At 32.7% G+C, this 119,630-nt stretch overlaps 11 protein-coding genes, 1 long non-coding RNA gene and 5 pseudogenes across 44 annotated transcripts; 10 read left to right on the forward strand and 7 right to left on the reverse strand.

The window, feature by feature from the left end:
- Nucleotides 1–2,445: 2,445 nt before the first annotated feature.
- Nucleotides 2,446–4,035, reverse strand: LOC100500600 (photosynthetic NDH subunit of subcomplex B 5-like). Its single transcript, NM_001249691.2, has 5 exons — nucleotides 3,700–4,035; nucleotides 3,542–3,602; nucleotides 3,172–3,234; nucleotides 3,024–3,082; nucleotides 2,446–2,868 (listed from the first exon to the last, which is right to left on the reverse strand). Exons 1-5 carry the CDS (start codon nucleotides 3,904–3,906, stop codon nucleotides 2,632–2,634), a joined length of 627 nt encoding a protein of 208 aa, NP_001236620.2. The 5' UTR covers nucleotides 3,907–4,035; the 3' UTR covers nucleotides 2,446–2,631.
- Nucleotides 4,036–4,465: 430 nt separating this feature from the next.
- Nucleotides 4,466–14,313, forward strand: LOC100812681 (acylamino-acid-releasing enzyme). 2 transcript variants are annotated; one of them, XM_006588460.4, is made up of 18 exons: nucleotides 4,466–4,609; nucleotides 5,013–5,117; nucleotides 5,365–5,680; nucleotides 5,903–6,127; nucleotides 6,213–6,437; nucleotides 6,556–6,624; nucleotides 7,829–7,967; nucleotides 8,419–8,570; nucleotides 8,663–8,745; nucleotides 8,835–8,956; nucleotides 9,054–9,132; nucleotides 10,986–11,163; nucleotides 11,973–12,033; nucleotides 12,173–12,295; nucleotides 12,856–13,053; nucleotides 13,532–13,600; nucleotides 13,700–13,776; nucleotides 13,863–14,313. In XM_006588460.4, the coding sequence occupies exons 2-18, from the start codon at nucleotides 5,021–5,023 to the stop codon at nucleotides 13,924–13,926; spliced, it is 2,277 nt and encodes a 758-aa protein (XP_006588523.1). In that variant the 5' UTR covers nucleotides 4,466–4,609; nucleotides 5,013–5,020; the 3' UTR covers nucleotides 13,927–14,313. The 2 variants fall into 2 exon arrangements, with proteins under 2 accessions (XP_006588523.1, XP_003535932.1); XM_003535884.5 differs by having other exon boundaries at nucleotides 4,494–4,725.
- A 3,557-nt stretch (nucleotides 14,314–17,870) lies between these two features.
- Nucleotides 17,871–18,582, forward strand: LOC100802019 (cytochrome P450 78A5-like; annotated as a pseudogene).
- A 632-nt stretch (nucleotides 18,583–19,214) lies between these two features.
- Nucleotides 19,215–19,810, reverse strand: LOC121172648 (cytochrome P450 78A5-like; annotated as a pseudogene).
- Nucleotides 19,811–19,891: 81 nt separating this feature from the next.
- LOC100802543 (cytochrome P450 78A5-like) lies at nucleotides 19,892–21,109 on the reverse strand (annotated as a pseudogene).
- A 1,039-nt stretch (nucleotides 21,110–22,148) lies between these two features.
- On the forward strand, nucleotides 22,149–32,150 carry LOC100803600 (acylamino-acid-releasing enzyme). 2 transcript variants are annotated; one of them, XM_006588461.3, is made up of 18 exons: nucleotides 22,149–22,352; nucleotides 22,429–22,586; nucleotides 22,660–22,978; nucleotides 23,441–23,665; nucleotides 23,738–23,956; nucleotides 24,046–24,114; nucleotides 24,830–24,968; nucleotides 25,746–25,897; nucleotides 25,992–26,074; nucleotides 26,162–26,283; nucleotides 26,377–26,455; nucleotides 27,180–27,357; nucleotides 29,862–29,922; nucleotides 30,083–30,205; nucleotides 30,862–31,059; nucleotides 31,462–31,530; nucleotides 31,667–31,743; nucleotides 31,828–32,150. In XM_006588461.3, the coding sequence occupies exons 1-18, from the start codon at nucleotides 22,204–22,206 to the stop codon at nucleotides 31,889–31,891; spliced, it is 2,484 nt and encodes an 827-aa protein (XP_006588524.1). In that variant the 5' UTR covers nucleotides 22,149–22,203; the 3' UTR covers nucleotides 31,892–32,150. The 2 variants fall into 2 exon arrangements, with proteins under 2 accessions (XP_006588524.1, XP_003536827.2); XM_003536779.4 differs by having other exon boundaries at nucleotides 22,189–22,352; nucleotides 22,432–22,586.
- A 954-nt stretch (nucleotides 32,151–33,104) lies between these two features.
- Nucleotides 33,105–39,905, forward strand: LOC100796504 (transcription initiation factor TFIID subunit 13-like). 24 transcript variants are annotated; one of them, XM_041005593.1, is made up of 11 exons: nucleotides 33,108–33,242; nucleotides 34,358–34,470; nucleotides 34,599–36,824; nucleotides 36,933–37,002; nucleotides 37,078–37,131; nucleotides 37,223–37,298; nucleotides 37,720–37,931; nucleotides 38,014–38,051; nucleotides 38,208–38,267; nucleotides 38,370–38,444; nucleotides 39,628–39,905. In XM_041005593.1, exons 7-11 carry the CDS (start codon nucleotides 37,829–37,831, stop codon nucleotides 39,760–39,762), a joined length of 411 nt encoding a protein of 136 aa, XP_040861527.1. In that variant the 5' UTR covers nucleotides 33,108–33,242; nucleotides 34,358–34,470; nucleotides 34,599–36,824; nucleotides 36,933–37,002; nucleotides 37,078–37,131; nucleotides 37,223–37,298; nucleotides 37,720–37,828; the 3' UTR covers nucleotides 39,763–39,905.
- On the forward strand, nucleotides 39,766–41,367 carry LOC100804130 (eukaryotic translation initiation factor 5-like; annotated as a pseudogene).
- Nucleotides 41,368–42,100: 733 nt separating this feature from the next.
- On the reverse strand, nucleotides 42,101–45,797 carry LOC100810717 (protein FAR1-RELATED SEQUENCE 11). Its single transcript, XM_006588465.4, has 5 exons — nucleotides 45,581–45,797; nucleotides 45,366–45,444; nucleotides 43,975–44,992; nucleotides 43,062–43,505; nucleotides 42,101–42,951 (listed from the first exon to the last, which is right to left on the reverse strand). Exons 3-5 carry the CDS (start codon nucleotides 44,950–44,952, stop codon nucleotides 42,334–42,336), a joined length of 2,040 nt encoding a protein of 679 aa, XP_006588528.1. The 5' UTR covers nucleotides 44,953–44,992; nucleotides 45,366–45,444; nucleotides 45,581–45,797; the 3' UTR covers nucleotides 42,101–42,333.
- A 4,657-nt stretch (nucleotides 45,798–50,454) lies between these two features.
- On the forward strand, nucleotides 50,455–55,025 carry LOC100804661 (pentatricopeptide repeat-containing protein At3g23020). Its single transcript, XM_014762856.3, has 4 exons — nucleotides 50,455–53,166; nucleotides 53,416–53,680; nucleotides 53,963–54,075; nucleotides 54,165–55,025. The coding sequence occupies exon 1, from the start codon at nucleotides 50,635–50,637 to the stop codon at nucleotides 52,996–52,998; it is 2,364 nt and encodes a 787-aa protein (XP_014618342.1). The 5' UTR covers nucleotides 50,455–50,634; the 3' UTR covers nucleotides 52,999–53,166; nucleotides 53,416–53,680; nucleotides 53,963–54,075; nucleotides 54,165–55,025.
- A 1,052-nt stretch (nucleotides 55,026–56,077) lies between these two features.
- On the forward strand, nucleotides 56,078–63,098 carry LOC100802539 (tRNA(His) guanylyltransferase 2). 5 transcript variants are annotated; one of them, XM_041005609.1, is made up of 5 exons: nucleotides 56,082–56,298; nucleotides 56,579–56,642; nucleotides 60,082–60,120; nucleotides 60,226–60,295; nucleotides 61,472–63,075. In XM_041005609.1, exon 5 carries the CDS (start codon nucleotides 61,473–61,475, stop codon nucleotides 63,006–63,008), a length of 1,536 nt encoding a protein of 511 aa, XP_040861543.1. In that variant the 5' UTR covers nucleotides 56,082–56,298; nucleotides 56,579–56,642; nucleotides 60,082–60,120; nucleotides 60,226–60,295; nucleotide 61,472; the 3' UTR covers nucleotides 63,009–63,075. The 5 variants fall into 5 exon arrangements, with proteins under 5 accessions (NP_001364210.1, XP_040861543.1, XP_006588530.1 ...); NM_001377281.1 differs by having other exon boundaries at nucleotides 56,078–56,298; nucleotides 60,082–60,295; nucleotides 61,472–63,098; XM_006588467.4 differs by lacking the exon at nucleotides 60,082–60,120 and having other exon boundaries at nucleotides 60,228–60,295.
- Nucleotides 56,859–59,079, reverse strand: LOC121172981 (uncharacterized). The gene is made up of 3 exons (XR_005886884.1): nucleotides 58,862–59,079; nucleotides 57,598–57,718; nucleotides 56,859–57,090 (listed from the first exon to the last, which is right to left on the reverse strand). It is a non-coding gene; the product is annotated as an uncharacterized lncRNA (long non-coding RNA).
- A 123-nt stretch (nucleotides 63,099–63,221) lies between the features above and the next one.
- On the forward strand, nucleotides 63,222–64,648 carry LOC106794943 (uncharacterized). The gene has a single exon (XM_014762858.3). The coding sequence runs from the start codon at nucleotides 63,601–63,603 to the stop codon at nucleotides 64,399–64,401; it is 801 nt and encodes a 266-aa protein (XP_014618344.1). The 5' UTR covers nucleotides 63,222–63,600; the 3' UTR covers nucleotides 64,402–64,648.
- A 996-nt stretch (nucleotides 64,649–65,644) lies between these two features.
- Nucleotides 65,645–67,268, reverse strand: LOC100305372 (protein kinase). Its single transcript, NM_001251262.3, has one exon. It carries the CDS (start codon nucleotides 67,207–67,209, stop codon nucleotides 65,914–65,916), a length of 1,296 nt encoding a protein of 431 aa, NP_001238191.3. The 5' UTR covers nucleotides 67,210–67,268; the 3' UTR covers nucleotides 65,645–65,913.
- An 18,234-nt stretch (nucleotides 67,269–85,502) lies between these two features.
- On the forward strand, nucleotides 85,503–89,434 carry LOC100805735 (U-box domain-containing protein 44-like; annotated as a pseudogene).
- An 8,192-nt stretch (nucleotides 89,435–97,626) lies between these two features.
- Nucleotides 97,627–100,359, forward strand: LOC100801121 (3-ketoacyl-CoA synthase 11). The gene is made up of 2 exons (XM_003536441.5): nucleotides 97,627–98,984; nucleotides 99,310–100,359. Exons 1-2 carry the CDS (start codon nucleotides 98,214–98,216, stop codon nucleotides 100,090–100,092), a joined length of 1,554 nt encoding a protein of 517 aa, XP_003536489.1. The 5' UTR covers nucleotides 97,627–98,213; the 3' UTR covers nucleotides 100,093–100,359.
- A 2,842-nt stretch (nucleotides 100,360–103,201) lies between these two features.
- Nucleotides 103,202–107,145, reverse strand: LOC100790539 (armadillo repeat-containing protein LFR). 4 transcript variants are annotated; one of them, XM_014762859.2, is made up of 8 exons: nucleotides 106,931–107,145; nucleotides 106,363–106,532; nucleotides 106,131–106,254; nucleotides 105,761–106,036; nucleotides 104,274–104,379; nucleotides 104,051–104,189; nucleotides 103,833–103,960; nucleotides 103,202–103,718 (listed from the first exon to the last, which is right to left on the reverse strand). In XM_014762859.2, exons 1-8 carry the CDS (start codon nucleotides 107,112–107,114, stop codon nucleotides 103,463–103,465), a joined length of 1,383 nt encoding a protein of 460 aa, XP_014618345.1. In that variant the 5' UTR covers nucleotides 107,115–107,145; the 3' UTR covers nucleotides 103,202–103,462. The 4 variants fall into 4 exon arrangements, with proteins under 4 accessions (XP_014618345.1, XP_003536553.1, XP_040862177.1 ...); XM_003536505.4 differs by having other exon boundaries at nucleotides 105,761–106,017; nucleotides 106,112–106,254; XM_041006243.1 differs by having other exon boundaries at nucleotides 103,833–104,189.
- Between the last annotated feature and the right edge of the window lie 12,485 nt (nucleotides 107,146–119,630).

Raw genomic sequence — 119,630 nt, forward strand, 5'->3', positions numbered from 1 at the left:
ATTCTTGTTTGTTTGTGTTGAATTGTGTGTTTCTTGAGTTAATCTTGCATATGCCTTCGATTTTCCTATCTTTTTGTTGAATTTGGAGTTGATTTGGTCATAATCTGAGTTTGGGTTGTTCTTCATGAAATTCATAGCATTATTCGAAAAAATTTGAGTTTGATCCAAAAGAATTCTATTGGAGAGTGTTGGGGCATTTGTGCAAATAAAAAGTTTATGGTCCTAAAAGAGAAAAATATGAGGGGCCAAAGTGCAAAAAAACAAAAATATTTTGGGGTTAAAATAAAAATGTCAAAAAAATCTTAGGACCTAAGTGTAATTTTTTTAAAAAAAAATTACAATCAAAATTTAATAGCCCTTTTTCCTAGTGTGGGCTTATTGTTGCTTTTTAGCTTTTTAATACTTTCACTTTTTTTGCATAATTGCAGTAGCTTATACTTAGCCAAGAAATATTTTTCTACAACATTAGAGAAGAAAATTTTGTAATTCTTGTATCTTCCTAGTTGTCTTTCTTTGTCATTCCTTTTTTGAGTTGTCCTTTCTTTTTGAGCTTTTACTGTTTGTTTTCTAAACTTCAAAGGTTTTGTCTTAGAGTTTTCTTCTTTGACTTCTTGAATTGAAATCTTTGGTTGATCTCAAGGATTCAAGAAGAGTTAGAGAGTGAAAAAAGACAAGAGTGAACATTATAGAAAAAGTCTTATAAGTATGAAACACGAGTGTTGAAGAGTGTAAACACTTGGTGAGTGATAAGATCCAATATTTATTTTACTAACATTTTCTTGTGGCAATGGTTTCTAAAAGTGATAGTGATCCACCTTCCCCTAGTTCTGCTAAGCTAATGACTTCATTGGCTAAGCAAATGGATAAGTTGTTAAGAAATGTTGAGAGGAGGGTGTGAGAGAGATTTGATGAGATACAAAGAAACACTCAAGATTTGAGTGGCAGAATCGAAGACATAGAGAGGAGGAGGCATCATCGGTCACCTTATCCTTCTCAAGGGAGTGATGATGGTTATGAAGAAGGTAGAAGGCATAGGCATAGGAGGAATAAGGATGGAATGGATGATGTGAAGGTCAAAATTTCCAAGTTTCTAGGTACTGATGATCTGGAACGATCCGAACCAAGCGTCCATGGCTTGGATTGCATCACTTTTAAGTTTAAAGTTTAGATGAATTAAATAATGAAATCAACCCCAATGCTACCCATCCTTCCTACTCGAGTTAATCGGTTAAGCCCAATTAACAGAACAAAATTTAAGTACTAGGTACTAATCCTTAAGTATTTATGGTGCTATTCTCTAACCAAAATTGTAGTTTTATCTTGATAATTTATGTTATTAAAAAAAAATCTTGATAATTTATGCCTAACTTTAATGTCATCTTTCAATACACAGGCTACGGTAGTGAAATTTCAATTTTGAATGGAGAATAGTACCACAATGGCATGAAGTAGTATACCTGAGTTTTGTTCTTTGACATAACCGTGTTTCCTCTTGAGTTTAGGTAGCTAATTCTCCCCTCTAAACTTCTAATTCTTCTATGGCATGATCACCAAATTTAGATATTTTGTAATATGAAAAATTAAAGTGGGAGACTCTTATGACCACTTCAGAAGAGTGAAAAAGTCGTCGATGACTAGATTAGACGTTGTTAGTTTGCGACCAAACAGAGGTTAGTAGCTGAGATCATATTTGTAATGATGGGATTAGTTGGAATTTGTAGAGCAAGCCAAATGATCAGTGGAAGTTTAAGTCCAAGTATACTGCATTATCTAACAGCATATCAAATGTTTTGGAAGTTGTTTTCATTATCTAGGTTAAGCTCTTTTTATTTTATTTTTGCAGAGTACCATGTGTTTTAGATGCTTTAATATGACATCCAATATCATCTTTATGATGAATCAAAACTCTTGCTCTGATTTCTCTGTGCCCAAGAGTTGTGCTCTCTTTCATTGAGGTCTAGATCATCATCAAATCACTATCACCAAGCCATGAGGAATATGAATGTGAAATAAGAGAGTTTAACCAATAGTCCCTCCCTAACCATGTTGACTAGATTGGAGTTTTTTATTTGTAATTTAGCAAATGTTCTTGGTGAGTGATATTATGTTTGTGATAGTTAAAGATGTACAGATATGCAAAACAAGCCAAATAATCTAGACCATGGCATAAATATCTGATAAGCTTCCATTTTCTTAAAAAATTACATAGTTAACCGATAACTATTAGACTTAGTTGGACAACATTAGTGATGTGATGATGTTGACTCATCCAAGCTTTTCCAAACTTCACATAGTTAAGGCGAATTTCTAGATGTCTTCAAGAATAGAAACGGTCAAGGCATCACCAGAAGATGCAATGACATCATAGCTTCCTAGACTCGAAATCTTTATTATAAAACTTTTTACTAGGGTGTTACCTTCTTCTCGGAGTTAATAGTCAATGTGTGAGTAAAATAGCACTCTCAAAGTTTTTGCTTATTTAATGACAAAGAAGAAGGTAGAAATAGGGAATATACACCTCTTGATCCAACATAAACAGAAAAATGGGAAAAGTAAAAGGGGAACGCAAAAGAACAAATTCAAATCACTATATTTAAGAATTGTCATATAAAAGTCATGAACTTTATACAATTATCTCTTCATAATGTCATCCTTCTTGATAGGAATAGTAGTATCCCATAGGTCCCCATATTTTTCATTGAATTCCCATATGCTCATTGTATTATAGTCATTTATCAACTTGTCTCGAGCTCCCCTTTCCATATTGTATATGTGAGGTTCAAAGTGATGGGGTTTATCAGGTTTATCCATCTCAATAATGCAAAATATGATTGTAAATATGCCTGCTCCAATGTATAAGTACTCCCCCTGAAAAACAGAAAGTTGATAGAATTTATGGTTACTTCTCCCCCCAAGTAAACTAAGAATGCAAGTGCACTTTTTATATGTAAACAAAGTAGCCAAGTGATTTGAAGATTGAGTTCTTCATTAATGTCAATTAACAATTTAACATTTAGAAATACCGGAACATTGAAGTACACCCCAAGAGCAATGGCTGGTGGGAAGAGCCATGAAATAAGCCCTGCGTAAGAAATAAATGATGATAAAAAAAAAAAGTGATCATTATAATGAAAAATGTTATAAATGATAAATGGTGTATGGAAAACACACCCTGGAATCCTGTGGGGGGTTCTGCTTCTGCCATCTCTTCTTTAATTGAGCCCCAAAATGTTCCTGCATGAATATTCATTACGAACTTTGTAAGAAAATCAGGACACACTTAGGAAGGACCGGTTTCAATTTTTAAACCACAGAAGAATTAAATGCTTTCTGAATTTGACAAAATTGGCATCAAACTTGACAGTTAAATTAAGCAAACGCATAGTAATCAAAATAAAAAAATACGATCTATGGTAATTTAAAATGATCTCTATAAACCAATCCAGATGTTAAAATGAATTATTAAAAAATGAAAAGAAACTTAGACTAAGCATATGTCTGGTTTACAGAAAGAAAGCAAAAGTGAAAAATAAACAAATACCTTTCTGTTCTCCTTCATGGTAAGTGTGGTGGTCATCATATATTCCATACACAAAATCATCCTGAAGAAAAGAAATGAAACCCATCACATCACAAGCAAAAGGGCATGCAGAAAAAGAGAGAAGCAAGAAAAAAGAGCATTGCAATTAATTAAGATACAGCGTCAACGCCATTGGTGGCAAATTGGTCTCTAGGATCTTCACTGAGGTCAGGTTCAATCTCATTAAAACCAGCTTTCAGCAAGAATCTTGTTGAGGTGTTATTCTTTATCAAGATGCCATGCCAACTGACTGGTGTTGGAGATAAGAAGGACTTGGAAGTGAGTTTGATGGGAGAGACAAGTGAGAGTGAGGAACATAGCGCCATGTGTTGTGGTTAATGGTTTGCTTGCTTCTCTACCTATCGGATGCTGTTATCCGTTTTCTCGTATTATAACACAGTCCACACAACAAGACATTTGAATTTAGAGCTTATGTTGATTCTATTATCTTATCAACTTATTGTTTCATTTCCTGGAAAAGTAAACCGTTTGTCTATAAATAAATTATTAATTGCTATCCAACCTCACAAAATTATCTAATAGGTCATTCAAATACATATCTTTTATTGTTATCTACAAACTTTATAATCTTTAAAGCAATAAATTATTATAAAAGTCAAATGATTGTGTATTCTAATTTAATTCTTTTAATTAATAATAAATATAGTGTGTTAGTAATGCTTTTCCATTTTCTTTCACTGTATGTAAAGCTAAAGAGAGAGAAAATATTTATCAACTTTAAAACTGATTTGAAGTATCTAAAAATGATAAGGTTGTATTAAGAAAAAAGTATTTATTTATTACAATAAAAAATAAAAAGTGAATAAGTTTTTTTTCTATAAAAATATTATCACTATTCTCAACAAAAACCAGAAGCCAAATAAAAGAGAATCTGGTGAAATAATTGTTGGAACACTCAGCCGGCCACTGCGTATGCAAGACAAGAGAACCATTTGTCTGTGTTGGCGTCATAAGTGATTCACTCTTTATTATGAGTCAAACAATACAGAATATATCCACAAAGGCTATGTATGCTTCTCTCTTTTCTTCAAACTTAAAACTACACTTTCATTTCTCCCTCTAGTTGCATACTTCACTCACAATCCACACCTGTACTTACCAATATCAATCCCATTTCAAGCAAGGTACTAACTATTACATACTTTCTTTCTGCTCATTACCCACTTCGATACTAACTGAATCCTAATAAATTCATTCAAACTTACTACTTTTTGCATCGGATCATCTTCCAGTGCAATTTTTATTTTTATTTTATTTTCTGTATCATTTTTTTAAAAAAATGTTTTTTCCTATATCCTCCCCTGTATTGTTTACCAATTACCACCCTTTACACCCCACTAACTTATAGCACTACAATCTTCATTCTTGTTCTTCACTATATCATTATTACTTGCTGTTGATTATGTTTCAGGCTTGGAAATGCATAAGGAAACTGAGGATGACTATGCTTACCTCTCTAACTTACTTCAAGACTTTACCATTATTCCCAACATTGACAAGGCATGGCTTTTTAGCTGTAAGTCTCTCTTGTTGTCCAGTTTGGAAAAAATGTTCCTATAATCACTTATACAAGAAAAAAAAAAGTAGAACAAATTAAGCTTCTCACTCACATAAGTTTAAATCAGCTTTTGAAGAAGCTAAATGAGAGAGCTTCTACAAAGTATTATTGAGAAGTTTATCTAAAATGGGTTTGCTTATGTCATTGATCTGTGATAGTTCCATTGCATTGCTAACCAAAGCGATGCTTACTTTTTTGTCCATAGCACCGGGCTCGCAGTTGCAGGGAATGTTTGTCGTTTCCCAACCAGATCTTCTAACAAACAAGAGGAGGACATCCATCATGTCCTGCAACATTCTAAAACAAAGTGACAGTTCTGTTAAGTTTCTGTGGGCTCCGTTTCCAATAGAGATGTCCGGCGTGTCTATGATTGTTCCATCTCCGTCTGGCTCCAAGCTTTTAGTCATTCGAAATCCAGAGAATGAAGCTCCTTGTTGCTTTGAGATTTGGAGCTCGTCGCGAATGGAGAAGGAGTTCCATATCCCCCAGTCACTGCATGGCTCAGTATACAATGATGGATGGTAAGTGATGTATTATTCGTGTCTTTTGCCCCTGTGATGCACGGATGCTTCAAAATTAGTGACGCATAATTATGCACTGGATATAATATGACTTCCTATATATATCTTTGGATTGAGACAATTTTATTACCATGAACTATAACACTTTTTTACTACTGTTGTTTTGACCCTCATGTAATGCATTATGAAGTCATTCATTTTTTTCTTTTTTCTATGGTTTAGGTTTGAGGGTGTCTCGTGGAACTTGGATGAAACATGTATAGCATATGTAGCAGAAGAATCCTCTCCTGCAAAGCCCACATTTAACGATTTGGGGGGCTACAAGAAAGGTGGTTGTGCAGATAAGGATTTGGGTTACTGGAAAGGTCAAGGGGACTGGGAGGAGGACTGGGGAGAAACATATGCGGGAAGGAGACGGCCTGCACTTTTTGTTATCAACATCAATAGGTTTTTCATCATTCATGTTAATGTTGGATAAGATTTAGATATGTTTTTCAGATAGGAAATCTTAGCTTGGTTAGTATTTTCACAGCCGAGATGTACAAGAAGTCAAAGGAATTGACAAATCTTTGAGTATTGGCCAAGTTGTGTGGGCTCCATTTACTGAAGGCTCAGAGCAATACCTTGTTTTTGTTGGGTGGTCATCCAAGCCAAGAAAGCTTGGCATTAAGTACTGCTCTAACAGGCCTTGTGCATTATACACTGTTAGAGTAAGAGCACTGCATCATGAGTCAAAACCTAATGAACCAGTGGTCCAGTAAGTCACTTTAGTGAGATCTTGTCAATCTCATAGTTTTCATGCCTCTTTGAATGTATATTTATTGTGAAGTTGGTTATTTCTGAACTGAATTATGAAAGCAATGTTTTACATGTAGGTCAACTGAAGAATTTCATGCACTGAACCTTACTCAAACTATAAGCAGTGCCTTCTTTCCACGATTCAGGTAGGTTGGTGGAATCAGATAAATATGTATAAGACTTTATGTCTAATATTTTATTAGGTTTTAGTTGTGCATGTATTGATTAATCTCCATTTGTTTCATAAGCTTGAGGGTGGCAAACATTTTTGCATAATTTTCTAGTTTTGGTTTGTACCCCAGTGATGTAAGTTGTTGACAAGAAAATGGAAACATTTCAAAAGATGAAGATGACTGGTGGATGTATTAAGTTTAGTGTTATCCTGAATCATGTCAAGCTAGTAGCTAGTGGCAGTAAGGCTTGGAATTCTTGGGTCTGGTGGATGGTGGTTGAAGCAAAAGTCTATCAAAATTTATTTTTCTTTTGCAGATGTTTAATTTTTTTTAATTTTTAAGTTTTTTTTTTTTTGAGATGTCATGGATTATTTTTCAGAGCATTGGAAAATATGAAAAATATTACTTGAAAGTTACTTGCCTTTATAGTTGAAACATAGAGTATTACTGTTTTGTCAGTGAAGGAAGTAGGAAAGTTGTGCTGCAGAAAACTATCTATGGATCGTTATTTGTTTCATATAAGTGAGATAAGTTGCCAAAGTGCTAAAACATTATATGACTTGTTGTGAGCTAATTTAATCATACAACACTTATTTTCCTTTTGAAAAGTCAAAAGATTGTTTTATTAAACAGCAACTTAGAGTAGTTAGTAGTGTTAGTCATGATTCATGATTGTTTCTTCAATTCTCCTGTCTCAATAGTCACTGAAGGAGATAAATACCTGGAGTTGGTTGGCATGGTTTAACTGGTCAGAAAATCAGTGTCAGTTTGTGCTGCCGTCAATATTTTTGTTCACATATCGGACCTATTTGAGCTTCTTTAACAAAATTATTCTTGATAGTTTCCCAATTTCACAATTCACAAATACAATCACATCATATTTTTCCAGTTATGAATCTTCTATTATAGCATGGCTTCATGTACCTGATTATTGCAGAAATAATCCATGTTTTCTTACTCTGCATTAAATTTCGTTTTTGCCTTCCTTTATTATAACACTCTCTCTTCTTGCTTTCAAGTGGTCATTATTTTCTAATGTCCTATACTCCTATATGAACAAAGTGACTTGTCTCAAGTTAATCAAATGCTGGCTCATGAAACTATATTAGTTGTTGCGAAATGTTGGTATGAGTTGTGTCCCTAAAACTCTGACCATTATTCATGAGTTTTCCACCAGTCCAGATGGGAAGTTTCTAGTATTTTTATCTGCAAGAAGTGCTGTGGACTCTGGAGTGCACAATGCTACAAATTCACTTCACAGAATTGATTGGCCAACAGATGGAAAGCTGTTCCAATCTTCCAAAATTTATGATATCGTAAGCTCTCCGTATATGGCAAGTTTAATTTGGTTTAATTGCATTCTTTAATAACTTAGACTGAACCTCTATTTTCTTTCTCATCTAGTTCATTTATTAAATACTCCGAATTCAATTACAGTACAAGGTGTTGGATGCACATACGGCCATGTAGTTTTTCATTTGTGATTGTGAGGTTGCTTATGCTAGCATTAAGTGATTTTATCTATGGGAAATTTTGTGGAGTATAGATGCTACACATTTAGTTAGCTTGTTAAATGGTTAGCTTTTCAGGCTGTTTTTGTGATTTGCTTTTTTACAAACAAAACATGATACGGTACTTGATGCTATAAGGAAGATTCTTTTCACTTCTTCCTCCTCTTCCTCTCCTTCTTAGTGGAATCTAAACAGAAGTCAATTCGTACTTATTGCTGTCAGTTAACAACTCTGTTGTTTTCCATCAATTTTGGAGATTCCTGTTGTGATGTGTGCTGAGGATGGCTGCTTCCCTGGGCTTTATTGTACTACTATCCATAATAATCCTTGGCTATCTGATAACTGCACAATGATTATATCATCCATCTGGCACAGCAGTGAAGTTCTTCTCTCTGTGAATGTGTTAAGGTAAGTAAATAATAACAGGAATGGTTTTTTTATCCATTTATCAGAGGTTGTGTATTCTTTATGATCAACTCATTTTTTTTGTTACATTATAGTGGGGAAATATTACATATCAGCCCAGCAGACTCAAATTTCTCGTGGAATCTTCTTACATTGGATCGGAACAATATTGTTGCCAGTAAAAACAAATGCTCAACCTATCAATACTTTGGACTTTTGAAGTGGAGGAATATACTTTTTACTTTTTCTTTGTCAATTCTTTTTCAGTTTCCAGCAGTCCAGTTGATGTTCCTCAAATCAAGTATGGAATGGCCATTGAGAAGGCAACAAGCAATACTACATGGAGTTGGTCAAATATATCCAGCCCCATATTCAGATGCTCAGACAAGGTTTGATTTATTTCTTGTGAGATATTAATAGGAATCATTGTCTCAAAAAGCTATTATTTTATATGTTTATAAGTGAATCCCTGGATTTTGGCTGTAGGTGGTATCTTTGTTGTCCTCTCTCCAGTGCAGTATACTGAGTATCTCAGTCAAGGATGTTCATGATGGTCAAACAAAAGGTTTTCAAGTTACTCTGGTTTCTTATTTAATACCAAGTTGAATGACTTAATGAAATTTCATATATGCTTTAGTTTGCATCTGTTTATCCTCAAACAAATTGAGAAGGTATCCAATTACTTCTTATGAAATCCATATACTGCTTATCAATAATGAGATCTCCCAAAAAAGAAAATGAACTTGATTGGTACATGAAGATAATACATATATTATATCTTGTATAAAATCTTGGGTAAGCTTGATTTTATTGATAAAGAAACTAGTAAAGATAAGAACAAGAAATTAGAGAACTGAAGCTCTTTAGTTTCGAGTATGGTCAGTGTAATGGGCATATGCATAACCATAAAAAAACTTGTTAACAGATTGGCAAGTGCAGCAATTTTATCACAAATAATAAAGATTAAAATGGAAGTTCAAGTGTCGAATCCAGAAAGACTTTGGTTGTACTTAAGTGATGCAAACCCAATTAGTAATCAATGAAAAGAATGAGAAGAAGACACGACAATGAATTTGTAAATGTGAAATTTGAAATAAGGTAAAAAAAAAAAGATAACACAAAAAGTAAACAACGATTTAAATGTGAAAAGATAGAATCAAGAATGCAATAATGTTGGGGCCTAGTATGCCAAAACTACTTATAATATAATATAATGTAATTGATTTTCTCTATTTTATGAAATCCGTGTTCCCACCTATATCTACTAAATTATCTTATTTTTGGTTTCCCGCATGAAGGACCTAGTTTATTTATCATTTTCCCCCAAATTTTTTTACAGATATAAAATAACAAACCGCATTAAGATATAAGATGCAAAAATTAATGGGCAAAATAAATGTCAATCTATTTCTAGCAATGAATTCATTAAGATGCCCTTCCCCAGTAGAAAATAACCATTTTTCAATGCATTACCCTTCAAATACTGTATGGGTGATCAGACCATAATAGCATAAAAGCATAAAAATAGGATTGCATTAAATAGATAATAGGAAAGAATTACAAGAGTTTGGCCTCCACAAAAGGGGTTTTAGTCTCTCATTGTTATGAGAGACTTTTACACTTTAGGGGGTTGATGTGGATGGAAGAAGATGATGGAGGACTAGTAATAAGAAAAGGGGGAATGACTAAAGAGAGAGGATTTCCCCTAAGGGATAGACTCAGGCTTTGGATTTCTGCACTGGAGAGCTCTGACGGTGTGTCTTTCTTCTGCTTCCTTCTCCGTTTATAGGCCTAAGGTAGCTTACTTTTCACGCTGACCTCGTGCTGAGCGCACATTGGGCTTCTCCTCGTGGGCCTTCTTGCGCTAAGCCGGTCCTACGCGCTGAGTGCTAAGCCTGGAACTTCCCACTAAGCAAGCGTCACGTGCTCAGCCTAGGTTGCACGCTGAACGAGCCGTGTAATTTTTCCAACTCTTCTTCCATTCTTTTTCTTCCCTATTTTATTGTCAAATTCCCTCTAAAACACTTTAATTCTTCTTCTTTTGACTTCTGCTAATCACAAATTGCAAAGATGTTAATTTTTTCGTAATTTCATTAAAAACACTACTAAAATGAAGAAACTATTATCATTATTAGCCAAAAATGACTATCAATTTAGCTCAGATTTCGCAGTTATCATGGGCATATCCATAATCATAAAAGAACTTTGTGCATCATTTGTTATGTCACTATTGAAAGCATTTGACGTGTTAAATTGATCAAGATTGTCTTCTCATACAATGCAACCATTTATTTGATGACTTAATACTTCTGGAACAAATCTAACACTTATTAGTTATACCCTATTCAATAAATCTTACTCGAGTTTATAGGCCAGTCAAGGGACTCTAACATCTATCTATTTTTGTTTTAATTTCAGGTGCTACTAAACATTTTGAAGCTATATTTGTGACATCTAAAACGAAGAACAAGGATGTATTTGATCCATTAATTGTGATCCTTCATGGAGGGCCTCACGATGTCTCTTTGTCACACTTTTCAAAGTATTTGGCTTTTCAATCTTCAGTTGGATACAGCTTGCTAATTGTAAATTACAGGTAGCAAATATACTGTTGAACTTTCAAGCATTAGTTGGGGCCAGTATTGTTAAACTTATGCCTAGAGAGATGGATGGCCCTCATACAGATAAAAATGGATTTAAGGCTGTTGCTTTTTTATGAAAAATAAGCTTAATTGACTTTACTAGCTTGCAGTACCTGTTAAAGAGGATTGGTTATAGAACCTGTATGTTACAACATTTGAATCCCTAAAAAATGAAGCAAGTTTAGAGTGGGGGAAAAATCAGATTGATAGAGAAAATAAAGAACATGACTCTTTGAAAAATAAGTTTAGAGTTTAAATGAGAATATTAGCATATATAAAGTTTAAATAGTATCCCTTGAAGTCAAATAATAACCAGACTGATACTGGAATGAGAAACAACTGTTGAAACCTGTCTATAAGAGCTACTTTAGAAATTGAAATGATTTATAACCTGGGAATTGTGGACAAAAGGATGTTTAGGGTCTATTTTGACTTCAAAATGATAGAGAGGCTGAAGAGTTGAAAGTGAAAGGCTGGTCCTTTTTTTTATTGTGATATAACGAGTCTAAATAGACACTTTGATTAAATTTCCTGGACAGAAGTCTTTTATGCCATCTGCATCCTAATTATATGTTTAAAAGTTTGTAATACTGAGACTGCTTTTCTTTTGGAAATGAATGTCATTGTCAACACCCTTAAGAGAAACCCAATATGATCACAAATAGCATAAAAAATCTTTTAGATATCAAAATATGGTTGAAGAAATGTTTACTTGTTTACTTAATGTCTATTTTGAGGTTGCTTGTATGTTATTGTTTCTCAGAGGTTCGTTAGGATTTGGTGAGGAAGCATTACAATCTCTTCCAGGGAAAGTTGGGTCTCAGGTATTTATTATTTTCTACTTTTAATTCTAAATAATTAGATTTGGTTATGCTATCTAAGTGAACCTTTAATTTATAAGCTAGTTGTAAAGCTACACTGGATAATATGGGTTGGACCTTGATTTTAGTTTTTCATCTGTAGGATGTTAATGATGTTCTCTCTGCCATAGATCATGTCATCAACTTAGGTCTTGCCAGTCCATCTAAGATTACAGTGATGGGCATTTCACATGGTGGTTTTCTGACAACGCACTTGATTGGCCAGGTTCAATTAGAACACTTACCATGACTTCTTTCTGACCTACTCACATATCTATATATATTTTTTATCTCTCATCTTTCAATATCAATTTGCTGTAACATATGAACTTTGCATTTGCCTGTCAAGCATCTCTTCACTGATTATGATACTACTACTGACTGTCGTATGCCTTGCTAATGTTGTGATTCATAACATCAGTTGAACTTTGTTACCAATATGACAGCAGTTTGAGTTAATTGATTGTAGAAATTACTTATTAGTAGGAAAAATTACATAAAGGATAAAAAAAAGCTTGTGTTGTGTTCCTTATAGTTAGATATCATGACTAATATTATTGCCAAAATAGGAGAGAAAAAAAAAGATATAATGAAGTGTTGGATGTAATTATTTATACAAATGTAGCATATATGGATATGTTAAACCAATTGGTATGGCTTACAAAATAATGTCTACTTTAAGGATAAGGGCAACTTTTCAAGTGTAAGACTCTGATTTTATGAATTGCAGTCTGGTGGCTTTTGTTTACCATAGAATATTGTTTTGTGGCTATCTAATTGCTGCAGGCACCAGACAAGTTTGTAGCAGCTGCTGCAATCAATCCAGTTTGTAACCTTGCATTGATGATTGGAACAACCGATATCCCTGATTGGTGCTATGTAGAAGCTTGTGGAACCATTGCCAAAAATTGCTTTACTGAACCACCTTCAGCGGATGATTTGACTCTCTTTCAAAGCAAGTCTCCTATTTCACACGTCTCAAAGGTATTTACATTGAGCTGAACATTTCTAGATTGAATTTCACTGGTATTTACAAGAGCTCTTAACAAAAGCATGGTAGAAAAGAACATAAACTTAACTTGATCATTGAAAACCATAAAAAAACCCTTTGGAAATTTCAATACAAGGTCTCAAGATGTTGAGGCGTCCGGGCACTTCTATAGATGTTAATTCCTGTAAGCCTGCTCTTTTCAATATCTATCTGAGGTGTAATCTTTAGAGCAAACTTCATCGACTATATTGTTTTTTCATTTTCAATGAAGCTTGCATTTGATCTCCTTTTGTCCTTTCTTTTCTTTCTCTTGATTTTATACATTAAGTAAATATTCATATATATGGAGAAATGGACCTCTTAAAGGTTATTTTTTCACCCTAAGGTACATGCTAAGATTGTCGCCTTAAACTCCTACTGTATACAGTTGATTTTCTAGCATTATAGTATGTATTTTGATAAATTCTGCAGGTAAAAGCACCAACACTTTTCCTATTAGGTGCTCAAGATATTCGTGTTCCAATTTTTGATGGATTGCAAGTAAGTACTTGTGAGCTTTAAGAATAGTCGGACTCTCAGTAGATTACAGTCTTTATTGGTATTGTATGACGGTAAAACTTTCACTGTTTAAATATGCAGTATGCTCGGGCGTTAAAGGAGAAAGGAGTAGAGGTCAAAATCATTATGTTTCAAAATGATGTTCATGCACTCAAAAGGTAGACAAATCTTAACATAGAATCAGTCCTGTTTTTTAATTTTAATACAACCTGATTATTCTTTTGTTTTATTTTATATTTTACAGGCCTCAATCTGACTTGGAATGCTTCCTTCACATTGGGGTGTGGTTCAACAAGTACTGCAAATAAGGGATAAGTGGGTCACAAGACCTCCTAAAGACCTAAACACTCTAGTAATGGATAGAGCCATGGAGGATTGACAGAGAGCCACCAACTATATCTATCATAGTTAAAACGGGGATCATTATATTCTTTGTTATTTTCTATACAATCTGGCTAAACCTTTACTCCTAAACCAGTTACTCCTTTACTCCTTTATCCAGGTGCCTTATTCTTTTGTAGTGGGTAGTATTATGTATGCAATGGTCTATATATGACTAGGCATTGCTTATGTTGTAGGAGTTGTGAGTAGATTCCTATCAAACCCTTGAAAGAAGTGTTGGCATGCTGTGAAATGGATATTAAGGTATATCTGAGGGGAATTGACAATATATGTTTGTGTTTTGGAAAAAGAAATTTGATGCTTATCAGGTATTCAGATGTGGATTCAAGAAAATCTACAAATCAGGATGATTGATTAGTTTTGCAGGAGGAGCTATTTCATGACAATCACAACTACAAAAGTGCATTGCTTTAAGCACCGTAGAATCAAAGTTTTCATTGCAATCAATGAAGGTTGTAAGGAGACCTTGTGGATGCAAAAATTCTTACAAGAGTTAAGCCAGAATTAGGGAATGTTATGCTCTCTACTATATTGCAATAGTGAAAGCGCAATTCATCTAAGTAAGAACTCAACTTTTCATGCAAGGTTGAAACACTTCAAGTTGAGGTATTACTGGATGCATGATGTGTATAAGAGTAAATTATTTTAGGTTAAGAAAATACACACCAAAGACAACAGTGCATATATGATGACAATAAAAGAGAAGTTAGAATTTTGTAAATAATTTATAAGTTGTAGGCTTAGCGTCAACCCTAAATTGATCCTAGGATTCGCCTTTGGCTATAGGAGGAAAATGGAGGGGTCCAACCAATAATTTAGTGGTTCTGAAAATTTTATTTGTCATGTTGGTGTGGAAACTAAATATGGTGCAAAAACATAGGTGGGCAAGGTTAGTAGCATGCTTTAAGAAAAAGGAATACTTAGTATATAGGTGGAAAAAAATTACAGCCTCGACTCACTCATCTCAGACAATGAAGAAGCAAGTGACTGCACATTTTTTTTAAGAATTATACTCATAATTCTAAGTTACAAAGAAAACTCATATGAGCAGCAAAATGGGTCTTCCAAAGGAGAACCTAGAAGGCTTGAAAGAATAATTATTATGAGCGATAAAAAAAATTATTTATTAAAGGAGAAAATGTGAAAGACTTGTAATAAAATTTTGTTGGAATGAATAAATAGAAAACAATGATAGAATATATATGAATTATAGCCAATAATTTTGCTTTCCAATAAGAAGAGGAAAAGCTTATGGAAAACAAATTAAGAGAAAAAATTGCGAACATCACCTTCATTCAATTTCTGGTGACGATTAAACGACAATATTTTCAAAAGGGCTTATGTGTTATTAACTAAATACATAAGAGAACTATTTTAGAACTTTTAAAAATTAGAGGACTATTTTAAGGGGAAAAAAGAGTTAAGAAATCATTCTTATATTTTACCCTCTATTTTATCTTTAACTAAATAATTATGCTCTTTGGAGAAACTCAATGATGTGTAGGAAGAAATCCATTATATTTATTTGACAATTATTTAAAAGAAAGTACTATTATTTATGAGATATATATACTATTGAATAAGGAAAAGCTTATATGAAAATTTTATAAGTACTTTTAATAATGTTTTCCAATTAAAATGAGAATTTCTCTATATGTCTTACAAATATTTTTCAGTGAGTGAGTCTGAATATATGATCAATATTTCAATGATATCTTCTTGGTTATCAGAACACACCCATTAAATTGTGTTGCTTTTTTGGTACGTTTACCTAAAGTAGTTTTTATATAGAGAGTAAATGATAATATTTTGTGTTGTTAATTTGTTTAGCATTTCATAAATATGTTCATATCAACATTAATGTAGTAATTATGGATTTATTTTAAATCACTAGATAAAAAAATTGAAAGTCTTTTTTTCTAAGGAATTGAATAGTAGAATAATGTTTATAGTAGAGCTTTTAATCTTCTCTGAATATACAACATCGAGATGTTTTATTTCCTATTCATGCACACATATGTGATGGTAATTATTATATATTTTTACTTTGTTTTGTTTTTTAAAAAAAATTGGGAGATGGTTTTGGGTGGGCCTCACAGGAAAAAAAAGAAGGGTTTTCTAATTAAAATATTTTATTAAATTCTTTAAGAATTTTTGGACCTTTTTAATGGGCTTTTGTGTCTATAAGCCTAACCCATCTTAAAAGTTGTTATACATCTCTTAACCTAACATTTTCCCCTTTTCATATTCTTGCCTCTTCGGCGAACTGTGCCATCGGAGTTTTTGTAGTTGCAGATTGAGAAATCATCAAAATCATGTTACACTTTCATCCTTTTATCGTGGATCAATTCTTTCAAGGTAAGGAGAGTCAGATTATCTCGCTTATGGGTAGGCTTTGATTGTGGGTAAAGAGATTGACCCTAGATCCCGAATTGATTATAATTGTGTGATTGTGTGCGAACAAGGATGTGATTGCCCCAAATCCTTGATTTACTTTGGGATTAGAGTCTGGAGTTGAATTATGCACTATAGTTAATTGCATTTTCCCCTTTTTTTTGTGATACTGAAATTGGTAACTTGATAATTGATTGCAAGTCGTGTTTGAAATTTACCAAACTAATCAATTAACTTTGTCCGTTAATGATTTAATTTGTGTTTGCAAACTATTTTGAATGCACAGGAAACATTTGGCGGTGTTTAGGGGTCTTTGTGAGAGTCCTTGGTTACAGGACCCTATCGTAAACTTTTTATTTGTCGCATCTCACTTAACAAGGAAGGGCTCTCGTAGATCCAAAAAACTCCAAAGACTAAAGTAAGTCCCTAAAAGGAATTCACTTAGCCCTAATGTTGTCTTACTGAGTGAACATAAGTTAGAGATTACTTCAATTTTGCGCTAAGTGAGATCTGTTCTCACTAAACAAAAAGAAGTCAGAAAGCACATCAATTTTACGCTAAATGAAATTCATTCTCTCAAATAGAAAATAAGTCAGATAGATCATCAAGTTTATGCTAAGAAATATCCATTTATGTTTAGCAAAAATAATACAAAGAATTGGTTTAGGATCCTTGCACTATGATGTTAAATGATATTTAGTCTCACTAAGCAAGCAGAGTAAGTGTCTTTAGGTGAGTTTGTTTCTCGACGAGCAAACATGTAATAGAAAACTTAGGATTTTTCCTGCGTTGTGTCGCTATGCGAGGGCATCCCTCATCCACTGAAAACACATTTTTAGAGTATGAAAGTTTACTTTCTTAAATACATGGTGACTTTGTAATAAGAATATGCAAATTTTATGACATGAAATGCTTAATATGCTTATGTGTGATGTCTAGCCAAATCCCAAGGAGTGACCTTAGAGAAAAGGCTTTAGTTTACGTTTTGTTGCCTTGGTTTTACTTATTTGGGCTTGCATAACTGTGGTACATTTGACATCAAGGCTTCGATATTTTATTTATATTTTAATCATAATCAATTTATATATGATTATTTAGTTAGAATCATGTTCTTATTTTTCATGTTTTACAAGAGAAAGGTTACAGATGAGATAATAGTATTAAGAGACCATTGCTTTAGTATAGAAAATTAATACATGCTATCAATATATATCATATTATAGTACCTCATATCTTTCTATTTTTTTCTTTTTGTAATGTATTTTGAATAATGGATTTTCATTACTTTTGTTTAGGTAAATCTACATATTAAGGTGGCATAATCATCATGATCCTCGACTTAACAAAAATCTATTTACAAAAGAGAAAGAAGAATTACTTGCAAATTGTGAGCTTTATAAGCAGGGTTGGCAACCATTGCAATGAAAATGCCTTGAAGAATCATTGTCATGTTTAAATGGAAAGAAAGAGAAAGGAATCTAGAAAGAAAAGCTTGCAACCCTTTGAACTTCTCTTTCACCATGTAATGGGGTTTGCACCCTATGGTGAGTACTATAAGAACCTAATGAGGATTTATGCGACTCACATGTTCTATCTGAGGAGAATTGTTGCCTTTGGTGAGTTTTGGGCTCAAGTTGGGGCCCAAATGGTGAAAGAAATTATGGGTCTAGTAAGGAAGTACAATGTGGTGGAGGTGAGGAAGGTGTTGCATTTTGGGTTGTTGAGTAACGTGATGAAGAGCATTTTTGGGAGAAGATATGTGTTTGGTGAAGGGGTGATGGGTGTGAGCTTAAGGAGTTGGTGACTGAGGGGTATGATTTGCTTGGGGTGCTTAATTGGAGTGACCACTTCCCAATTTTGGATTGGTTGGATTTGCAAGGTGTGAGGAAGAGGTATGGGAGTTTGGTGGATAAAGTGAATGTTGTTGTAAGGAAAATCATTTTGGAGCATGGAGTGAAGAGGGTTGTTGAAGGCAAGGATAAGACTAGGTTTACTAAGAGCTCTACTGACTTTGTTGATGTGATGTTGGATTTAAAGAAAGAAAAAAGGCTTCGACACTCTGATATGGTTGTTGTTTTGTGGGTAAGTTTTTTCATATTTAATCTTATGTTTTTTACCTTTTTCCATTTCAGATAATTATTTGGTTTATTTTTTTATATCACTTATATTTCATGCTAATTTGAATATACTTTATTAATGACCTTATGAATGTGCTAATGACAAAGTAATGTGGTTTAATGTGATTCTACTTTTTAGGAAATAATATTTAGAGGGACTTATTCAATGACTATCATTCTAGAGTGGATTCTAGCTAAGATGGTTCTGCATCCAGATATCTAAGCAAAGGCTCAATCTTAAATAGAATTTGTGGTTGGCATTGGGTGTAGTGTGAGTGATGATGACCTTTCCAACATTTCTTATGTGTGTGCCATAGTGAAGGAAACCCCAAGGATGCACTCATCATGCATTCTTCTTTTCATGGGCCAAGCTTTCCATACACAACACGTAAATTGACAACCACTTTATTCTAATTAGCACCATTGTTATGGTCAACATGTGGGCTATCACTCATGATCAAGATGTTTGATTTAAGTCATAACAGTTCAAGCCAAAGCATTTTCTGAAGGATAAGGACATGCCAATTATGGGGTTTGATTTTAGGTTAATACCTTTTGGCTCTAGAAGAAAGGTGTGCCCGGGAAAAGCCATTGGCTTAGCCACTATTGAACTTTGGCTTGCTATGCTCCTATAAAACTTCAAATGGATGTTTTGTGATTTTGGTGTTGACTTGTCTGAGTGCTTAAAGAAGGCCTTGTAATAGTTTTGGAAATGAAATATTACAAAGCCTGCTTCCAACTGTTACACAACTCCATACCATAATTGCAAGCATCCATTTGAATTTTTGTAGGAACATAGCAAGCCAAAGTTCAACAATGACCAAGCCCGTGGCTTTTATAAGGCAGACCCTTCTTCAAGAAGCAGAAGGTGTCAACCTAAAATTAAATCCCATAATTTTCACGTCCTCATCCTTTAGAAACCACTATGGCTCGAATTGTTATGGCTCAGACCAAACATCTTGGTCGTGAGTGATAGCCCACATGTTGACCATAGCAGTGGTGCCAACTATACTAAAGTGGTTCTCAATTTACTTGTTGTGTATGGAAAATCTAGCCCATGAAAAGAAAAAGGGTCTTGTGAGTGCATCCTTGGGGTTTCCTTCACTATGGCACACACGTAAGGAAGGTTGGGAAGGTCATCATCACTCATATTGCGCCTAATGGCAACCACAAAGTCTATTTCATACTAAGCCTTTGCTTGGATATCTGGATGCAGAATCATCCTAGCTAGAATATACTCTAGAATGATAGTTGCTATATAAGTACCTCTAAATATCATTTCCTAAAAAGTAAAATCACATTAAATCCCATTACTTTGTCATTGGCACATTCATAAGGTCATTAATATAGTAGATTCAAATTAGCATGTACAATAAATGATTAAAAAATAAACCAAATAATTGTCTATAAAGGAAAAAAGTAAAAAAAAAAACATAAGATTAAATATGAAAAAACTTACCCATAAAACAACAACCATATCATGGTGTTGAAGCCTTTTTTCTTTCTCCAAATCCAATGTCACATCAATAAAGTCACCAGAGCTCTCAGTAACCCTGGTTTTATCCTCACCTTGAGCAACCATCTTCACTCTATGCTTCAAAATGATTTTCCCCACAAAAGCATTCACTTTATCCACCAAACTCTTGTACCTCTTCCTCACACCTTGCAAATCCAACCAACCAAAAAGTGGGAAGTGATCACTCCAATTAAACACCCCAAGCAAATCATACTCTTACTCACCAGCTTCTTAAGCTTACATCCATCACCCCCTCACCAAACACATAACTTCTCCCAAACACGCTCTTTATCACATTACTCAATGACCCAAAATGCAACACCTTCCTCACCTCCACAACACCATACTTCCCTACCAGATCCACCAGTTCTTTCACCATTTGGGCCACAACTTGAGCCCAAAACTCGCCAAAGGCAACAATCCTTATTGGAGAGAATATGTGATTTGTGGAAATCCTCCTTAGGTTCTTCTAGTACTTTCCAAAAGGTGAAAATCCCAATGCACGGTGAAAGAGAAGTTCAAAGGGTTGCAAGCTTTTATTCTTGGATTCTCATATCATTCTTGCCATTAAAACATACTAATGATTCTTTAAGGTGTTTTTGGTCATTTCGTCTGTTGACCATTAATGATCAAATGTTGACTCTAACGTGGTATATTGATGATGACGTGACACTTATGTAGGCTGTTGAGACAATGCTTATGTGACAAGGGATTAAATTGAGTGAAATATAAAAATCAGAATCCAACGTTTGTATTTTCTTTTATAGTGTCATGTATTGTGTTTGAGCCTAACTAAATCCTACCAAATATGTTTGTAAGGTAAGGATTGCTTCCCACTTATATAGTTTATCTTAACATTATCTTTAGTCGATGTAAGACTTCAACATGTTTCTTTTTGCCTACAACTACCTGCTATGTGGGATTTTCAGTACCACTTCTATCTAGGGGTAATTGCAATTTAGGCGGCTTTTCCAACATCCCCCCCCCCCCGCCCACGCTCAAGGCTACCTTTCTAGAGCATGGCAGACGTAAAGACCCATCTAGTATAGGCTCTGATACCATGTCATAAAGTGAGTTTTGGTCTAACTCAATTCTACAAAACCAGCTTGTAAGGTAACGATTGTTTTCCACTTATATAGTTTATCTTGACACAAATTTTTGTTGATATGAGACTTCACCATGTCCATTTTTACCACCAATTACCTATCATGTGAGACTTTTAACATATCCCTTCTATCTAGTGGTGATCACAATTTAGGTGGAGGAAAACCAAAATTGTATTTAAGTTATATATAGTTAGAATTAGGGGTGGGTATACAAACCAATCCAACCCGTTTAAGGCCCTGCCCGTAAAGCCCACATTTTATACGGATGGGATAAATTCGGTCCGTGAAATAAATAAATAAAATTTAAGTTTGTATCCTGTCCGCAAAACCCACGGATACAGACCGATCCGGGGCCTAAATTGTTTTTTTTTTAATTTAAAAAAATGTAAAACTATAGCAATTATTAGACTCGGGCGTCGGACTTAGTGATTTAGCATTTCAACTATTGTGTTGGTGGAAAAACCAATGCACTATGTGCACTAAACACCTTTAAGGAGCATTATAAGTATAACAAAACTACCCAAAAATAGAGTGATCTACAAAAGATACCATTTTTTGTTGTTTTTTCTCAATCTCAACCATGAAAAGTAGAAGACACTTATGGGTTTGATTTTGTTGTTGTTGTTATTTGCTTCAGGTGTGAGTGCTTGGACTGGTAAAATCCATGGAATAGTTGTTAGTAACATTTGTATGGATTCTTCTCTTGAACTTGAATACCATGAAGGTTTTCTTCTTTCTCTCTCTTTTTAAGTGGCGTTTTCTCTTACCTTCAATTGATACAAATAAGTTCATAAACTTTGTAAATTAAGCCCATAAAGTCCGCAGATTAAACGGATCAGCCTAAAATCTTGAATTATTATGCAGGTTCAAAATATTAGGTTGGTTATCCACACTATTCTCAGGCTTAACGGATTAGTATGTACATCCGGGTATCCATCCCTAGTTAGAATATACTTGTTGTAAAAATAAAATAAAATTATATATAGACTTGAACGCGCAACGCGGGACATATATATAAATGGCAATATGGGATAATGGATAAATAAATAAATGGCATGCAGCAGGGTAGCTAATTGGTGTGTAGCAGTAGCAGTCTCACCATCAACTTTATTCCCCCGAATTTCTCCCACTCTTAATCCTAATCCTAATTATTTATCATCATCAGTAGCACCCACCCCTCTCTCTCTTTCTCTCACTGGGTAAGTAACGTCACTTTCTCTAATCTCACAACCACTAACAAATATTAATCCATTATTCATTTTCATTTCATTTCAGCAGCAGAAGGTTTTCATCTTCACCCGTTTCAGCCATGGATAAGGAAGACGCAGCGGCGGCGGAGCAAGAATACGCACTTCACTCCACCTTACTCCAGGAATTCACCGCCATTTCCGCCATCGACAAGGCATGGCTCTTCAAATCCCACACTCACACCGGTAACTAACTAATCACACGCTTCACTTCTTCCTCTTTCCAACGATTCATTTTCATTTTGGCTTTGCATTGCAGCCTCGGCTTCTTCTTCGCATGCAATGTTCTGCGTTAGTCAACCCAACCTCTTGGTCAACAAGAGGAAGAAATCCATCGTCTCCGCCACCATTCTCACACAAAACGACGCCTCCTCCGTCACGTTTCAGTGGGCTCCGTTTCCGATCCAAGTTTCCGGAGTCTCCGCAATGGTTCCGTCTCCTTCTGGATCCAAGCTTCTAATCGTTCGAAATCCCGAGAGCGATGGCCCTTGCCGCTTCGAAATCTGGAGCTCCTCTCAACTCCAAAAGGAGTTCCATATCCCTCCATCTAAGCATGGTTCTGTCTACACTGATGGATGGTAAATCAATTCATTATTGTTTAACACTCTGTTTGGATAAGCCTCTTTCATCAACTCTTATGAAATGAATTGTGTTTCTAAAAATCAGCTTGTGGAAAAGTTAGCTGATAGAGCTTTATAAAATTTAAGTGCATAAGTTGATTTATCTTATAGGAGAAGCTGAAGCTCAATTTATTTGACCTCTCATTTTCTTTTCTTACAAGTGCTGAAAAAGTTTGTCCAAACAGGATCTTAATTTCAGACTCTCATTAGTTATTCCAATAATTTTTTTCAAGTGCTTCACTGATTTGTAAACGTCTGATGGATGCAATAGTAATATTAAACTGCCATGCATGCTTGGAATTGAGTAATTATTTATTCAAATTAAGCTAAATGGCTAAACCAAACTTGTGCTTAACAGGACATTGTTGTTGCTAGCTAACTAAAATTTATGAGCTGGAGAATTGTTCTATGTTGTTGTAGGTTTGAGGGAATTTCTTGGAATTCGGATGAAACTTGTATAGCGTATGTAGCTGAAGAGCCGGCCCCTACAAAGCCCACATTCAATGATCTGGGTGGCTACAAGAAAGCTGGTTCTTCAGAAAAGGATTGTGGTACCTGGAAAGGCCAAGGGGAGTGGGAGGAGGACTGGGGAGAGACATATGCAGGGAAGAGGCAGCCTGCGCCTTTTGTCATCAACATCAACAGGTTTTTTATTAATTTGATAATGTGTGATGTATTTTTAGATAGGAAATGCTAACTAAAATGGTGATTTTACAGTGGAGAAGTACAAGCAGTCAAAGGAATTGACAAGTCTTTGAGTGTCGGACAAGTTGTGTGGGCTCCATCAACTGAAGGCTCTGCGCAACATCTGGTTTTTGTTGGATGGACATTTGAGACAAGAAAGCTTGGTATTAAGTACTGCTATAACAGGCCATGTGCATTATATGTTGTTAAAGCACCACACCATGAGTCAAAAGCTAATGAAACTGAGATTCAGTGCGTCACTTCTTTTTTAATTTTCCTTTGGAAAGTGTATTTTTTTGTTAAGTTTGGTTGTGCTAAATTATGAAGGTGTGCTGATGTAGCTCAACTGAAGATGTTCAGGCTGTTAACCTAACTCAAACCATAAGTAGCGCTTTCTTTCCACGGTTCAGGTAAGCTGGTACTAACTTTCCCAATACACATCAGAGTCAGGCTCATTTTGCTTTTTTATTTTTATTTTTTATTTCTTACGCTGGAGCAACAAGGTTACCCTCATGCCCCCACAAAAAGTTAGAATTTCTTTTTTAGTTTTCCAGCTTTTGGTGTGCAAATAACATATAGGTTGATGACAAAGATGATAGGAAAGTTAGCTAATGGTGAAAGCAAGGGGTTACTGACTTCAGGTGATTGATTATTATGGCTATCAATCTCCAGAATCAGAGAGCAATACTTGGCATTGAGGGTGAGGTGGATAGTGGTTAGAACAGAACAAACAACTTTTTCCAGAAAATAGTTATCATTTTAACAAGTTATTTGTTTTTATTTTTATCCTTTTGAAAAGGCTTTATAGACTTCAGTTCCAACTTCCACCAATATTCGGAGAATATGAATGTAATCTTTGATGCATATATTCCCTGAAAGGAACATAGATTCTCTATTATCAGTTTTTCCTCAGTAAGATGTGTGAGAACTTATGCTGATCAAAAGCTATTTGAAATCATTCCAAACTTTCTTCTGAAAGTTAGGTTACCTCCTAAAATGGTACATATTATCACTTATCAGTTTTAGTCACACATGGAACTTTATCATCCTTTTTTAGAAATTTAAGCAATGAGTAATTAGTAATAAGTATGTGCATTTGATTTCTATACATGATTTTTCTATCAGCCCAGATGGAAAGTTTCTTGTATTTGTATCTGCAAGAAGCTCGGTTGATTCTGGAGTCCATTCTGCTACTGATTCACTTCATAGAATTGATTGGCCTGAAGATTCAAAGCTTTATAAATCAGCTAAAATTCATGAAGTGGTAAGTTTTTTTTTTCCCTGATCAGTTTAACTTTAATCTGAACAAATGCTACTGTGCTATATATCTACTGTTTCTCTTGTATTTGCTCATTTTAAGAGTATGTGCTTTCTTCTCTATCTTATGCTTAGGAACATGCCTAGGAAAATATAAAATGTTGACTGACTCTTTCTGTATGTTTATGATTTTACATGAGAATTGAGATAAGTTTGTTTTTAATACATGCCTTGATTGTAAATGAAGTGTTAAACCTTTTTCTACAATGGTTGAATGGGGGGTTTGTTCTGGTTGAAAATCTACTCACAGCCATTGTAATTTCTTTTTCTTGGGACTACATTTTATGCAATTGGTTTCAGTATCTTTACTGAAAGAAAAGAATTTTTCCAATGGGTGCTCTGTGGTTAGTTTATACAACACTGTATAACTTAATTTTCTTTCTTACTGTTGTTTCTGAATCCTGGCTTCAATCTCGTAGAAGATATTAAATGGGATGGATATCTTACTTCCATAGACCTATGTCTAGTATCAAGTTGATGAGACTGTTTGTACTGGCCTCTAGGAATTCTAGCTGTTAGCAATGTTTTAAAAAACCAAATACCAGTTGACTACTGCTCCAGAAAGATCATGTTTCAGCTTCTCATTTGGCTGAGGCAGCATCAAGACCCAAACTGTGAACTCTCCAAATCAAACTTACTCAGTTGACTACATGATATTGTTCTTTTATCTTCTCCCAAACTTATACTAAAAATTTTGGTTTTTATTTTGTATCAATTTTTTAAGATTCCAGTTGTGTTGTTTGCTGAGGATGGTGGCTTCCCTGGGCTTTACTGTTCAACTATCCTTAGTGATCCATGGCTTTCTGATGGCTACACTTTGGTTATAGCATCTATCTGGCACAGCAGTCAAGTTTTACTTTCCATCAATGTGTTGAGGTAGCTATGACAGTAGAAAGTATTTTTGTTATGTTTGTGTAAACCTTTATGCAAAGCATGATGATCAAGTCTATACATTATTCATCAACTATAGTGGAGAACTATTGCGTATCACCCCTGCTGACTCAAACTTCTCTTGGAGTCTCCTTGCATTGGATGGGAACAATATTCTTGCTGGTACTAACCATTAGATGCTCAATTTGACCTAGACTATTGGAGTATTGACACATGTTAGTTTTTTCTAACTTGTTCAACTTTATACAGTTTCTAGCAGTCCAGTAGATGTTCCTCAAATCAAGTATGGAGCCATTGTTAAGAAGGCAGCTAATAATAAAGAATGGAGTTGGTCAGATGTCGCAAATCCCATATTTAAATGCTCTGACAAGGTTTTGTTAATTTTCCTTTTGGAATATTTTTTCGAATCAATTAAAAGAAATAGTCCTACATGCTAAAATTGTATCATTGAAATTTGGCTACAGGTTAGATCCTTGATCTCCTCTCTTACATTCAGTATAATGAAGATCTCAGTCAAGGATATTTCTGCTAGCTTAACAAAAGGTATTTGGCTTATTTGGAGTCTTTTGGCTGATTAAATGCACAGATTTACCTTAATATAGCTCTTATGTTCTGCTTACCACAAATTTCTAGAGTAATCATCCCATGGTATTATTTGGTTCATGGTATCTATAATAGTTCTGCAACAAAAACAATTGAACATTTAAGCAAGAAGGGACCAAAATAATTTTATTGGATATCTAATGTTGTGTATTGTGTTATAAGAGAAATGTTATTCATTCTTCTGTACCTTCCAACTGCCCTTCATCAAAAGTAAAGAAAAAGTGTTTCTGATTAGTTCATGAAGACTAAAATTAAGCTCTAAATAAAAGGACAACTTGTATAGAGGTGCTGAAATGGAAATTTAGAGAAGTTAAATCATAAAGTGAGAAACAATTGAAAATGAACATGGAGAAACTATAGTAGAACTGAGACTTTTTCGTTTATGGATAGTAGGGTTAAGTGTGGCTGAATTTGCATGGATAAACGGTAAACATAGAATTAATAGTTTTTTTGTTCTATATCATATTGAAATCATTTGATGAGTTAGATGATCTTGATCATACCTAAAAGCTTTCAAACTGATAATAAAGTTGAGTTGCTTTAAAAAAATTAAAAAGACAAAGATATTTATTTGCTCGCCTTTTGGTTGCACAATATATGGTTATACTCAGATTTTTCTTAAGGAATTACTTTTTTTTTTTTGTTATCTCAACTTCAATTTCAGGTGCTAGTCAACCATATGAAGCTATATTTGTGTCATCAAAAACTAAGAAAAGTGATGCACTTGATCCACTAATTGTAGTTCTTCATGGGGGACCACACACTGTCTCATTGTCAAGCTTTTCAAAGCCATTGGCTTATCTTTCTTCCCTTGGATATAGCTTGTTAATTGTGAACTACAGGTAAATGGTATCCTCCTTGGTGCTCAAGCATTTGATCTAGGCTATACAATTTCAATTCACAAGTCGGATGTGTTCTATCATATTCCTGTTGATTCTTTACATAGTAGTGGATCAAGAGATGGATTCTTATTCTCACACTGATGATGATGCAGATAAGTGCTAGGAGACTTTTACTGATTCTGAGCTGCAACCACACATAACACATAAAAGAAATAGCCATATATGGCCTATAAACCTGCATTATATCATTATTCATTAGTAATTAGTGTTGATTCTATTAAGCACTATGGTTCAAATAATAGACCTGATTTTTAGAGGGAGATTTGGATTTCCAAAGTGGTTTATCAAAATGGAAGGTAACCCTATTCAATGATTAAGTTTGAAATATGAAAAAATATTTGCATGAGAAGCCACAAAAGGATCAAGAAACCACATTCTTTCAGTTGGGCCAAGGGACAGAATAATAGAGTCATGGAGATATAAAAAAAGAGACCTAATTTCCTATCATTTAAGTTATGAGGTTCCAAAGGAAATATCCATTCCCACAATATTCTTAGACATCAAATTACCAAGAGCAAAATCCTCATTCTTCTTAGGATTAAGAATGATTTGAAACATAATAATTATTTTGAAAAATAGCCATACATAGAAAGAAAGGAAATAAATGACGAAAGAAATTGACACAAGAGTGAGCTAGGACCATTAAAAAGTATTTAAGCCAAGGAGACTTGCACTTTTCCTGTGTCTGAAAAGTCCCTAATTATATGATCTTTTCTTCTTTTTTTCTGAAAAAATCTAGCCATAATATGGAACAAGTGTAGAAATCCATATCTGGATGATTCTTGTTAGACTCTGGAGATCCAATTTGACACTCAAGTTTTTGCTTTGGGTGGAAAAGCCATCAGATTAGAAATAAAATTACTATTCAGTTTCCTACTTTAAGTCTTTCTAGTTTCAAGTGAAATGTTAGTTGATAATATAAACCTCTAATCTATCAAAAAGCACAATTCAAAACATGAAATTCTCTGGTTTCCATGTTTATGACTTATAAGGTGCACACAAAAATTCAAGCCTTTATTGTATTCGTCATAGATTCTCAAAACTTCACCTTTTAGGGACTCCTTTCGATGATGTAACTTGGAGTTGTAATGGTAGCCTAGAGTATTATGTGATTGTTGAAGGTGGCTTAAACTGATATATCCTATCAATAATGAATTGTACACGAGGTGTTTGGATAATTTTTCCAAATGATATTCAATTATTCCCCACCTCAAAGTTATTATTATATTAAACATTTCATTTTATTTGCAGTAGATCATTTGTTATAGCATAAACCTTTTAAGCGTCATATTCTCCCCAATAATATTTTTTTTTATCAGCAAAAATATAATATATGTATATTAATCTGAGTACCAGAGGTACTAATGATACAAATTAGGACAGCAGACATAAGGTTCCAGTTCAGACTTGATGTAGTCTTGATCGGAACCCAAGTCTGGGTACAAAAGAAGCCTATCGTGTATGTGTGACCTACATTTCTTTCCTCAGCTAATACAGAAAACCTGATCTAAGATTACTGGACCAGTGATTATAGTTTGTCAAAGTCCTTCTCAAAGCTTCTAAGCCATGTCCAATATAAGAAAGATGCATCATCCATGACTTTGTTGCCGGTGAAAGCTTCATTAGAGAATATTATTTTGTTCCTATGGTGCCATATGGACCATGTCAAAGCTAGCCACCAACACCTCCATCTCTTGACCCGTATTCCATCAACCAGACCATTCATATGTTGTAGGAAGTGCTGTTTTGGGTTTTGTGGAAAAGCACCCACAAGTTTCTCCCAAGACAAAACTTCCCACCACATGGGAATAATTTTTCTGCAGTGGAAAAATAAATGCCCTGCGTCTTCGTCCTCAAGGTTGCAGAAAGGGCATCGCCCATCATTTATCACAATTTGGCGTGATTGTAGGTTTCTTCTTGTTGGTAATCTATCCCTGAGTAATCTCCATGCAAAAACTGTGAATTTGCTTGGTACCTTTAATTTCCACAGTTCAACAAAAGCTGCATCCATTGTCCCTTCCGATGTATTCCCCCTCAACAAATTATAAGCGCTTTTGACCGATAGAAATGATACTCTGAATAATAAGATTAGATTGATGATATTATTCAATACCCTATCTTATTTATAGTTTTATACTAATTATGAGGTTTTGTACTAGTGTTACTAGTGCATGCCCAAGCCTGCTAAAAATAAGACTAACATTAACCCCAATATTTTAACAATAAGTTTGTTATTTCATGTATGCTAAATGCTTTAATGTAAAAAAGAATAATTTTTTTTTTTGATCAGCAAAAAAAAAAAAAAGAATAATATTGTCGGCACACTTAATGTGATAGCCTGTATGGTCTCGCAGCACAAAAAGCCTCTTTAGATATCCAATTATAGATGAAGATATATCTAGTTCTAGTCTGTTCCAAGCTTCTTACATGATAATATTTCTCAGAGGCTCATTAGGATTTGGTGAGGAAGCCTTGCAATCTCTTCCAGGGAAAGCTGGATCTCAGGTACATGGTGATTTTTTCTTTTAAATTCTTTAGTTGATATAGTTTTTATCCAACAACAGCTCTTCTGTGAAAGCAAGTTCCAATTTCCAAAACTATTGTCATATTATGGCCATATTTTTTTTTATGTGGTTGAATCTTGATCATAATTTGTTATATGCAGGATGTCAATGATGTGCTCACTGCTATTGATCACGTCATTAACTTGGGACTTGCCAGTCCTTCAAAGATTGCAGTCCTCGGTGGCTCACATGGTGGCTTTCTGACAACCCACTTGATTGGCCAGGTGCAATTAATACTGCTACTTTTGAATTCTGATTTTATCAGTTATTGGGATAGTTGAACCTTGGATTTATAATAAAGTTATTTAAAAAGGTCTTTGGCACATAATTACCTGGGCTGAAGATTGAAATGAAATTAGTAGTTTATAGTGCTGAGGCTGCTTATCTATTTTTAGTAGCAGACATTTTTTAATTGTTTGATTGATATTATTATAACAACTTAAACATAATAGTTGTGATTTCACATATGCACCTGGACATAAGGGGGTTTGAACCACCCCAACATTTATTGATGTCCTGAATCTCTTGAACATTTTCAAGAAACACGGTTTTGTTTTTTAAAATTTTTGCTGAACTATTACATCAATTATAGCATGGAACAATAAATTCAACTTATAATTAATTGGCATTAGAAGTAACTTTTCAATGGAAGAAAAGAATTTAAGTAATTAATTTTAATAATATACGTACATTGGATGATATAAAAAAGAAACACATTGAATTTTAATATACAAACCTCACAGTTTATATGTATTAGCTATTAACACAGTTTGCAGAATTAATATTCACTTTAATAGTGGTGCCATTCTGTCTGCTTAAAGTTTTGGCCTTTACAATTCTCTTATGGTTTTGTTTTATCTTGTCATTTTGATTGCCGTAGGCACCAGAGAAATTTGTTGCAGCAGCTGCTAGAAATCCTGTATGTAACCTTGCTCTGATGGTTGGTACAACTGATATCCCTGATTGGTGCTATGTGGAGACCTATGGTACAAAGGGGAGAGATAAGTTTACTGAAGCACCTTCAGCAGAAGATCTAACACTATTTTATAGCAAATCTCCTATTGCACACCTCTCAAAGGTCTGTACACCCAAATAAGGTTTTGAAATATTGAATTGCAGTTATTGCTATGAATTTTAAGCATGCTGCAAGTGACTAGCAAATAACAATAAATCGTACAAGCCTGCAATTCCAACATCAAGGAATAGTTAAGGCTTAATATTTTGAACAATTGCATTAGGACATTAGCTATATAAATTTTTCATTGGCACTGAAACTTTTCTTGCTTAGAATGTTATTTTATTTCATTCTTTCCTCTCATTCCTTTGAATTGCTTGATTAAGTTTTACTATCCAGAGAACTAACTGCTCTCAATGTTAATGCATCCGCCATACTAAAACTAAAGTTGAAGCCTATTGATAATATCCCATGCTGATTGCTGTTAAATTCTTGCATTGCAAATTTATATTTTGATATCTGCAGGTAAAAACACCAACGATTTTTCTACTAGGTGCCCAAGATCTCCGTGTCCCAATTTCGACTGGACTACAAGTAAGTATTATGATTCACTCAATTTATGAGCTTCAACAAATGACTGAAAACTCTTATGTGATTTTGCCTTCTAAACTAGAATAATGTGATAGAACAATATAATAGATAAATAAAACCATATTGTTTATATTTGTAGTATGCTCGGGCTTTAAGGGAGAAAGGAGGTCAGGTTAAAGTCATTGTGTTTCCAAATGATGTTCATGGAATTGAAAGGTAAACAAATCTTACATAAACATCTCTCTTCCGGCTAATCAGAATCGTAATAAATAATATAGTTTGCTTATAACTTTTATTCAGGCCACAATCCGACTTTGAAAGCTACCTTAACATTGCGATGTGGTTCAACAAGTATTGCAAATGAGCGGGCTAGCGATTGAATCATTTGACTCCCTTCCAGGCTAGCGATTGAATCATTTGACTCCCTTAATATTAATGCTATTGGGGTAGAGTGCATTTTGTATTTGAAAAAGAAAGGGTAACACACTGTATTTGTCATTGCTATCTTTAATTTTTAATAAAAAAATTGGTTCACTGAAGGATGTATTTTAGCTTTGGGTTATGAAAAAGACAAGACATTCTGATTACTTAAATATAATAAAATTCTCATTATTTATAGTTAATTTTCTTTGGCATTGTGTGAACCGAGGATTGATTGTTTTTTATGTTGATCTTCCAACTTCATTAACATTGGATGTCCAGAGGAAGAGGCTCGACAAGGAGGAATGGTATTTTCTTATCAAAATGCAGAAGTTATACCACTTGCAGTGCCACTTTTTCTTTAAAATGCTATAACCATATTTACTCGGCCTTGGCGCCCTTTTTAAAACAACTAATGACTAATAAGTTTTTCAAGGATTTTTGTCATTTGCATTCTTGATCTGGTTCTAATGGGTGAAATTGCCTGCTGATTAAGGTTCTGTTTGGTTTATTTGTCCAACGGGGTAGCACAGTTTTCAGATAAAATCACACTTTTCAACACAAATTTTCCAAAAGCGACGGAGGCCAAATTCCATTGGGCTTTCAATGCAAACAAGCACTTAATTATCCACCCTTAAATATTCTGCACACCAATTTTTGCAAATGCGAAGTTGAAGCACATGACATACTTTAGAAAAGAAATACAAGCTTTAGTCAATGAGGGGCTATTGAGTGTTTGGATGAGTGTTTATAAAATTAATTTTAGATTAACGTGGTTTTATAAAATTAATTTTAAGTAGATGTGGGTTTAACGTGATTTTTGTTGGGATAACAAGTATTAGAAATTGATTTTAACAAAGAATATTATTTAGAAACTTACAATTAAAATTGACTTTGAGTGGGATTTCTAAAATGGGTTTTAATCTTCATTTATAATTTTTTATGTAAACACAAAAATTATAACGTGAGTAATTATAGCTAAAAACGTTAGCAATCTACACTTTTCTTTTGTAATTTCTTTTTTATTTTCAGTCCCTGTAATGTTTTTTGGGTAAATTATACAAATTCTTTTTTTACAAGGACCTATTTTAAATTCTTTTTTTTCATGGACGAAAAACAAAAAAAACTTTAAATTACATGAATAAAAATCTTATTTTAACCTTTTATTATATCATTATAAATATTGGACCGAACAGAAGAGAGGACACAGCGCCGCGCCGCCTCAACAACTGAAACAAACACTATCCCTAATCCCTTTCTTCCTCTCTGCACGCTCTTGCCTCCTCCGATCTCAGGTGCATAAATCTTTTCTTGATCTCTTTCTTCTCATTTCATGTGATTATTTCTTATGATCTCTTTGCATCTGCCTATCTACAATAATTTCGTTTGATGCTTTTCTACAACACTCATCGAACATGGCATCACGCGTATTGATCTACGTTTAATGTTTCGGTTATATTTGATGAACCATACTTATTCTATCATTATGGAATTGATTTTAAAAATAAAGAATACCATTAAACCAAATAATTCTTTTAGAATTTCCTTAAAAAAACAATCTCTAAGAATTGATTATTTGCCTCACTTATAGATAAAACAAATAGATACTAAAATTGATATCAATAATGTTAGTTCAAGTGACTGAAACTTGGAACATTTTAAGCTTGTGATAAGGAATTTAAATTTTGATAGGTATGTATGAAGAAATCATTATTGAGAGTTTTTTAAATTTTATTTAAGCATTTTGGGTCTTATTTAATGATTTAACAATTATATATTTTAAAAATATCATTGGGCAAGGGAGTTACGGAAAAATAGAAAACAATCAAAATATTTTTTTAAAATAAATAAAAACGAGTGGGTGAATTGCCCAATGCTCAATATGCATTAAAGTTCAAATTATAATTTAAATAATTTCAATAAATTATATTTCCTTCTCGTTATGTTATTTGACTTATTTATCATTTATTTTATATATATACTATCATTTTTTGTTGTTGACAAATTTACATATATGACACTATTTAATTTTTTGTTAAAAATTTATTAACTTTTATTACAAATTATTATTAACAAAATAGCTTTTACTACATCATTCTTACCAGATGCAAGTAATACACCGTAATCTTAATTTCTTGTGTTAAGGCGTATATCTCCTTGGCAAACACAAACAATTACTACAATCTACTCTTTTTAATAAAAATGTTAAAAATAATTATGTGGCTATAATACCTCTTAACCTCCTTTATCACTTTTTATTCAATTCAAACGCGGGCCCGTCGCCCGGGCAAAAGACAAAAAAGATAAATATTATCTAAGTAAATAAAAGATAATAATATATTCGATTATTATTATAGCGCGTGCTTATATAAAAATATATTTGTTTTTTTTTTTATACTTTTAATTCCAGTACTAGCCCATGCGATTGTAACCGCTGTTGCACTTGCTTCTTCACCTTCTTCACACTATTCTCTCACTCACTCTTCTTCGTTTCGGTTCTTCAGATCTCTTCTCCGATTCCAGGTAATTTTGTTAATCCGATCTCGCTTTTTTCTTTCTTACTTTTCTCCTCCGCTCCGATTGGCTACTTTGTTTTGATTTTGAACTTAGGCGTTTTTTGTTTTCGTTTGCTTTTGTTTCACTCATGTTAGGGTTCTTCGATTCAATGATTTTGTTGCTCTTTTGAATTGCGATCGATATGAATTACTGTTTGTGTTGACTCGGATTCGATCTGTGGTGGAGTGAATCTAGGCTTCTCACTCTGATTTTTGGGCGAGATGAGACAGGCGGTTGCCAAAGTCAAAATCCCCTTATAATTTGTTCCATAATAACATGGAATATTTCTAGCTCAATCATCCAATTCATAGTTGACAATAACCCTAAAGCTTCACCTTTAGTAACTGCTACACATGGTCTCGTAGTAGCTATTTTGCCCATCATAAATCTTCCTTCGTTGTCTCAGATACATAAGCCTCAACCAGTGATTTGGTCTTGTGAATGAAACATTGCATCCATGTTACATTTTAGATAATCATGAGTTCGGGGAGACCAAATACCATAAGTAGACAAAAATGCATATCATGAGAATTAGAATTCATATTTTTTGTTGTCATCCACTCATCCACCACTTGTTTAGCACGCAAGACCAATTGTTTACAGACCAATTTATGATTATTCCAAAGTCTGTCATTTCTTGCATTCCACAAACTCCACTGAGTCGTTGCAAAAATGTTATGAATTGCTAAACAGCTCAGTGGTTTCCTAGCTTTCAAGGCCTAGGATCCTCCAAAGAATAAAGGTGAAGGGAGAAACTTGTTTTATTTGTTGCTTGATTTCTATTACATGATTCATTCATATATATAAGTACCAAATACTAAAAGCCGTTATCCAATTCTAGCAAATTCTAACAAACATCATTAACAGAATTTGGCAAATAAGAAAAAAAGCATAAATGGCAGACAACATATGCTCCTTTGGCCAATTAAGTTCTGCCAGCTCAGCAATCTCTGTCGAATTAGTTATACGAAATCCCTCAAATGCTGAGGTTTGATGATTTTCCTTTTGGGCCTCTCGTCTGTGCTTGTCTCCCTTGTGTCTGCTTGAAGCATTTCTGTTTCAGTGTCATTCGATTGATGAGTCCATTGTTGTTGCTTTATTCCTTTCATAACCTTCCCTCCATAACAAAAAGTAACATGTTTAGGAACATAAAGTAAAGATAGAGCTTTAAAACACACCTTTTTAAAGTTGTCACTGTGGTCAAGAAGAGAATTAATGATGTGCCGCAAATTAGCTTCCTTCCATCACTCTTTATTTGTCATGCAATCCAAGAAAACATGGCATGCTTTCTTTACTCAAGCTACGGTGGACACAAATGGAAGACCAATCTACACCTCTAGTACACAGTCTAGTTCGAACGGCAGACAATCATGACACACACTCCACATGAAAACTTCAACTCGCAGCCGGACCTACAAATTTCAAATATGCGATCATGTTCCATCATCTCTCAAGTACTCATTGTCCACAATACTATTCATAAAAAATTACAAGCTATTCAGATAGAATAATTTCCAAACTTATCAAGTAACTAGATACATTGATCTTCCTAAATCGAGTTAATCATAGGGACTTTCAAGACAATATCAACATCAGATGTACTAAAAATATAATCGATAATAATTTCATTCCACATTCTTTCACCTGGTATCATTAAATCTTCAACCCTTAGATGACTTACCTCCTGAGATAGAACGACAATGGAGATTATAATTTGGTTAGGATCCCTCAACTAAGGCTCTGACAACACCTTACAAGATCACCCTTACTAATAATCCATCTATAACCTTCCTTGATCAATACTTGAGAGCTGCATATGCTTCTCCAACAATAGGATAGTAATTAAAGAATTTTGGAGTAATTTTCAACCAACTTCAACCAATCTTTTTTTGTTGTTGTAGTCGGGTCTGTTTTTTTGCCAAACCTCGTTCCGTTTTTTACAACCAATGATATTTTTGGCCAACACTAACTAGTTTTTTTAGATAATCATTGATCAATATTTTTTTTTTGATCGATGTGATTTAGGTTTTTATTATTGGAATTATTTTTCTGCCGGCATTAACCATAATTATCATATTATCACCAAAATTATCACGTAGGTATCCACACTACATTAGAAATAATAGATAAGTGACAAAATCAATCTGTCATATTTTTATTTACATAGAATAACAGATGAGCTGGCAACATCAATCTGTCATATTTTTAACCAAATTCAAAATTTCCTTCCGTCATATTCCAATCGGTGAGCGTGTCGTTTTTTTTTTTTTAAGGAGAAAGCGTCTCACACTTTGAGAGACCGACCAAAATACTGAAAATAGGTATTTATATTTTTGTTTCATTTTACTATTCTTCCTCCTTCCATCCAAACGCTTCAACTCAATTCATAATCCACAAATTCTCCCTCTCTTGTGCGGTTCACCACTCAGAGACTCAACAAATTGCTTCGCCTTTGGCTCTAACGTGACTAGCAAATCATGTTTCCTCATTCTCGCCGAGGTAATATTTCATTCGCTCTTTGTTCTCATTTTCTTTGTTTTCATTTTTGTTCTCACTCTCTCTCTTTCCGTTCAGAGTGCGTTCTCTCTCTCTGTTCAGACTTCGGAGTACGCTTCCTCTCTCACAGTTGTTCGTCACTGGTCTCTGTGATCTAGGTTTCGTTTTTTCTTCAGTCAATTTGTGTTTCGAGTTTGATTTTACGATTTTGTTTTCTGTCTAGGGTTTCATTATGCCATACCACTGAAGAACGAAGTTTATCTCTCTCTTGTGACTTGTGAGCAATTCAAATTGCGGAGGTATAAGATTATGTTTGAACTCATAATACAACTAAATTGGGTGGATTTTTTTACGTTTGAAATGAAATATGTTTGAGCTCATAATACTATGTATAAGTTTCTTTGAGCTGCAACAAAAATTAAGAATCTTCCCCTTTACTAGTTGGAAGACCATACTGGAATAAACGAAACAGTTGGCATAATTTTTGTTGGGTTATGTGTTTATTTTTCAACTGTGGTTCTTGGGTAGAAGATGACAACTGCTGTGTGGGGGTAGGCTGGGTGTGGGTTTTTGTCCCAAACCAAAGGGTAGGTTGGGACAAGTTGGAAGTTCATTTGAGGGGTGTGCGGTTGCTAAGGCCTGTGTTTCTGATTCTTGCCTTACTCCTTAGTTGAAACATATCATCATTTCAGTTTTCATTCTCTGGCATTCTGTGTGCAGAACAGAACCTACGCACTGCATTGGAAGATACAAGAATATCATCAGTTTCTCCTATTCATTAACTCCAGTTACTCACTGAAGATAACATTGGAAGCATTGGGCAATAAAAATGAGCAATTCCTCTGCTGGAACCTCATCAAAACCAAGAGCAGCTTCCTCACAACCATCAGAAACTTCGTCTAAGCGCAAAAGAGGAGTTTTCCAAAAAGAATGTAAGAGTTTTTGTTCTGAATTTTTAACATTTTAGTCTAGTTTTTTTCTAATCCTAATAATATTCTTTTTTGGTTCTTGTAGTGCAGCACATGATGTATGGCTTTGGAGATGATCCTAATGTGAGTTTGAAACCTTCCCCCATGCTTGTGTTCCGATGTACACTTAATTTGTGTTGTATTGTCTTGGTTATGCAACATTTAACTACATTCTTTTCATGTAAATTTTAAAGAATAATGTCTATTAACTTGAACTTTTTTTTTTGCTGCTTTGATTAGCCACTTCCTGAAAGTGTGGCTCTTATGGAGGACATTGTTGTGGAGTATGTCACAGAACTGGTAAGACTCTTTAACTTTTTAGTTGTTCAACTCTGTCTGAGTGGCCTGGACTCCTGGAGTAGTTATAGCTTGGTTGTCCTTATGCTAAACTTGTCTGCCAAGGTACATAAAGCCCAAGATATTGGATCTCAGAGGGGGAAGCTATCAGTTGAGGATTTCCTCTATTTGATTCGCAAGGTACTCTTTTGTTAAAAAATTGCAAATAATTATTATGAAGGTTAAAAGTTATTGGGGAACCTTGAAATATTTTAGCAAATTTTTATCTTAGTCTCCCTAATCCTTTTGTTAATTGTTTAAATCTATTAGAAGAGAAATGCAAAACTGAACAAATGAATTAAACAGGAATCCAGCAGAAACTAAAGGAAAAATGCTCTATAACACCCTTCTATATATTGAGAATGCCCTATTTAATTGACCCATCTTTTTATAAGTTTTTGTTTCCTAATTTATTCGGAATCAAAACTTCACAACACAATTGGAATTAGTAATCTAACACTAATACTAGCCAGAAATTGCTCTTTCCAATCTGCCTTTGTCTTCATGCTAACAATGGATATTAGAACTATTAACATGACAAGCCAAGGAATCTGACATTTTCATGACTATATACTCCTAACACCCTCATTTTGAGACTAGGGACTGACGTACTATTATTTTACCAAATGAGTCTGCAGAGAACCACTAATGCATAATGTATAATTATGTATACCAATGTTTTTTATTCCACTCCTGTCTAGACTTGAACCCACTTTGGTTTTGTAGCAATGGGACCATTAATTATTAGCATTAGATCTATATGAGGCAAATTTTAGGTTGATTTAACAGTGTCTTAAGGATCATTAAGCATTTCCAGCAAATATAAATGTCAGTACCATAGATTGTCGAAGTTGCACCCTACTGACATTTGCAGAGGTTAATTTTCTGGTTCGTCAAAGGCTTAAACATGCATTGGCAGAAACCCTTCCTGCATGAACGTTACGTCATCATTTTTCATTTAGGTGAGCAAATGTACCATGATATTATAAAAAACTAGTGAAGACTGTTTTGTTCTAAAATGAAGAAAAAATTGAACTCACTCCGTTGGTGGTTGGTATTGACAATTGATTACGCAACAACCTTCTTGACGATCTTATTACGGAGAGGCAGCAGTTAAGAAATTTGAAATTGGCATACAAGCCTAGACGCCGTTCACACTACAAAAAAAACCTGGAATGTTGCAGCCTTCATACAGAAGACTATGAGCTAACATACCATTAGTCATAAGTTAATATGCTCTATATTATAAACAGCAGAATTACACTACAATCATATTTGTTTGCCGTTTCATGATAATCTGTCTAAGATCCATAATATATTGCAGGATTCGCCAAAACTTAACCGCTGTACAGAACTACTTTCTATGAATGAAGAGCTGAAACAAGCAAGAAAGGTTTTTGAATCAGACGAAGAGAAACTGAGGAAGGTTTTTGAGGTGGATGACTCAGTTGAAGGATGAATAATGAAGTTACTGAAATGCACTAATGACTCAGCTAACCTGTTCTTTGTTGGTTATGATGTGTTTCGCTTTTTTGAGGATGCTCTAGAAAATTTGTTTTATCTTCGTACTCAAATATAATGTGTACATAATCTTAAAATCAACTTGTGCCTTATACGCATGTTTTTGTTTATATTTAAGAAATATATATATATTATTTGTAAAATTACCCAATGATATATAATTGCTAAATCATTAAATATGACCCGAAATGCTTAAATAAATTTGAAAAACCTAAAAAAAAAAGTACGAAAAAGTTGAAAAAGAAAAACAACTAACAGGTAGGTGGGAATGTGGGAATCCACAAACATGACAATATGGAACCAATTTTTTTTCTTCCATGCTCTGGATTGCAAAGGAATATTTCAGTCGATATTAAAATTTTAAACTCTTTTCGGAGAATGACACTCATTAATGTTTATTGACCATTTAACCTACTGGTCAATTCACTAACTCATTTTATTTATTTAAAAAGAATATTTTGATTGCTTTCTATTTTTACATAACTCCCTTGCCCAATGATATTTTTAAAACATATAATTGCTAAATCATTAAATAAGACCCAAAATGCTTAAATAAATTTAAAAAACCTCTCAATAATGATTACTCCATACATACCAATCAGAATTTAAATTCCTTATCACAAGCTTAAAATGTCAAGTTTCAGTCGCTTGACTAACCATTTTGTTATTTTTATACATCTGTTTATAAAGCACTTCCCTAAATTTCCAGTGTTGATATCAATTTTAGTATCTATTTGTTTTGATCTATAAGTGAGGCAAATAATCAATTCCTAGAGATTGTTTTTTAGAAAATTCTAAAAGAACTATTTGGTTTAATGGTATTTTTTATTTTTAAAATCAATTTCATAATGATAGAATTAGTTACGAAAGAATTAAAATTTTATAACTTCCTTTCAAAAAAAAAAAGTTACAACCTTTTATGGTAGAAAGATTTAACTTAGTATCATTGAACACGTAAATCAATTTGAGCAAATGAATTGCTGTCCCATCTTTCAGAACTTGCTGCACCTGCTCAAGAAAAGATGAGTGCTCTGGTTGAAGCTCTATTCGAGGGAACTGAGAAAGGTTTAGCTAAAGAAGCTGTTAAGAAGAAGAACTAATTTGTTGCTGCTGTTGCCGATGAGGGATCCCAGCTGTTATTGCTTCATGCTATCGAAGAATTTTCTTGCAAGTCTACTTCCAATGCTTTGAAGGAGGTTGCCCTGGTTCTAAAGGCACTCTACGATGCTGATGTGTTGGAGGAAGAGCACATAGTGCAGTGGTATCAAAAGGGACTGAAGGGCGAAAACAAGAACTCCAAGATTTGGAAGAATGTTCAACCTTTCATTGATTGGCTTCAGAGTGCAGAATCAGAAACCGAGGAAGAATAATTTTCCTACATTCCCCGTTACTTATGTTTACTTGCTTGTGTCATTTCCTTTATTTCCAATGAAGGGTCTTGTAGGCCCATGTTTTTTGTTGAACTTCAGTACTGTACGAAGGGTGCATGCCTTCAGTGAGTTTTGTAATGTGTGGTTCTAATGCATTTTTGTTTTTGGTTGTTGATGATTATGTTTTATGTTGTCTCTGTTTTCTGTTGTGTCTAATCATGGTTGTTCAAACATGTGGTTGACACAGCCACAAAGGCAACAGAGAAGCCAAGGCATAACAATCACCCCATCCCATCGTCTTCACCATAAACCAAGCCAGAACACGCAGAAACCCCAGAATACTCCATTATCGCTGCAGAATCAACCGCACGTGCCACCTTCACTATGTCATCACCCTCACGAACCATAACCCCATACACAAACACCCTTGAACCCAAAACACGCCATGGCCACGACAAACCCATCCTCTGGAACCCTTTTTTCATTAAAAAGAAATTAAGGTCTCTTCACAAATACTTACCTATTAAATAGAAATAGGTATGTCCAGGTTCAACGAGTCAATGTGCAGTGCGCACATTCTAAAAGAAGATACTTTATAGATGCAGAAGAGCAGAGCAGAGTGAGCAGACTGAACAAAAGACAAACAATAAAGAATGAACGGTGTTATGCTCGCCAACGAAAATTTGGACCCATACACTAACAGACAAAAAATGAACAAGCTATGACCAATGAGCGAAGGGCATGTATATCAAAACACTGAAGAATTTACAGTAAAATTTCACCAATGACTTCCAGACAGTTGTGTTAAGTTATAGATTATGAGCCTGAAACATATCAAGTGAAGAATACTCTTCTTAAGATGACCATATATGTATAAAAATAGCAGATATATTGCAAATACAAAAATGCGTATGAACAAATTTACTATACATTTCTTGTCATTCACTTAACATGGCATTAACCAATCTACAGAAATTTCACTGCCGAAGTTGATGCTAACAAACAGCTTCTATCACCCTTCAAATTGTCTCAATCTAGCATGAGAAATCCAATAACTAAGCTTTCTCATAAACAGTTTGGTGTAACTCCCATTCATTCAACCAGAGACTACCAACTCAACCATTTCTTGTATCCTGGAGTCAAAGATTCCTATTGATGGATGAAATATCTCGGCCAACTTGTAACGAAATTGGTTGTTCTCTTATGCGAGACAGAAGGAGGGTTACTTGTTCTGTTGCAATATCTAACCGTTCCTTAGATTTAGCAGATTCTGTCATCAGAGATGAAACCATATTTTGTAACAACTTAACTCTTTCAGCATGATCATTTGGTGCACTTTGAAGAAGCTTAGAAGACGGCATGTTGATCCGACGCCATCGAATAGGAAGATATCTATCTGGAATCTGAAAGCAATTTCCTGTTGAAAGAACTCTAAGAGAATGCCGACAGAGAATACCAGTGAACTCAAACTGATGGCAGCTACAACTTATAATTCCTTCTTGAGGGGCCCAATAAACTTTCCGGCCTCCCTCAGCTTTTGTGTGGTGCCTCACAAGAAAACCATCTTCAATTGAAAAAGACGCATAATGTGCAGCCAACACAAGTTGTTCTTGAAGCTTTGAGAAGGCAAAAGGAGTGAGGATTGTGGCGGCGTGTGATTCCATGGGGGCCCCTGTTTTGAGGCAAACATTTTGGAGATTCTGCTGCATGGTTTGTTGTTCTCCAGTTTGATCTTTAAAATCCACAGCAACAGCAACCTGATTGTGCAAACCCAAGTTATCATAAAGACATCTGATAAAACCAAATCTGCAAATACTCATGGGAACCTATTTAACAATATACAAACCAATACAAAAAGGTATAATACCTGTTCAACAAAGTGCGCAAGGCGTGTCTGTGCACTCAGAAATCGTTGAATAAAAGCATTAATTGACTTTGACTGACCAGTTGTAGTCATCCCAGCAAGAAAATGGCTTCTCAAAAATGGCAACGCCCAAAGAGAACGTGAACTATATAAATTAACCATGTGCCGATTGGAATGCAGCCCAAAAGAACAAGCCATTTCCCTCCAGCCTAGTTCAAAATCCTCAACTGACTCAAGATTATAAAGTCTATAAAATTCTGCCTTCCAATCATTGTATCGTTCCCCTAAAACAGCATTAAACCAAGATGGAAACTTTGCTACTATCATCCATATACAGAAAGCATGTTTTGTTGTTGGCATTTCTGTGGATAGTGCTTCTTTGAGACATATATTTTGGTCGGTTAATATAGTCTGTGGAGCCTTCCCATTCATGAACCCTAAGAAAGCCTTCCAAGGTGATTCAAAAAAAAAAACAAAAGGAACAGCAATGTAAATTAAAGAGCTGTAGAACTTCTCAAAAATTAATATAGATTTCATAAGTGAAAAGTAAAAAGAAAGAAATTCTCAACCATAATCTTGTCCCTTTCAGAAGAATTGAAAAGAAGAAAACAGGACACTAGTATAAGGTGCTTGCTTACACACATCTACCAAAGGCTAGACTACTCAAAAAGAAAGTTTTGCAGTGGCAGTGATTTAATTGGCATCCACTCATTACCATATGCACATAAGTATATCTTAAAAACTGCCGTATTGTTTATGGCAACCCAATCTTCAATATAAAATTAGTTATACTTCAATTTAGTTTATTTTCATTAGGCCAGACCAGTATGCTTCAATAAAAAAACATGTAAGAGGTCACAACACAGTTTGAATAAAAAACCAAATAATATTAATATAAATAACTTCATCACACTACCTTCAGTGCCCAGGAAAATGACCTCACTGTTTCATCCCGTAGAAGCGTGCAGCCAAAAAAGCAAGGCATTCCATAATTATTTATTCCAACCCATATCCCTAGTGGCATATCAAATGCAGTTAGGCGGTGTGATGTATCAAACACCACAGCATCACCAAATATATCATACAATTGGGTTGATGAAGCATATGACCAGGCAATATTCTCCAAACGGTTGTTTGCATCAAGTGTGTACTCAAATTTAAAATTAGGATCTTTCTCCTTAATATTTCTGCACATTCTTAATAAATCTAAGCTTTCTTCTTCTGGATCTAATTTCCTAAATGACTGGAGTAAATTCCTTACATCTTTTTCAGTAAAAGGCAAATATCCAGGTTCCACACACTTCTCAAGCTCCATAAGCCTCATCATTTGATGAACAGATATTCCTGTTTTGGCAAACATGAGTATTCGGTTTTTGTCAGCATCCGAGATAGTTCTGTATGCAGGGAGGAACCGAACTTGGTTTGGTTCTAAAAGTTCATGATTGTGATGGTTAGCAAAACCAGTCACACGCCATTCTGGAGCTCCAAATTCTGTTGTTTTGCTAATCCGCATGTAAGCTTGACACCCACAGCGAGAAGATTTTCTATTTCTTTGAGGTTTACTTTCAGTTGATGTCTTGACAGGAGTGTTGCCAGCACGGTGACAAACAAAGTAGCGTCTAGTAAGTCCTTTTCCAACACCATCTTTTCCTTCTGTACGGTGACGTCTAATTGAGAAGCCACTCCTTTTAGCAAATTCACTATAGAATTCATAAGCAGCATCATGAGTGGCAAACCTTTGACCAATATATGGAATAGCATCATTTGTTGTTTCCAAGGAGAGCCTGGTTTCATCAGGTGACTCCTCTGTGCTGCTTGCATCATCCAAAGATAGTGAGCGTTGGTCGGAGGGATCATCATAAACTACCAACATAGATCCAGCCTCTTCAGACATTATATATTTTTTCAGTCACAAGATTAAGATATCCAATGGCCTGTACCCAATATTTTAGGAGAGGAACAACGAACAATAATCAGCTGCCACAATCAGATGGATAAAGATATAGCCAATATTATAAGTTAACAATAAGGAAACAAACTATTTTTTTATCATGTCAAATAATAGAAAATCATCATCACTTGTATCCTAAATCCTAAATAATAAAATAATATATTGTAACAAGGATCATGACTCATGAGGATGCAGATAATTGAAATCAAACAAGAAAGTTGCAACAAAAAACAGAATGTTTAGCACAGGAAAGCAAACAAGAAGGCTCTGAGGCCATAACATATTTACAATTGAAAATTGAAAGGCCCAAGCAGAATGCAAAGAAGAAAAAAAAATATAACAAAAAGAATCATTACATTTGTTTCTGAGTTCCTGTTCACTATGGAGCTTCGGTATGAAGTAGAGTAAATTTGAAGAGTCGGGTTTTTTAAGTTCCTGAAATAACGATAGTAAGAAGAAGAATAAATAAAGAGAAACTATTCAAACAATTGACGAACTACACAGAATCACATTCCTTAGTTAGAGAAAAGGGGAAAATGCCCCCTTCAGAACCAAATTAACAGAAACTTACTGTGAGGGAGGCGAGGTTGCTCCGGTCGGTGACGCCGCTGGTCTTCAACGAAACGAAACGCAACGAGAGATGCGGAAAGCTTTCTTTGTTCAGATTTAGGGTTTCAGTCGTAGTGAGACATTTTAGAGACTGCCTATGTTAAGCGTTTGTCGTATTACCTGATGTGCATGTGCATCCACAAAAAAAAAAAAAAAAAATATAAGCGGTTCGGTTTTCACCTTCTCAACCCACAAACCGAACGGTGCGGTTTAAAATGATAAAAATAAAATAAACATATGTCGGTTTTTTTTATTGGTTTTTTGTTTTCTTTTTGAGTTGGTAAAATGAGTGATGACCAAATGGTCCATAATAATAAAAAAAATACACAATTTTTTTCTGAAATTTTGACAAAACTAACTTGGCCTCCGGCATTATTTTTTTACCATAATCATAGTAAATTCATCATGGTCATTTTACCACAGTCGTACTTGATTCTGACAATAAATGCATGGTTCATTGTAAAATGATTATGGCCATCATACTAACAAGCAGTTTGACTTAGCAAATGAAAGGAAATTATGTGAAAAACATAAATAAATGGATGTAAGTCATGGGTTGTCTCCTAGATTGCGCTTGTTTAACGTCATGAGCCAGACAGATGAAAAAGGGAAGAAAATCAACCAACCTCGAACATGGTGTTTTTCACTAATCCTTTATTATAACCATGTACTCCATAGCCAAAAGCTTGAATGGTGGTGTCATATCCCTTTTTCTTACTTCATCTAGGGTCTTTTAGAATAACTTTGTTCTTGGTATGGTTTTTCTTCCCCATACTTGGGTTAGACTTAGCCACAATCACTTTTATCTTGTTAATGGTCTGCACAAAATTGCACAAAAGGGGAAGAAAGGAGTTCTTTGCAGTACCAAATACCTTAAATACTTCCTCCTCATCAATCAATGCTCCACCTGTGTTAATGAAGGGTTGTCCCAAAATAAGTGGTGTGTCTTCATGCTCCTCTATATCCAGAATCATAAAGTTTACATGGGAAAATAAATTTGCTGACCTTGATCATTAAGTCTTCCACTATCCCTTATGGGTAGGTAAGAGTCCTATTTGCAAGCTGAATAAAAATGCTAGTAGGTTGAGGTTCTTGCAACCCCAACTTATAAATAGAGTAAAACATCAAATTAATGTTAAGAGCTAAGTCACACAATGCTTTATCAAAGGACAAATTGCCAATGGCACAAGGGACTAAAAAATATCCTTGGGGTCCTTTAAGCTTAGGAGGCATAATAATAGCAAAACATTCCTTGTTGAGACTAACTATTGCAAAGTCTTCTAATTTCTTTTTATTTGAAATAATCCCCTTTAAAAACTTGGCATACTTTGGCATTTTAACAATGGCCTCAAAAAAGGAATGTTAGCATGCAATTTCTTAAACATTTCAACAAACTTAGAAAATTGGTCATCCTTCTACTCATCTTTTACTCTTATAGGAAAAGGAACACTTTCTTGAAGAGGTGTCAGAACCTCTTTCTCACCCACTTTTTCTATCTTATGACTCTCCTCAATGAAAGCATTTTTTTCCTAGTGTAGGAATGACCTTTTCTTTTTTTCTTTGGTTTTGCCATGGACTTTCCACTCCTGGTGCTCACAACATTCACCTCCTCATTCTTAGGATTAGCTTCAATCTGGGAAGGAAGTGTGGCAATATTTCTTTAAGACATAAGAGTGACAAGGTTTGACATGGTGGATTCCAAGGATTTGAACCTCTCATAACTCTCAGTTATGTGCTCCATCACCATGTCTTGTAAGGTTGGTCTTCTCTCCTCATGCTTAGGCCTCTGATCACGATATTGATGGCTTGTATACATGTTCTAATTTTGATTTTGCAATTGAGGGGGCCTATACACATTTTGGTTCTAACTTTGTCCTTACCTCTGATCTCTCTGCTTTTTCCAAGAGAAGTTTGGATTATCTCTCTAGCCTTGTTTGTAGGTATTAGAGTAAGGGTCACAGCCAATACTCTTCCCCCAACATAGTCTACTTCCTCCAAGGCTTGAGAGTATGGGTAGTCTCCAAACATATGTCATGTCTCCCCACACTCTTCACAAATAGAAGGTGGAGGTGTGGGTGTCATCAACTATACTTGAGCCTTCATCATAGGCTCTATTTGTTTGGCTACCATGTCCATCTTTTGTTCAAGAGATAAGCTAGATGAATTGGCTTCCACCGAATGCAAATGATCTCTTGATAATTCTTCTGTCACTTACGCCATTATAAACATTAGAGGCCATAGCCTCAATGATCTCCACTTCTACATTTATTAGTTTGTACATGAGGTTCCCCCTACTACAACATCTAGGCATGATCTGTTGTGTTGTGATAGTTCCCCATAAAAGATATGAATCAACCTCTGTGGTGGGTGGCCATGATGTGGGGAGTTTCTTTGTAGCCCCTTTAAATGTTCCCATGCTTCAGAGAATGACTCTTGCTCAAACTGGGCAAAGTTTCCAATCTTTCATATTAACTATCCAATTTTCCACTGGGAAGAACTTCATTAGGAATACTAATAATCATTCGTCCCAGGTGGTAATGCTCCTTCTTGACAAATTACCCAATCAATCTTCAACCTTTCCCCTTAATAAGAATGGAAAAAGTAGTCAATCTAATGTGGTCACGAGCATTGGTAGGGATCTTCACCGTGTGCTTGTGAGTCTTGGGAACATCCTTAGATGGACCACGTGATCTTCTGACGATAAACAATGGAACTGTATCCTCTCAATCATAATTTTGATCTCCCAGATTGAGAAGTTGTATGGCTACAGTAATTCTCACACAAGGGGTGAGGTAATCTTGCAAGGTGCGTTCTTGCTCTCCACCGACGACCATTTTTCTTCCCCTTGTTTCAGCGTTGTTCCTACGACAAACTTTTTTTTATCTCAAAATCACACTTAGCAATTTTACCCCTCTAAGATTGAGTTAACATACACTGTCTAACAAAAAAAATGATTAAAATGCAACTGGCAGAAAAAGGAAGAAAAATAAATTGCAATAAAAATTCAGAATTTTAACTAATAAAAATAGAACAAAATAAAATAGAACAAAAAAATATGAACAATTTTTTATATTTAATTTACACAAATTAAATCATCCAAGAACTTCACAACTGGTCCCTAGCAACAATGCTAGAAACTTGAGCAAAGAAGAGATATGTATGAGTAAAAGTTTCTCGAATTACGATTTCACATGTACCATTTTTATCCTAATTCTTATTTTAATTAGGAATTTTCAGTTATCAATTAACTACCTAATACCTCTTATTTTAATTATCAGCCTATGGTCAAGGTTTGAGAATATTTTTTCCCCTAAACCAATCATGCATCGGTCATTTGAGATTTAATTTAAGATTAATGATAAATAAAAAAAAGTTTATAAAAAATGGATTCATGTTGCCAGTTTGGTCGTGCAAGCTTTATGAACCTTATCATTCTATAAGTCACGTAATTACGAAAAGATGGTCGCTAACATGTAATTAACTAATAATCAAAGTGATCAATTCCGTATAGAAGTGAAAGCGATAGAAATATACAATTAAATAAATAACACTGAAGAAATTTATCAAAAAGAGGAAACTATAGTGCATGAGTACAACTACATCACAATCTGAGTTCTAAAGGGGTTTAACCAACCATGGTCATAAAATAACTAAACAACATATAATATCGCATTAGAAAAAAAAAGATCGAAAACCCTTACAAATTTGAACCCCAATTATTCTTGGTGTAATCTCCTCTCAAAAGCTCTTATTGTTCATAAAATGTCTAATGAATTTCAAATCCTCATAGTACAAACTCCAACTTCTTATTTATAAACTCCTAAAGATAATTATGTTAATTAGACACACTATAGATAAATATTCTAATATAATCTCTAAAGATAATTACTTTAATTAGACACACCATAAATAAATATTCTAATATGATATCTAAAGATAATTACTTTAATTAGGTGCACTATAAATAAATATTATGATTAGATCTCTAAAGATAATTACTTTAATTAGACATCTAAAAGTAATTTCCTTAATTAAGCTCACTATGGTCATGGTGATATCCACAATTGTTGTTATCAAAATAATGGTGCCGAGGCTTGAGATGCTATGAAATGAAGGGCCCTCATGATTAACCATGACCTTCTTGGTTAACCACAATTGTGGTCAATTTACCGCGTCTGTTATCAAGTGAAATTAACATCAGATCTTCATGCAATTGTATATTTTTCAACTTTTCCACTTGATTGAGCAATTATATTTTTGTAAGGGAAAAACTAATGTCCAAACGGGAGTTCTGACAATAAAATACATGAAATCACACAAAAAATCACATAAAATATCACTCAAATTATGGTTTATTACTTATGTAATTTTGTCAAACCTCGGGAGATATTTGTGTAATTTATTCTTAAAAAAAATCCATATGACCAAAATGGGTTGGCCCTAACCCACCTGATGAACCAACTCACTACAAGAAAAATGTATTTTGATAATTAGATATAAAAAAAGAGAGAAAAGAAAGAGAGATCACACTATAATAATAGTGTTCCTTCAGTTAATTATTTATCAGTGTCACTATTTTCTTTTAATTTTGAATAACTACTAATACAGTGGCATTATATAAAGGGGATTCCAAAAAAAAATTAAAGACTTGCATTGGAGGCTAGCATTAAGTAACTTAGGTAAAATTTTAAGTGCAATTGAAGAATAAAACCAAAAATACTTATTTTCTATCTGTTTAGGTGAGAGAATAGAATTAAAGGAAACAAAAAGAAAGAAAGTAAGATAAAAATACCGAATTTCTATTGACGTTTTGAGAACTAAAATAAGAAGGAAAAATATTTACGTAAAACCCTCCAAATTAGTAGGAAATGTAGACATATAATTTCTTACTTTTATTTTTTTATAACATAAACCAAAATACTTTCTTAGCAAAGAAGCCCAACCTTGCCCATAAGAGAAGATAACGATAATCCGATTCGAAAGCGCAGAGCGAATTCCTATCGTCGTCCAGTTCAAATGCTTGTGAAGCTTCAACTTTTGGGTTTCACTTTCACCAACACACTCGAAACCTCTCTCTCCATTCCCAACATAACCAGCCACGCATTGCCTCTGCCTCATTCTCCCAATGAACATCGACCAAAGAAGCTCAATTTGGAGAAAAACAAGGTGCACTCCACGTGTTCGACGAAATGGGTCTCTCACTGTGGAAGCATTCCCGCAGTTCTGCGCGCTCTGAACACCACTCACGATTTGGATAACGCTCTCAGACAATGGGAAGAGGGGACTCTCTCCGACAGGGAAATCAGTGTCATTCTGAAGGCCCAGGTCTCTTGGCAGAGGGCTCTGCAAATTTTCGAGTGGTTCAAGAACAAGGGTCGTTACGACTTGAACGTCATTCACTACAACATAATGCTTTGCACCCTCGGCAGAGCACGCAAGTGGGACCTGGTGGAGAGTTTGTGGACCGAAATGAATGCGAAAGGGGTTGCCCCTGTGAATTCCACTTATGGGACCTTGATTGATGCTTATAGCAAAGGTGGACTCAAAGAGGAAGCACTTGCTTGGCTTCAGAGGATGCAGAGTCAAGGAATGGAGCCTGATGAGGTCACCATGGGGATTGTTGTTCTCTTGTACAAGAGGGCCGGAGAGTTTCAAAAAGCTCAAGAGTTTTTCAGGAGATGGATGAGAGGTGCACCTTTTAGATTAGGTGTGGATGATAAAGTAGTATCACATACCAATGTTTGTTTAAGCTCTCATACATATGCTACCTTGATTGACACGTATGGGAAGGGTGGTCAATTTCACGCAGCATGTGAAACTTTTGCTAGGATCATCAGACAAGGCAGAGCCCTGAATACGGTTACACTCAATACAATGATTCACTTGTATGGAAACTGTGGACGGTTACGACAAGCTTGTTTGCTGTTCCAGAAAATGGGAGAGTTTCGGTGTGTACCCGACACTTGGACGTATAACATCCTCATTTCTCTTAATATTAAGAATAATAAGGTCAAATTGGCAGCTAAATATTTTGCAAGGATGAAAAAGGCCTTCCTTGAGCCAGACGTTGTGAGTTACCGTACCCTCTTGTATGCATACTCGACTAGGAAAATGGTTCGAGAAGCGGAAGAGCTCATACGGGAGATGGACGAAAGGGATCTTGAGATTGATGAATTCACCCAATCTGCGTTGACTAGAATGTATGTAGAATCAGGTATGCTTGAGCAGTCGTGGTTGTGGTTCAGGAGGTTTCACCTAGCTGGAAATATCAGTTCTGATTGTTATTCTGCCAATATTGATGCATATGGAGAGTGGGGGTATACTTTAGCAGCCGAGAAAGTCTTTATTTGCTGCAAAGAAAAGAAGAAGCTCACTGTCCTTGAGTTTAATGTGATGATTAAGGCTTATGGGATAGGAAAATGCTATGATAAAGCATGTCAATTGTTTGATAGTATGAAAAAATTTGGTGTTGTTGCAGACAAATGTAGCTACAGTTCTCTCATTCATATTTTGGCCAGTGCTGACAAGCCACACCTTGCCAAATCTTATCTTAAAAAAATGCAGGAGGCAGGACTTGTGAGTGACTGTGTCCCATACTGTGTTGTGATATCAAGCTTCACAAAGTTAGGCCAATTTGAAATGGCAGAAGAATTATACAAGGAAATGCTTGGATATGCCGTCCAGCCTGATGTCATTATTTATGGTGTTTTTATCAATGCTTTTGCTGATGCTGGAAGCGTTAAAGAAGCCATCAATTATGTTAACGAAATGAGAAAGGCAGGACTGCCAGGGAATCCAGCTATATATAACTCTTTGATAAAGTTGTATACTAAAGTAGGCTACCTGAAAGAAGCACAAGAAACATACAAGTTGATTCAATTATCAGATGAAGGTCCTTCTTTATTTTCCTCTAATTGTATGATTGATCTTTATACTGAGCGACTTATGGTTGAACAAGCAAAAGAGATATTTGAGAGCTTGATGAAGAATGAAGTTGCAAATGAGTTTTCATATGCAATGATGCTATGTATGTATAAGAAAATTGGAAGATTGGACGAAGCCATTCAAATTGCAACACAGATGAGAAGACTAGGATTCTTGACTGATATATTGAGTTATAATAATGTGCTTGGCTTGTATTCTATGGATAGGAGGCTAAGGGAAGCTACAGAGACATTCAAGGAAATGATAAAATCTGGCGTTCAACCAGATGATTTTACATTCAGAGCTCTTGCAAACATTTTACTGAATTGTGGAGTTTCAAAGCAGGCTGTTGGCAGACTAGAAGTAATGGTGAAAAGGGATGCTCCTCATGGTTTGCAAGCATGGATGTTGGCACTCTCATGTGCATTTGAAGGAGTTCATTATACAAACGAGTAGATGTGGTTAGTTATGGTTGGAGTCTATATAAGGTATAAAAGCATGATTGGAGGCTTACCTAGTCTGGCTTTCCTCTGGAGCTGGTTGTTTGCCTTTTTATTGGCTACATGGCTGAGGCCTGAGGCTATGGTTGGAGCATTTCAATCACAGTATTTAGAATTACTACTGGTAATTTCTATAATAATCTTGTAATATGGTTTGGTAGTTTGAATAGTTCTCCATAAAATGAAGCAAAATATATGGGGATATCTGAAAAATGAAGATAGGATAAATTGATATTTGTTGTATATATTGTTTGTAGTTGCTGAACATTGCTCTTCATTTCTTAAAGATCATTTTCTCTGCCAGAATAGTAACAACATTTCAAAGAGACATGATTTTACCTAATCATGACTACATGTCTCTGATGTTTTGCAGGATTCTGGAATGGGAACAAGTTTTATCCTTGAAGATCAGTAATGGGAATTGGATTGTTGAAACCTCTTTGGAACTGCATGAACTGCTTTCTCCTCTTTTTCTTCATTTCAAGGACTAAAGTAATTTAGTATATACGAGGAATGAGGATAGAAGGAAAAGTTTTTTTTCTGGGCAGAAATTGGTCCTGTATGCTACATTCTTTGGTGTATGGAGAAGATATGGTTTGACAGTAGAGGATTTTAATCTTGCACACTGCATTGTTCAGGTATATTGAACATTATTATCTGGGTACCAACATCATTGTCAAAATGATTGCTTTTAGTTTTAGCGTGAACCACATTTATTTTTTTAGCTGCATTCTGGTGTCACTTGCATTGCCACTAAATGAAACTATCCTGAAATTTGTGTTATTCTATGTGCAAATAAGTCTTAACTCAACATATTGGTGGTCAATACTCAAATGTCATTTGTCAAAGCTACATACTTATATATATATCATGCTATTCAAATAGTTAATGACTATGAAAACATTTTCTTTGTATTTCAGCCCATTTTTAGGACTCAAAGCAGCCATGTACTATATGGATTCCCTGAATCTGACAGTTGTTGATCATATACATTTGGCCAAGTCTAAGCTTTACATTTTCTTTCCAATAAAAAGTAAGTAATTTTGCATGCTATCTTTTGGGGAGACCCTCTTTCCATTATTTATGTCTAGTATTTGTGACTGTTTTTCCCCCTTTTTTCAGCATGGAGGAAAAGTTATTTGTTGCTGGCAGATCTAATGGAAAGCCATACAAAGCTATCAGAGAAGTATAATTGCATCAGCATTTGATTTTTTCCAATTGTAAAATTTCAGTCATTCTTTTTGAGTAAATTGTAAGTTTCAATAAAATTAGAATGACCTCTCCTTTGTTTTGAAAATTTCCATTTTTTATTTACATGCATAGCATAATCGCATAAACCCTCTCACATCCTTTTTTCTGAATTATGCAGAACTCCCTTATTATATCATAAAGTTCCTTTTGAGTTCTGATATATTTCTTTCTCGAACAAAATTATCATGTAAATTATGTTGTAACAAATTATGTGGTGTTTTTTATGCATGATTTTTCTTTTATCCATATTAGTTAAAATAATTAACTGATTAAACTGTTATATGCTCATTTTCCTTCAAAATTTGTTTGGAAGCAACATGAAAGGGTGTGGTGTCTTAGGAAAAGGAGCACCACAGTTGGAAGATTGCAATTTATTCTTCTGGGAAGTGGAGAGTTGTACTATTTGAGAATTTTACTAAATTACTCAAAGGGGCCACAATCATATTCTTGCATAAGAACAATTAGTAATGTTCTTTATACTACCTTTAAAGATGTTTGTTATGCACTAGGCCTGTTATGATATATGATTGAGAATATGTTGATGCCATTATTGAGGCAAGTCATTGGGGCTCACGAAGATATTTGAGAACATTACCTTACTTTTGTCAAATCAATTATCTAGACTAGAATTTGTTTGGCAAAAGACTTATATGTATTTAAATCATGACATTCAACACAGACAAAGACTTGTTCTTCAGAATAATGGTAATTGATATAATTTATTTTTGTTTTGTTTACTTAGTTTACAACAATTTACAAAAATGTATAATTCCTATTTATTTGAATAACATGCTTAGTGTTGTCAGATAAAGAGTTAAAAAATTTCGCCTCTCAGAGTTGGATAAATTGTCACAAAATAACAATAGAAGATTGTCTAATTTTCCACTCATGTCTCTTCCTGACATCGGTATGATTTCTGAGTGCCAAAATCACCTTATTTTTTATAAGCTCAACTACGATAAGCAATTACTTTTTATATCAAAGCATTTTTTTAAGAAAAGAATAATTTAAAGTTAATTTTTTTAAACTATTGTGTATACTATTTATAGTCCATTAATCATGAATTGTACGACTAATACTAATTGATTTGGATAATTTTTTTATAATCATAGATTTATGGAAGTTAAGAGAGTATTCCATTAATCTAAAAAATTTATTAGCTAAAATTGACAAGCTTAAAAAGTGTTTTTTTTTTAAATAGTAGTTGTAAGAATAACTATAAGCTAAATATATTCCTTTTATCGACTAAAAATTTCAAAACGCTCATAAAAAATGTTCAAATCGTATAACATATATGAACGAGATTTGTTTCATGATCTTTTGTTTCCAAGCATATAAATCTGGACATTATTTAATCATGGTCAAGAAAGAAAGAAATAATTAATGAGGTCTTCTTTTTTCAAAATTCTTATGAATTAAAATTCATAAAAAATCAATTTTGAAATATATGTTAATCATTTTTTAAAAAAATATATAAATAATATTTATTTTAGAAGTATTAAAAAAAAATATTATTATATTTGTTCTTATATATAACAAACAAATAATTTAAACGATTGGCACAATAATTTAAGATCTTATAGTATTTATAAGTGAAAATGATCTAACTAGTAAGAGATCACATGAACAGAATTAATTTCTAATATTGGGTTGAAAATATTTGTAGGTCTTTAACCTAAAAAAAATATCTTATTTTATCTTAATATATATAAATCCACTTATGAGACAATTTTTCCTTTCTAAACCTTCATATTAAAAATTCCACTTGTATTCTATTATTCAAAGATGGTCTTTGAAATTGAAGCAATTTAATTAATTTCATCTTTTTCCCTCACGAGTCATATACCCTAGCCCTCGTCTGAGTTGCAGCCTTTCTCCCTCTTCGTCTTAGTCGATCGTCGTGAAGGCTTTCCAGCACCTCCGTGGTTCTCGCGCGTGGTTGACTACCGTCAAAGGTCATTTTCCAGGCCTGGGTCGTCCTTGTCGTTGACAGTCATTGTGTAAGGTCATTTTCCTACATTGTTGTGGTACCATAAAATTTGTTGCTCATTTCATCCATGTGTATTTGTCTGTTTACTTTTTTCTAATTTGAAAGGTTTTTCAATGGAATACTTGAGGGTCGACCTCAATAGAATACCTTGTCTTATGACATTTGTAATTTACAACTTCATTCTAGTGGATTTGTTAGTAACTCATTACCTACTAAGACGATACTTTTCAATTTTGTTTGAACCTGGAAATTTCAGCTTAATTGTAATATTTGGTGTGCAAATATTTACTTTCAGACTGTGAATACAAGTGGTAGAGCTCCATTTCATCACGCTGACTCAAGTTGTTGGCTTCGATCAAGTAAGTTTTTTATAGTAGTGAAATCGGTCTTTGTCTCTGTGCTTTAAAGTAGTAACTACTGTTTATGAGTTTACAGATTTATCCTGTTTTTGTTAATCCTTCATAGATGCGTAATTATTTGTTTGCACTGTAATATATTTACGTTCATTTTTAATGTGTGCTCTTAGTATATAATGAATATATTCATAAGACTCATAGATTATAAGGGCCCTTATATTGTGTACCAGTGCATACCATAGACAGGACTAATCCTTTGTTAAGTGTTGGGAATCCAAAATCACTGTTGTGGTGGGTAAGTGGGTATTGTGAACTACGAAGGATATGCATCTACAAAAGGAGCAGAACATGTACAGCAAAGCTAAAGCCTAAAGGAATCTATACATGCATAACATCAAATTAATCGTAAAGAAATCATCTTTCAGATCTGAACCCCAATCATGTGTGCTACCTGCATGAGTAAAATTTCAAGTCATTTCATGCATGAATAGAGAGGGACCTTGTTAAGTTGCAATGAAAAACATAGCAGATATTAAAATTAAAATGAACTGGTTATAATACTGGTAAAAAGCTAAAAACAGCAGAACATATTTTCATACAAGGTTAAGGTTATCGTAAATTCATGATTACATTCAAGTTACAAACTGGAACCTGCCATAATGTTGAGTATTACCTTTTATATTTGTTATTTTAGTTTACTACTTATATTTACAACACTGAACAAAGGATTACTCCTGTCTATGGTAAAAGCAAAAGCAATATATTTGTTAGTTAGGAAACAAAAAGATTAAGCAAAAGCAAATAAATTTAGGAAAAAAAACTCAGCTGCAACAATATAGCCAATGACCCAATCACAACTGACATGGTGTTAAGTTCCCCTGGCTTGATTAACATCTTAGCAAGTCCAAAACCAGCAACTTTTGCATTGAATAAAGTATCCAAAAGGATGGTGCTATACCTGTTGGAAAGGGAGCAAAGGATTTGGCACAACCCTATTTTATGACTTGTAGATCATCAGTGATCACCACAGATCCATCAGCTGCAATACCACAATACAGCTTCAGTCCTCCATCAGAACCCTGCAAACCATGATCATCTTTGTTAAATGCCGTTGAATAAGTAAAATATGGCCAAAACAAACATGGTACGTTAGTATACCAGTGCTGCAAAGACACTGCCAGAGTTGAGGCTCCTTCCTACCTTGGTATGCCTCTTATCTAGCAAAACCAGAGTTGACGCTCTAGCTCAATATATGAAGGACAGAGATAAAGCCTATCACAGTTGAGACAGAACCTTATACAGGCACAACAACTGATGAATGAGTATGTGGATCGAAAAAGAAAGGAACAAATGTTTTGAGGTAGGAAATTAGGTTTCCTTAAAATTGTGCCTAACGACCTGCTAGAGGGACTGGAAATTGAGTTACAAGATGAAGTGGAGCCAGAATATGTAATGGTAATGGTTAGCAGACAAGTTATTTAGGAGAGAGATGATTCATCAAAGGCTGGAAAAGAGGAAGGGGAAATTAATCACAATGTGGGAGGATGAATTTGTGCTATGTAGCCAGTTTCCTTCTTTCATCCTTAAGGACAAGGCTGTAGGTTCAGGAAAGGGCCATGTTATGACACAAGGTTCAGTCATGGAGTAGACAACATAAGAGTTGGTCAGGAAAAAGACAGATCAGGAAGCTCGTTAGCAGGAGTTAGTGACTAATGATGAGTTGGAACTAGTTAGTTAGACTTGGGCATTGTTGAGAGCAGGCCACCCAGTCATTGTGAGTGGTGCCCTAACATAAACCAATTGACTTATTATTGATAGATCCTTCACTTAATTTGCTACACTCTTCGAAATTTGAAAAGAAGGAATGATTGTTTTCTATCCCCCTTCACTTATATTTTATGTCTCTATCTAGATCTAACCTAATAAAGAGGTAAACAAATTTGACACAATTTACTCTACACAGTCAAAAAATTATAAACCACTTTCCCTCCCATCCAAACCCCCCTAATTTGAAGGGGAAACAAACACAGGCAAGGAGGCATTTGAGCTCAACGATTTCTCCTCCCCCCCCCCTCCAAATTTCTGAATTAAATAAGGTAAAAAAAAGAACTACCCTCCTCCTCCATTTCCGTCCAACCAAGCACACTGTAAGTGGAATGCATTATTATAAGTTAACAATAAAGTTGCCTAACATGCAAATTAACTAACAAGGAAACACTTACCAAAGGGGATGCCTAAACAGAAGTCATGAATCTTTGCAGTCCTTTTCGGTTGATGAACACTTTCCTGTGTTGCCTCTCCAAAGCCTATTTTTTCAGCATCATGGCCATCTTTTGTAGAATATGAGTACTTCTTTTCTTCAACATGTAGCTTTGACGCATCAGCTGCATAACTTAGTGTCTTTTTCGTATCAGACCCAGCAGTATTTGTGTCATGGCTGTCCAGACTCATAACAACTGATAACTAAATGAGACATGCTTCCTGTTTAGTATCAATATCAAATAATTGCTCTAGCAAACTTTTATGTAACATTATTTATGCTGTTATTCAAGCCTAATGATACTTTCTAGCACTATACCTTGCAATATCAAACGAGAGATATATGCAACCATATAGACTTAATATGACTTTCCCCTAAAATGTGGAGAAACATGCGATTCTATCATCATTTAGGCTATAACTTGAATGCTTGATCATGTGCACTTCCAGCACTCTGCTATGCACTTATAAGTTTTGTATTCTCACTAGAGTTGCATATAAAATTATAAATACAAGCATATATGATCAATAAAGCATTGTATCCAGTACTTGCAGAGAAACATGTTTATGGCCTTGTTTGGATAATTTCTCTATAAGAAATTATAGGAGAAGAAAGAAGAAAAAATGAAATAAGCTTACTCTATAAGTTTAAGTTATATAATTTAGCTTCTCTAAAAGCTGATCTTAACTTATGTGTAAGCTAATATAAGTTTATGAGAGAAGCTTTTTTTCTTTCCTTCTTATTTTCTTCTCCTATGAGTGCTTATGGAGAAATTTATCTAACCAGGAACTAAATATAAGCAGTCATGGATGCCAAAGTCGAAAGATGTAGATTATGTGTGTTTAACACACTCCATTACTTTCCAATACCCTCTTTATTTTAATGGATTAATGGGTGAAATACAAGTGATTTGGTGATGTCATAATCATTTTTGCTTTTGTTTCCAATTTGTCATTATTGGTGCCTAAATGTGTTTCTTCATTGGTACTGCAGTCTACGATTGTTTGCTATTGTTTATATCTTCAATTGTAGGTATTGATTTAAACCTCTTTAATTTGTGGGCAGTATGTTTGCTATTGTTTATATCTTCAATTGTAGCTTCAAGTTATTCAACTTATATCTGTTGTATTAAGGATCTTGTCTTGTTACAATCTGTTGATATATGAAAATAATTTCTTACAGGAATTGGAGCCACTCCCTGAATTAAAAATATTTGATGAGATAAGGAAGTTCCATGAACTGTACCTTGAACACTTTGAAAATAATGTATCGATTTTTAATTTATTGTGAAGTGTACCTTGAACTGTGCCTTTATTTTGGTTTTACAGTACAGAATTGAGTTCTCGAAGGGAACACTTTGAAAATCCCGTGAAACTCCCATCTCTTTCTCTCGTTGGTAGGTTCTCTCTTTCTCTCTGTCGCTCTCTGCCCACTTTATATTATTATTATTCTTTCGATTTCTGAATTTATTTTCTGAGTTTACTTGGATTTTGGTTGAGCTAGCTGGTGAGCACCATTTGTTTGTGAGTATGCATGAAAGAGAAAGAGAGAAATAATCGATAGATTGGTGGTGTGGTGGTCTCAGTCTTCAAAGAGTGTGATATTGCCAATTCTAGTTTATGAGAATGTGTGCGAGGTTAAGACATAATTAGAAAGAGAGGGGTGAGAGTTGGTTTATTGCCAATTATGGTTAGGATTCAGTCACTCCAAAAGCGCGTAGCTGTTTGCTTTGTGATGGTGTTTGAGGTGTGGGGAATGGGATTTATGCACTTTGATTTCTATATTTATTTGGCCTTTTGGGTTTAGAAATGCTTTTAGCTGGTGTATTATTGATTTCTTAGTTGGTTAAAGACACCTTTTATGTTGTGTTTGGATACACAGAAATGCTTTCTCTTTAATTTTCTTAAATGCTTTTTAAGAGATTTTCTTTGATTATTACTCCTATGTTTTACGTTGTGGTCATTCCTTTTACTGTATTTTTGCTCTAATTCCTCGTATTTTGTGATACTAGCAACACTTTTTTCTAGATCATAGCAATTTATCTGCCATGATGAATGTGTCTGTATGGTTAGCTTATTTGTCATACTTGTATATAGATATTATACTTTGCTCAAATTTACTTATTAAGGATGCAAGATAAAAGAAATACCAAACTTATGGCCTATTGATTGACACCACCCAATGCTTATTTTTTTTACCTTAATATAGTAAAATACCTTTCATCTCATCCACTGAATGACTCAATTTAAATCTAATAAGTTATTACTGATATGTTTAATTGTTGATAGTTATACTTTCAATTATAATCTGCAGCTTTATATTAGAAGCTTTAAATTAGTACATTTTATAATCTGCAACTTCAAAGTTTACACTCATCTTAAATATGCAGCTTTATCATAATCTCATAATCTGAAAACAATTGTTGTAGATTCAGAGTTTTAAATTAGTATATTTTTAGTTTCACTTTGTTAACTTGTGTATGCTCCTAGTGGGATTAGTTTGTTGTTGTTGTTGTTGTTGTTAACTTGTGTGTGCTAATAAAAGTAATACATGTGTAAACTTTTGCATGCAGTATGGCAAACAGCAAATATGAGTATGTCAAGTGTTTTGAAGTTGAGGATGAGGCCATGTTTCCCAATATCATCCTTGTTTGGATCAAGGCTAGTAAACTCCATAAACCTCATGATTCAAATACCTTGAAATTGATGAACTCTTGTGCTGTTGAAGTTCTTGAAGAGTATGCAGATGTAGTCTTTGCATATGGGTTCAGTGATGAGTATACTTTTGTTTTCAAGAAGACCTCCAAGTTCCACGAAAGGCGTGCAAGCAAAGTGCTATCCATCATTACTTCTTTTTTCTCATCTGTCTTTGTGAGAAAATGGGATGAATTCTTTCCACACAAGGAACTACAATGTCATCCTTCCCTACATGGGCGGGTCATAGCTTGTGCGTCCATAAAAGCTCTCCAAGCTTATCTTTTGTGGCGGCAGACTATTTGTCATTTGAGTAATCAACATGAGCAATGCCTTTGGCGTCTTGTTGAACGTGGAATGAATGAGAAGGAAGCATGGGATTTCATCAAGGGTTTTGAAAAAAGTGATCTAAACAATCTTTTATTTGACGAGTTCAACGTCAATTACAATACACTAGAGCCGATACTCCGCCAAGGGTCTTGTGTTCTGAAGACAACGGGTGAGGATACTGTGAAGTACACAGATAATGGTGCTCCAATTAAAAGGCACAGAAGGAAGATAGTCACGGTGCATTCCAAGAAAATAGCTAGCAAGAGATTTTGGAATGAGCATACTGTTCTTTTGAAGGACCTTGGTGGTTTTGTTGAAGAAATTAACAATGTGACTCCAGAGTATGTGAGGTCCTTTGAATTTGATAGCAAATTGATGCCATGTACATGGATTGTAGTTCGAATAGATGGGTGCCACTTCCACAGATTTTCTGAGATACATGAATTTGTGAAGCCAAATGATGATAGAGCTCTTAACTTGATGAATTTGTGTGCAGTCGCTGTCTTAGAAAAGTTTTGGGAGGATATAGTCTTTGCCTATGGGGTTAGTGACGAGTATAGCTTTATTCTTAAGAAAACCACTAATCTTTATCAAAGGAGAGCTAATACAATAATTTCAGCTATTGTGTCTTTCTTCACATCCACTTATGTGATGAGATGGAAAGATTTCTTCCCACAAAGTGAGTTAAAGTACCCTCCTTCCTTTGATGGACGAGCTGTGTGCTATCCATCTACCGAGATTCTACGGGACTACCTTTCATGGAGACAAGTGGATTGTCACATCAACAATCAATATAACTCTTGTTTCTGGAAGTTAGTTGCATCTGGAAAAAGCAAAAGGGAAGCCCAGAACAGTTTAAAAGGTGGTCAGTTGCAAAAGAAAATTGAGGAATTGGCTATTGACTACAATAAATTACCAGTCATGTACCGACAAGGATCCTCAATTTATAGGGACAAGGTAGACAATGTTCTAATTCATCAGGAGAATGGAGAGTCTCCTGAAAATTATGGAAAGGTTATTGTAGGACATTTTGACATCATTGGACCAACCTTTTGGTTGGAACACCCAAACATCCTTGATGAATAGTTGTATGTGAAGTGTAGCATTGAGTCTGTTAATCACAATTCTATTACTTTATTTCTTGCCGCTGAAATTTTTTGTTGGTTTGGTTTAATATTCTGGGTGTTATATTTAGATTTTCTTTTTAATTTACATGAAATTTGGAGATGCTTGTTGTTATGATCGGAAGCAAGGAGCAACAAGGCCATGAATTAGAAGAAGCGGACCCAAACAGAAATGCAGAAGCAAACAAAGAAGAAGGAAGAAGGCCAGAAAGGGAAATCAACAAACCAAATTACCTCAAAGATATTGTTAGCAAATAGGGGGGTGAGCTGGTAGTTGTGTAGTGGATCGAGATTCTTCTTGTCGGTAGGGTAGCGCATTCTGTTGAGAATTGTCTCCCTCGCATTTGCATTTTCGTTTTCCTCCAAGGCACTCAAGATGCCAAAATCCGTTAGAAATAGTAGCAGAAATTCCCTATATATATGATTGATGTATTTTAATGGATAACAATAAATAAAATCTCTTCTTCCTTACCTTGTTCTGGAGGTGTTTAGGCCTCGAAAGCTAAGACTCTTTTCTTGCTCATAACAACTTGGTGCTTTCATTGAGAGCATCAATGGTTGCCTTTGCTTCTTCCACGTCCACTACGGACCACATCAAGGCCGCCATCGCAGAACTCACCTTCGATCAAACCATGTCCACCAAACTGGACGAATTTCTTCAGAGGTTGACCCTTCTTGAAATCTACTATCAGTTTTCCTATGTGTTTCACTCCCAGCCTCCTTCAACCCCTTCATTTGAGAAAACCGTCGTCGGCATAGTTCCTCAGTCGAGTACCGAAGACGGAGCCACAGAGTTCGAACCGAGCTTTGTTTGCTTAGACAAAAAGGTACCAAGCTTCATGGAAGAGTTGCTGAACTTGATTTCTAGTCAAGGGACGGTTGTGGAAAATCAAACCATGGAGTCGGAAGTTCATGGTGAAGATGGTTCCAAATTTGCACTGGGAAGCAATGAGAAATCAGTGTTTGGACGAGGTTGCGAATTCAGCAACTACAATGGCACATTGTCTCGTCACCAAGTGTCCCATGTGCCATCCTCCATCTTCAACCAGTTCGGGCACGCTTGTGCCGTTGTTTCCCTTGACAACCTCTTAAGTGTTGTTGTTCATTATGGTTATGCAGCGGCTTTGCATGACATGCTTTTGGACCATAGAGATATGACACTGTTTGAGAGGGGAGTTGAGTCTTATGGGTCTGCCATGGTCGCAAGCAAGCGCCGACTAGCTGTTTTTGTGCTATGGACTGCTGCTAAACCAAGTGAGTTGCGCCGGGACAAACCTTGGGATCCTGGAGGATCTGGGCGAACTCGTAACACCTTGAGGACAAGGTGTTTTTGGAAGATCCAAGGAATGTTATGATCAGAAGCAAGGAGCAACAAGGCCCTAAATCAGAAGAAGCGAACCCAAACAGAAATGCAGAAGCAAACAAAGAAGAAGGAAGAAGGCCAAAAAGGGAAATCAGCAAACCAAATTACCTCAAAGATTTCGTTAACAAATAGGGGGGTGAGCTGGCAGCTGAGTAGTGGATCGAGATTCTTCCTGTCGGCAGGGTAACGCATTCCGTTGAGAATTGTCTCCCTCGCATTTGCATTTTCGTTTTCCTTCAAGGCACACAAGATGCCAAAATCCGTTAGAAATAGTAGTAGAAATTCCCTATATATATATATATATATATGACTGATGTATTCTAATGGATAACGATAAATAAAATCTCTTCTTCCTTACCTTGTTCTGGAGGTGCCTAGGCCTCGAAAGCTAGGACTCTTTTCTTGCTCATAACACTTATATCCCTTTACTTTCCCCTTCCAATGAACGAGTTTGATTACACCATTACACCATTGCACCATACAACCACGACTACCTAACTCTATAGAACTCTAACCAACTATTTTATCTTATAATACAATATCTATTTTTCAATAAATGAAGATATAGAATTTTTTTTTGAACTGCAGCAGTAATTATTTTGTTCTGAATTTGCTTTGTGAACAATTTTGAGCTTCTAGTATGCTCATCTTAATAGATTGAACTTATCCTAGGCATGAAACTATTTTATCAAGTTTAAAACAAACTAGATTCCATTGAATGTGTTTTAAGAGATGAGGATGGAGCCTTTATGTTTGCCGTTGCAGTGAAGCTAGGAACCTGTTCTGTTTTGGAAGGAGAGCTTTGGGGTATTTTTCATGCCTTGCAATTAGCATGAAGCAGAGATTTTTGTAAAATAAATGTCCTATCTGATTCTAATTAGTCTCTTATCTAAGGGTTGATGTCATCTTCACCCTTGCTATAAGTTGATTAAGGCTATTCCTAGAACTCACCCTGCGAAAAGCTAATCAAGTTGATGATGCATAGGCTAAATTTGGATTGGATCTCCAATTTTCATGTCGTCTCTTTGATACTCTCCGGGGTTTTATTTTGCATGCTTTAATAGCAGACTTTGTTTGTACTAGTTTTCTAGAGGTTTCTTTTAATTGTATGTTTCATTAAAAAAAAAAAAGGTTGACATGCTCCATAAAGAAACTAAGTTTGAAGAGAGATACACGCAACAACAAAAGCAAATAGCCATCGAACGATTGATTCAACAAAGAACAAAAAAAGACATGGAACGATTTAACGTTTGATTTTCCTTTCAGACAAAGGTTCATGTTCATCAAACCAATTACTAATTTTTTCATTATGAAACATCTTATTCATTCTTAACGAGTTAAGAATTGGCTTCTTCCTTCTCATTCTCTCACACACAGAGGCTAGTATAAATATAAATATGAACAAAAAGAGGACATAAAACTGTTTTACTGATTCAAAAGGAACCAAACACATAAACATAAAGGACTACTAGGACCATCTGTACAAAACCTTAGACTGTATTCTCTAAAGCTCCAATCCAACATCATGCCATGAGAGAACAAGATCTTGAAGGCCAATTCTCCAATCATCCCAATGAAGCTCCTCAAACTCCAGCCCACCATCCACCACTTTGACCGCCACAAGCAACAAGTCAGCCACAATCTCAAACACCTCAACCACAACACCCACCTTCCCCTTTCCCAACCCAATAGCACCGTTCTTCCCTATCTCAATCCTAAACCCTAATTTCTCTCCAACTTCCTTCACCTTCGCTTCCACTGTTTCCACTTTTTTATCCGAAGTGAACCTCTTCTCCCTCCTTCTCCCCTTCTCCGACGTCGTTTCGAACAACCCTCGCAAATCCAACCCCGACGACATCGATATTATGTCAAATGCGTTCATCCCCGATTTATAACCACCGTCGCAACACTTGTTATACAAATCAGACTCCCAAACACTCTCTTTCACTTCCACCATTGAATTATTCTTGAACCATTTATTGTTATCGCAAACTTTTTCTAACGAAATTCGTGTTATAGGGTTTGGGTCGAGCAATTGGTAAATGAGGCTCCGTGCGGATTTCGAGATCCATGCCGGGAACTGGTAGTCGCGGCGGGAGATGCGCCGGCACATGGCGGGGATGTTGGAGTCGTCGAAGGGGAGGTGGCCGGCGAGGAGGTTGTAGAGGATGACGCCGCAGGACCAGGCGTCGGCTTTTGAGCCGTCGTAGCCGACGCGGCGGAGGATCTCTGGCGCGGTGAAGGCCGGCGTGCCGCAGGCGGTGTGGAGGAGACCGTCGTGGAGGTGTTCCGGGAGGGCGGAGAGGCCGAAGTCGGAGACCTTGAGGTTGCCGGCGGCGTCGAGGAGGAGGTTCTGTGGCTTGAGGTCTCGGTGGGCGACGCCATGGCGGTGGCAGAAGCGGAGAGCGGAGACGAGCTGCGCGAAGTAGCGGCGGGCGAGGGGCTCCGGGAGGCGGCCGCGGCGGGTGAGCTTGGAGAAGAGCTCGCCGCCACCGGCGAAGTCGACGATGAGGTAGATCTTGGTCTTGGTGGCGAGGACCTCGTGGATTTTGAGGATGTTGGGGTGGTGGTGGAGGCGGCGCATGGCGTCGATCTCACGCACGATGCGGGGCTCCATGGCGGCGTCCACCGTCTTGGACTTGTCGATGGCCTTCACGGCTACCGTGGCGCCGTCGAGGAGGGAGCGCGCCTGGTAGACCTTAGCGAAGTTGCCGCGGCCGAGGAAACGCGTGAGCTGGTACTTGGCCAGGATGGTGGTCCGTGGTGACGGCGACGGTGACGGCGGCGGCGATGCTTCCATTGTTGTGGGAAATGGAAATGAATCGCAACAATGCCAGCCAACGGACACAGAGAGTGTGTGTTTGTGTGACTGCGGAATGCTGCTTTTATAGCGTTTCGAAATTTGTTCATTTTCATTAAATTCCCATTCTGCCCTTGCCTTCTAGTTGTTGGACTCCACCCTTGCCCGGGCCAAGTCTATATACTACGTATAAAGTACTGTATTAGAGGAGTATCAGTATTCTTTCTGTCTCATTTCTTAATATTAAATTAAATGCATATAATTTAAAACTTTTTTTTTCTAATGAAGGTATTAGTATTAAATAGTCTCCACTGAAAGTATGACAAATTTTTACTGGGGAATAAGAAAGAAACGTGAAAAGTCAAACTCATCTCCAATTTACCCTATTATCATTTTTACTTGGACCACTTAGTTAAATGATTCAAATCTTTATTACTTATATCAATTTTTATTGATTAACAAATACTTAATATAAATAAAAAATTATTATATTTGAATTAAAATTTATTTATTTAATATCTTAATATTTGATGCTTAGCTTGCACCATTAACACAATAGGTGTAAAATGAGACTATATTTGAGAGAGAAAAAACACATTATTTAGACTTTGATTTTTTTTTTTAAAAAGAAAAAACCAATTGTTTTAGAAGAGGTCAAAACAACTAAAGAAATAGGATGAAAAGAGTAATATACTCATTAATTAATGGTATTGGATTAACTGGATCATGCGAATTAGTGCCTTGAGAGAATTAAGTACGGGTTAATAAATTAATAAATAGGAACTTTTTATTATTGAAGTTATATTGTCGAAAATTATAGAAAATTGTATTAATATTTCCTATGAGAGACGGATGTAAAAGTTAAAAAAAAAAATTAATAATATTAACATCAACGATTGACACAAGAGATAATTAAGTAGTTTAAATTCAAATTTTAATTGATTATTAAATATGAAATAAATTTTATTATGAGAAAAATACTTGCTTTTTTTATTAGCTAAAATTAATTAAAATTTCAAAATTATAACGATATTCATTAAATAAGAGATAATATTTATAAGACTTTTGTAATTTTAATAAATTTATACTAATAATGAAAAGTGTTTTAGAAGATACAGTTTGTTATTAATTCTCTATTATATTGTACTCGCTCACCCCCACTAGCTTGCATGGTTGCTTGCGCCTAATTTACACCACTCCTCTTTTCTAATTTTTAATTATTGAGTTTTTTCTATCTTAAGTCTGATATTATATGTATTTCTTATTTCACTAGATTATAGATTAAGTTAAAGATTAATTTTATCTATAATTTTATATAATATATGTTAATGGATTAAGAAAATTTTATTCATAATAAAAATTAAACATAATTCTCATATTAAATAAATTATTTTTACTCACAAATACAAAATCTTATGAATAGACTATCCATTGGCTTATGGAGTGCTTGTTTGTTTGTTTCGGAAGTTATAAGAATTAATTTATTTTATTGTGATTGACTATTTAATATAAGATTTAAAAGCTTACATTAATTTGGGCTCGTAGATTCATATTATAAATCAATTCGACCAAACTTTGAAAATATAAAAGATGACTACTAGTCATAATTAGCATTACATATGTTTTGTTAGATATATTTTTTTATGTTCAATGATATAGTACTAATGTTAAAATTTATGACATCATGTTTACTATTCAACTCTTCTCCTGACTCTAGTAGACCATGTTCTTCTAAATATAAAACCATTGTAATGCGATATTATGATATTCAATTATATGAATTTTGTTACTAAGCAAATCTTACTCATCAGTTCCAGTATTTTATATTTGATTCTTTGTTTTTGAATGAGAGTGTTTTGATGTAATCATTCTTTATATAAATTTTTACTGATCAGTTTTATTTTTTTTTAAATTGATTCATTTATCATTTAATAAAATATCTTTTGTTGGTAATAAATATTAATTACTCTATTTAAAATATTTTTATTTATAATTTTTCTTAAATATTAAAATATCTGTGCAATACATAAAAAGAAAGCTGTTACTTGTTAGTTTGAAATGAGTAAATTTATAATAATAATAATAATAATAAATTGTTTTATTATACTTTATATTACTGTATCATTACTTGTTCACCTTAGACATGAAATTATTTTGACTTCAAAAAAGACAAATTTATTTTAATTTTTTTTTTATCTTTTTCTGTAGTATGCTAATCATGCTTTATAATTAAACGCAATGAATTTCTCAATATCATAGTTATAGAAGGATATCATTGGGGAAGTTATTTTAAAGAAAATACATCATATTTTCAGGAGACAAGAAAAAAGATCTTGAGAATTATTTTTTTTAATATTGAATGTTATACCATATTCGAACTCAGAATCTTGTGAAATTGTTTTAAGACAATTAGCTTACGAACCAAAAATGCCGATGTTGAGAATCATTTATTTATACGAAAAGTATTAGTTGTGAATGAAATATAGTAGTGAATCATACTTCTTTTTTACTGAAATACTTTTTTTGTTCTTTACAGTGGTGGTAATAATCAAATCTAATCTTCACGTATCCTATATATCTAAATCCTTCACTGACTATTTTAAACATATGGATCGATTAAGTACTTCAAATATTTAATATTTTATTTAGTTTTTATAGTTTTGCTTAATTTGTATTAAATCTCTGTAAATGGACTTATTTATTTGCTAGCTGTAAGGTTTGGAGTATCTCTTTTCCATATAATTTTCGTTTGTTGTTAAAATAATTAATTTTACTATAGGTATATAATTTAATTAGAAACCCGTAAAAATAATTAATTATTAACTTGGGTTTGTCCTTGTATATATATAGTGTCCATTTATTTTAAAGTCTTATAGAATCATTTTGCACGGTAAAATGTAATTATATACGTGAATTATTTAAATTTTCTAATGTTGTATTTAATTTTTATCGATAAAATAATAATTAGATATATGTTTAAACTAATCTCAGTAATACCAAATTTTATATTAAAGTATGTGTATTGTGAGAGAGAAATTGTTGATTCTAAAGATAAAACAAACGTGCACATATTGAAACCTTAAAACGGAACCTTATTATTAATTAATTGATATTTATGAGAAAATGTGAAGGAGGGCCCAAAAGAAAATTTGTGTACAATCCTCCCTATAAAGTCAAGTACCATTTTAATTGCAAAGCTTATTAATTATTGTTCGATCAGGTAGCTATTCTTTATTCATAGAAAAAAAAGGTAGATATTGAGTGAGCAATATTAGAAAACAAAGTCACTTATGTTTTTTTTTTAAAAAAAACTTATATAAGAAGGTTGTATATAAGTATCATGCTTAATTTAGATGCCGACAACAAAGAAAAACAAAGCCAAATATTTCACTCAACTCTTTCTCTGACTTTAAAAGCTTAACTAAGACTCAGCAAATTTATTACCACTTATTGATAGAGCCGTGTTGCCTATGACTATTGGGTGTTTGAATTCAGTTGGGGGAGGAGCAGGTGTCTCGCAAAAATGATTGCATTTTCCAGAAAAAACGTGTGAAAAATTAACTTTAATTAGAGTATGCAAATTAAAGCATGTAGTTAACTAGCAATCACTGTTACTTTACCTCAACTAACTCTTATCTCACAAGTCACCACATACATAAGCAAAAAATGAACCAAACTCTTTTTATTCATTTGCAATTGCAAGTGGACTATTAGGAAGCACCCTAATTTCACTTTATTAATTAGAAACCAAACCCTTTCTAGTCAATGAAATCAGCCACCCCACCATCACCAGGTTATAAATTGGGGTTTCACTTTAATTTCCAGGAACATTCACGGATTCATGTGGCTTAAAATTTCTCTTGGTGCTTTGAATAATGTTAGTTGGACAGTCAAACTCAAGAATATTATAGTTTGTAAGTCCTTTCAAAAGGGGAGGGTTATGACTTATTCTTCATCTATTAAATTAAAAAAATATTATCAGTATAAAAATATTTAAAAATATTATTTTTTTATAAAAAAAAAATATAGGATAATAAATCATTTTCAAAATACATCGAATCTAATTTATAAACCTTATATATGCATGTGAAAATCAACATCGAATTGGTAGGGCAAGAATGGTAATGCTGTGTCCAACGACAAATTAAAGTGGTCTGGTGTAGTTTCAGAATCAGAATTAAGAAACCTTAACAATAGAGTCCAGTGGGACCAAAAGCATGCATGGCATAGAAACAAGTAATGAATGGAATTCCAAAACTCCACAAACAGTGCACTGGCAAGGAATCTCCACGACAATGGTAGATGTGCTGAGGTGTGAGACCCTAGGAATGTGTGTGGTTCAATTAATTGTCTTTTTACTAACCATTATTGAGTACGTTGCGGTTGCTGCTAGAGCAGTTGCTAGGTTCCAAAAACGAATTATATATCAATCATGTGTGCTTAGTTTGGTTTTGTGCATTTTATGGCCCCAGAAATGCCACGTGACCAAAATGTAGGCAAGCTACATTGTGTTGTACTGTTCTCTCTTAATAATACTATGGAATTATGAATCAAACAAGGTCAATGTCGCATTGCAGCCTCGCACGCCATGCCACGATATATCATATATGCATGCATGTGACGCCATAATATAACCCTTTATTTTGTTTTCTAATCAACTTTCCAACCATCAATTTTTTTATACTCTCATTATTAATTGTTTCCGTCACCTACGCCTGCATTTTATTGGACCAGCGCAAAACTTAGTTGTAATTACTTGTTAGTAATTCAATAATATACTCAATTTAATTTGAATATTGTGCTTACCATTTTTCTTTTTGGAGATTATTATATCATTAGTACCAAGTATCTTCCAATTTGGGTTATTATGCTTATATTATTATTATTATTAAATTTAGTACATGGCAGTATTCATAATCATAAAGTAAGATACTTTAAGGATATGTTATATTTTTTTCGTCTAACCATGCGTATCCTCTATTGAAAACAATATATTCTGTTTAAATTGGAGTAATTTTTCGCTAATTAATTTACGCACTCAGTGGTAATTTTTTCCCTTATTTAAATAATAAACGGGATTTTTTTGTTATTTTTATTTTAACATTTTAATCACAAAAATTTTACGATCCAACCATTAATTAAATTTAACTTATAGTAAAAAATATGTGTCCAGCTACCTATTTGTATCTCTTCTTCTTACCTTTTTTGTCTTCTTCTCCCGATTATCTTCTTTGATCACATGTTATATCCTTTTTCTGTCTTGTTATATTATTCTTTTAATTTGTCAAGCATTTTAAACTTTGATATGCATTATTTGTTTAGGTTAGTATATTTTATATTAGTAATATATTTTTAGTTTAAAGAGGAAAACACACTAAAAATATATTTAGTGTGTTTTTCTTTTTAAGTTAAAAATATATTTAAAGAGAAATCCAATGCTAGTAAATTTAATTTATAGTAAAAACAATATGGAAAATATTATCCAAACATTCCCATAGTTTAAATATTTTTCATAAGCATTTATGAAAGAAAAAATATGATAATGTTGTTATATTATAATGCTAGATTAATAGAAATAAAATAATATGAAAATTATAGAGCAATAATTAGAACCTAATAAGGGACGACTAAGCTCAATAAGCCACAACCCACTCTTGTCCTATAATAAGAAGAAAAGTTAGAGAGCGAGATTAGGTTTAGTTGTCATAAAATATAAGAAGAGAGAATTAGCGAGAGGGAAAGAGCGAGGGGAGATTGTACTCCTTGCTTCGGGAAGCTTATTTTGAGCTGAGGAGAAGTGGAATTTTTCTCTTTTCTTGTATGAATGCGTTGCTGGTGAAATTTTGCATATGATTTAGTCCACAAACAATCTCATAGATATTTAACGAATGAGATAATTCTTCTTGTGGAGATCCTTTTTCTTTCCAATAGGTTTTTTATATCATTGGTCAATGTGTTAAATTTTTATGTTCAGTATAATCATCTAAAATTATATGATTAAAGTGCAGTTGAACGAATGAATAATTCATATTAAGTAAAAGATGTTATCAAAAGAAGAAAAAAAAAATTGAATGAGAAAGGTATTATAAGAAGAAGAAGATGTTATCAGCAGGAGAATGGATAATCGAAAAATACTACTTTGAAGAAAAAATAAATGGTGAAGAACATTATAGTAACTGTCCATTTGTGAACATTATGAAGACTTAAAGATATGAGAGTATTTATAAGTTTTATCTCTTATTAAAAAAATACAAGTTTAATATTTACACAGTACAAATCCTAATTATCCATAATCAATACAAATTTCTCCTCAATCTTCACCAGGAAAGTTTTATCTTCAATCTCAATCTATGGCCCTGACGCTTCCAATCGTCCTCTTTCCTTCATGTTTTTGTCAAAGTGAAAGCAATAAAGGGACCATCTTATGACAATCAAATACTCATAAATCAATTATCGACACTGAATCGAAAAATGGTGTTAACAGAATAACAATGAGGCATGAGTAGATTCCATGACCTTAGGTTTATATATATTTTTTAAGGGTTGTGAATTAAATTGTGGGGAGCTAGTGTTGTAGATTGACATATGTTTATAATATACCTTTTTATTTATTTATTAAAAAGTGGCAAAAGGCCTTACAAACTAGAAAGAAACAAACCTGGGGAAGCAAACCCCCAAGAAATCTTTGCCAAAGCAAGTTTACACAAGCACTTTATGCGGATCAGAAAAGAAAATAAGGTCCGTGATTACTCCCCAAATTAATTAAATCTCAGCAGCATCGACAATGGAACACCTCGATCCAATATAATATATATTTATTCTGTTGTTTGGTAGCTGCATGTCGGGTATATATGGCATGCAACAGAATTATGATTGATAAAACAATTCCCACGCACCACTAAAGAGCCAAAAATCATGACTAAGCTACTGCTATATATGATTAAGACCTTGCGATTTTATTTTCTTCTAACCGTTAGCTTCATATATATAACCATATGCATCAGAGAAAACTATACTAACTATTTTTAAAGTTTTGTGAAATTACCCATTATTTTATTTAATTTTTATATTAACTTTTTAATTATTTGAAAAATATTATATCATGTTTGCCTACAAGAGAGAGGTTAATGTAAATGTTAAAATAAGAAAAAAAGTTTGTATAATTTTATAAAGCCTTAGGAGTAGTTAATGATGATGTGTGTGTATATATATATATATATATATATATATATATATATATATATATATATATATATATATCATGTCTGTCATTAAAAAAGAAGCTATTTATACATATATATTTTAAACTGTTTATTTTATTTTAATACAATCTATTGAATCTGTTGTAGTCTTATAACTAAATTATTTTAAAGTCAAAATCCTAGTATCTCGTTTTAAGAAAGAAAAAAAAAACTAAACTGTGTGCGCAACAAATATTTTAAGAACATTTGACTGAAATCTTTAAGGTATATATTACTGTAAAAGTCTATGCTTAAATTGACACAATGACAGTTTTTACGATGGATAAATTAAATTACTCGAATTTAAGATGATATACATCGGTATTTTTCTAAGAAAACAAATCCACACCGAACAATAACCATACAATTGAAATTTTAATAACTAAAAACTAAATTTCTTAATTATTTTTAATTAAAGTAATTGCATTTTGTAATATTCAAGTAAACCCATGATTATTTGTTGATCATGATAGCCAATATATAATTTTTGCGAAGACCAAACCTCAAAGGTAAGCTTTATTAAATTGATTGAGCTGATGTAACAGGAAGATATTTTTACTAATTTATACAAATATATGCTTCGTAAACTGGAAACTTTTGGAGCGGAAAGTGGAATTAGTGGTTCATGTAAAAGAATATCATATAACAAATAAGCCGATTATCAACGGAGTAATAAAGAGCTACTTGCTCTATCTTATTGTGGAGAACATACAAAAACGATTTGGTTAACAATAATTCAGCCAACCTGTCGAGTTTTATGACCTAAAATATTTTTTGCTAACTTTAATTAAACTTATATATTTAACAAATAATATTTAAGTTAGCTATCAAGTGAATCTTTTTTTTTGTCATTTAGATATTTAAATATTTAATATAATTATACACTTAACAGTCAAAATGAATGCCTTTGATTAAACATATAAAATTTCATACCAGTCTACATGTTTGGTTTGGTGATAAATATAATAACTTTAAAGCTATATACATATAAAATTTAGCATTATCTTTGCTTTATGCTAAGTGAGCATCCTTTAAATTTGTGCTCTCACTTTTCTTTTAATATTATTTTTTGGCTTATAGAACAAATAGCATTAAAAAGCTTGTTTTTAACGTATTTGGAAATTTTAATGCAAGCATACCTTTTGATCTATTTATTTCAAAACAAAATTAGGGCTATCCTGAAAAGGCTATAATCATTTTATATACATTTTTTTTTCTTTTAAAAAGAAAATTATACTGACACGTGCATGACAAGCTTAGGTTTATATAAGAATTAATTATGTTTTTAATTCTTCAACTTTTTTAAAATTTTCATTTTTAATTCTGAATAAAAAAAATTAACAGGTCGTCCTAAATCTTTTCGTCCCTCAATCATTTTAGTAATTTCGAGGGATGTCAGTTTTATTATTATTATTATTATTATTATTATTATTATCATCATTATTATTATTATTATTATATTTTACAACGGTTAAAAATCACAAAAATATACTTTGAGTAAGGTGATTAAAATAAATTTGACAATTCTAACTATTAAGAACTGCCAAAAATTGATTCTCCCCTTTACAGATTTGTAGGGGTGACTTTTTCCCATGGAAGAACCTCTTCAGCACCACTCCTTTGTGCTTTCATTTTCTACCACAAACTCCCATTGACACAACCCAGGGGATTCCGACGCTGAGGCGTGTAAAGTGCGTTAATGTGTTGTGTTTCTTCTTCCCTGTGCAAGTGATCTTGACTGGTAATAATATTTTTCTTTCTGATTTTGCACACAATGTCCTTGAATAAGAACGGACCTTGATTGTTGTTCCTTAGTGAATCAAAGTTTGATATTTAAGGGGTTAGACTTTTCAGAGTGAAATAATTTGTGGCAGCTAATAAAACCACCAGAAAATGTATAATAATAATAATAATAATAATAATAATAATAATAATAATAATAATAATAATAATAATAATAATAATAATAATAATTGACATCATATTATCATTTAATTTCAATATTTGATGAAATAATCAAAATTATTGATAAAGAAAAAGAACAGTCAATATTTTGTTAGGGACAAAAAATAAAACTAAAAAAAATTCAGGATAAAAACATAATTAATTTTTTATATAAATCAAAACTAACTCATAAAGAATGCTAGTTAAATGGATTTTTATATGCTATGACAAGCAATTCTTGATATGAACAAGTTAAACTGCATGTTCATATAGTATTTTAGATTACCATTTTATTTAAAGTAATTTGAAGAATATATAATTTTTATTTTATTTTCAAGATTATTTCAATTTAGACTATTTTTTTATATTTAATTCGGATATATGAATGATTAAAAAAATTAATATGTATTTTTTAAAATAAATTTATAAACCATTATTTTTGGAATATAAGGGATTAGTTTTCAGAAGAAAAAAACAAAAAAAGTTTCCAGCGATCAGTACGATTCTTTTAATTTTTTAAATTGTTTATTAAAGAATAAAATGAAAGAAAAAGAAAGTGTAGAATAAAAAAATATTTGAATTATTATAAAATGTAGAAGAAAATTAAATAAAAGAAAATAACATGGTTAAAGTTTGTGATGAATTATTCAGAAACAAGTAAAAGATAACCTAATCCGCACTTCAAAATTATAATTCACCAAAGGTAGATGTTACATGGACTACAACATGATTGTGTTATGGGGAGCACAACGATTTTCTTTGGACGGCCAATTCAAATTTAAAATATGATATTGATGGCTCCTTTTGTGCAAATCAAAGCATGATCTTCCCACTTTAGCATGAGTGTTCTTCTCCTTTGGGCATTAGCACGATCATGCTATATGAAGTATGCTTGTGCTCTTCAGTGGTGTTATTTTTTGCTCTTTTTTACACTTTTCAACTTTATCATGACTGTTACACACTTCATAAAAGTACATGGGTTTTTGTCAATAAACTTAATTAAAAAATAGAATAAAATATGACCAAAAACTCATACCTAAACACACAAATTCCAGTTCATATATCACTTGGATTTTTATTTTATTTTATGAAGAATTGGATTTCTAGTAACCTATAAAAGGGAATATGAAAATAATTTAAGAGTCTAATTTAGTACTTTCCTTGCTCATAAATAGGGAAATTTGGGTAGACGTACCTAATTAAAGATATGCAAGAGATCCAAGTTAGTTGGAAGAGTTATCATGAGTTATTATAAATTTTCTATTATTTGAATTCAATTCTTATAAATATGTTTTTGTTTTTGAAGATCCGCCTTAGAAATCAAATGAAAGAAATTATACAATATTTGATGTGGTAAATTATTTGTAAATATTCTTATGATCCATTTAGATAAATAATTATTTAAAGACTTATATAATAAATATTTGTCATGTAAAAATGTTGATGTAAGTATAATCAAAAAGAAAATATAATTAAACTATTTTATATAAGTTACAAATTGTTTTTATAAACTATCTTAAATTTTTTATTGAAATAAGTTAAAATGACGTACACGTTTTCATAAATTCTTCCAAACATTTATACCGATATCATAAAATATTTCTAAATACATTGTAAATAACTAGAGTAAAATATGTTTGGGTCGTGTAAAATTTTAAAAATATTATTTTTTGTTTTTATAATTTTTTATTAATTTGATTCTTATAAAATTAAACATATTTTGTTGATCCTCAATTATAAATTCGTTAGACGGGTGGTCTAATATGTCTAATAGTTTACACCTGTAATTTGATTATAAATGAATTAAATATTTTGTGAACGTTAAAATCTAAAAAAATGAATTAAACAAATTTTTTACAACTAAAAATCTCCAAAAATTGTTATTTTTGTCACTTCCATAAACTTAGGGGGAAGACGAAGCAAAAATAAGTTCTAATATTTTTTGAGTGTGTTTGAAAAGATAGAGAAAAATTAATTAAGTCTATTAGTTATATTTAGAAATCATTTAATTGAATTACTATTAAAGACCAACAAAAATATTTTTTATTTTTACATAGAATAAATTAATATGAAAATTTTATGAAAACAAAATTAATACTTTTTAAATTTTATAGGGAACTCAAACATATTTTATCCAAATAAGTATTTATCTCATATAATATAATATGTAAAGAGAAACACATCCCTTATAAAAAAAAAACGCATATACACAGCACATCAAATAATTGATCATTTTAGCAAAAATTCATACAACTCTTACTGATTAAACTTTTTTGCAATAAATAAATAAATAAATAAAATTCCAGAAGCTTTACTTACAATCTAGCAAAATCATACTATGGGTAAAAAAATACTATCTCCAATGTTATATAAAAGTAATATAATACAAATTATTAAGACTAAGTAAAATAATGATCACATTTAATATTATCATAAATTTAAATTTTATTTTAAAAATATCCTTAAATTTAAATGTTGTAAGTAATAGTCTTATTTAATGCTAATACTATAATTTAATGAATGAATATCTAGTAAATAAAGTTAGTAATAAATTAAGGATATAAAAGATATTTAATTCTTAATAAATTTAAAAATTAGTCATTATTATTTATAATTAGGAAAAAAAATACCATTTGTTGCTTATGTATAAAATCGAAAGTAGTATTATATACAATAACACTCTCCAAACTCAATCCTGCTTCACAATTTACTACTCCACGAATTGAGTTAATCTTATCCAATTTTAAAAACATTGTTTTACCCAATCAACTGTTTCATTGATTATTTCCAATCTCCTTCTCCACTAGACACTAGTGACAAAATAGTCAGGTTAAATGAAATATGAAATTCGATTAATGAAGCTAATTAACTACTATTGTTGTAACAAGGTGCAATGTCGCTTGTCGATGGAAGTTGTAATTATTTTAAACCACATGTCAACATCAAAGTAAGAATATCTGTAATAAAGAAAATGAAGCAACTTGTGCTAAACTATTATTTAAAAAGAAACGCAAATTAATAGGGTTTTCTTAGTGCGATGTAAAGTGTAGCCTGCCATGTTGCTTGGAATGATTTGATCAGACGTCTTTGTAGAGTTGGCTCAATAAGAGGATATTATTAGATGCCTCAACCATTAAGAAGACAGTATTAGATATTATGTCCATATCATGTCATTAGTTTGTTCTCTTAGCTTCATTATGGACAAGAAGACGAGAAAATCAATGTAGAAAAGCCATTTTATGCAAACAAACCAATGTGCTCTAGTAAGAGGTCACATAATTAAATTGGATTAACTCCCAAACGGCAAATACACACTCACAAAAAAAAAAAAAAAAAGAGGCTTAGGTGCCCTTTTGGTTGAACTAGAGCCGCATATAACAATTATTAGGATAATTTAGGAACTAGTGATGTTTTATGGATTCTTTCCTTGAAAATTGTTTCTAATTTTGGTACAACAGTAAATCTAAATGACTGAAATGCAATTTGTCTTTAAATTTTTTTCTTACGGGTCATAACACATTGCTCCTCCAAATTAAATTCCAAGTTTAAACTAATTAGTTAACCACCCTAAACTAGGCTAAGTTTCATGTTGTTCTCTACACGTTACTTATTTTTATTAATTACATGTTTATCTTTTTGAAACACTTATCATTTTTTATTTTTATTTTCAGACATAATTTTAAACTTTTTTTTATTCAAGACTTAAAATTTGTGACATTATATTTATTTATATAAAAACTATAATAACTAACCAATGTTCATACTAAACATGAATATAAAAAAAGTGAAAATTATATGAAAAATGAATTTCATGATGAATAAATAAAAAATTAAAAAAAAATATTATCATATTTTTTCCAATTGCTCACGAGACACACTTTTATGATTTTCATCATGTCTATGGTACTTTTTTGTTATTGTAAATATTAATTGATTTTCATCATGAGATGTTGGGTGCCTGTCAGATTCAGCTAATTTGCTTTCGAGCTTCAACTTAGCAGGGAAAAATTCTGATGCTTATACCAATTCCCTAGCTCCTGGTGTGTTTTAGTTAGAACTGAAGTTGTAACCAATCAAATTTATCATACATTAAGAGTAGTGTCATTCTCAATTATGCATATACTTCCTTGCACTCAACAGAGCAGATTAACCTATGGAAATTAAAACACTGATCAGTACGACTTAACATTCCTTAAAAATTAGTGATGAACTATGCTTGCTGAGAATGGAGACACAAAAGCTTGCCTTTGCTCATTGGTTTCTCACACGTAATAATAAGGAAAAACCACTTACTTTGGTGAGGATGAAGGGCAGCTGAGATTAATTGGAAAATGATTGAAGTTTTCTTCAATGTTGCTATTTCAAAGTAAGCAAGCTTTGCAAGGAAGAGGTGACTTATGTTTAATAATGATAAGATTTAATTTATTGATGAAAACGATATTTACGTTGTTTTTTCAATTCTTTTTTGTTTGGGAGACGTTTTTTTTTAGATAATTAATTAATATAAAGATTGCACCCCCTGATTATGTTCAGGTCTCTTGGTAGTGTACTATAATCCTTTCGAGAATTAGAGAATGCTATAAGGGAAACGAGCCATCTAAGGTCCATGTCTTATGAATACCAGATATATGAATTACGAATAAATTATTTTCATAGAAAGGAATTAAGAACTATTATTGCACATAAGCTATTAACAAACCTCGCGACATTTGCTAGTCTTCTGAGAATTCATTAGTTATTGGAATGATCAGTGAAGTAGTAACTCCAAGCATACGAGCCCTGCAAATAATCTGAGCTCCGGTCACTGTTTTACATTTTATTGATGAAACGAAAAATGAATGATGGATATTTATCAAACACTTAAAATCACATATCTAGAAATAATATCAACGTGCTTATTAGATTCTTATTCACTGAACTTCTATTATGATAAATTCACAACTACTGTATAAGAACAGGAAACTTCCATTGCCACCTAAAAACTCAAGTGGAATGTACTGTTATAAGGACTCTCATCTTATCAACATGACAACAACTTAAATTATTTACTTTATCCAAATCTACATTAGAGGAGCCAGATCCACCCCCATCATAAGATAAGAATGTGAAAAAGAATACTAGAGTATCACTTTCCTACGAATAAAAAAACTGAAGAATAATTTTTAAATACCTGTACCAAACACATGGGAATATCATATACCTGGGTCACTATTTTAGGAATAATTTTACACAAAAGAATTACAACCTTATTTTCTTTTGCAAGCATTTGGAATTTAAATATATGAAAATAGATTATGATTCTCATAAATTTTTTATGTTCGTTATTGGTTTTGGTCTTTGATGAAATATCTCTCCACGAGTATAACTATAAAGTTCATCGTTGGTACCATTTAATTTATTTTCGCTGATTTATTGAATCACAACACAACACTCTTGATATTTATTAACATTGGTTGATAAATATTTTTTTTATAACGTGATAAATAACCTGGATTTGAATTCTATACCTCTCAAATTCTAAAAAATCTCAAACTACCATTTTCATATTATACATTTTGTCTTCCTCAGCATTGAACTCCATGAGGGAGTCCCACCCAAGCTCACTCTATCTGTATTTTCTCCGCCGTTAGGTCTCCATTTGTGTCCATCTCACAAACTTTTGTTTCTTCCTCTTTGTCTTCATTTTTCCTCCATTGATTTGCACAGAAAAACTTCGGTTCCATACACTTGTTTTTTCTCCCATTCTTTATTAAGCTTTTTTATTTATTTATGGAATAGGTGTTTCATAAAAATAAAAAATATTTTTTGAAATAGATGTTCTACAACCGTACAAAATAATTTCCTAAATACCTGTTCCATAACACTAAAAAATAATGGTTGAAAATAAAAAAAAAAACATTTTATATGTTCCATAAAACTTATTTTGAAACTCAATCTATAATGTTCATTCCATAAGACTACTATATAATTTTCAGAATTATGTCTTCGGAATAATGATTGAAAATATAAAACATTATGGAATTGTCATTCTAAAAGACAAACATTATATTCTGGATCACATTTTTACCTTCAATGATGACACACAAAGAAAGGAGGAGGGGTAGGATGTTCTTTGGGGGGGGGGGGGGTGCAGGATACACATATGGGAGTAGTGTGGAAATAAAATCATTTTTACCTTCAATGATGACACACAAAGAAAGGAGGAGGGGGAGGATGTTCTTTGGGGGGGGGGGGGGGGGGGGGCCATATGGGAAGTAGTGTGGGAATAAAATCCCTAAATAATCTTGTAGTTATAATAATCCAGGCTTGATATTTATTAGAGGTGGATGAAGTGAGAAGAAGGAGGTGCAAGAAGAAATTGGCAGCCCAACCCAGGGTATCTATGTTCCCATCGTTCTCATGTACACTTTCGCCAACAATCCTGCCAACCTCCGCAAGTTCATGGGACATGTATGTTTTCTTTTCTTCTGTGAATTCGGTACTAGAGGAGTTATTGCTCACGTAAAAAACAAAAGCTTGACATTTTTTTCTAATAATGTAGTGGGATTATTTATACCTAATGTCATCTTAGAATGTTGCTTCATTCCCTTGCGATTAAAATATATATGAGAAATTTATAGAGCCTCCCCTTATCATCATTAAGTTATGCTTAAAATCTGATAAATCAAACATAGTTGGGAAAGTTCATTCTGCTTCAGTGATCTTAAATTCTGTGAAATACATTGGACTGTGTGGATGCAACAGTTAACATATATATGTGCTAGATTTATTTATTGGTAAATCATAGAAATAGAGTATTTTGTTGAATTATAGTTCATTTGTCAAAAATGGTGAGAAATTTAGTATGGAATGATATATCTATCAATTTTGCATATTGAAGCATCCTTACATCAGATTAAATAATTTCAGGTACAACTATCCAATAAGTTTAGATGCACGTACAATAAGCAACTATACTAACTTGGGGTTTAATTTTGTACCTTTAGTATTCGGTATGTTACATATAAATTATAAATTTACATTGCTAAATTTTTATGAATGAGATCCTAATATTCTGCTGTATTACACTATGTTTGCCAAATTAAGGATCTGTTCTTGATGGCTTTGAATTCTTATCAATCTGAGCATGAATACAACCATTTTCAAATTGTCTTGAACTATAATCTATTATCTGGCTCCTGAATTATATTTTCTTATTGTTATGTTGCAGAAATCATAAATTGAATATCCCACGGAGGCAGAAAGGCCACCATCACCGGAGGAACTTAGGGAGATGGCTCGTAAAAGGAACAGTTCCTGATGCTCCATGTGGTTGTTTTGGTTGCACCGCAGTGGTTGTGTAACAGTATCACTGATTATGCAGTAACTATGTTTACTTTTGTGTGTAATAATAAATAATGATTTATAAACTATACTGCATAAAAATAAATGCTTAGATAGTTTGGTGCAATGAACTGCCAAAAAAATTTCTCTATTGGTTAACTGGTACCTTCAAATCTAAAGAAAAAGAAATGCTAGTGGCGATCCTGTTATAGCTGTTATTCATATTTTCTGGTTGAGTGTTTGGTGGGTGTTACTTATCGGGAAAAGTCAAGGATATGGTAACACCCCGATGGTGGAAAATATAGCATCAACACTTAAAGTTTAAACAATGATATTCATAATTGATACCGGTTTCGCCTGCATGCGTTGGCTTCTGTCAACTTTCTTTCTTCAATGAAACTTCCTGCTGTGAAATGAATAATGTAAAGTAAACAAGTCAACATTAACAATTTCATTATGACACGACAAATCAATTGTAGACGTTTGTATGGACGCATGAACTTTAAGATAACTCGCAGCGAAATGCACTACACGAGAAAATGTGTTCAGTTTAGCTGATTGAAATGGTCATCTGCACTTAACTTCCCAGGAGCTTCTCTTAAGCTCTTTCAACCAAACTATTTCAACCCATGTGGTCTTTTGAAAGATAAGAGTTCTTGAAAAACAAAGTTTCCTATAATTTTCCCAGGAAACATTGACTTGCTCAAAGTCTTTTCTACCCTCATCCGACATCTTCACAACCCCATTTGATTTGGTTCTTGCTTGTCCCCACCAGCTTGCTGGGAAATGATTATACATGTTGAATTGAACGAGAATGATACTATAATGAAAGGGAACGTACCTGCTACGCTTTTTGTTTGTTTCCTCTCCTAACATATAAATAGTATGGTGTACTCAGGAATCTATTGTAAGAATTTTGTGTTTCGTTCAGTCTTTCAAGGGACTTAGATTGCTGGGAAAAGATCAATTTGTTGCAGTTCATTGTTTATGCTTGAAAATATTTGGATCTTTCTTGAAAGGTCTTACACGAATATAGTGTTTCTTCTTTATTTAGTTGATTTGTATCATGATTTCCAGGTCTATTTAATTGTTATTTTCCTCTCTTTTTTTTTTGTTTCCAATTTATTATGTACTACTTTGCCATGTGAACACCATTGTCCTCTGCATATTATAATTATAATGGTTGCAGCTTATGTACAATTTTTTGTTTGTTTCAGTTGGGGATTGATTCTCAGCTTCTGTTGATTTCTATTATATAGCTTCCAGTGTTAGCACCACAAAAAGGAAATAGAGGTCAATAGTGTTTGAAAAGGTTGAAACATTGATAGAAAATTGATGCCCACTGTTATGAATTAGATACTCAAGCTATACTTATGAATTGTGATTTACATTTTGCGTTTTCCATTAGATAAGATAAAAATTCATGTATTGCAATTTTCAATCTACTTGTGAAAGTTTAAATTCAACATTACAGTTGATTTTGCAATTTTCAAGCTGACTGCCGCCGCAATAAGTATTACTATCAAAACCTCACTATTCAAATATCACAAATATTCCAAATATGTGGCATGGTATTGGTATCTTTTAGTTTAACTGGTGTAGTTAGTGGGCTAATACAGAATTATTTTTTTATGCTGTATAAGAAGATTGATTGAGAGGGATTTGATTGCAGGAAAAAAGAGAAGCAATTTTCTGGTGTTGGTTTCACCTTTCAACCTGCAACCTCTGGGCAATACACACTCGGTTTATTTAGAAATTTCAGACTTTCAGTACATATATTGTACAATGCTTGGATTGGAACTCATACCCATAGGAACAATATTGACTGTCCTAAATAGCCAGGTTGTGAAAACAGCTAATGCAGCAATCGATGTTGTTATTGATAAAGAAAGCTTCAAGGTCCTTTCAAAACAACTGCTTGATATTGCACCAGTCCTAAAGGAATTGCAGCTTCAGGACTTGAATGAGTCTGAAGCTGAAAGGGTTACTCTGGAGTCTCTTGAATCAGATGTCAAAAAGGCAAATAATTTGGTTGAGATGTACAGGAACCGTGGCCGCTTCTACCTGCTGGTGAGGTGCAGATACATAGTCAAGTTGAACAGGTCACAAGGGACATAGGAAGGTCTCTGGCTGTGCTATCTGTCGCAAACACTGAAGTCCTATCAAGAATTTCTGATCAGGTTAACAGGTTACAGAATGAAATGCAAACGGTAGAGTTTGAGGCTTCACAATCTCAGCTTCAAATTATTGACAAGTTGAACCATGGAATTAGGGAGAAAAAACTCGATCAGGCTTTTGCAAATGACATGCTTGAGGAAATAGCAAGGGCAGTTGGGATGCCGGTGGAGCCTTCAGAGATAAGCAAAGAACTTGCCAGCATTAGGCAGGAAAGGGAAGAAGCAGCCACCAGGAAAGAAAGAACCGGATTTATTTTTTTCAGAGCAGATCATTGAGCTACTATCTTGAGCTGATGCTGCAAGGGATTATGAAGAAGTTAAGAAACAATACTTTAAAAGGGTTCAGGTGATAGAGAGATACAATTCAAGGGAAAAATATATTCGACCACTTAATTCTTTCCTTTGTCCCATAACTGGAGCTATTATGGTAGATCCTGTCAGCCTTTGCACCGGTACTAAATGTGAGAGATCCGCCATTGAAGCTTGGTTTGATGATGGAAACGGGACTGACCCAGAAACAAAAGAGGTTCTTGAAGATACTACCTTGAGATCAAATGTTCAATTAGGAGAGTCCATAGAAGAGTGGAGAGAAGTTAATTACTGCTTTGGAATAAGGTCTATCAGAGAAAGCCTATTATCCAATTCTGAATTACTAGTGCAAGAATCTCAGAGCCAAATTCAGGATCTCTTAAGAGAGAATTCCATTAACAAGGATTGGATTTCTATAGGAGAGCTTACCGATATTATTATCTCTATCCTTGGGGAATCTAATTCCAGAGATGTAAAGATGAAGATCTTGATCACGTTTAAGGATGCTGTAGAGGGGCATGCATGAAACAAGGTAAGCAATACATGTGCTGCACTGAGGTGTAGGCAGCATTCTCCTAACTTTCTTCGCATCTTTTTCCTTGCTTCATTTATATCACCCACTGCCACCTAGGTTCTTATAGTTTGTGGTTTAAAATGTGTGGGTGTGTTTCCTTGAATATGCTATTTGTTTTATCTTCTTGGGCATAACACTTTAAAAGGAGTTATTTGTTGTTTAGTCTGGTTCACTGACTCCATGGTACCAATTTTTATGTTAGAGGTTCCTTCTCATTCTGTTCATGAATGGGAAGTGGACCAGTGTTACCTTTGAAATACATCTATTCCCAAGTCTTAAATTTCTGTTTATATACCTGCAATCTTGAATGCCAATTTAAACTCAACTTTTGCATAAAATTTTATAGGAAAAAGTGGTTGATTCTCAAGGTTGGTATCACATTATTTCCTGCTTAGGGAGTGACTCTAGAATTTCAAAGGAAGCAATTGATTTGCTATATGAGTTACTTCAAGACCGATCTGGTTGGAATAAAAGCTTCTGCAAAATCCTCTCTGATCATCCCAGTGCAGTTTCTTACCTTGTTACTCTTCTAAAGGGTCCTGTAAGAAATTCAGCTGGGGTATCAGAATAGATTTTGATGGAGCTTTCTGAGACAGACGAGGAAAACATTACAGCTGCTGCAAAGTTTGGCTGGTACAACCTGCTTATTGATCGCATGATTCAAGGTAAGAAGATAATTTTTTTTTTAGTTTATCTTTATTGTGACGTGATCATGCAGTTAACATTTTAATTGTATTAGATATTTTTGTGTCATTGCAATGACAGAAAATACAAGGGTGCCTTGTTATCTAGCTAGCTGAGAAATACAAATTTCTTCTATTGTTAAACTTGAGTAAAATGGATTTTATTAAAAACTTCAGTAAAAGCAATGATAAATACCCTGTATCTTAGGAGTAGTATTAGAGCTCCTTATTCCATTTCCTTAATGATGCATTCTAGCTTTGGAGAAAAATCATCAATGTTGGTAAAAATATTTCCTTAAAAAGCCATGTCAAAATCTTCAAGGTTATGTGTCCTGTATGACAAAATTGACTAGCTTGAAATCACAGGCTAATTTGTTCATATACTTTCTTCTTTTTTATGATGCATGTAGTGATTCCTCTATTTTGTTTTGTACATAGTCAAATTTATGCAGTTTTTTCCCTTTCTAATTTGTATCTTAGAAATATTTGGTCTACCATGAACCAAATAAAGCAATTGTGCCTGATCGATGACAGTCCTTTTGACAGAAAAATTACAAAATTGAGTTATTTGTCCTTCTTTGTCTTCTAAGGATCGGAGTCTTCAAGAATGTCAATGGCAAAAGCTATAGTTAATTTAGAGTTGAAGGATTTGAACTTGAAACTCCTTGGCGAGCAGGGAATTACCCTTCCTTTGCTAGAAATGCTATCTGGCAGCATCGAATCTAAAGAACTGTCATTGTCAGCCCTGGTTAAACTAGCAAGATTACATGCCAATAAGGGGATTATTCATTATTGCAACATCTGGAGGTGTGCCTCTTGTTGTAGATTTAATGTTCTCTCACAGGATGAAGTCATTCATTACCATTAAATGTTGTGAAATCCTTGAGAAGCTTGCTACAGATGATGATAGAATTGATTTTTTTGTTGATGGAGAAGGGAAACAACTTGAGTTAGATAACATCATAACCAATTTGCTAGCTGTAATGCAGAGTCCGAACTCAGCTCACTACCGAAAGCCTGCATTACGTGGTCTTCTTGGCCTTTGCAAGTTTGAGACTGGTTTAGTTAAGAAGGCAGTTCTAGCAGCCAATGGGGTATCTCTAATCCTGGCCCTTCTTGACGATTCTGACCCAGAAATCAAGGAAACTGCCATAAATCTTCTCTTTCTTTTCTCCCAACATGAACCAGAAGGAGTAGTTGAGTACCTCTTCAGGCCAAGAAGACTAGAAGCTTTAGTTGGGTTTCTTCAGAATGAAGACAATGATGATGTGTAAACGGCTGCTGGTGGTTTACTAGCCAACCTTCCAAAATCGGAACGAGAACTCACTCTGAAGCTGATCAACTTGGGAGGCCTTGATGCAATCTTAAGCATTTTAAAAAAATGGTATAATGGAAGCAAAAGAAAATGCTCTCAGTGCCCTCTTCAGGTTCACAGACCCCACAAATATCGGGTCACAGCGTGATTTGGTTAAATGAGGAATATATCCTTTGCTTGTAAATTTTCTCAACACGGGTTCAGTAACAGCGAAGGCAAGAGCAGCAGCATTCATTGGTGATCTTTCTATGAGTACTCCAAAGCTCACAGTTGTTTCCAAATCAACGGGTTGCACTCGTTGGTGGTGTTTTAGACCATTAAAAGTTCCTTTATGTTCAGCACATGAGAGTGTATGCACTGTGAGTTCCACATTGTCTGTTGGAAGCAAATGCTTTGCCCGGCTTGATAAGGCTGTTACATGGGGAGGTTCATGCAAGTGCTCATGAAGCTATACAGACTCTTTCCACGTTGGTTTTGGAAGACTTTCCCCAACGGGGAGCTCGTGTGTTGTATATCTTGGATGTTGACCAAATGGCCAATTCTTCAATATCAAGTCCCTATTGAAGTTCAAATTTCATTCTGTGCAGTTTCTTCTATTTGTTTACTACTCTGCATTATTTTTGCTACTTTAAATTCGTGGCACTTTCAAAATAACTCAGGAGGGGATCAGCTGTACTTATTTGAAAAGAAAAAAGTTGTGCAATTTGTAGTTACATTTCCAAGCCTCTATATCTATTTAATTCATTAAATAAAACATATGTTCCTCCCATATTTTAAAATTTTCGATCTGAAATTTGATGTTGGTGACTGTTATAAAAACATGACATGAGTCTCTGCCAGCCTGTTGATCTATCTAGTTATTAAAGCAAATGTTTAGCCTGGGACCAAGCTTCAATCCAGTACATGCCTGAAGTAGGAGGGAATTCATACATTATCCTTCATCTTAAAGGTACACAAATTTTTATATGATCCCACCTATTTAATTTCTATGAACAGAGAGGTTGACACAGATTTTTGTCATGACATGGTCATGTTAAAATTGAACATGAGAGAACCGATTCCCCTTTTCTCTATACCTGACAACTGGTAGTGAGAGCACATTGAGACTAGTCATAATGAACGGTGGAAGGTGGATTAAGGAAACTGTTAGCTTACCATTAAATCCGAAAAGATAAGGCATGTGCTAATTTTTCTAATAAAGCCAACTGATGTAATATAACAGCTCAACTGATCTGGTTGAGACAAAATAGGACTTTATCTGTTTTGTATTGTTTATCTTTTGATGTAATGTATGCATTTATAAAGATTATTAATTACATAAGTTATTATGATAAAATAATTTTTTTAACAAAAAATTCTTACATTAAATGTAATTATAGATATAGTTAAGTATTTAGGTACGGAGAAGAACTAACACTCTCTTTCTAATATTCTTTTAACTATGGTTAAAATTTATTAAAAATCATAAATTTTAAATAGTCTTACATCTGAAGAGAGACTTATTAAATAAAAAGTATAATTTACTAAAATTTGTGATTTTCATTTTAAATAAATTTTAATCGATAATAAAGAATGTTAAAAAGAACATTGAAAGAATTCCTCTTTAGGTAAGACAATAAATCAAAAAATTATTAAAAAATAATTTATATATTTTTTAATTGTTTGAAGTGACATGTTTTGAGATAAATTGAAAGCTTTAATTTTCATACATTTAGAGTATCTCTAATACAAGTTTTTGTGAGGTTCATAAGTTTGAGAACTAATTCTTATTCAAGATCATCATTGAAGTAGGTTAACATGACTTCCAACTATAAAAAAAAGTTCTTGTACAAGTAAGCAGTTCTTATGATTATTATTTTTTTTTTATCAAAATGGGTTAAAAATGAAAACTGATTATCATAATGGATTGGTTAAGAAAATATTTATCAAAATGAAATATTTTTGTCATGTAAGAACTAGGAGACACCCCTCTGACATCTTGTATCTTTTGTTTGTCTTGTAGTAGGAAGCACCAACTATTAGGCTAAAATATTCTTGTTTAATGATATTTTCACTCAATTTAGGGTTTGTCAAACTGACACAAGACATCCTTTTGACATTAGCATGCAGAAAAATAAAAATTGCTTATTTTATTAATTTTTTTAAGAAATAAATTTAAATAAACTCACCCATATTCTGTTTTCATTCATATGTGCTTTGTTAATATTTATTTCAATTTTTAGTTAAGATTATAAAATATAAGTAAAAAATGAAGAGTATATTATAATTACAAAGTTTACAATGAAATACAATTATATAATGAAAGATTAAACAATAATTCAAACAATGTTACAACTATAATTCAGTTGGTTAAGTAAAATGTGAATTGTTATAAATCTTTTTATTTGATTTCTACAAATAAAAAATAATAATAATGATATTTTAGATAAAGCAATATTATGACTAAATGAAACTCCTTTATTATAATACAAATATATAATATAAATAAATTGAAGCCTAAAAACGTGCCATTGGGATACTTGAAAGAATTGTGTACAAATGAATTCTTAAAAAATATTATATATAACAAATTGAGGTTTAAATGATTTTTTGTCTCAAAAAGATATTTTTTAAGTGTAACGATTTTTATCTATCATGATTTGTAATATATTATAACAATGCATACTTGTATTACTTCATTTTTCATATCCTATTATTACATTCTTTGTTATTAACATCCCTTTTTTCTTAATTAGTTAGGATTAATTTTATAGGTGTCTTGTGTTAGCTTGACCAACTCTAAATTAAGTAAAAATATTACATAATTTTAGTTATTAAACATAAATATTCAGTATTTGCTAAATTGACGCTAAATACTTAATGAGATAAGACTTATTAATATAGTGTCTCCGATTACATGACAAATAAAAAAACACAAGGTATTACTCAAGGTGATAGCTCCTACTTCCTACACGATAAAAATTGCACATTTTAATAAATATTTTCTTAACCAACTATTATGATAATTAATTTTAATTTTTAACCCATTTTAATAAATCACCCTGATTAAAATAATATGTCCGACCTATTTTAAGTTCTTGAATGATTACACTATTGAAATAAAAAAGTTATTAAAGTTCTTAAATTTAATATGGCACGGTAGGATTTACGAAAAGTGAGTTAAAAATCCTCGCTTCAAGTGCACCATTGAATGTGCTGTGACATGACAAAGGTTTTGAGTGTGAATTAATTAAAAAATTATTTTAGATATGACTTTATTAAAGTAATTATTATAAAAATAAATAATTTTATCATATTTCAATCTATAATTATATGACTGTATAAAAAATATTTTGTTGTTAGTATATTTTAATTAAATTCTAAATTAAAATACTCAAAATTTTAATTAAGGCCGATAATAACAAGTCAACAATTAAGTCCCTTTATTAAGGCCCTCCTGTAAGACCAGTAAAGAGCTGAAATAGGGATGCCAATTTGCTAACAGCAAGAAAAGTGTCTATTCTTTTTGCTCCTGGCTTTATTATGGTTTGTTGTTGATGTCTTCTCAATCATTGAAATTCGAATGTGACATTTTCTGTTGTGAAACCAACAGTAAGAAGAGTGATGACTATTATTGCGTATTTGAATGAGCACTTAAAAACTTAATTTTATATGACTTTGAATTTACAACTTTTAATTAAAATTGAATTTGAAGTGAAACTAGTTACGTATAGAAACTTTTATCTAAGAAATAATTTTTTTATGAAACTTAATATAAAATTCTAACTCAAGTCAAAATTACATATTCATGCTTTTAGTCAAATATACCTTTAGGCGGTGTTTGATTAAAAAGAGAGAAAAGAAATAAAAAAGATATTGTGTGGATCACACCCAAATCTCACGTATTCAATATTCTGTTTTAATTATAAAAAAAATCATCTTCTATTCTTATACTTTTAACCAAACATAACATGAGGAAAAAGTTATTATATTCGTAAATTCGAACAATCAAACATTATTTTTTTCTCTCACTAGATCACGTTCCCTGCATCCAAACTTGATTTTCAAGTCCTCCACCATTTACAAATTACAAACATATCATGTTCGACAACTCTAATGACAGCATTACAGATAGAAAACACAGGACTTTGGAGCAACATATACAACTAGCATGTCTACAACATGCTAGCTATATGTTTCAAAAGTCAAAACACAGTAACGAACATTCATTCAGCAAGTTCCTGTGTTCCTTTCAAATTAATTTGGAGTGGGGTTATGCAAACGTGTAGTGTTATATATACGTGGAGTTTTGGACCCTATAGTACCTGTTGCATGTCATTAGTATGTAGTTATCGTTTAGCTACCGTTCTAAAGGGTGTACGTACGTAGTTCTATTTGACAAATCAAATTATCAAAGAATGTTAGAACAATAGATACTTCTAGTAAAAATTCAAATCTTGATTCTTCATATTGTAAGTGATTAGTCTATTATGCTAAATTCAACCTCTTTCAGTAAATATAAATCATTTAATTATACGATCAAGATTAAAATTTAATTTTATTCACATATTCATGTCACATTTTATTATTTATAAATCATAAAATTATATAACAATATTTCTTTAAATTAAAACACTTTATTTATATTTTTACTTATTTTTTTATGGAAATATGTTGCATACAGTGAGAAAATACTGATTTGAAAAGTATCTAACTAGAGCCATGTATTTTGCAGCAACATTGATTTTGAAAGCAAACACCACCCTTGTTAAAAAATAAACACTTATTATAACAAGATTTATTATCTGAACAATTTTCTTCCCCAACCATCAAACTACTAGCCGGTCCTGAAATCAATGGAATGTTATTAAAAATTGTATATACGTCATAGTTTTGGTTTTAATAAACTCATATGCAAGTGTTTAGTAGTTCATACCAATAAGTTTATTTATCATTAATCCATGAGTACCAACAATTATATAGTACAAAACTACAAATAGAACAAGAATTATCCTTTTCTTTTTAATGTAAAACCCAATGGGGTTAGCGGTTAGCCTAGTGATGGAGGCTGGGATATATAAATGCATAATGATCGATTTAGGATCAATTTATTGTGATTATAAATAAAAGAAACTTTGTTTAAGGTAAATGCATGCATGGATAAATAATTTTATTGAATAGGAATATATTAATCTTTCACTTACAAAATATATTATTATTCTCTCATAAAATAGTTAAAATAGTAAATCGATTAATATTGTATCTCATTTTTAAATATAAATTGTGTTTGGATAAAATTGAAATATTACTTTTAAAATATTTATCGAGGTTTCAGAAAAAAAAAATGTGCTATTTTGCATTTTCTGTTTTTGTTAGGGGTGTTCATGATCCAATAAGTCCCATTAACTTGTCTCCACCCGAGATTAATTTTAACATAATGTTAATATATTTTAAAATATATCTTAATTATAGTTATATATACTTCTTTAGTTTTACAATAATTATACATAATTTTCTCTCGCTTTCTCTTCTCTCTTTTTTCATTCTCTCTCAAAAGATTTCTTTTAAGTTAATGAAAATTAAAAACCTCAAATTATCAATAATTTATACAACATTATATTTTGTGTTTATCTCTCTTTTTCATCCCATTATTTATTATATTTTAAATTTATCTTTCTTTTCTTTCTTTTTCTCTCTCACTTGTATATTTTGTTGTATAATTTATATATAAAAAAAAAAAGTAAACTAAATTCACCCTAAGATTATTACCTGAAGTAAAAAGGAAAGCGATGCATACAATTAGCAAGAACGTTGAACTCATGATTTTGGTAACCATTCTGCGAGCTTGAACGAACTTGTGTTCTCCCGCTTCTTATATAATATAGGGTTTATATTTAACATACTAACATAGAACTAAGGTCCTCCGTTGTTAAGAAACAACTACTACAGTGCTGCATTTCTTATTTAACGGTCTTAACATTTATTTGAGAAAAACCCATCACCATAGTTAAAAATTGATCTACCGTTAAACATTTCTTATTTAATTTTTAACTGCAGAGCATCTTGTGGACGTACTACATCGATCTTCTGGAGTTAAGAAACAACTCCACAGTGGTGCAATTCTTATTTAACGGTTTTACATTTATTTGAAAAAAATAAAATGATCACCACATACTTAAAAATTTATCTACCATTAAACATTTGCTGCGTTTTTGGTAGTTTAATTTTAAACTGCAGAGAGCATTTGGTTCCTTTAATTTTGGACTAAGATACTCTGGAGTTAAGAAACAATTGCATAGTGGTGCATGATTTTTTAAGTACTTATGTGATCAGTAAATCGTTTTTAATGCTAGACTATTTATATATAGTTATATGTTTCAATTTTGATGTTTTTAAGTTCTTAAAATATAATTATTCTTATTTGATGCACCCTATATATACATAATTACACATACAAGAAAAGATGATTTCATCAATATTAATAGACAAAAGTGGTAATTATTTATATCTCTTAATCTAAATTTAAATTCTGATATTAGATATGAAATAAATCATATTCAAATCTTTAATGTCTAGTCACGGTTATGAATATTATTATTGCTTGCAAGAGCGAATATTTTGTATCAATATAAAGTCTGAAAATAAAAAATCTTTTCACTCGCTTTCACGGGAGATAAACATTATGGTAGGAAGCAAATCAAAATAATTGCACTCTAGAGCATTAATATCTCTTCTTTTTTTATGCTGCCATTCAAGAAAAAAATCTCTCTTTTATGCAGAGCATTAATATCTCTTGAAAATATATCAGATCAAATAATTAATATTTTTTATTTGTAAGAATTAAAAATGATACCAAAAAATTTATAACAATTACATATTCTTTTTGATTAAATAAGTCAAATTCTTTTGGTGGATCAAAGATAATATATGAATAATGAGGTATTAAATCTATAAAAAAAAAAGAGAGAGATATTATGATATATAAAAAAGGGGAAAGTGATATATGGCAGGTTGTTCCGTGTGAGGCATGCTTTAAAACATTTATAATTTCCCAATGTATGGAGCTGTGAATAATAATCTTATACGCCCAAAAACGTCTCTATAAATGACTTAGTATATATTTTTTTGAAGCATTTGGGCGCAGAAATGTGAAATGAGGTTCAGACGCTGCAACAACTAGCGTTGGGCATTGGTAGTTGTTTGGTGGGAAGCTTTTCCATTTAAGAGAGAAATAGTTAAGAGTTTGTTAGACGAAGGTGTCAATTGATGGATTGGATTATTCAAGCACGCATCCAGAGATAGAGAGAAAAAGTCAAACAATGGATACCTCACACTTGTCACTATTTTTATAACATTTTTTATTTTTATCATATTATTTTTTCTTATTATAATAATTGTTTTGAAATGCTAAATGACGATAATAATATTTTGACAAATGATAATCTTTACTTTTAGGAAATTATTTAAAAAATTAAAATAATTTTTTATTAAAATACACGTAAAATTATATTTTTATGATTTTTTTACGCTCTTTTATAATTTTTATAATAAATATTTTTTCTTCTTTAACTAATATCCTAAAAGAACTTGTTAGTAAAATCTTAATATTTGTATTGTATAATTTTTTTTATTAAATTTATATTTACATGGATTTCAATTACAATTTATCAAGACACTCCCCCTCCCCAAACCCATTTGCATTGAGATAAAATGTGTTTAGATTCATGATAGATAATTAGAATTACATTGAAATACCATCTAACATTATTTTACATACATGTTTTATTCTACGTTGATAAATTGATTCTAAATTAAAAATATTTTAAATGTTTTTTGTGTTAAATTCAAAATTTTATATTGAATCTCATTATGATTTATTCTTGAGTTCTCAATCTCACAATTTAAGAGCTACTGTATTATCTTAATTTAATTTGTAAGATAGAATTAATTCTTGTTTCTCTTGTGGGTTATGTGATTGCCTTGTCGAAGACTTCAGCCACTGCTTTTCTAGTTTGTAGAATGTGCGAAGGCTTAGAGGATTTGGGAAATGTTGGGTTTTACATTAAATTTGGATTTCTTTTAAGGGGATTTCCATCCCATGCATGAGGAAATCGGTTCAGTTATTGTTTTTTTCAGTTGACTTATGATGGATATATATGGAGATAATGCAAATATTTAATTGTTTCCCAACAATCAAATAGTTCGAACGGCATATTATGTAAAAATGAAGCAACAAACAAAAATTGATGGGTGAACTTCATTATTTATTTATTGATTTGCTATGTATATATAGTCTGATTTACAAGATTCAAAAAGTTGAAAACTAATTAACAGATTTAAGGTTATCTACTACTCTATCTATAAACAAGTTATGAAATTCAAAAACTAATTAATAATAATCTTAAGGGTTGTTTGTTCTTTAAAAAAAATTGTATTACAAATTGAATAGTAAAAATAACAATAAAAACAGTAAAACATTTTATAATTAATTATTTGTACAATAAAAATAGTATTTTTCTCCAATAAGAGAAAACTTAATGGGTTTAGATTTTACATTTTGTCACTAAATTCTTTTACAGTAATGTAAATCAATTATAAATCATTAAAGTTTATAATTTTTAAAATATTATTTTAAAAAGTAAAAAATCCAATCATATTGTTTATGATTAGATGAAAGTATTAAAAAAATTACATCATCAGTGTATTTAAATTAAATTTAAAGTTAATTTATTTAGTAGATAAATTAATTACTAAATCGATATCTAAACTCTTGGGCCATTGGCAGATTGATATAGGAAAACAAAAAAGATATATACAAATCTCAGAAGGGAGGCTATATATACATGGACAAGAAAAGTTTACATATAAAAAAGGAGATCAGCAAGCTTCATGTATACATTATGTATATAGCTCACCAATTACCAAGGTAGGGTTTTGAACGAAACAAGGGTGGTCTCACCAATCTCACATGCACGTACGTAGTATTTGCCTTTCGATCGTTAGTTTAATTACTTGCTAGTTAATTTATTTATATATTCATTGACTAATAAAAAAAAAATGGGAGAGTAGAGTGAGTAGTGCAACAAGAAGTGGCAACAGGGAAATATTAATAATGAACCCACGGTCCTGTGTGTGATGAAAAGAAAAAGCAAGACGCGCTATTTTCCCGGTTGGCAAATTGAATTGAATGCCACTGCATATTCACAATTAAAAGTTCGTTGGGGTAGTTGTATCCATCCCTCTCTTCCAACTTCACATCCATCCTTTAAATCCTTCCCTAGCTTCTTCCACATTTTTGCAACCCAATTCATATTCATACTTCTCTCCCTTTTTCTAATTCTAAGCCCAACACAACCTTTATTATCCCACTCATCATAACCATAAACTTTGTTACTCTATTAATATTATATCCTTTATACAAATTGTTAATAAATAAATAAAAAATAGTAGTGTTCCTTGATGGCTGATAGGAAGAATTCAGGAAGCATTCGTGTTGAATCAGCACAAGAAAAAAGAAGGAAGAAACTCCCCAACTTTGTGGTATCAGTGAGACTCAAGTATGTGAAGCTAGGGTACCATTACGTAATCTCCAATGCCATGTACCTTATGCTAATACCCCTTATAGGCACAGCTTCAGCTCATCTATCAACCATTTCAATGAAGGAGCTTGTAAGACTATGGGAGAATCTCAAGTTCGACCTAGTCTCGGTAACACTATGTTCAAGCCTCATGGTGTTCCTCGGCACACTCTACTTCATGAGCCGTCCAAGGGGGGTGTACTTAGTAGATTTTGCATGCTACAAGCCTGACGTGGATTGCAAGTGCACACGGGAGATTTTCGTGGAGAGGTCTGGTCTCACAGGCTCATTCACGGAGGAGAACTTGTCCTTTCAGAAGAAGATTCTGGAGAGGTCTGGATTGGGGCAGAAGACGTATCTTCCGCCGGCGATCTTGAGTTTGCCGCCGAAACCCTGCATGGCGGCGGCCAGGGAGGAGGCTGAGCAAGTCATGTTTGGAGCAATTGACCAGCTGCTGGCAAAGACTGGTGTCAAGGCTAAGGATATTGGGATCTTGGTCGTCAATTGCAGCTTGTTCAACCCCACACCTTCACTCTCTGCCATGATTGTCAATCACTACAAGTTGAGAGGGAATGTTTTCAGTTATAATCTTGCTGGCATGGGTTGCAGTGCTTCCCTTATCTCTATTGACCTTGCCAAGCACCTCCTCCAGGTTTCTAAATTTTCAATTTTTATATATGTTGCCCACTGAATTCAATAATCAATCATCCCCTTAATATATATATATATAGTAATAATTCTATCAAATTTAAGGTTTTCCATTGATAGTTTTATGCATATATCTCATTTGATTCCTGTAATATTTAAGAGCTTAGGCAACCATGTATACATTGGCCCATATATACGTATAGTATAAAAGAAATTTTACATTTTAATTCAATCTGAAATCATCATCATCTATAATAAAATTTATTGATTTTTACAATAGTTATCCTTCATTCACTATTATGATAAACTATACAACACACAACACACAGGTCCATCCCAACTCTTATGCCTTGGTAGTGAGCATGGAGAACATCACACTGAACTGGTACTTCGGCAACAACCGGTCAATGCTAGTCTCAAACTGTCTCTTCAGAATGGGAGGAGCAGCAATCCTCCTCTCCAACCGCTCCGGCGACCGCCGCCGCGCCAAATACCAACTAGTCCACACAGTGCGCACTCACAAAGGAGCAGATGACAAGTCCTACAGCTGTGTCTTCCAAGAAGAAGATGAAACAAAAAGAATTGGCGTGGCACTCTCAAAAGACCTAATGGCCGTGGCAGGAGAGGCCCTGAAGACCAACATCACAACACTAGGACCCTTAGTCCTTCCCATGTCAGAACAGCTTCTTTTCTTTGCAACCTTGGTGGCTAGGAAAGTGTTCAAGATGAAGATAAAGCCATACATTCCAGATTTTAAATTGGCCTTTGAGCACTTTTGCATTCATGCTGGAGGGAGGGCAGTGTTGGATGAGTTGGAGAAGAATCTTGAGCTCTCTGATTGGCACATGGAGCCCTCAAGGATGACACTGTATAGGTTTGGAAACACTTCTAGCAGTTCCTTGTGGTATGAGTTGGCCTACACTGAAGCCAAGGGGAGGATCAAGAAAGGTGATAGGACTTGGCAGATTGCATTTGGGTCAGGGTTTAAGTGCAACAGTGCTGTGTGGAGGGCTTTGAGGACCATCAATCCTGCTAAGGAGAACAATCCTTGGATGGATGAGATTCATGACTTTCCAGTTCATGTGCCTAAAGTGGCACCAATTGCTTCCTAAATTAATCAAACATCTTTTTTTTTTTTTTCCTTTTTCTTGTTTTTAGTATGATTCTTAGGGAAGGGGTCTAAATTAAACAAGCTTGTTCAAGAAACACAAGAGAAGATTGTTATTACTCCTGTGGCTTTGCTTATTTCTTTGCTCTTGTAACATTGTGTTGAAGTTAAAAGGTTGAAGTTAAAAGAGTATGTGTGTATACAGTTATTTATTCCCATGTTGAACATTTATTTCATTATTTTTCCAATAAATCTATGGAAAATTAAAATATTTTAATTGATTTTTTTTTCATTTGTAAAACATTTTATCTGGATTAAGTAATTTAAATTCTCTGTATTTTAATTATTTTAATAAAATAATTTAATTCTCATTCAATATAAAATTTAAATAATAAAGAGAATTAAAAACTTTAATATATTAAAAAATTTAATATATTAAATGTTTTAATAGTAAATATTTTTTATTTATAAAAAAATATACGAAATAAATAATTCGTATGAGTTATATTAAAATTAATTGTCACAAAATTTATTATTTAAATTTACATGCGTATTAAATATACATTAGAAATTTTAATGTTATGTATAATAACGTTATTTATTTTATAATGTAATTGATTCATTAGCTCAATTAGTTAGACTATTATGTTAATAACTTGAAAGTCACAGGTTCGATTCTTGCTCGGACTACGGATCATCTTCATACAAATCAAGATGATCTGTATGAGATGATCCGTATGATGCGAAATTGTTAAATATACCAGCAATTTTGTTGGGTGCCCATAGCAGTGCCCTTTTGGTTAATCTAGAGTTAATTATCATTACGACAACAAATTTATGGATAATCCTTATTATTATATCTTTATGATTTGTCATAGGTTGATGCATTGTTGTGTATTCAGCCATTCGATTATCTGAATACATGTATTCGGTCATGCAAGTGTCCAAGACCTCGTCTTGATGTATCCTTAGGCAAAGTACCTTCCGAGTATTCGGAAAATCCTAAAAGTACCTATAAGTATTCAAATCGTCAGCAACCTGAATACCCCCGTAATACAAGTATATATAATATAATAGAATTTTATTAATAAAAATATAAATCTGTATCATGTGACTACAAAAAAAAATGTAATAGATAGGGATAAAGGCAAATGAGGAAGAGATAGGAGGAGGATATATGAGAAAGAAGTGGAGAAGTGTAAGGAAAAAAGTATGAGATGGAGAAAGGTGTGGAAGAGAGAAACCAAAGAAGAAACTAGGTGTGGGAAAGAGAGGGGGGAAAACATATGAAATAGAAAGAGAGGAGAGGCTAAAGGAAGAAGTGGTGCAAAAGAGAGTTGAGGAGCATTAGAGCATAGAGAGTTGGGATAGAGAGGTGAAGAGAGGAATGTAGAAGAGATAGCTGAAAGAGAAGGAGCAAAGAGGGTGTTGAAGAGAAAGAAGGGGAGGAAGGAGATAGAGTGTAGAAGAGGAAAAGACACGGAGGAGAAATTATTGATTAAGTGATTTTGGATCATCATGGTCTAAATTAATCGAGTGTCATTAATTTGCTCTTGTAAATTGCAAAATTTGAATAAATTATTTCATTAACTCATTGAGATTGACTGAAAGTATGGACACATCATGATCTGAAATTATGTAAGAGTATCTTTAGTGAAAAAATTTATTTTGAATTCTTGGATCACTTTTTGTGAATTTTATGATGTCACATAAGATAGAAGAATTTTTGTCATTTTTTACTTTAGTTGTAGAACCTAATTTAGATTCTTGGATTTGAACTCTTGAGCAAGAATATAATATAGATTTGGTGAACAAAAGTTCTTGGGTTCAAGAACTTCTATTAAAGATACTCTAATATTTTCTTGAAAAAATGAAAGAAAAATAAAAGTGTGAAAGTGAGAAAGTAAAAAAGAAAAGAGGAACCAAAGAGAGAGAAAGATAGAGGGGCAATATAGATACAATATGCACTTTTAATTAATTAAAAAGATAAATAGCAAATAGTTGATAATATTTTTATTATCATAAATATTTTCTTTTTTCATATTTTTTTAACTGCCCTTGATTTTCAATAATCACCCCCGCACTTTATTTTTAAAAAAATGCCCTCCATTTGGTCAGAAGGGCAGGAAGCCTGCATTATTCTCCTTTTACCAAAATTGAACGGTTAAGATTATTGATTAGATATTTGTATTGGTGGTCAGTTGAATAACTTTTTGCATATTGCTAATAAGTCCTATTATAAATAAAAGGTAGAAAAATTGATGATTGGACACCCATATCCTACTTGACACTAACAGGATTTGTTAACTACCAGAATTGGGAGGGAAGCAAGTAGAACAAAGGGTCATTTTGAAGATGGTTGTGGAAAAAAAATTATTAGCATATGCATATGAAGCAAACTTGGTTGGTGTTTAATATTGATCGTTGATTGAATTTTTTAGTTATGTTTATGTTAAATATATTGCTGTGAATTTGTTAGATTCAAATAATCGGTGTTTATTTGGAAAATTGCATCGAAGATATCAATGAAATGTTTGATCCCATACTACTAATGGAAGTTTAAAATTTTGGGACCTTGTTCATTTCATAACGACTTTGATCCCATACTTGACACGAATTCAACCATTCTTTCTGTTATACTATGATTGATCTAGAATTGCACTGTACGTTCAAAAACAAATGAATGACTCAATATTCATTCAACAATAGCAATAGTATTGAAGAAATAACCAGCAAGGTTTAAAGTGACATAACACACTTGTGGTATATTTGGTAGAAAGGAGAGAAATAATATTAGAAAAAAAATTAACTTTTTTTGAAACACACCTTTTACACTCTATTTTAATTCAAAAAAAAATTATTTTCATCCTTTAAATCAAACACACCTTGGAGTTGATGACTAATAGGAACTCGTACTGCTATATATGGGAGTAAACAAAACTCACTCTGGAATTCTTTGTTTAGATTTCCTTTACCTTCGTTGTAGAACCATGATCCTTTTCATTTTTCTTGAAATTGAATATTGTAATATGATATTTGGTTAATCCCATGAACAATAATTTAATAGTTAGAAGAGAGAGGAAAGCCAGAGAGAGAGAGAGAGCATTTCCTCATTCTACGAATTGAGCACTTTCCAACCGTATATCTAGGAAATGAAGTTTCTAATCTTCACATCGTCTTAAACACAAGAATAATTCTGAAGTTATCATCATACAACTGGAGTACATGACAACTTGAATATGCTTAAGGTATAGTACAATCCTACACAGAAGACATGTACATTTTGAATCTTCAAAAGTCGTCCAAAAGCCATCCAAGTCGCAAAACTATATATAGCACTGATCACTAATCAAAGTCATTTCACAGTTTGATGTTTACATACCCCATATGCCACGAGCCGCTGCCACTTTGTTACTTGGTCTAGATGTTAGTTCATACAATATCCTCGCAAATGTATCGGAATATCTTCCATCAGTGAAAACTATCTCTGCAAAAGCATTCTCATATGCTAGCAGCAAACTTCTGTTTTGCGGCTCAGACACAAGACTCTCCAATATCATGGCAGATTTCCGGCAAACTTCTGGAACTGGATGTGGCATCTTTATCACTTTAAGCAACCGATCAATAGCCCTGTGTTTGGAGGAAATTTGAGTAGTGTTATTTAAAGAAAATTACTGCCATAATTTCACAGAACCAAAAATGTTAAATATTTTTTTATAAAAAAAAATTGATTAAGGGGATCACCATCTCTCGTTAGCAATCTTCAATCTGCAGTCCATATTAACTTCAGCAAGGTTATAGAGTGCACCTATAGCAGCTGCCTGAGCATCTAGAGCTGGCATGCTGATGAGATCAATTAAGCGTTTGTGTATCTGCGGTAATAAACCAGGGATATGATTATATTTTCTTGGAGCATGCAACAAATTAAGAAACAAGGTTACATGCATAATATAAACTTTAACCTGTGGAAAAAATGGAAGCAAGAAAGGTTCATTGTCAGGATTAATGATCAAACGCCCAAGTAATTCAGCAGCAGCACAATGCCATGCTTTGACTGCAGATTCCAACATCCCCATGATGGCCTGAACTGCACGTTTTTCTCTGTAAGTAACACCAACTTATCAATCAGTAACAGAATAATATTTGCACACAAAAAAGAGCATTCAAGATAGATCAATCACTTACGTTATTTTAATAAATGAAGGTTTGGAAGAGCTAAATATTCGAAGATCCAGAAGTGGAGCTAAGTTAACAATTGTCTCTAGAGCATTTGTTACAAGTTCCTCATCCTCTATCAGCATAAACATTGTGAACATTTTAAGAAACAATTTATAACATAATATTGTATAAACTCTTACAGTGATGGGGCAACACATAATTGGATGATAAAAATAATAAAAAAGAAAAAAAAAACTATATTCACATATTTAGCGAGCGTCTGGAAACCTACAAAAAAACAGATATTCTGATAATGGGACAGCTTTTAAAATGGGATGGCTTTTATCAAAACAGAATTTGATATAGAATTGGTTTTCAAGAAAGTCTAATTCAAAGGTTGATTTTTGTTACGAGGAAAGGGAATGCTAGTATATATGTGAGGAAAATACCATCCTGTTAAACTCCTGAACACCAAAGCAACCAATTATCTTGCTCATTTTTCAGGCAAATGGATTAGCCCGTGTTTCAAAATTGATGAAAAGGTTCCAAAAGTTAGACAGAGAGATGGTGGTACTAATTTATTTATAAAGCAACAAATATATCGAATAAAAGTTTACAAGTATAATAATAATTATTTCCCAAAATTAAACCTATAAGCAAGCATAAGACAAGATAACAGAATGCTCACACTGGACATATCACATATCATAAATGACTGTTAACCATATTCAAGCCCACCAACAATTATGATTATACTTATATATTCTAAATAAATTTTAATCAGCAAGGATTTGAACTTCTAGCACTCATACTAAATAGGTCCATCAGTCTGTTAGTACTGCAGATAAGAAAATCATTTTATCTCCCGGAAAATATTCCCATATAGTATGTCTACTTCCTAATTGTCTCAAAAGAAAAGCTAATCAACTAAACCATATTTACATCAGCCATGACGTTGTAAATTCCACCCAGACACACTGTATCATGACAGATGAAACAACAACATAATGAATTTGTTGACTTTGCCATCAAATATCATATTCATATCCACATCCAAATTCATCCAACCAAGTCCAGATCAGAATACAAGAATTTTCTAAATTATATTACAAACAATTGGAATCAAGATAGTTCAGGGTAAATTTTGGTCCCTATAATTTTTCTTAGGTATAGGTCTTTCTAGTTTCATACTATTAAGGTTTTGGTGCCTCATGGACCAATATCTTAATAATAAACTATAGAGACCTGTCCGTCATGGAATACAAGGACCATTTAATTTTGACGAATAAAAGCTAAAGGGCCTAAAACTGAAATTACTGAAAAATATGAGAAGTGATACTTAATGGCACTGGCAGGGATAAATAATCAAAAAACAAATAAGAACTAAAACCAAAAATAAATAAACAAATATATATATATATAAGGACCAAAAACCAAATAAGTGGAAACTATAAGGACTACATATACTTTAAACCAAAAAAAGATTATACTTTATAGCTTGTAGGTATTCTCACCTACAAGATGATCTTCTATGCATTGGAAGGCTGTTTCCAAACAATGGCGATGTTGGGCCATTATAACTTCATTATCTGGCATGAAAGAGAAGTTCCTGATGATATTTGAAGCAGCAACAGCACATTGCTGCTTTTCTGCTCGCCCTTCATCATCTAAATTAAATAAACTATCTTCATCAAGCCACAACTCAGAAAAACGAGATTTTGCCATGCCATTCTGTTGCGTTGATTCTATACCAGCAGAGCCAGATCCTACACTGCATAAAGAGCACCATCCTACAATGAGATTCATTCTCTCATAATCCATTGAAAATTGAAAACTCAAAAATAAGGATGATATTCAAAATTTACCCAGGGCGGTGGGGAGTACCAGTTGAGCCCAGCGCCTGATATTCACTCCCAAATCCACTTACAACAGAATTTGCACCTAAAGTCCTGATCCTCGTTGTCTTGGCAAATTCCTTCGGGAGTGCTATATCACGCCAATCATCTATCTGTTTCAAATTACAAGACAGTATAATATTAAAAAGGGTAACGATTTGGACAACAAATCTTCTTTGAACATTTTTATAAAAGTGTAAAACAAGATTGGTGGCACATACAACTTGTAGGAGCGCATCAAGCAAGCCGGGAATTTTCGCAAGGGGAGTCGCATCCTTGCGCATGTCATCCTTTTCTTTAAAGGAGAGCAGCGTAAGTGTATTCAAAGCCCATGTTAGCTCATTCTTCAGACCACTTTGAAGAGCCAAGACAATTCTTTTGTTGTTCTGATCTACAAAAAAAAAAAATCAAAAGAACACACAAGTCATTGCAAACAACATTCTGCCATAGACTTAAAAAACAAATATTGCCATTACATAGCATGCATAACATACCCTAGCCACGAATGCACCCCTCCAAAGAGGAATTGCATTGTTCTATGATTATGCATATCAGTAATAGTTCCCAAGTCTCTCGAAACTTCAAATTAAATGGTTCATCGTGTAATTCACAATAAGTAAAAGTACTTCTTAAAATTCGCAAGTGGACTTTTGCTGCCAGTGTTGTGTAAAATTCTGGCACATTCAAACTAAATTTCGTTTTTGAAAGAGAAACTTGAGACCCAATGAAGAGTATGAAGAAATTCAAAAGTCACACGAATGGAAGAAGAAGAAGAAGTTGTGAACTTACCGGCGAAGGAGTTGTGAACGTGAAGGGAAGGACCAAGGAGGGTTGACGGAGCCGCCGAATCCGCGGCTGAAGCAGCGGCAGAGGAACTGTTGTTACCGCTGCCGAAGGGACGGCCTCTCTTCGCAGGTGGCGTCGCCCCTCCTCCGGCGGATCCGCCGGACTTGCCCTGCTCTCTCTTCTGCATCTTTCTCTCTGTCTGTAGGGATTTTCGAGTTTGCGATGCGATTTTGATTTGTCCCAGGGTCTTAGTTGGGCTTCTTCTTGAGCCTACAGCCATCGTTAGAGTTTCTATTCTCACCGCCGAAATTACTATTATCACAACCTATGATGGGTTTTTGCTAAATTCCAAAAATATCCTTCTCATAGAAGTATGTTTTCATCTAGACACCAATTGCCTCTATGCTACTTTGATTTTGTTATGCATTGATATACTCACCTTTTCAATTTCTTTGAAATAATCCTAGCAAAAAAATGAAATTTTGGTAGCAGACATCGGAATATGGATCTCATGAATGCATCGACACTCCAATCACAATAACAATCAATCTTTCAATTGAAATAATCAGCAAAATCATGTCCTATTTGCATATGGAGTCGCTCCTTTGGGACTACAATGTCACATGGATTATCCCAAACTGTGCAAAGGTTCCATCCTTAAAGACAGTTTGGTGTCTCATTTTTTCCCCTATTGGCTTCCAAAATGAATTGTCTATAACGTTAAAAATTTTAACACTTTTATAAAGCATTTCTAGAATATGTTAAATTTTTAATACTTTTGGAAGGTACTTTTTGAAATGTTAAAATTTTTTACTTTCGAAAAGTAATTTCCAAAGTGTGTTGAAATTTTAACATTTTGGAAAGTACTTTATTGAAAAAATGTAGGATCATTTAGAGAATCTAGAAGGGGGTTGAATAGATTGTCAAAATTTACCAATTCTTGTTAAAGTCTAATTAAAATATTTTCCCTTTTGAACAATATTTTCTTGAAATCAGTCTCAAGAAATCAGAGATAGAAAACAAGATTTGCAAAACAAATTTAAAATAAGATTTTATGATTTTTTGAGTTCACTTTCAAGATACTGAAATGGTATGAAACAAGACACCAAAATTTATATTGGTTCAATCACCATTGATCTACATCGAGCTTTATCCAACAACCTGAATTCAACATCACACTATGATTTTTAATGTACACAAGCACACTTCACATACAAGATATTAAAAAAAAACCTACAAGTGGAAATACAAAATCCTTGTAGAACCCTACTACTAGAACATAAGAATCACCTTCTCAATTACCTGTTAACACGAAATTGAATCAATGATTAAGGGATGAAATCCCCTAAAGTGATGATCTAAACTTTGTAGCACAAAGATAACCAACAACTTATCCAAGCCATTGATCCTATGAACGTTTTGAATCTTGTGAAATTAGATATCAATATTGGTTGAAAACCCTTCAATGCTCTTCTCTCAATGTTTTTGAAGGTTTTTTTTTTGTAAATGAGCATAAATCTAATAGAAAAAAGTGTTTCTATATATAAATTTTTTTAAGATATAACAGAATAAATCATTTACATTGATCATGTAACCTGTTAAAACATTCTTCAGGTTCTTGGGTTTAAGTTTTAGATCAATTTAATAAGTTACATTTCCATGTAATCAATTAAATTGTTCTTATTGATCTCACTTTGATGTAATTTGTTAAGTAATTTATTAAACTATTATTTATTTCCTTTTTGAAAGAACATCAAGTCACTCGTGTAATTTGTTAAATTGTAATGTAACATATTAAAGCTAAAACACTAAAATTCTTTCAAAAACAAGCAATGCCCTTTAAAACCTAATGTAATCGATTAACTCGAGTTGTAACCCATTATACAATGTTTTCTAATTCTTCCTAGTCAACTAAGTCATGTTATAATCTATTACACACTATCTAACTAATTAACAAGTCCATCTTTCAAAATCAAAATCAATCATGACTTGAAATAAATTGGTTGTATTAAGGCACGATCTAATCTAGTTATTATAATACTAAAGCACACACATGCCTATTACTAAAACAAGCAATGCAATGCCACATTTATTACATGTTTAATTTGACATGTAAAATTTAAACATAAAGAGTAAAAGATCTTGAATCTTCATATTAACAAAAAGGATATTTTTTAAATATATATATATATAAGGGGTATATTAATAAAGTTGGGAGGTATAAATAACAACTGCCTAGCAGTTGGGCTAACCCAAAACGGTTTTCATGTATTGGTGGTGAATATTTCAGCTTCTTCATAAGTCAATATATTAGGCTTCGAACATCATGCAAGTCTTTGGGTGTTTTTGTCTCCTATCTTTGCAGAATGGACCATAAAAGAACATAAACATTATTAAAAAATGAATTAACTCCTCCAATAAATTTAACATATTACATGAGTGAATAGGACACTGTAGGACATTAATCCCACCGAACTAATAATGAAGTGGGATCAAGCATGTGGACCTTAGGCTGCCTCAAATGTGTGATTATAATTGAACAAGGTCCACTTGTTGACACTCCACAAGTTGTCGCCCAACAGTTATTTTTTGTTCTGACAATGCTGCTAAGCTTCCGATTTATAATTGTCTCTAACCATTGTCTATCTTTATATTTCATATAGTATGTCAAAAAACCAATTTAATCTTAAGATATTTTCATCTATCTGGTGAAAGTAAACAAGTAATTTATAATTACGCTAGTTTAATAGTAACACATCCCTTTGCAACCCATGGGAGTTCTATACGTTTTCGATATCAATTTAAGGGCCTAATTAATATTCATTGTCAACGTATATATATTTTTTATAATATTAACAAAATAATTATTGATATGAATATAAAGGTAATAATAATTATGAAAGTTAAGCATCTTATCTTACGTAACAATGAGTGGAGGACGGTATAAATATCTTTTACATTATTTGTGCATACATTACCCTTACTCTTAATTAAAGGTTTGAATATCATGTCCTTACAAACAAAATCAACTATACCAAAAATAACATTTAAATAATGCAATTAAATATTCGACTAGGCTAAAGACTGGTGTTAGCTCTACTGCTCTAGTAAGGGGGTTTGGTTTGAGTTAGATAGGAGGAGGGGAAAAACGACACTTGCAGCTTATGATAGTTACAAGGACCACGAACAAACAAGTGGTTCAACCAATCAAGGACTCCTTAACTAGATATTTTAAGGTTTTTCTGAGGTGTTTGCTCGTAGAGGACCTACTTTTTGGGTTTGTTTTTGGCTTCATTTTGGGAACTTAAAGTTGCAACCATTTGCTGTTTTGGTTAGGAGTTGAGACGTACAAAACATTGGAGAAAACTAGTAATATAAGGTGGAATTTGGCATGTTCTTTGGTAGTATGAACATGATGATTGATTTTTATAAAAGAATAAAATTACCACCCTCTCCTTTAGTTGTGTCCATAGGTATATTATATTATGGCAAACTTTGTTTAATATTGTTCTCAAGAGTTGGTAAATTTGATATCACTAGTTGGTTTTGTTGTGGACTATGCATCTGCATTATTCTCTGGTATTATTGAGGCCTAAAGCAGACACTGATAGCTGGTTGTGCACACCATGCCTTTAGTTACACAGAAGTGCCAAAATAGGTACACAGTATTAATGTCAGCTACGCTGCAGGGTCAGGTGCAAGCTATAGTTCTATGAATCCAAAAGAAACAAACACAGTATTTTAATAGAGAAACTATAAAATAATTTTATACAATTTTTAATTATAAAATCATCATGTATGATAAGTTGTTGATTTCTATAACAATTATCTTAAAAGTCATAAAAAAATGAATCATAATTAGATAACAATACAAAACTATTTTATATTATTAGTACAAGATCATTATAGCACTCCGGCTTCATATATGTGGGCTTCTACTTATGGCTATAAAGTTATAGACTCCATATAATTATCATTCCTCCAATTTTCAAAAGTTGTTAATGCTTATTTTAATTCATCATCTGGGATTCCAAAATTCATGAATGAAGAAGAATATTAGTGTTTAATACAGTCTAATGGACTAGTGGGACCTGAAAGGCTGAAACTGATTGAGAAAGTGTACATGATGTACATTTTTCAGTTTCTTTCCAATCTTTTCCTTTGCAGCACTGCCTAGTCAGCTATAACTCCGGGAGAAGATGAGGAAAATATATAAAAGATGGATGAGCCTCTTTTTTTAGCAATAATGAGGACCACTTATATTTTTGTTTATCAAGAAAGAGCTAAATGCAATGTAATTGACACATTATTGCTTTGCTACGTTGCTAATCATGAAATAGCCAAATTATGCAAAACATATAGTTCCCTCTACCAGCTGGTAGATGGGCCAGCTGATATACATGTATAACTTATGCTTTTCGTAGCATCTAATGTTGATTACTATTTTTTGCAAAAGGCAGTTTCCTTGACCCTGCATGTCTTGTAGCATTAGCTGTTCCAATAATAATGTTATTTCATACATATCCCTATACTTTTGCTGTTAATATAATTCAAAATAATGAACTTAATATTAAAAGGGTAGTTCACATCTGCGTTGTTCTTATCTATATCTGTTTTAGGTTTTTAGTATGATGGGAGGGGTATCCTTGTAATAAATAATAATTTTTAATGATAAATTAAAGGTGTTCTGATTTTCAAATCACAGGAACTAGTTGGGGGCTAATTTAAGGTTTCGCTGCTCAATAATAGATATAATTTCCGGTGTATATTGGATAACTCAAATTTAAGATGCTATCCAACATTTATATTCACTTAGTCACTTGCTTTTAATTGGCTCATACTGTCATATACTAATTTCTTCTCAATTTTGACCTATTAGCCTCTTGATTTGATTTGAATTTTGACATGGGAATTTACTATAAAGCCTTTAGTTTTGTTTTCTCCCTCCCAACAGGAAGACAGAAATTCTTTTGTAAGAGATAATCAACAAGAAAATCCATCTTGAATTAGATGAAATGGAATCAGAACATGGGAATCTTTCCTTATTTCCAAATTCCATTCTCCAACAAATTATTGATGCATGAAAAGGCATTTTGGTGGTGTATCCCCTTGTTTATCTTAGCTAGTAGATAAAAATGAAGAGGTTGAAGGACCAACCACAAATTTATAGAAGGATGAAATAATTTAATTTTCGGGTGAACGCATTTTCTTTATTCATTAAATAAAAAAAAGCAGGAAGAAAAAAACCTTAAAGCTCAACAACGTCGAAAACATGGTATGTAAGGTTGATTCCACGTTTGTTACATCGCTTTCAGTTACAAAAAAAATAAAATAATAGCATTGATTTTCAAGTTTGAAATTGAATCTCTCAGCTACTTGTCTTTCTAAGGAAATTCAACACATCTAGAAGTTTTCTTCAATGTCAGTTTAATGTTGAATAATTGGCCAAACCAACTCACATTATCTGATAGAGATAAGCGAACCAATACGACTTCAACATCAGCCAAGCAGAGCTTCAAGCACAATTTCTCGGACTCAAAACATTTCATGGTAACAAATTCCCTTACACCTTTTAAATTTCTTTATTTAATTCAAGGGGGAGTATAATAATGTTAATTAATAGAAATATAAAGAACCACCACTATATAAGATGATGATGTCCAACACTAGTGACAAATTAGAAACCTAGGTAGCCAATTGTGGAATAGATATGGTTTAATAGTGTATGATAATGTGGGGGCACTCAAACTTTGTTATCTTATCAATATCTCAGTATGTAGAGCACTGAGCAGTGGCAGTACCCGAAACCATAAAGCATAACATAATAGGAGCTGTAGAGTAATTCTGGTCCATGTCAATGTGACACGACTTGCTGCTTTGGCATATTCGCAGTAGCAGAAAACAGATTCTTCATCAACCATATGCAACAGGCCTAAATCATGAAAGTGATAACAAGATAATATCTTTAGTTAAAGTCTTTAATATTATGTAAATTTTAAATATTTAAAGAAATAGTTATGTTATTTATAATAATTTTATCCAATTTAAATAGAATTATCTCTGGTCATTTACTATCGAAAACATATAGGTCAGATGATTTGAGATTATTTTTATTTGAAATATGTAATTGTGTTTAAAGAAATATTTTTATAACAAATAATAATCTTATTTAATTCAAATAACATTACCTCTAACAAAAGTTATTCATAATCTCATAAAAAGAAAGAAGATAATGGTCATTTCATTATGGCAAACATGGTAAAGAGCAAAGGCAGTACAAACAGACAACCAAAACAGATGCACTAGCACTATGTCACACACAGTTTCTGGTACAGATATGTATAAAGTAAAGAATTAAAAGAAGTGGAAGCCTTTTTCATTTTCTAACACCCTTTATTTATTTTATTTTTCTCTCTGTCTCTCTCTGCTTCTCATCTCAAAATGTCATTTACTGTATGGGGATTATACCACAGGTTTCTAGGATTCCTTCAGTGGAGCAGCAGAACATAAAATGGAAAGCATATATGCAGAATCTCAAGATCCAAGTGATCCTAATTCCTAAGGCTAATTTCATTATATATATTATATCTTCTTCGGTGGATGTTTCTGATTCCTGTGATATATACACTTTACTAAAGAAGTGATGCAAGCTGTCCTCGGCTCAATAAGTTAATGAATCTGATGCTATTTTCTTATTGATGTTGATTAGTAATGCTTCACACCACGCTAACTTCATCTAGAAATAACTTATGGCACAATGCTAGAAGAAAGATAAACATACCCCATAGGGTAACCATTAGTAAAATCTAAATCCCCCTATTCCAACTAATTTAAGTAATTTAAATGAAAGCAACACCTTACTTTTGTTTTTCACACTTTTTTTTTTTTTTTTGCTAGTTCATTGTATCCATTTAGAAAGCAACATTTTTATTACGGGGTGCTGCTCATTGGTTTTGATTTTATCAATGGTGGTTTTCCGCATAAAATTGTTTCTCCTCTTGCCGTTCGGAATGGTGATTTTAGCTTGACTAATAATGGAAGAACAGCCTATCCAGAAAAGAGATAAAATGTTTTGTAGAAAAGAAGTAAAATGAGAGGTTACGTACATCAATTAAGAGTGTAATTAAGTCAGGTCAAACTCAACATTAAAAATTAGGCTTATTAAAAAAGAGTTACACGCTTGAGTCATTTATTTGATCAAGTTACATGTAAAACATTTTTTGGATATAATTTAACTTTAGTTTGAGTTTGACTTGTTAGTTTATTTGTAACTTAATTTTTTAATTAAATTCTTCAAAATAAAATTTTGTTTATCAATTTAGTGCTCAGCATATATATATATATATATATATATATGTATAATTAATCATAATAAAATACTATAATTTTGTATTTATAAAGATGATTTAAGATCGAAAATGAAGTTTTTGAAATAAATATAACAGCCGGATTTCTATGAAAAAATTACAATAACGTGTGTATATATATAAAGATTATTATACATAAAGTTATAATTTTTCAGTTAAATATCATAAATAAAATTGTACGTAATTATTTAAGTGATAATATATATATATAAGTTATTTGAAAGCTATTAATGTTAAGCTTATATAAGTTAAACTTAATAACACATTTGTGAGATAAAACTAAATTTAAGTATAAATATAAACTTATCTATTTAAGTAAATAAATAATTTAAACAGTTTGAAAATAACCCAAGTCTTTATTTACGTTTGGGGTGGCATGGAATCACATTAATTTGATAATTGATATTGAATTGGAGGAAGCTGTCTCTTTCTCCCCTATGGCATCAATTTTGTCGCATATGACTCAATGAGTACTCAGTCGTGGCTCCCCAGTAACATTATTAATTGGCCAAATGGGTTGCAGCTTGTGGTCTAAATTGCACAAGAGAGGACCAATCATAAATTATTTAGTATATTCATATTCACCCCCACAAAAATCAACATGTATATTCGTATTCATTAAACGTTGGTTTTTTAACTTGATTTATGAAATTGTGGTGTGATGTATCATTGAGTTCTTTTTCGGGCACGTTTGTTTCTAAGGTTGCATATGCTTCATAGACATTACATGACATACTCAGAACAAGATAATATGATGTTAAATTTGTTTCTCTATTAATTGACTATAGGCGCCTCCAACTCCAATGATAAAATGCTCAATTTATTTTATAATATAACAGTTTTCAAATATGGAAATAAATATAAGTGACTTTAAGCTGTGTTTATTTTCATTAAAAAAAATAAAAATTAAAGACTTCCTTGAAATAGAAGTTAGTAAAAATGGTGGATTTATTTAGTTAATTTCTAGTATTAAACTTATTCCTTCAGTTACGGTAAAACAAAGCAATTATTAAACAGTTTTATGAAAACTAAACTATACACCAAGGGGCACTTTGATATAAATGCTGGGTGAAAAGATCAGTTGTTTTTAATATTATTTCAGAAATAAAAATAAAACATATGTGCTCTACTTCCATTTTTAACCTTTATCAAATAGTATAACATAAGTAGAAGAACCGAATTTTTTATATTATAGCAAACCAAAAAATATCACATGAATGTAACTTTTTTTCTTGGTAAATTGTATATATTAAGACCACTCTAAACGCAATATTTTTTCACTAATGTAACAAGTCATAGTAGTAAAAGATAAATGATTCTCTAATTTTCTTGGGGGTCTTTCCCGTATGATATGATTAAAGCAAGAATTAAATCCTAACCTAGTTACATTCATTACAAGTTCATAATTTTATTAAGTCAACTAACACTTTCGTCCCCTCAATAATTTAGATATGGTTTTGATTTGATTGGTGTATAGTTTATTTGGTCAATTAATTATGTCAATGAGATCATGAACAAAATATCTCAAGCTAAATATAATATAATTAAGAGAAACTTTAATGTATTATCGTTATAAATTTTATTATTATTTAAAATATATTACATATTAGTTAAATATTTTAATATATCATATATTAGTAAAATGAACTATATGAATTTTTTGCACTAAATTACATGTGTGTAAATTTTAGAATTAAATGCAAGGATAGCACTCTGACTACAAATTAAACCACGTAGAAGAGTTTACACAACAAAAAACAGAGAAATAATCATTAGATTTCAAATTACATAAACGCATATTTAGATTTCTTTAATCATTAAAGAAATTATTTTAAAGGGATTTTTAAATAATATTTTTATTATAAATTATTTTGAATATAAATATTCTCTATAAGTACATATTTAATCATAACTTGTTTTTGTTAATGTTTAAACGATTTCTAGCCGTATCTTATGAAAAAAGGTTTTTCTGGTAGCTTAATTTAAGTATAATCAAGTTCTTTTAATTGGATTATTATTTGATTTTGGGATTTAATTAATGCAATGCTGTCTATTATTTTACTACTTGTATTCTCTTCAGTAAGTCGTGAAGCTCGCATAAAAGAAAAATGTACCTTCTTCTTATTACAATCTTAAAGATGTAATTTAAAATTGGTAAAAAAAAAAGAAGAAGATCTAGTTTAAAAAAGTATACAAATTATATTTTAAAGGTAAAAAATATAATATTTTTAAGCAAGTAGAAATTGAATTACAATGTACTAACAATGTAAAAAAAATTACACAATTAGTTAATCATAAATTACATAAGCATGAATCTCTTAATAAATGTTTAATTAAAATGAAATTTTGCCCACTTGCATGAGATTTCTTTTACTATATCACAATGGTAAAGATCCTTTTACAGTTTGGAAAAACTGCATATGAATTGAAGTCTCTCTCTATTCGACTTGTTATCAATAAGATATTCATCTTGATTGCTGTAAAATTCAACAACCTAATGATTTGTTGGTAGAGATGAAAAGTGATGACGTTATTTTTCATCTGTAATTTAGAAATTCCTTCCAAGAACTGCACGCAAAAAAAATCCTTCTACGAAAACAACATTTTTTCGCTAAGATTATTATATCAAGTACGAAATACTAAGATGAGTGATCATCAAGTTTGGAACCTAGATCATAAAAGGATCATAAGAATATATATATATATAAACAAGTACGTAACCACCAATTAAGCTGTACTATCTTTGATGCAAGCAATGTATTGACATATTAATAATCATCTCAATTTTAATAAGCTTAGATTGTACTGCGTAAATTGATATAATAATGTGTTTGCTTGACGCAATAAATGTTGAAGAATTCTCTTCTTACAAGTCATTTTTTGGAACATGTCTTGTGGGATTATTTGTAGAACAACGAAGAAGCAAGATAACTCCAAAATTAAGTTTTGGATGACGATCGAATTATGAAGGACACATTCTTTTCTACAGCTCCACATAATGTAAATGAGAAATTTAAAATAACATTTCCACCATTTCTTTTGCTTTATACTTTGTATAAGCCATTATTATGACCCAAAAACATTGCCCCACTTAATGCGGTATTCACCTTCAAAGAATATCTATAATATATTACCAAAAACAATGTCACACTTAACGCGTATTTTCTCCGGTTTAACATATATTTAAACCAATATTAAAAGCAAGTTGATAAGCTAATTAAGATTCACTCTACATTTTCTATATATAAAAAAACAAAGCAAGTTGATAAGATGACTAATTAAGATTCATTGTTTTATAATCGATATTGACTAATATTGAAATTTAATTAATTAATTAATGGTAATATTTTCAAAGAATAAAAATTACTTATTCATATAGTAAAATTAATTACATGACATTTTATAACATTTTTTTTCATTTCTCTCCATTATATTATTTATTTTTCTATATTTTTTCCATTTTATTCTTTCTCTTACTTTTTGAAATGAATTCAACTTGGGTGTCTCCTAATAGAGAGTACAAAATTTAATTTATCAAAGTATATATTAAAATATATTTAAGAAACTTATACCATCTCTCTCAACAAATGATCTTTCACCCACAAAGGATAATCAAATATCATATATTCAAGATTCATTTGAGTCACTAAAAAATATGGTGTTGAATAGGATAAATATTTTTATTTTCTAAGTTTAAATTTAAAAATCATTAAGGAACGACACAAATCAAGCATTTAAAACATGAAGTAATCTCTAATTTTTGTTACTAAAAAAATAGTAACACCACTTTTTGTCCCAAATACAAACTACTTTTGTATTTTTTTATCTCTTTAATAACTAAAAAAAATAGTAACTAACTAACACAATTATTTTAAAAAAGGAAACAACAGATTCTTTTAAATTCTAATATCTTTTTTTTTTGTTATTTTGGTAAACACATTAATTTGATATAAACTGTATTAGGATAATCATATTATATATTTTAGTAAATTTTATATTATTTTACTTATATTATTCAGGTTAAATTATTCATTTAGTCCCTATAGTTTTACAATTTTTAATTTTTTGGTCCCTATAGTTTGAAAGTGATTTTTTTAGTCATTATAATTTATATTTTAATTCTCTTTTAGTTCATATGGTTTAAAAATGATCTTTTTAGTCCCTATCGTTTATATTTTAATTCTCTTTTAGTCCTTACCATCAAAATATGAGTAATATTATCAATTACAATTAACAAATAATTCGTAACTAATTTATTGTAAGATAGTTTATAATAAAAAACAATTGATAATTTATAATTAATTTGTAACTAATTATTTTTATATAATTTTTTATAATAAGGACTAAAAGGTAATTAAAATACAAATTATAGGGATTAAAAATATCACTTTCAAACTAAAAGACTAAAAGAGAATTAAAATACAAACTATAAAGAATAAAAAGAACACTTGTAAACTACAATAACTAAAAGAGAATTAAAATGTAAATTATAGGGACTAAAAAACTATTTTCAAACGATAGAGACTAAAAAATAAGAATCATAAAACTATAGGGATCAAATGAATAATTTAACCTATTATCTATTATTCATCAACTACATACAAGATAAAAAAATTATCATATAAGTATTTATCTTATTATCTTGTGGTGTTCTTTTTATCATATTTAGTATTATATTTTAACAAATCAAACATATCATTATAGAGTATGATTATTTATCAATTACAACACATCATATTAATTTTATCTATTTATAATATAAATTTTTAAACATAAGTTTACTTTCTTTTATATCCTATTTTTACAAATGTTCTTATCATTTGTCATTTTATGAGTCTTTAAAATTAAGAAAATTTTTAAATAAGTTTTTAAAAGTGCAATTCATCAACTATATTATAATTAGTTCAAAATTTGAAAATATATATGACTTAAGTAATGAGATTAACATATACTATTTAAGGACCGAAAACTTTTAGTTTTAGTCTTTTAGAGACTTGTTTAAAAAAATGATAAAACATTTTTTTTTTCATTTCAAAAACTAATGAAATGAGGCATTATGCTTTCATTTACCAAAAATAGTTATTTACTACTATTTATCTATTTTTTTATAAAGTTATGATTTACTATTTTATTTCTACCAATCATGTCGAGCCAAAAGAAAGTAGACGTTGATATTTTCCTAAAAATTTCCATTCAAATTTTTTTGTAGCAATTCAATTTTTTATATAAAAAAAAGGTTGAGAACACAGTAAATGGACCACATATGAGGTGATGCATAATTTACATAGGGCCATGTCAGTATCATATCAGTGCAATAAACAAAGAAAAACCTCCTC

This window comes from Glycine max, chromosome 10 (assembly GCF_000004515.6).
Source record: "Glycine max cultivar Williams 82 chromosome 10, Glycine_max_v4.0, whole genome shotgun sequence".
NCBI classification, from domain to species: Eukaryota; Viridiplantae; Streptophyta; class Magnoliopsida; order Fabales; family Fabaceae; genus Glycine; species Glycine max.

Bases quoted from the DNA above. Each gene is read 5' to 3' on its own strand.
- LOC100500600 (NM_001249691.2), bottom strand. From the start codon at position 3,906: ATGGCGCTATGTTCCTCACTCTCACTTGTCTCTCCCATCAAACTCACT. The intron at 3,603-3,699 runs GTATCTTAATTA...TCTTTTCTTCAG, and splicing joins CCACCAATGGCGTTGACGCT to GATGATTTTGTGTATGGAAT. The intron at 3,083-3,171 runs GTGTGTTTTCCA...TTTCTTACGCAG, and splicing joins ACCCCCCACAGGATTCCAGG to GGCTTATTTCATGGCTCTTC.
- LOC100812681 (XM_006588460.4), top strand. From the start codon at position 5,021: ATGCATAAGGAAACTGAGGATGACTATGCTTACCTCTCTAACTTACTT. The intron at 6,128-6,212 runs GTTTTTCATCAT...GTATTTTCACAG, and splicing joins TTTGTTATCAACATCAATAG to CCGAGATGTACAAGAAGTCA. The intron at 12,296-12,855 runs GTTCAATTAGAA...TAATTGCTGCAG, and splicing joins CAACGCACTTGATTGGCCAG to GCACCAGACAAGTTTGTAGC.
- LOC100803600 (XM_006588461.3), top strand. From the start codon at position 22,204: ATGGCATGCAGCAGGGTAGCTAATTGGTGTGTAGCAGTAGCAGTCTCA. The intron at 24,115-24,829 runs GTAAGCTGGTAC...TTTTTCTATCAG, and splicing joins GCTTTCTTTCCACGGTTCAG to CCCAGATGGAAAGTTTCTTG. The intron at 29,923-30,082 runs GTACATGGTGAT...TGTTATATGCAG, and splicing joins CAGGGAAAGCTGGATCTCAG to GATGTCAATGATGTGCTCAC.
- LOC100796504 (XM_041005586.1), top strand. From the start codon at position 37,829: ATGAGCAATTCCTCTGCTGGAACCTCATCAAAACCAAGAGCAGCTTCC. The intron at 38,052-38,207 runs GTGAGTTTGAAA...TGCTTTGATTAG, and splicing joins GCTTTGGAGATGATCCTAAT to CCACTTCCTGAAAGTGTGGC. The intron at 38,445-39,627 runs GTACTCTTTTGT...AATATATTGCAG, and splicing joins TCCTCTATTTGATTCGCAAG to GATTCGCCAAAACTTAACCG.
- LOC100810717 (XM_006588465.4), bottom strand. From the start codon at position 44,952: ATGTCTGAAGAGGCTGGATCTATGTTGGTAGTTTATGATGATCCCTCC. The intron at 43,506-43,974 runs GTAGTGTGATGA...TCACCTTGGAAG, and splicing joins CATTTTCCTGGGCACTGAAG to GCTTTCTTAGGGTTCATGAA. The intron at 42,952-43,061 runs GTATTATACCTT...TTGCACAATCAG, and splicing joins TTGCGCACTTTGTTGAACAG to GTTGCTGTTGCTGTGGATTT.
- LOC100804661 (XM_014762856.3), top strand. From the start codon at position 50,635: ATGCTTGTGAAGCTTCAACTTTTGGGTTTCACTTTCACCAACACACTC.
- LOC100802539 (NM_001377281.1), top strand. From the start codon at position 61,473: ATGGCAAACAGCAAATATGAGTATGTCAAGTGTTTTGAAGTTGAGGAT.
- LOC106794943 (XM_014762858.3), top strand. From the start codon at position 63,601: ATGGTTGCCTTTGCTTCTTCCACGTCCACTACGGACCACATCAAGGCC.
- LOC100305372 (NM_001251262.3), bottom strand. From the start codon at position 67,209: ATGGAAGCATCGCCGCCGCCGTCACCGTCGCCGTCACCACGGACCACC.
- LOC100801121 (XM_003536441.5), top strand. From the start codon at position 98,214: ATGGCTGATAGGAAGAATTCAGGAAGCATTCGTGTTGAATCAGCACAA. The intron at 98,985-99,309 runs GTTTCTAAATTT...CACAACACACAG, and splicing joins TTGCCAAGCACCTCCTCCAG to GTCCATCCCAACTCTTATGC.
- LOC100790539 (XM_041006243.1), bottom strand. From the start codon at position 107,114: ATGCAGAAGAGAGAGCAGGGCAAGTCCGGCGGATCCGCCGGAGGAGGG. The intron at 106,533-106,930 runs GTAAGTTCACAA...TTTTTTTTGTAG, and splicing joins CGTTCACAACTCCTTCGCCG to ATCAGAACAACAAAAGAATT. The intron at 103,719-103,832 runs GTGATCCCCTTA...CTCCAAACACAG, and splicing joins AAGATTGCTAACGAGAGATG to GGCTATTGATCGGTTGCTTA.